The sequence below is a fragment of the Marmota monax genome, unplaced genomic scaffold (assembly GCF_021218885.2).
Source record: "Marmota monax isolate L192 unplaced genomic scaffold, Marmota_monax_Labrador192_F-V1.1 WCK01_AAM20220418_F8-fsc00061, whole genome shotgun sequence".
In the NCBI taxonomy this organism is placed as follows: domain Eukaryota; kingdom Metazoa; phylum Chordata; class Mammalia; order Rodentia; family Sciuridae; genus Marmota; species Marmota monax.
In genome coordinates, this window is record NW_026695230.1 from 19,231,658 (window position 1) to 19,337,125 (window position 105,468).

The following is a 105,468-nucleotide window of genomic DNA, read 5'->3' on the forward strand; positions in this document are numbered from 1 at the left end:
TCAAACGTAGCCACATTGTTTACATCTTTAAACTGACTCATACCATCCGATAGTTCATAACAAGCAGCTAAAGTTTACTTCTCACATGCATTAACATCACAGTGAATAACCCATAGGGGATTGGAATAGGAAGAAAGTTGATAGTCCAACATCGGACTACGTTATGACTGAGTCACATTGAGCAGAATGTGAGCAATGATAAATATAATGATACTGTTATGTGGTGGATATATTAATTATGTTTTACTTTTGAAAAACATTTTCTTTCTTTTATGAAAATGTTGTGTATTCCTACAGGGTGCCCATGGGAATCTACTGGCCATCTTACATGTGCAACATGAATGGGTAAGGAAACTTATTTCCATGAGGCCATTTATGAGCAATATGGATGGGAAGTGGTGAATAACTGTTTTTTCCTTTTCTGCCCCCAAATAGATGCTTTTGAGGAATTCTTTATAAGGCTCCTCATGTGGTTTTGAGATGTCATCCCTACAGTGGCCAATTGACTAATGAATCTTTCTTCATTTCTTGCTTCTCTTATACTTCATTCTTTTTTTCTAGGATTATAAATGAACAACCTAAGTATAAGTTTGTGTTTTGTTTTAGCCAGAGTAATTGGGCAAGAAAGGGAACTAAAGGGGAAAAAAATAGGAAAGGAAGAAGTAAAAATACTACTGTTTGCAAATGATTTAGATCTTCTATAGTTTAGAGACTACTAGATGACTACTAGAGCTAATAAATTCAGCAGTGTTCTAGGGCATAAAATCAGCATATAAAACCTGATTATTTTGCTATACACCAAAATGAATCTTCTGAGAAAGAAATCAGGAAAACAATCTCATTTATAATAGTCTCCAAATAAGAAAATAGTCTGTGATGAAGCTAATTAAAGAGGTGAAAGACCTCTGCAATAAAAACCATAAAATATTAAAGATAGAAACTGAAGAACACACAAGAAGATCAAAAGACCTCCCATGTTCATGGATATCAGAATTAATAGTGTTACCTTGACCATACAACTAAAAGTTCTATACAGATTCAATGAATTTTTTGTCAAAATATCAGTATCATTCTTCATAGCAGTAGCAAAAAAAAAAGTCCTGAAATTAATTTGGAAGAATAAAAGACCCAGAATAGCCAAAGCAATGCTAAGCCCCAATGGCAAGGCTGGAGACATCACAATACCTGACTTCAAATCATACACAGAACTAGTAACAAAAACTTCAAAGTATCAGTTTATACTTGTAGACCAATGTTAAGAATTAAAGGCACAGAGACAAACCTACATAGGTATAGTAGATTAATATGTCATTTAAAGTTTTTTTAGCATATGACAAAACCCAAGAAAATATTTTACAATGTTGTAAAAATTATTAAGTACAAAATGTAAACTTTTATTGAAAAATTGATCTCCTAAAGACATGGATGAAGCATTATGCATATATTGCTATAATATGCTGACTTTAATTCTTTAGAATGGCTACAGAGCAGTAGAAGAGCTGGGTTATATGGTGCTTCCATGTCTAGTCTTTGAGAAACCTCCATAGTGATTGTACTAATTGAAAATCCAACCAACTAAATACCAAAAATAACATTAGAAAAAAATATATTATTTTAAACAAATGGTGACAGGCCAATTATTTACCCCTTGTAAAAGAATGAAACTTGACCCTTTTCTCTCACCTGCCACTAAATCAACTCAAAATGGATCAAAGACCTAGGAATTAGACCAGAAACTGTGCAAATTCAAAAAGAAAACATGCAAAGTTCCAGCTTTTAGGAACAGCAACTACTTTCTCAATAAGACTCTGAAAGCTCAGGAAATAATGTCAAGAGATAATAAAATTAAAAACTTCTACACAGCAAAGAAACCAATTAAGAATATGAAGAGAGAGCCTACAGACTAGGATATAATCTTTTCCAACAACTCTTTTGACAGAGGATTAATACCAAGAAAATATAAAGAACTCAAAAGTTAACACCAAGAAACACCAACTAATTAATAGGCAAATTACTTCAATAGATACTTCTCATTTGAAAAATTACAAATTGCTAACAAATGTCTGAAAAAAATATTTAGCATCATTAGCAATTAAGAAAATGCATGCAAAACTACACTGAGATTTCATCTCACTCCAGTCAGAATGGCAATCATCAAGAATAAAAACTACAACAAATGCTAGAAGAATGTGGAGGGAAAGGAACACTTTTAGACTATTAGTGGGAGTGTAAATTAGTACAACCACTATGGAAATCAGGATCGCATTTCCTCAAAAGACTAGTAATAGTAATACCATATGACCCAGCTATACCACTCCTTAATATGTATCCTAATTATTTAAAGCCATCATACTATAGTTATACATGTATACCCATGGTTATAGAAGAAAAATTTATAATAGTCAAAATATGGAAAAAAGCTTGATGTCTGCCAATGGATAAGTGGATAAAGAAATTGTGGTATATATGTACAATGCTGCTTTATTCAACCATAAAGAAAAATTAAATTATGTCATTTTCTAAAAAAAGATGTAATTTGAGAATATTGTTTTAAGCCAAATAAGCCAAATGTAGAAAGCCCCCATACCCATATATATATATATATATAAAACAGTCACAAAATTTATATCTCTATCCAATTTGTTGTTGAAATTTGAAACTTCCTGAAAGTATTAAGACTAACATTCATATATAGTTTGTAAGGACAGGAAGAACTGGCTACATTCAAATACATTCCAGGTTTCACCTTTACATGCCTGGTACATGCATTTTCACAAAACAATGTCAGTCTGAAATAACAGAATATGTGAGAAAGGTCATTGTATTCAAAATGAGAGTTTCATTGATTGTTTTTAATCACATTTTTATTAGTGCACTCTAGTTATACAAAACATTGCTATTTATTTTTATATAATAATATAAACATGGAATATAATTTGTTTCCCTCCAGTCCCTAATACTTCCCCTTTACCTCCCTTTCTCCTTCCTCCTGTTCCCTTTCTTTTACTCTACTATTCTTTCTTCAATTTATTCATAGGCTTCTTTTTAAAAATAATTATTGCTTAATAGATATACATAAAGGTGAGTTACATGGTGGTGCATTCATGTATGTACATACCACAATTTGGTCAATTTCTTTCTTTTTAATTTATTTATTCTAATTAGGTATACATAAAAGCAGTATGCATTTCAATTTATTGTACACAAATGTAGCACAACTTTTCATGTCTCTGATCATACATGATGTAACATCACACCGTATGTGCAGATATACATGTACCTGGGTTAATGATGTTCATCTCATTCCAAAACATCTGTCCTGACCCATACCCTCACTCATCCCTCCTTTGACCAAAGTTCCTTCATTCTTCCTATGCCCATTCCCCATTATGGATCAGCATCCACTTATCAGAGAAAACATTCAGCCTTTGGTTTTTTGGGGATTGGCTTACTTCACTTAGCATGGTATTCTGCAACTCCATCCATTTACCTGCAAAATTTTATTCTCTTTTAATGCTGAGTAATATTCCATTGCATATGTGTGTATATATGTATGTATATGTATGTATGTATGTATGTGTGTGTATATATATATATATATATATATATATATATATATATATATATATCACAGTTTCTTTATCCATTCATTTACTGAAGGGCATAGAGTTTGCTCCCACAATTTAGCTATTGTGAATTGAGCTGCTATAAACCTTGATGTGGCTGCATCACTATAGTATGATGAGTTTAAGTCCTTTGGGTATAGACCAAGGAATGTGGTAGCTGAATCAAATGGTGGTTCCATTCTATACTGGAATACTGGAAGTTTTCTAAGGAATATCCATACTGCTTTGAAAGAAACCTATGAAAAAATTGAAGGAAAAATAGTAGAGTAAAGGAAAGGGAACAGGAGGAGGGAGAAGAGGAGGGAAAGGAAAAGTATTAGGGACTAGAGGGGAACAAATTATATTCCATGTTGATATGATTATATCAAAATAAATACCAATGTTTTGTATAACTACAGTGCCATAATAAAAAATGTGATTAAAAATAATCAAATGAAGCTTCCATACTGGAAGTTTTCTAAGGAATCTCCATACTGCTTTCCAGATTGGTTGCACCAATTTTCAGTCTCACCAGTAACGTATGAGTGTGCTTTTCCTCCCACATCCTTGCCAACACTTATTGCTGTTTGTATTCTTGATAATTGCCATTCTTACTGGTGTGAGATGACATCTTAGAGTAGTTTTGATTTGTATTTCTCTAATTACTAGAGATGTTGAACATTTTTTTCATATATTTCTTGATCAAATGTATATATTCTTCTGCTATTTTCTGTTCAGCTCCTTAGCCCATTTATTGATTGGTTTGTTTGGTTTTTTTGGGGGGTAAGTTCTTTGTTTTTTGAGTTCTTTGTACATCCTGAAGATTAGTGCTCTATCTGACAAAAATCTGGCAAAAATTTTCTTCTAAAATATAGGTTCTCTCTTCACCTCATTATTTATTTTGCGGAAAAGAAGATTTTTAGTTTGAATCCATCAAATTTATTGATTCTTCATTTTATTTCTTGTGCTTTAGGAGTCTTGTTAAGGAAGTCAGAGCCTAATTCGACGTGATGAAGATTTGGGCCTACTGTTTTCTCTATTAGGCACAGGGTGTCTGACCTAATTCCCAGGTTCTCGATCCACTTTTAGTTTTCTCCATGGTGACAGATAGGGGTTTAGTTTCATTTTGCTATATATGTATTTCCAATTTTCCCAGCACCATTTGTTAAAGAGGATATCTTTTCTTCAATTTATGTTTTTGGTGCCTTTGTCTAGTATGAGATAACTGTATCTATGTGGGTTTGTCTCTGTGTCTTTTATTCTGTACCATTGATCTACTAGTCTATTTTGGTGCCAATACCATGCCTTTGTTGTTACTATAGCTTCATAGTATAGATTAAGATCTGGAAGGTGATGCCTCCTAATTCACTCTTGTTGCTAAGAATTGCTTTGGCTATTCTGGGTCTCTTATTTTTCCAAATGAATTTTATGATTGCTTTTTCTATTTTTATAAAGGGTGACCTTGGGAATTTAATTGGAATTTCATTGAATCTGTATCCGCACATGGGGAAGTAGGGCCATTTTGACAATATTAATTTTGCCTATCCAAGAGCATGGGAGATCTTTCATTCTTCTATGGTCTTCTTCAATTTCTTTCTTTAGTGTTCTGTGGTTTTCATTGTAGAGGTCTTTCACCTCTTTTGTTAAGTTGATTCCCAATTTTTTTAAGGTTATTGGGAATTGGATATTTTTTCTGATTTCTCTTTCAGAGGATTAATCACTGATGTAACAAAATGCATTTGATTTTTGGGTATTGATTTTATATCCTTTCACTTTGCTGAATTCATTTATTAATTCCAGAAGTTTTCTGGTGGTGGTTTTTTGGATCCTCTAAGCATAGAATCATGTCATAATGATACTTTGAGTTCTTTTTTACCTATTTGTATCCCTTTAATTTCTTTCTTCTGTCTAATTGCTCTGGCTAGTCCCAGAGTTTTAAGGACTATGTTGAATAGAATTGGTGCAAGAGGGTATCCCTGTCTTGTTCTGGTTTTTAGAGGGAATGCTTCCAATTTTTCTCCATTTAGAATGATGTTGGCCTTGAGTTTAGATAGCTTTTACAATGTTAAGATGCACTCTGACTATACCTAGTTTTTATAGTGTTTTGAACATGGTAGGGTGCTGTGTTTTTTCAAATGTTTTCTCTGCATCAATTGATATAATCATATGATTCTTATCTTTAATTCTATTGATGTGATGAATTACATTTATTGATTTCAGTATTTTGAATCATCCTTACATCCCTGGAATGAACCACACTTGATCACAGTTCATTATTTTTTAAAATATGTTTTTGTATGCAATTTCTCAGAATTTTATTGAGAATTTGCATCAATGTTTATCAGGGATATTAGTCTGAAATTTTCTTTCATTGATGTGTTTCTGTTTTGTTATCAGGATGATACTAGCTTCATAGAATAAGTTTGGAGTGGTTCCTTCCTTTTCTATTTCATGAAAAGCTTCTTTTCAGCAAAAGTATTGGTATTAATACTTTCTTTTCAGCAAAGGTATTGATATTAATTCTTCTTTGTAGGTCTTGTAGAACTCATATGTGAACACATATAGGTCCGGGGATTTTCTTGGTTGGTAAGCTTTTTATGGTGTCTTCTATTTCCTTGCTTGAAATTGGTCTGTTTAAATTGTGTATGCCCTCTTGACTCAGTTTGAGTTGATGATAATGCCTCTAGAAAGTTGCTGGTGCCTTCAAGGTTTTCTATTTTACTGGAGTATAAATTTTCAAAATAATTTCTAATTATCTTCATATTCCAATAGTTGTAATATTTTCTTTTTCATCGTGAATTTTAGTAATATGAGTTTTCTCTCTTTCTTTTCATTAGATTGTTTTAGTTTTGTCAATTTTGTTTTCAAAATATACACAACTTTTCACTTTGTCAATTTTTTAATTGTTTTTTTTTTCAATTTCATTGATTACTGCCTAGATTTTAATTATTTCCTGTCTAGTACTACTTTGGGTGTTTGTTCTATTTTCTAGAACTTTGTGATATAATATCAGGTCATTTATTGTTGACTTTTTATTCTTTTAAGGAATAAGCTTAATGCAATGAACTTTCTTCTTAGCACTGCCTTCATAGTGTCTCCGAGATTTTGTAAGTTGTATCAGAGTACTCATTTACTTCAAATAATTTTTTTATCTATTTCTTGATGTTTTCTGTTATCCATGCATCATTCGATAGCATATTGTTTAGTCTCCAGGTGTTGGAGTAGCTTCTTTTTTTATTTTACCATTAATTTCTAATTTCATTCCATTATGGTCAGATAGAATGCAGGATAGAATCTCTATTGTTTTGTGTTTGCTAAGACTTGCTTTGTGGCATAAAATATGATCTATTTTGAAGAAGGATCAACGTGCTGCTGAGAAAAAGTGTATTCACTCATTGATGGATGGAATATTCAAAAATGTCTGATAAGTCCAAAGTATTAATTGTTTTACTGAGTTCTTTAGCTTCTTTGTTTAGTTTTTGTTTGGAAGACCTATCCAGTGGTCAGAGAGGTGTATTAAAATCACCCAGTATTATTGTGTTGTGGCCTATTTGATTCTTATAGTTGAGAAGGATTTGTTTGATATACATAGATGTCCCATCCTTTGGGGCATAGATATTTATCATTTTTATGTCTTGTTGATATATGAATCCCTTAAGGAGTATAAAATGCCCTTGATGGTCCCTTTTCACTATCTTTGGTTTGAAGTCTGCTTTATCTGATATGAGGATGGAAACTCCTGCTTGTTTACACAGTCCATGTGAGTGGTACATTTTTTCCCACCCTTTCACCTTCAGTCTGTGGATTTCTTTTCCTGTGAGATAAGTCTCTTGAAGGCAGCATATTGTTGGGTCTTTTTTAAATCCAATCTGTCAGTCTATGTCTTTTAATTGATGAGTTTAGGCCATTCACATTCAGGGTTATTATCGAAATATGATGTGTATTCATGGACATTGTGGTTTATTTTTGTTATTTAATTTGACTTAGTTTCTCCTTTGATTGGCCTTTCCATTAATGTACTTTCTCTCTTTGCTGATTTTCATTAATGTTTTTTATTTCCTCCTCCTGGAATATTTTGCTGAGACTGCTCTGTGGTATAGGCTTTCTCACTGTAAGTTTTTAAACTTTTTTTGTTTATCATGAGAGATTTTTATTTCATCATCAATTCTGAAGCTTAATTTTCCTGGTCATAAGATTATTGGTTGGCATTCTTTTTCTTTCAGAGTTTGGTATATTTTGTTCTAGGATCTCCTGGCTTTGAGGATTTGGGTTGAAAAATCTGCTGAGATACAAATTGATCTCCCCCTATATGTGATCTGATTTCTCTCTTGCAGCCTTTAAGATTCTGTCCTTATTCTGTATGATAGGCATTTTTATTATAATATGCTTTGGTGTACATATGTTGTAATTTTTTACATTTGGTGCTCTGTAAGCCTCTTGTATTTGATTTTCCTATTCATTTTTCATGTTTGGGAAATTTCTGATACTACCTCATTGAAGAGATTGTACAATCCTTAGGTTTGAATCTCTGTCGCTTCCTCTATCCCAATAAATCTTAGATTTGGTCTTTTGATGCTATCCATAACTCTTGTATATTCTGATCATGGTTTCTTACCATCTTCACTGTGTGATCAACTTTATTTTCCAGATTGTTTATTTTGTCTTCATTAGCCGATGTTCTATCTTCCACGTGATCTAGTCTGTTGGTGCTGCTTTCTATTGACTTTTTAAATTTGGTTTATTGTTTCCTTCATTTCAAAGATTTCTGATATTTTTTCAGACTCTCTCTTTTTTGAAGTAATCTTTTGCTCCCTGAACTTGCTCCCTTATCTCTTTATTAGTTTGATCAATGATTGCCTATATTTGTTCCTTTATCTCTTTGTTGATGTGATCAATGGTTGTCTCTATTTGCTCTCTTATCTCTTTGTTGTAATTAGCAAATTTTCTCCTGTATATGCTCATTTAGGTCTTTCTTTAATTCACAGATCATTTTAATTATGTATGTTCTGAACTCCTTCTCTGACATTTCATCAACTGCGCTGTCCATGGATTCTATTATTGTAGTATCCTTGTTGGTTTGGGGCATTTTCTTCCCTATTTTTTCATGTAGTCTATGTGTCTTCATTTCTTGTAATGTGGCTCTGAGGTATTACAGTTTCTACCCTATAATCTTATAGTGGCCTACCAGATTATCTGTACCTAACCTTGGTGTTGGGCTTCCAGTTTCTGTCCAGTGTCATAAGATGCATGCTTCTGAATCTAAACTTTGTGGTGGCAATAGCAGAGGTAACTCAAGATATCAATAGGGGTGTCCCAAGATGGATGGAACCTCTTTCAGAGATGTTGCTGAAAGGGTAGAACTTAACAATGGCTTTGGGCTGCCTGTTTGGAGATGCAGCTGCCTTCAGGCCCTCTCTGTTGTTCCAAGGTGGGTGCTACTATGTAGAGAGGGATATGGTGATAGTTTCAGTGTCCCCAAATGGAGGTGGCCTAGGCCTATGCTCCCGGGTGGGAGGGGGTGGTCCTGGGCCTGACCTGGGGTGGGCTCCCTTGTGGGCTGGTTGGGACTAGACTACTCTCTTAGATTAGTATTCAGAGGAAAACTTTAAAATCAAAGCATAGTTTACCGCTGGTAGATAAATGCCTGAAGTAGTCCAAGTAAGAAATTTTGGCATTGTTCTTTGAGAAGGAAGAAAGAGGAAGAAAAATCCACTCAATAAACAGAACTAAGAATAATGCCCCTATGGGGTCATAGGAATAAAACTGTAGCAATATTTTGTTATAAATGTGTGGTAATGGGCTTTTATCAATTCTTTCAAGATAAAGTCAATGGAGAAATAAAACAAATTTAAATGTAAATGGAAGAGCAAAGGACTGAGAATATCTGTTCATTAATTTATTTAAAAAATTGGGGATTTTGATTGACTTTGCATTTAATACATTATTAAATTCATGTTTTGACAAAATATTGAATCTTCCAATCCACAAACAAGTCATATATTCTCATTTATTTAAATCTTTCATATCTTCTTGCAAAATTTTATGGTAAATTAGAGTTCAAAAATAGACCTCTAGGGCTGGGGATGTGGCTCAAGCAGTAGCATGCTCGCCTGGCATGCGTGCAGCCTGGGTTCAATCCTCAGCACCACATTCAAACAAAGATATTGTGTCTGCCGAATACTAAAAAATAAATATTTAAAAAAATCTCTCTTTCTCTCTCTTAAAAAAACAGACCTCTACTTTTATAATCAATTAATGACAAAATTGTCCACTGATTTAGTTAGGAAACAGATAATGCTTTAAAGAACTGCTGTCAGATATTTGGGTATCTTTGTAGGTGCTGTGAGTTTCTCTTCTTTTCTCATACCAAAAGCAAAGATCATCAGAAAATGATCCAAAGACCTAAGTGTAATATCTAAAATTATTATATTTCAAGAAAAAGATATAAAAAAATCTTTCAAATATTAAAGCGATAGTTTATTAAACAGGACACAAAACAAAAATTATAAAAGAAAAATATTATAGAATGAAGTTTATCACAATGAAAATGTATAGTGTTAGAAAAATTTAGTTAAGAAAAGCAATGTCAACCCACAGAGCAAGAGGAATTTTTTCCAAAATGTGTATCTGACCAAAGACTGTACCTAGAATATATAAAGAACTTTGAAAACTCAAAATTAGAAAAAAAGAAAGAAAACATAAAAATTTGGAAAGATATTTCACAAGAAGATATACAAATAATCAATAGGGGCAAAAAGAATATTCAACTACAATGTAAAATAAAATTACATTATTATGTACCCAAATAACTAATAGTACCAATGTTGAGCAATTGAAATTCACATACATTGGTAGTCAATGAAAAATGGCACAGTCATTTTAGAAAACAGGATGGCAGTATTTTATAAATGTAAAACTACATTTACAATATAATCTGGCTAATATACTTCTGGGTATTTATTTACCCGAAAGAAATTAAAACACATAAGTCTACATAATGATGTGTACTCAAATGTGCTTAACAATATCATATGTAATAACTCCCAAATGGAACAACTTGGATGGCCACCAACAGATGAATGGGTAAAGAAATTGTCCTATATGGTACTAAACTTAAGAGTTTGTAATACAGTAATAACTCACTGGCACTGAATTTGTTTTCCAGATTTTCTTCTTTGAAAGGCCCTCGGTCCTCAATTAGAGAATAACTAGATTTTCAAGAACAAGGCCCAGCTCATAAACAATTTTATAGAAGGGAGAAAATAGGGCTGGGTGAGTCCACCAATGAACTTTATAAGGCCCATTTTTGTCTTCTTGCCCAAATCAGACAAGTATATAATACAGAAGAGAAAATATAAACCAAACTGATCCATGAGATGAAAAAATTCTTAATAATACATTAGCAAATTAAATCCAACTCTACTTCAAGTGGAAATGACATGAATGTCTTCTCAAGAATGTCTCTCTCAAAGCAGAGAGAATATGCCTGGTGAGTCATCAAGGAATTATTACAGGGAGGCTGCCTTTGAACAGACCTTGGAGAGATGAGATAGACAGTTAGCAGTTCTTTTCTCAGTGTATTACATGGGGTACATTCCTCAAATCTCTAATGCCATCTTTGAAATTCATCATTTAATTGCATTTCAGTTCCCTTACCTAAGCCCTAGAAGATGGGGTTAGTGTGAAATATGGTCAATTTACTTATCATATATTTCCTGTGACTTCAGCACAGAGCATCACACTTAGTGGATGCTCAGTAAAGATTTGTTGAAGTCTTTAGAAAAGAGAGCTATTTACACTAACCACCCCCTCTCTGTGTGGAACTGTCCTTTGAAGAGAAAACAGAAAGAAAAGAAGCAAGAAAATGCTGGAAGAAGGAGGATTGGAATATTCTCGTTATCTCTGCATTTGGGCCTAGAGGCCCAGGGACAAAATGATACTAAGATGGGTGTAGTCCAGGTAGTGATAAGAGAAAAACAGAGGAAATAACTTTAGGGGAAGTGAAAGTTCATTTCCACAAATCTGACCTTCATCTCTGCCTCTAGAGAGAGGCTGGCTATAGCATTCCCTTCTCCTTTCTTGTCCACATGACTAGTCTTAGAAGCTGGGGAAAAGACAGGGGAGGGAGATATGAAAAGATATTTCCTGAGGAGAGGCAATCGGGTCACAGAACTCTAAGACTTAGGTGGTTCTCATTTCTAAACTCCACCCCAAACTCATCATCATTCAATGCCCTAATAAACTGCACAGCAAAAATCCAATACTCTTTGAAGCAGTGATAAGCTATACCCAATAATGCCTATGCAAAGAGCCTAACTAAACATAAAGTTGACCTAAAAAGAAAATATCAAGCAGCTATAATGCAAATGCAAGTAAGTTGATGTTGAATTATCTATGGTGTAGAAGGTAGGAAAATGTTGGAGAAGTATGGGGTAACAATAGTTTTAGATATTTGAAACTGAATGATGTAGCTTACTGCATGGCAAAAACACTATCTTTCATCTATCAGGAAATTGTTTCAGGCAATGGCTGACATCAGCAGTTGCTAAATATCACAAGTAACTCATACATACTTTCTTGGGTACATTTTATACCTGGAAATTTATTTTATTTTATTTTTCTGCCTCAAGTTTATTTTTACAAACAGCACAGGAGGACACCAGCTCCATGAACAAGGCAGCCCAGTGGTCACAAGAGTCCTTCTGTCCTCACATTGACAGACAGTGGCCTTTACTGTGGAGCCTTCTGAGGACATGAGCACCTTTGGGAAAGTTAAGTTGAAGCTGAAGCTGGAGTAGTAGCCTGGCCTGGGTTTTGTTTGAGCCTTGGCCTTTCGCTCGCAGAGTCTGAGACCCTTGGCAATGCTGGCTTGAGCAAACTTCCCAGGCTTGGGGTGGGCAACACAGGCAGGTCAAAGGATCTTGGGGGTGAAACCTTTTGGGATCTAGGACACTGTTGGGATATGGTCTCCTGAGGTCATGGAAAGTGCACCCTGAAGAATCTGTGTGGGGACAAGTGCATGGAGTACTGCATACATGGCATAGTTTAAGGGTGTCGGAGTAGCAAACCATTCCCCTTGTGCTAGGAGTGTAAGCAGCAAACTGCTTACCCTGTAGGCACAGCCCTGGGCGTTCCTGTGCTTGCTTCATGGCCCACTCCTTGATTGGTCACTGCAAGGACAGTTAGCAAGAAATTGTATTGGTGCCTGCCTATAAACTGCTTAGCTACTGCCTGAGTATAACTGCACAATAAAATCAGACCTGCTTCCTGTTTGGTCTCTGGAGGCCTTGATTAGTGACTCTGTATTCTCACTCTTCTCTACCCTGTTCCATGGACCTCCTTGCTGGAGGAGAAAGAGCCCACGCAAATCGTCACTCAGTTTCTGTTTATGATCTAAATCCAAGGAGGCTAGAAGCTGCACAAGGCAAGACAGTAATAACTCCTCACCTTAGGCTAATTCTTGTGGGGCACAATGATCCTGTTTAAGGAGAAAAATAAATCTCCAAGTGCACCACATGCTATATATCATAGGTGTATGTTTCCTGGCAAGTTATGCGAACATATCTTTTTTGGTCTCTAGGGAAAATGTTTTTCTTAGTACAAGTAAATAAGTCATTCGCTTCAATATGCTAACTCACAGTAGTTAAAATATGGAACCAATGTAGGTGTCCTTCAACAGATGAGTGGGTAATGAAAATGCGGTATATATATATATATATATATATACACACACACACACACACACACACACACACACACAATGGAATATTACTTGGTCTTATGAAGAATGAAATGATGGCATTTGCAGGTAAATGGATGGAGTTGGAGAATATCATGCTAAGAGAAATAAGCAAATCCCTAAAAACCAAAGGTCAAATGTTTTCTGTGATATGTGGATGCTAATTCACAATAAGGGAGGAGGAAGGCTAGGGAAGAATAGAGTTACTTTGGATTAGGCAGAGGGGAGTGAATGGAGGGGACAGAGGATGAGGGTAATAAGGACAGTAGAATGAATTGGACATTATTACCCTATGTGTATATATGACTACGTGATCAGTGTGATTCTACATTATGTAAAACCATAAAAATGAGGAGTTATACTCCATTTATGTATGATATGTCAAAGTGAAATCTACTGTTAAGTATAACTAATTAAAACAAGTAAATCAAAACAGATTTAATCTCACACTGCTTTATAAAAGATGTGCTGTGCAAGAGCAAAGCAATCTGCAGTTTTTCAGGCTCCCCAGCTCCCCCAATAAACAAATGTCATTTTAAGACTCAGAGTCTTCATGCATAATTGGGGACCATATGCTCAGCTGTAGCTCATTCACAGCAGAACTTAACCTCCATTAGCTTTACCAGAGCCTTACAGCACGTGCACTTATGGCCTTGGCATTGTGTGTCTGCATCTTTTTCAGACCGTTCTTGTGCTTCTTGGAAAAACACATTTTTCATAGGAACCTGTGGCCTACTGCTATTAAGAGCTTCATATCTTTATAACAGGGATCTCTTGATGCCATCTCTCTGTTGCAGGGTTTCTGAAGAGCATCTGGGACTGGGAGAGATGACTTTGACCACCGATCTTCTTCACTACCTTGCACACATTTCCATGTGTAAACTAAGGTGTATGCTCAACAGACAGACTAACTCAAAGATATCTTTTGTCCTTACAATTCTCTTATCCTTTTGAATGCTTCACAAATCTTGTGAATAGAAATGATTATGAGTTTCATGTTTGACAGCCCTCTCAGATTTATTCCTGAAACATAGACTCAAGGTGCTGATCCTAAAATCTGTGCTCTTTCTAGTTTAGTGCATTAACTCTGGGCTGGGAAGGAAGAAGGAACTGGAATTAAGCACTATAATCTGGAAATCCAATTTCATATTAATTTTTATGTTTGACTGCTAACAAGTTTTGAAAGTTTTTTTTCACCTCTCTTTCCCCTGTTCCTCACATCTGGGCAAGATTATGAGTAATACCTTGTGCTTCCTCCCTTGAAAATAACAGGAAATTCAAACCACACAGTCCTCTGCTCTCTGACATGAACTCCTACCAGCCCCACTCCTAACCTCAGTGAAAACCCAGCCTTGTCTCCTTTCCTGGATCTCTTCAGATATTTCAGACCTGTTTAAGAAACAAGGTCTCCATGGAATTTTAAAGTTTACCTTAAAGTAAATATGGATATCTGTCTAAAGAATGGGATGGCTCTAATGTCCCTGATTTTTTTTAGTAACACATATGAATTGTAAATATCGATGATGCTCAGTATGGTATTTCCATACATGCACACAGAGTGCACTGATCAAATCCAACCTCCCACTTTCAAACCTCCCTACTATTCTTGCTCCTTTCTCAATCCCTAGTAGTCACTATTATACCTTCAGGTGAACTTTGGTTAGTTTCCATATATGAGAGAGAAAATGGAGTACTTAGTTTGGTGTGCCTGGCTTATTTTTCTTAAAATGATGCCCTCCAGTGTCATCGATTTTTCTGCAAATGAAAGCATTTCATTCTTTTTCATTCCTGAATAATATACTGTTGTGTATATTATACCATATGTTCTCTGTGCATTAATCATTTTAGCTATTATGAATAAAGCCACAATAAAAATGGGCATATAGGTATCTCTTTGGTATGCTGAATTAATCTCCTTTATACCCAGAAATAGGATATTTGTATCATATGGTAGTTCTACCAGTTGTTGGGTATTTATTTACTTATTTACTGGTATGTGGGATTGGACCCAGAGACATTGTATCACTGAGCTACATCCTCAGCCCATTTTATTTTTTTATTTTGAGACTGGGTCTCACCAAGTAGCTTAAGACCTCACTGAGCTGCTGAGACTTTTCTCACACTTGCAATCCTCCTGCCTCAGCCTCCTGAGTTGCTGGGATTACAGGCATCTGCCACTGCACCTGTATATTTTTAGTTTTTGAGGAACCTCCATACTGTTCTGCATAATGGCTATGATAATTTACATTCCCACCAACAGTGTATGAGAGTTCCATTTTCTCTACATCCTCTCTTACATCTTATTATTGTTTGATCATTTGTTTTTGATATTAACTATGCTAATTGGAGTGAGGTTAAAACTCACTGTATTTTTCCTGTATCCATCAAATTCATTATTCATCTATAGAAAAGCTACTCATATTTGTGTGTTCATTTTGTATCTCACTACTGAGTTTATCAGTTCTAGTGGTTTTGGGGTGCAGTCTTTCAGTTTTTCTATATGTAGAATCACATCATCTGCAAACAAGAACAATTTGATTTCCTCTCTTCCGATTTGAATGATTTGTTTCTTTCTTTTGCCTAATTGTTCTGCTAAAACTTCTAGTAACTACTGAATAAGAACAATAAGAGTAGACACTCTTGTTTCTCACCTTAAAGGAAATGCTTTTCCTTTAAGTTTTCTCCCATTCATTATGATATTGGCTGTGGGTTTATCATACATATCCTTTCTTATGTTATGTATATATAAAATTTGTTGAAGGATTTTTGTCATATGCATTATCAAATGCATTTTCTGAAACTATTGAGATGGTTGTATGATTTTTATTTTTCATTTTATTGATGTGCACTTGTATTTATTGGTTTGCATATGTTGAAACATTTATATGGCTGGGATGAACCAACTTGATCTTGGTAAATGATCTTTTTGATATTCGGTTGAATTCTATTTGATAATTTTTTGTTAAGTTTTTTTTTTTTTTGACCCTGTGTTCATCAGGTATATCGGTCTATAGGTTTCTTATTTTGTTATTTTTTTTCTGGTTTAGGTTTCAGGGTAATTCCAGACTCACAGAATGAATTTAGAAAAGTTTCCTCCTTTTCAATGCCACAGAATGCTTTGAGAGACAATGGTGTTAGTTTTTTAAAAGTTTGGCAAAATTCAACAGTGCAACCAACTGTTCCTGGGCATTTAATGTTGAGAAGGTATTTTATCACTCATTCAATTTAATCATTTATTATTGGTGTATTCAGGGTTTATATGTCCTCATAGTACAATTTTGGTAGATCATATATGTTCAAAAATTTTGTCTATATTTTCCAATTTGTTAGAATATAGTTTTCCATCATAAGCCCTAATGGTCCTTTGTAATTCTTTGGTATTGCTCATAATATCTCCTTTTTCCCCTCTCATTTCATTTACTTGGGTCATCTTTTATCTTTGGCTAGCCTAGCTAAACATTTGTCAATTTCATCATTTCAGACAATCAACTCTTCGTTTCCTTCACTTTTTGTATTGGCTTTTAGTCTCTACTTCATGTATTTTTTTCTCTGATTTTTGTTGTTTCTTTCCTTCTCCTAATGTTGAATTTGGCTTGATCATGCTAAGTCCTTGAGATGTGTTTTTAAGTAGTTTACTGGAAATCTTTCTATTATTTTATATACGCATTCATTGCTATAAACGTCCATTTTAATACTGTTTTTTCTTTATCCCACAAATTTTAGAATTTGTCTTTGCATTTTACTTTGTTTAAAGAAGGTTTTAAATTTCCCTTCTGACTTTCTGAATGACCAGTGTTCATTTAAAAATGTGTCCACCTTGGGGCTGTGGTTGTGGCTCAGAGGCAGAGCATTTACCTAGCATGCGTGAGGCACCAGGTTTGATCCTCAGCACCACATAAAAATAAAGTAAAGATATTGTGTCCACCTAGAACTAAAATACAAGTATTTTTTTAAATGTGCTTAACTCTGTCCATTGTATAACGTCTAGAATTTCTTTGGTTATTGTTTCTAGTTGTAGCCCATTGTGACAAGAAAGGATACAAGGTATGATTTCAATTTATTTTGAATTTGCTAACACTTGTTTTGTGGACAAATATAAGTTACATTCTAGAGAAAGTTTGAGGTATTGATGACAAGAATGTGCATTCTGTAGCTATTAGGTACAATATTCTGTAATTTTCTGCTAGGTCCATTTGCTTGCTTGACAGAATAGTATAACTCTAGTGTTTCTTTGTGAGTTTCTCATCTGAATGATAAATCCTTTTATTCTAGTGAGATATTGAAATCCCACACTATTATTTTATTTATTTATTTTGCTAAATTGTGTGCTACAACAGTAAGTGAATACACATTTGTAATTGCTATACCTTCTTGTTGATTTGACTGCTTGATCACTATATAGTGACCTCCCTTGTTTGCTTTAAGAATTTTCATCTAAAAGTCTAGTTTGTCAGATATAAGTATATTTTCTAGGATTCCCCTTGCTTGAAATATAATTTTTCACCTTCTTCCTTTCAGACTGTGTTTATAATTATGAAGCTTCTCGTAGGCAGTGTGTTAATGGGTTTTGTTTGTATTTATTTTTTAGTCCATTCAGCCAGTTCATATTTTTAACTGGACAATTTACTCCTTTTGCATTCAAGATTATTATTGATATCTCAGCACTTACTTCTGTCATTTTGTTGATTTTCTTCTTGTTGTTTTGAATATTGTTTTCTGTTATTTGTTCATCTTTTCATTTTGGTGGTTTACTTATCAGTGTTTGATTCTTTTCTATTTGTCTTTCTTTAATCTATTCTTCTAGTGATATTTGTCTTTTCACATGCTTTTATGATAGTACTTACCTTTCTTTCACTATGAATACAGGACTTCCTTAAACATTTTTTGTAAGACTGTCTTAATCATGAGTGTTTTGCTTATCTTATAACATCTTTATTTCCGCTTCGTTTCTGAAGGATATCCTTGCTAGGCATAGAATCTTGATTGGCAGATATTTTATTTCATGTATTAGAATATATCATTCCATTCCCTCCAGGACCATAGCATTTCTGCTTTTAGTCTAATGTGGATGGCTTTGGATATAACTTGGCTTTTTTTTCTTATAAATTTTAAAATTATTTCTTTGTAGCCAGGCACAGTGAAACAAGCTTGTAATCCCAGAACTTTGGATGCTGAAGCAGGAGGATTGCAAGTTCAAAGCCAGCCTGAGCAAATTAGCAAGACCCTAAGCAATTTAGCAAAACCCTCTCTCTAAATAAAACATAATACCTAGCTGGGGATAAATTTACTGGTTAAACACCCCCGGGATCAATCTCTGGCGTGCGCACACACACACACACACAACACACACACATACACAAATATTTATTTGTCTTGTATTTTTTGACAGTTTGACTATAATGTGCCTAGGTGAATATATTTTCTGCTAATGTCAATTTGGAGTTCTATAAGCCTGCTGTATGTGGATATTGATGTCTTTCCTCATATTAGTGATATTTTCTGATATTATTGTATTGAATAGGATCTGTCCTTAACCTTTATCTCCTCACCTTTGATTTTGCTTCTTGTTTGTTACAAGGTATCTTAAAGATCTTAAATGTTTTCTTTATTCTTTCTTATTTTTTGTTTTCTTTCTTCCTTTCTTTTTTCAAGTGGAACATATCAAAAGATTTGTCTTTGAGTTCAAGTATTCTTTATTCTGCTTGATCTAGTCTGTTGCTAAGGATTTTATATGTATTTCTGCGTGTGTGTGTGTGTGTGTGTGTGTTTACAGAGCTCTTCATTTCCAAGATTTATGTTCACTTTTTTTTCTTTCTTTTTTTCTGATGGTGGTACTGGGGTTTGAACTCAGAGGTACTAAAACACTGAACCACATCCCACATCCCCAGCCCTATTTTTGTATTTTATTTAGAGACAGGGTCTCACTTAGGGCTTCACTTTTGCTGAGGCTGGCTTTGAACTTGCAATCTTCCTACCTCAGCCTCCCCTGCCACTGGGATTACAGGCAAGCACCACTGTGCCCAGCTCCTTCTTTTCTTTTTTTAAAAAGAATTTTATTGTGAAACCTATCAGACTCTTCAATGTTTTATTATATTTATTTTATCACAAATCCACCCACCCACCCATACAGCATTCCTATTTTTTAATTTATATTAGAGGTTATAATTATACATACCATTTGGGTTCATATTGACAAAATCATACATGCAAGGAATATGATTTCAATCCCACTTCCTCTCCCCTTTTCCTCCACTCTTCTCTCTCTCTATTCTCCTTCCTCTACTTATACCAATCTTCTTTCTTCTACATATGCATAAATGTAAAATTCCCTTTTGTACCTTTATATCAGGATATAATGTGATTTTGTTAAATTCATTCCATATTTTCCCCTTTCCCTTCTTTCCGTCCTCCCTCACTCTCATTATCCTTCTCCTACTTAACTGATCTTCCTTGTATCTTTATGATATCTGATCCCCTTCCCAACTGCCTCTCATTATTTTCCTCTTGCTTCCACGTATTTGAGAGAACATGCAACCTCAAATTTCTGAATCTGGCTTATTTCATGACTTATTTCATTCAGCAAGATTTTCTCCATTTCCAATCATTTACTGGCAAATGCCATTATTTTGTTCTTATTTATGGCTGAGTAAAACTCCATTGTGTATATACACCACATTTTTAAAATCCATTCATCTGTTGATGGGCATCTAGGTTGATTGTATAATTTAGCAGTTGTGAATTGTGCTGCTATAAACATTAAGGTGGCCATATTTCTTTAATATACTGATTTTATCTTTGAGATAAATACTGAGAAGTGGGATAGCTGGGTCATGTAGTGGTTCCATTCTTTGTCTTTTGAGGAATCCCACATTGCTTTCCAGAGTGGTTGTATTAATTTGAATCACATCAATAATATAAATGTGTTCCCTTTCCCCCGACATCTTCACCAGCATTTGAGGATGAAAGCATTTGAGGATGAAGAAGAAGAGGAGGAGGAGAAGAGGAGAAAATTGAATTTTACAAGGAGAGAATAAAACAAAAAACAAATATGTGTGTGTGTGCTTGTTTGAATAAATATACATGGCACCTGACCCTAGGGCCAAGCCAAACCTCAAGACATATGTTTATGTGAATATATTTATGTGTGTATGTATATAGTATATACCAAACAATAAATGCAAAGCATTCTAGTCTTGGCTCTGCTGAGGTGTTCAACCCTGCAGACAAATGTGGATGTTTGTTACCCATGAGGATTAGCTTTTCCTTAATTGTCTTACAGAATCCACGGAGTCAGCACAGGATGAGGGTTATTCACCCCTTCCTCTTAACTTTTGTGTTACTTTCCAGATATCCAACAAGATTGGATTGGGGTTGCAGCCAGTTAGAAGAGTTCTCAACTGCCCAGTTCCACAGTAGGAGCTAGCATGGACTGTGATGTAGACAGGGCAGAAATCTTCAATAGAATGATTAGTTCAGTGTACTTCAAAGATTGGCCTGATGCCCAGCACTGTGGCCTGTTTAGGTTACTGGTTTCCTGTGGGAAGATCAATGGGTTGGTATGGGAACAATCTGCATAAGAGGGCCAGTAGTTCCCACACGATCCACACCCAGGACTCTGGCCGTCCAACCCCAGGTTCCTGGTATAATCATGTCTGTTCCTGCTCAGACTCCTGAGCCTCATCATCTGGAATAGCTGAGAGTCTTAAAGGGGAAGCAAGTTTTCCTCTGTTCCATGTCACCAACTGGTTTCCCACTGGAAAGAGATTTTAGTGGGTTTTGTTTCAGTGGTGCTCCCTTCCCCCTTCCCCTGTGGCCAAGCCAAGCCTCAAGATATGTATCCATTGTGCAGGCACATTTTTTTCCTCAGAAGCAATAAACTTAAATTCAACCATCTGAAGATGGCTTCTCATTACAGTCCCCATAGTATTGAATAGAAGTTGAGAGAACCTGTCCAGTGCCAGCCTGCTCTGCAGGTTCCAGATAATCTGAGTTTGGAATGTCCTTCTGCACTGTTTCAATTTCTGTTCTGGTTCCATCCACTGTGTCTCTCCCTTCCTCTCTGTTACTCCTGCCCTACAGTTGCTGCTGCATCCCCCATGCTGATGTGTGCTTCCTGCAGGGCACATTTTCTGTTCCACTCTCTAGAGTGCCTGGGCTTCTCCAAGTCTCTGTCCACTCAGCATCTTCTCAGTCACCCACCTTGATGAGGAACTGCTCTCTTTTGTTCTCATTCCAAATCACAGAGAAGCGGGTGAGTGTGCTGGCTGCCTTGAATCCCTTGTTCCTGAGTTTCACAATAAAAATCAATTATCAAATTAAGTAGAATATTTTCTGTTTTCCCTTGTTCAGTGTTAGGATGAAATTGGTTTTGATTTGAATGTTTGGTCAAATTAAGAGCATAAAATTTAAAAAAATACAGAGTTCTAAGAATTTTACTCCAACAAAAGTAAGAAATAAAAAGAAAGAAAATATAGAATGGAGAAAAAAAACATAGCAGAGCACAATAGAGGAGGGAAAGGGGAAATACTGGGTAATGATATTGGCCCATTTATATGGCTATGTTGTGTGCATGTACAATGTGAAACAATGAATCCCCCATTATGTGCAACTATAATGCTGCATTAAAAACAGAAAAAGTATAGAATCTGAGTCACCTGGAACATTATAAAGCTACACTGACATTTAACCCATTGGCTAGTATTTCTTGAACCCTATGAAGTCACTGGCTTTATAAAAATTACCATTAGGGGTCTTTTACTTTTTGACACTGAATATCAAATTATTTTCCCATTTAACCACTTTCCTGAGCCTGTGCTTCCTAATTATAAATACCTGTGATTATCTCCAACTGTGCCTGTTGAGTCTGCCCTCTTCCTGTACCAGCCTTACCACTGCTCCATTGCAATGATCATGAAACTAACAAAAAGCAAAATCCTGGTAAAAATTTCAGTTTTCAGGGACATAAGCAGTGAAAAGTCATTTGCCTCTAAGCATAAATATCAAGAATAACTTAAACAAAGTTGCTCCAAGACAATACACCAAATTGAGCTGATGTGCATTCACTGCACCAAAATACCTTCAGATGTGCTGACTGAAGGATTTTCATTCATTGTTATATTGGTAAATTTTCAAAACATGAGGATTGGTTGGTAAAAGAAAACTCTTGTGTTGAAAATATGTATAGGTCAAATGTGGATTATAGTTGTCTTTTTTTTAAAGTTATTCACACATGCATTTTTTTTCTAGTCGGTTATATTTTTTTTCTTACACTTACATGAGATAGGTACATCAAAAAAATTGAGAAAGGGTAAAAGGTAAAAATTGAAAGAAGGTGGGGGTAAAGTTAGATATTATGTACATTGAATAAAAGAAGAAAGAGGAGGCATGAAATGAAATGAGCAGAATAGGACCTGAACAACTGTGAGCTACAACAAGCTGAAAAGAGGCAAATGGGCTGGGGTTGTGACTCAGTGGTAGAGCACTTGCTTAGCATGTGTGAGGCACTGGCTTCGATCCTCAGCACCACATATAAATAAATAAATAAATAAATAAATAAATAAATAAATAAAACACAGGTATAAAAAGGGGGTCAAACAAAGAAGTGAGAGAGGAATTCAGAAATGACAATGATGACAAAACAGTAAACCAAGGAAAGGACTCTTGCTTGTCATACTTTTACATTCAGTCCCTTATCCAGAAGAGAAGGGGCTTTATTTTCTCATCACCTGGCCACACAGAATTTTTCTCTGCTCTGAGGACCCAGAACATGGGCTCTTAATATAATTCATTTGAACTATAGATTGGATCATGCTTGGGTCAGCCTCTGACCAATTTACCTGATTATGTCTTATGTTCTTATTTGTAAATGACAAATGTGCCCAAAGTTCCAGACACCATAAGGGTTACATTTCTTTTATTTTCACATTTTTAAATTAGTGCATTATAGTTGTATATAATGACAGCATTTGTTACATATTCATAAATGAAAACAATCTAACAGTATAACATGGCAATATCACTCCCCAGAACTTCTTCCCTCCCTTCCTCACACTCCTTGGTTCCTTTCCTCTAGTGGTCTCATGGTTTTCATGAGATTCCCACTCTCCACCCCTTTCTTTTTCTTCACAACATTCCACATGTAAGAGAAAGCATATGGACCTTTACTTTCTGAGTTTGGCCTAACATAATGGTCTCAAGTTCCATCCATTTTCCTCCAAATGACATAATTTCATTTTCTTGATGGCTGAATAGACCTCCACTGTGTATATATACTACATTTTTAATTAATTTATCCATTGATAGGCATCTAGGCTCATTCTATAGTTGGGCTTCTGTGAATTATGCTGCCATAAACATGGCAGTCATGTATCACTAGGGTGTGCTGACTTTAATTTTTCTAAGATAAATTCATTCGGAGGGCTTGTACAGCTGGATCATACAGTGGTTCCATGCCTAGACTTTTGACAAACCTCCATCCAGATTTCTATTAGTTGCACTAATTTATGATCCCACCAACAGTGTAAATGCATTCCTTTTTCTCCACATCCTCTTCATCATTTACTATTTGTATACTTGAAAATTGCCCTTCTCACCGGTGTGAGATGAAATAACGTAGTTTTGATGTGCCTCTCCCTGATTACTAGAAATGTTGAATTTTTTTTTTTCATATATTTTTTGGCCATTTGTATTTCTTCTTTTAAGAAATATCTGTTTAGTTATTTTGCCCATTTTTCATATAGTTATTTTGTTAGCATCGAGTTTTTTTGAATTCTTTATATGTTCTAGATATTAATCCCCTGTTAGTGGAGTAGCTCACAAAGATTTTCTCCCTCTTCACAGGCTCTCTCTTCACTCTTTTAGCCATTTACTTTGCTGTGCCAAAGCTTTTTAATTTGATGACATCCCACTTACTGATTCTTGGTTTTATTTCCTGAGTTTTAGGGGTCTTGTTGAGGAAGTCACTGCCTGCACCTATATGATGGAGGGTTGATTAGGTTTTCTTATAGCAGTTACAAGGTTTCTAGTCTGATTTCTAAACCTTTGACCTATTTTGATTTAACTTTTGTGCAGAGTAAATGACAGGGATACAAATTCATTCCTCTACATATGAACATCCAGTTTTCCTAGCAGCATTTATTTATTTGACATTAGAGTCCTTCTTTCCAAGATTCCTGCTCAGATATTTATCAATCTCTGTCTCTTCTGAATGTCTTACTTAAATACTGTGTTGTCTTCCTGTTTCATTTAACTGCTTCTTTGTATTCTCTTGGATCTCATTGAGCTTTTTAGTAATTATTATATTTAATTCTTTATCAGACATTTTATTTGTTTCAATTTCTTTGGAATATATTGCTAAAGGGTTATTATGTTCTTTCAGAAACATTATATTATCTTGATTTCTCATATATCTTGTATTCATTCATGAGATTTATGCCTGTAGTGGATCCCATGTCTCTATCACTCTTTCGGGGATGGCCTTCTTAGTAAGTGACTTTCTCTTGAAGATGTATGGGTCTTAGAATGTCAGTTTGTTATGCAGTGTTCCTTTGATTCTATGTGGAGAGCATAATATTGTCTCTGTGTAGTTTCTTTGGCTCTGATTAATGTGTTTGGGAAAAGTAGGTACCATGCCAGAATTGGAAAGACCAGTGTCTTTGCAAGCTATTCCAGAAGTTCAGAAAAGTGTGATGTAGATAGCAGTGGATGTGGGGTCCTCATGGTGTGCCTATTTCTACAAAGAGAGTGGTGGCCAAGATCAGGTGATAGAGATTTCTTTAGGCACTCTTGGTGTTAGCTTTACTACTTGCAAAACTCCTTCTGAGACTGTCAGCACCAGACCTCTGAGAGGTCTAAAGAACTGTCCTCCAAGAAAGTGGTGCAGGCCCAGATGCTACATGGGAGAGACAGTAGCAGTAATTGCATCACCTCCTGTCTCTGATGCTCACACCTGGACCTGACTAAAGTGTGTGGTCAGAGAAGGTGCAGGGCAGCTGGCAGCAGGAATCTTGTGGCTGGTGTGGCAGCAGGTAATGTGGTGTTCTACTCTGCTGCTACTGTGATAGTTTGCACTGGGAGCAAACCCCTGGCTACAGTTAGGCAAATTTGCCCATGGCCTCCCCAATACTAGGTATGCATAGCTGTGGGTGGGGCAATAGTTGTAGCCACAGCATTGTTCAAGGGCCTCTCAGCTCAACCTTGTGGTTGTGCAGCAAAGGAACTGTGCTGTTACTTCCTTGTCTTGTCAATATCAGGCAGCTCAGCAAGGCACAGGAGACAGAGAGACAGCAGGAACCAAATGGGTACATGTCTTCATTCCTGACCTGGGCACAAGTATACAAGTTCCTGACCATGCCATTGGTCCCAGAGGACAAGCTCCCTGATCCAGTTCTTGAGGAAAGCAGTGTGCTCCTCCATGTCACAACACCTGATGCCTACAGTGCAGGGAATCTAGTGGGATTGAGTCAGAGTAAGTCTACTGGGTTCACTGAGGAGCTACAGCCCCCAAGCTAATGCAGGGGAATGTCTGCATAGTAGCAGAGGTGGGAATATGCAGGAATTCAGATCCCTAAAACATTCAAATTCAGACAGTAGTCCACTTCTCAATGTCTTTTCTGGCTAAGCTCCCTGGGGGATCACTGAGAGATGATGTGAGATTAATTTCCAAAGTAATGCTACTGTGCAGACTTCAAGTTACTTATGTGAGTGACTGTGAAACCGTAGTTAGGATTGCCAGTATCCACACTAATAAAGTTTGTTGGGACTGTCATTTACCCTTGCCCCTATGAAGAGAGATTCTTCTTCTCATGACTATAGAAATAGGGTGGCAGACACCAAATATGTTTTTTTTTCTTATTATGCTACTGTTCTAGGTCTCAGAAACTTCCAAGACCCCATTCTCTTTCTTGCTGATTTACAGTGTTCTCCCATGGTCACTCGCCCCTAAATGCAGCTATACATCTGATACTCTGGTTCTTCCATGTGAAGGAGAAGTGAGCACTGGACACCTCTATTCAGGCCTCTTGTCCTCTACCCTGATATTGTTCACTAGGGTCTAGAATAAGATGGTTTAAAGGCAGGTTCAAGTCACAAGAACGTGGAAAACGAAATGAATAAAGCAGAGTAATAGCTGATCATCTCAGAGCTAAAGAGGCTCAAAAGAAATCCTCCCAAGGGAAATGTCTACTGATTTTGGTTTGGGCATGGGTAGGAATATAGGTGGAGAGAGATTTTTAGGGTACTTAGAATGGGAAGTGAGAATCTCTCAGAGTGTTTAGGATTGAAAATGGAATATGAGTAAAAGTATTTTAGAAGTCCTGGGCCTCAGAAAGATATTGGATACAGAAAATAAAAAGGATCTTACAAGAAATAAAAGTACAATCTTGAAATACTTCCTTTTATGTAACCACAAATAACCCATTTGGAGAATAATAAGAACTCTTTCTTGCCTTTGGTTTTGTGGCTGTGGACATTTGACCTGAATGTGAGAACTTTAAAAAAATTCCCTACCAAATTTATGAGATATAGTAAAAAATGTTTCTCCAGGATAAATATGACCTCTGTCTATAAAGACAAGCAAGTAAGAAAAAAAATTCAAAAATAAATAAATAGGGTCCCACTTTGTTGTCCCCAAACATGGTCATTTCTTAGTGCTTGCTAGTGTTTGTGCTACTTTGTGCAGCTTCATAACTGCTGTCATGTAGCACTGCCTTTGAGAGTTTCCTAAAATTGTGGTAGCTATGACAGCTCTCTGAGCTGCTGGACAACCCTGAAGACAAAGGAGGGCAAATCCAGGGATAATGAGTATGTGCTTCCCTCAGCAGCATCACTCACCGAGGGACACTGTTTGACAGTATATTGCCCCTTGGACAGGTGTCCCATTTCAGCAACCTGAGTTCTTGGTAGTGGTCATTGGAAGTCTAGGTTCCAAGCCATAACGGTCAAGATGAATCAATCTTTCAGGTGATAGAAAACTGGATGTGTAACCGATGTGATACTGCAATCTGTATACGGGGTAAAAATGGGAGTTCATAACCCACTTGAATCAAATGTATGAAATATGATATGTCAAGAGCTATGTAATGTTTTGAACAACCAATAATAAAAAAAAAATAAAAATTAAAAAAAATCTCAGCAAGTTATGTGTATTTAATATATAAAAAAAAGAAATACAGGCTACCAGACAACAAGGGAGCAGTAATTTCTCTTCAGTAGCAGTTGGAAAAGACACTGGGCTTCAGTGGGTAGGTAAACTGGAGCCAGAGTGAAGGGATCAATTTGTTTGATGGTGTAAGATTGTATGAATCCCCATGGCTCCTGCCAAGCTTGGGTGCTGCTGGGGCAAGCACCACTTACAGTGATGCCTCTCTTGCAGATGTTGTTTCTCACTCTTCAGCCACTCAGAGGTCAGCTGCAACACATTGGAAAGAGAAGGAAGTGGCTGCTTGCAAGACCAGCACGTAAAGAGGCCACTCACATTTTTTTTCCAGTTATAATTTTACTCTATACCACCAGGATTCAGATGAGGAAAAGGAAATTTTTTCCAATCACCCAGAAATGAAAGCCATTCCAAAAAGTGTTTTAAAAGGAAAACAGGGACTACTTTGTTACGGAGCACTCTCCAAGAGATAGAGGCTACTTTCTAGAATCACTGGGCTTCTACCCATCTCTCTCTTTTCCTCTTATCAACCTGAGTCAGAGACTAAGAAGTTTGGCTTGAGGCATCCAAATATGTAATAAATTGGATAGAATCCCTAGGGGAACTGCTGCCTCATACACAGCAATTTCTCTTCCAGGCCTGTCCCTATCACTGTCTTCCATTGTGGCCACACTGTAGAGCTCAGCCATGTTGATAGTATCCCTGGACTCTCTGCAAAGGGAGCTGCCCTAAGTCCTCCCCACTATAAATGCCCTATAGTTACATCTTCAGGTTTCCACTGGTGGATATTTATCTTGTATTTTATAGTAATTATTACCATAGATTATAAGAATGATAATAATATTTAGAAAAGTACAAGAGGTTCTCCCCTTGACTTGGTAGTAGAAGCTTGCTTGAGTTCCATCTGGTATTTTCCATAACTGGGTTCAATGTCCCCACACAGGACTGAGATTGAGTTGATAATAAAGAGTCTTCCTCGTTGAATGGAAAGGAGATATTAAAGGAATTTTTGAGCCCCTATTTTAGATGTGCAAGTAAAATTATCTGATTTGATCAATAAGACTGACAAGAAACCTGAATAAACCCTGTAGTTTCAGTTGCTGTTATTAATTAACTAACTTAAAATGTTATGAAGTTTTCAAGATCACATAGCAAAACAATGTATTCCCACTAGCCTTACTCTAGATAATACCTCTGACAGTTAGGTCAAAATGGTACCAGTTGCCTAAGTTGATTTTCAGGAACTTGGAGGTAGCTCAAATATGTTGAAACACTCACCCTTCACTGGGGCCTGCACAGAGTGTGAGAGGAAGCCCTATTTGCTAGGAAGACACCACTTGGTAATTTGCTGAGAAATCCATGCTTTCTAAAATGAGCAGGGTGTGCATATTATTAGACATTTGAAATAGAAAATGTTCTAAATATCCAGAGCAAGGGGGATACTGTTTCTCTATGCTTCCTCTGGCAAGCAGAGCCTACTTACTGCAGCTGACCCTGCCCTGAGAGGTGGGGAGAAAAACCCAAAGAAGGCAGAAATGGATGACTCCCTGTCTTTCCTTGGATTATGTGATTTTTCTTCCTCTTCTCCATTTTTTCTTCTTCTTCCTCTTCTCTATTTTCCAATTTCAAGTATCACTCATTGAATTTCAAATGGTTAATAGAGTCCCTTATAAAATGACCTCTTAAACCAGGCTGGGGCTGTAGCTCAGTGGCAGAGCACTTGTCTTGCACGTGGGAAGCCCTGGGTCTGATTCTTAGCACCACATAAAAAAATACACAAATAAAGTAAAGACATGCTGTCCATCTACAACTACAATAAATAAATAAATAAACAGGTAAATAAATAAATAAACAAATATTTTAAAAATTAAAGGAAAAAAAAACTCTTGAGTGTGCTTTAAGGAAAAGACTAGTGGCAAAGTCCTGGCAAGAAAGAACCAGCACTCTTAGCTGTCCTTCACTCATTAAGTAATGGATTGGAAATGTACTGGGGAATCCACAAAGCTTTCAGCCAGAGCCAGGTGAGGGCTGGAAATAGGGTAAGGAAAGTGAGTCACTTGGAGTACAAAGTTGAAGCAAATGCTCTCAGACTCTCTTAGGTTACCCTAGTCCTCCCCAAGATAGTGCTGGGTCATAGGACTCTCTGAAGGTACCCTGGAGGAGTTTGGTATATTCCCTTTCCCTCAATGCATCATAAAAACATCAGAATTTTTCAAGTAGAAGTGATATTAGGCAACTGAAAAGAAGGAAAAAAGAAAAACAGAAATAAGAAAAAACAGGACACAGAAGCACCTAGAGAAAACATTCTTTGTCGGAGTCCAGCTCCAACAGGGGGTCTCAGGAGATGAACGGATGGTGAGGAGTCGGCGAAAGGGGGTGGAGAAACAACACAGACACCAAAGTGAAGGTGCTGAATCCCAATCTTTACTTGTGAAGTTCATCATATATACTTTTCATTTTGGCAGGCTCACAGTACTTTGTGGTTACAAAAAAGGAATCCTTATTCAAAGAAACAAAGTATTACGTAGCCACAATTAGAATAGAAGAATGTATCTTGGCTTATGCATAAGCAAGCATTTTTCCTTTCAGTTTGCTTTTTGCTTTGAGCTGTTTCTGCTTAGTTAACTTTTAATAATAGTCAGAAATGTCCCAGACTATTGGCCTATACCTTGACTATTCTTTCTTGACTTACTGACTGGAACCAGTGCCATGGTTACGGCAAGTGGTTAACTTGAAAAGAGAGGCTATTAATTTTAATCAAACAAGAGTAAGAGCACAAACCATTGTGCACAGGAACAAGAACAAGTTGCCCAGTACTAAGCACTAATCTGTCTTCTTAACATTAATTTTTCTTCTCTAGATTTTAATTTAATTTCTCAAAAACTTCCTTGACTGTTTTTCCTACAGGGGTTTTTTAATTAAACGTTAACAATTTATGGTCCACAGCTGAATCATTGCATTTACAGCAAACAGATCTATTCTTTAGAAGTAGTTGCATTAATTGGGAAAGTCATGTTTTTTCCTTCATACTTCATGGCCTTATGAGAAATCTCAACTATACTTATTAAATGAATACAAAAACAAACCAGCCCATTCCCAGAAACATACTGCGCTCCTCCAGAGGATGGACGCCTTGCGCCATCTACCTCAGTAGGGCCTTGCCATTGCCTGAGTCAGGGGAGGGGCGCAGGAATGCTTGCTTAAAATAATCATTTCCTGGAATTGAGATGAGACTTGTAAATGAAACCGAAAGTCTGTTTTCAGCATTGTGGGTGGGCCAGTATTACAGGACACAGCCAAAATATGGAATGGAGGGCTTACTAACTTCATCGATTGATACAACACTTTTGGAGATTCTACAATACACAGGCAGTGTGCGCTCACTGTGAAGAAATCTCAGGAAGGTCAGACATGGGCTTATCACTGTGGACTCCTAGCACAGCAACAGAGAACACAGGCCCCAGTACAAGCCTCGGCACAAGAGAACAAGGTAATCCCCCAAGAGCTATGTGGAGGCAATGGGAAAATTACTCTCTGACCTCCCAAGGGCCACTGGAATGCAACAAACAAACATCAAATAGGAGAAAAGTTATATATATTTATTTTCATGCAAAATGGCAAAACCACAGCATGGGGACAATCACAGGAATATGATTAACTACCTATTTAACATTATGCACAAACTTACATATCCCTTTTCTATGAGGTAGGGTTGAGATAGGTAGATAATTTTGAGGACTTAGAAATTATTCTTAGTGGAGAAGGTGGTCTCCAAGACAGTCTCTGAATTTTGAATGAGCCCAAGGGACAGAATGTGGTAAGAAAAGTTCATGCAAATGTAGTTTTATTTCTCAGTCCTCTATTTGAGATTGATACTGGGAATTCAGGGTGAGGATAAAATGCCATTGTTCCCTTTTGCAGTCTGGTATTAATGCAGATTAAAAAGAAGCCATTCCCTGAAAATATCATTCCCTGAAAATGGATTATTGGTAGGGTTTAGGGAATGTCATTCCCTGAAATGGATTATTTACATCAAATTGCTCAGCATGCCAAAATAATCCATTTTCAGGGAATGACATTTCCTAATCTCTAAAAATTCTAAGATGCTGGCAATCACAGGGAAAGTCTTAAAGGTTCAAATTAAACTCTTAGAATATTGTGGCCGAGGGGATTCCCCACAATCCCTCCTTTTCTGACACATCTGATCTTTCAAGTCAGTTATGTGCTGGGGAGAAAAAAAAAATTATATTTGAACATGTTCTTCAGGCCAAGCATTAGGTGAGAGTCACCTATGTCATCTCCTTTAGTCCTCATGGCTATTATTGAGTTAGATAATAGTACTGCTGCTAAAAAATTAACCTACCATTTAGCTGCTTCTCATCATTCTACTACATTATTATCTTCTAATTATTCTTCTGCCTCTCCTATATACATATAATGTAGGGATAATGTAGCTTTAAATTTACTCTTTTTCCTCCAAAGGTTTTAATAAGTTTAGTCATCAAAATGAACTCACAACATACATACTGTGAGGGAAAACATGCCTACAAATTTTTTAATGTACTTAAGCATGAAATTCATACCAAAGGATGAGACTCAAAGAGGGCATGATGGGTGAACTTTATGCAGAGCTAAGCTAGGGTATAGGTGCTGGGTTTCTGGGAGGAGGGTGGGACAAGCACTAGAAGGACAGGGACCAGGAGCACAGTGTTGTCTTTTCATGCAGGTGAAGTTTCCTTGGTAGCAGCCAACTGGGGTAACCTCTCTCTTGGCAAGGTATCGCAATGTCTTGAAAAGACCTTTCCTAGTTAGGAAACGAATATCAAATAGAAAAGCCTCTACCTGCATGCATGTGTACTTTACTAGGGCTGGTATAGATTTTTTTTGAACACAAGAGCCTTCCTTTGTCTAACAAGTTAGCAGTCTCTCTGAATAGCCAACTTAAACTATACCACAGAAATGTATTTAAAGTGAGATGTTAAAGTATTTTAATCTCTCTCTGTAGTAAATGTTGGATTCTGAGATCAAACTTTTGACTAATACTAAAACTCTTGTTCATAAAAAAAAATGCCTATGCTCCCACTGAAAGAGAGAAGATCAGTCTTACTGGTAAGACACTAGGTCACCAGCCTTATACCCCCTGTGTTCTTCATGTCAATTAATTGGAATAGCCATCATCATTCCTGAGGAAAACAGTTCAGATACACTATGTTCCTTATTCAGATATCACACATTGCTTGAACATTCATATATTTCATACTCTTTGTCTGAAACTAAAGAAATGAATGTAAATAAGAATATCTCCCACAACAGGAAGGAGAACTGGGAGGAGTCCTGCTCTGAGGTTAAGTTCAGTTCCTTCTCTTAATAAAGAAACCCAAACTGACTGCAACTGTGAAACCTCTGCCTCTCACAATTGGGGAAGGAAGCTGCTCTTGGTGGTGCACTTTTCTCTGGAGCAACCTGAAGACAGGCTCTTGGCAGTAAGGGGACAAGAAGTTGTGAAATGGGGTAGACAGAGAGATGTAACAACAGACCAAGGTGGTTCTAAAAACTGCAGTTGAGGTTCCTTGATTAAGTTTCCAGATCTGAGGGAAATAATGGCTTCGGCTTCTGCTCCCTGGGCTCTTGGTCCTGCCCTGAGTCATCCTTCCTTTTTTTATATAGTAGTTAATGTTCAGAGGTGAGCATTTTTATCAACTTGCTTCCTGACAGCAGAATTTGGTGATGGAGGTGAGGGGACATAGCAGCCTGTTTTTATTTTGTACTCACTGTATATCTTTCTGTTCAAGCTGGTAGGCTCTCTGTTGTACGAATGATATGTGTCTTGGAGATCAGAAACAGGTCCTTTTTCCCTGGTGTTGAAGACTAAACCCTTCCCCCCCCCCCAAAAAAAAAATGCCAAGGCAAGTGTAGAAAGCAAGTTTTATTTAAGAATGTGATAGAGACAAATTTCTAAGAGAAGTGGCCCTAGAGTGAGGTTTCTGTAGGAGGGGGTGCATCTTGTTCTCTTATGGGTCTCAAAACATCTTCTTTCTTCTCCATGTATGTGCCTCGGAGCAGGGAATTTGGAGCTTCTGGTTAACAATCCTGAGTGCCCAGGAGCATGATAGCAGAGGTTAACAACCCATTGTCCTCTGTTTTTTAATCAGTCTCATCCTCTCTGGACCCCCATCATTCATTACCTGTACTGACTGCCTGACCTTTGTCCCCTAACTCAGTTTGCTGATCATGTGACATATTCTGTCTACTCAGGCCAAGTGAAGCTTCAGGAAGATTGCTTTTTGGATAAGAAAGCATGTATGGGGGTCAGCAACATGGTCCCATTTTATTGAATTATACTTTTAAGCTGGTTTTGTCACCATTCTCATCTATCTGTCCCCTTACACTAGTATTCTCAAGAACTTCTGATATATTTAATTGGAGCCTCATTCTATGAGACAAAAGCCACATCCGTAGGTGATTTTCAGATAAACTCTCCTATATACTGGCCTCATGCTTGTTTTTGTATAGGATGGTGTCCTAAAGTTTCCTCCAGAACTTCTGGCTTGATTGATAGCACAGTGCAAAACTCTTATTCTCTTAAAAGAGTTCTTTGGGTACCAGATTACTCTGATGTTTTGATATTTTTTGAGGTTTTAGCAAAAATTGTCATATCACACTTTTTACAAAAATCTCAGTCCTTGTCCTGATGCCAATCCAACAGTGAGGTCATGGTTTTGAGACAAAGATAAATATTTTTTTGCCTTATTTCATTTTTCAATATTTCCAGATTTCTTGCCTTAGAATTTATGTTAACAGGGACCAGAAAAACTTAATCCTTATAAATATTCATAGATTGGATCATAGAAATAAGAATAATATTCATTGTTGCCATTCTTGACATTTTTCTAGTCAGACAAATTTCTCTGTTAATATAAGGGACAGAGGAAATCTCCATTGTTCTAAGAATCTCTACCTAGAGATTTTTCTTTAAGACTTACATTTTTTTAAAACAAAACACGATGATTGTATTACACAGCATTAAAAAGCAGGCCTCATAATGCTTACAGTTTACTAAGAAAAAAAGTGAAGAAAAACTTGAGAAGAATTTTGCCATGATGATAATGAAATACATGTCCATTAAATATTTTCTTACATTTCTTATACAGCTCAGAAAGAAAGTTGGTTTTTAGCAGGGCTCAACCACATCCCTAGAAAGAAATATTCCTCCAGAGCTAATGATTCATTTTTAGGGAAAATCTGAAAGAACCTCCAGAATTAAGAGAGCAATTATCACAACTGCTTTCTCCCCCACAGTTCCAAATGTCATTTAGTTCAAGCTGGATATGGCTTCCTGGATTATTGGTTCTTGTTCTTCTCCCAGGAAAAAGAAATTGTGTAGACTACTTCCCTTAATTTATTCAGAATACAGCTAGAATTCTTCCAAAGGACTTTCAAAAGGACTTTTATAGGGAGAAAAACAGTAGAAGCCTGGAGGCAGAAGAGTTTGCAGAGCACATTCTTTGATTTTTTTAACATGCTCAGTCTTTGCCAAAACCATGAAAGTTCCAATCAATAGTGTGTAGTACATGTTTAATTCTCAGGAAATGAAAACTCCTGGTTTGGAATTTTGCCATTGCTGGGGATCAAACCCAGAGCCTCATGAATGCTAGGTAAGTACTCCACCACTGAGCTATACTCCAAGCCCATAAGTCCTGGTCTGCAGTCCACTAGCATTTAGTACATTCTCAATGTTACAGAAGAAGTACCTCTATCAAGTTTCAAACTAATTTCATTATCACAAAAGACAAATCCAAGTTCATTAAGCAATCATTCCCCATTCCCACCTCCCATAGATCTTGGGAAACACCAATCTGCCTTCAAATCTTTGGATTTATGTAGTTTGAATATTCCTTATAAAGGGAATGACAAAATATTTCATTTTTTTCTCTGTGGTTCCTCTCATTTAGCATAATGTTTTCAAGGTTTATCCACAAAGTGGCTACATCAGAACATCTTTTTATGGTTGATTATGTTTCATTATATCAATGTAATACATCTTATTTATACATTAATTAGTGGGTATTTGGGCTATATCCATCTATTTCGCTACTATGAATAGTACCACTATGGACACTTGTGTATAAGTATTTTTAACAGTTATTTTCAATTTGAGGGGTACACACCTCTCATTAGAATTCCTAGGCCATATCATAATTCACTATTAATCTTTTTAGAAACTGTTAGACTGCTTTATATGACAGCTGCACCATTTCATATTCCCTCCAAAAATGTATGACAGTTTTACTTTCTGCAGGCCCTTACCAGCATTTGTTACTCCTTTGTTGTTATACCTATCCTAGTGGATGTAAAATATTCAGTGTGGTATTAATTTGCATTTTCCCAGTGGCTAATGACATTATATAATCGTTATTGTGCTTCTTGGCCAAACTCATTCTATGAAGCTAGTATCATCCTGATAACAAAACAGAAACATATCAATGAAAGAAAATTTCAGGCAGAAACACATCAATGAAAGAAAATTTCAGACTAATATCCTTGATGAACATTGATGCAAATTCTCAATAAAATTCTGAGAAATTGCATACAAAAACATATTTTAAAAAATAATGCACCATGATCAAGTAGGGTTCATTCCAGGGATGTAAGGATGATTCAACATACTGAAATCAATAAATGTAATTCATCACATCAATAGAATTAAAGATAAGAATCATATGATTATATCAATTGATGCAGAGAAAGCATTTGAAAAAACACAGCACCCTATCATGTTCAAAACAGTAGAAAAACTAGGTATAGTCAGAGCACACCTTGTAATATCTATCTATTCTAAACCCAAGTCCAACATCATTCTAAATGGAGAAAAATGGGAAGGATTCCCTCTAAAAACCAGAACAAGACAGGGATACCCTCTTTTACCACTTCTATTGGACATAGTCCTTAAAACTCTGGGACTAGCCAGAGCAATTAGAAAGAAGAAAGAAATTAAAGGGATACAAACAGGTAACAAACAACTCAAAGTATCATTATGATATGATTCTATACTTAGAGGATCCAAAAAACTCCACCATAAAACTTCTAAAATTAATAAATGAATTCAGTAAAGTGAAAGAATATAAAATCAATATCCATAAATCAAATGCATTATGTCACATCAGTGATTAATTCTCTGAAAGAGAAATTAGAAAAAATATCCGATTCCCAATAACCTCAAAAAAAAATGGGAATCAACTTAACAAAAGAGGTGAAAGACCTCTAAAATGAAAACTACAGAACACTAAAGAAGGAAATTGAAGAAGACCATAGAAGATGGAAAGATCTCCCATGCTCTTGGATAGGCAAAATTAATATTGTCAAAATGGCCACACTTCCCCATGTGCGGATACAGATTCAATGAAATTCCAATTAAATTCCCAAGGTCACCCTTTATAAAAATAGAAAAAGCAATCATAAAATTCATTTGGAGAAATAAGAGACCCAGAATAGCCAAAGCAATTCTTAGCAACAAGAGTGAATTAGGAGGCATCACCATACCAGATCTTAATCTATACTATGAAGCTATAGTAACAACAAAGGCATGGTATTGGCACCAAAATAGACTAGTAGATCAATGGTACAGAATAAAAGACACAGAGACAAACCCACATAGATACAGTTGTCTCATACTAGACAAAGGCACCAAAAACATAAATTGAAGAAAAGATATCCTCTTTAACAAATGGTGCTGGGAAAATTGGAAATACATATATAGCAAAATGAAACTAAACCCCTATCTGTCACCATGGAGAAAACTAAAAGTGGATCGAGAACCTGGGAATTAGGTCAGACACCCTGTGCCTAATAGAGAAAACAGTAGGCCCAAATCTTCATCACGTCGAATTAGGCTCTGACTTCCTTAACAAGACTCCTAAAGCACAAGAAATAAAATGAAGAATCAATAAATTTGATGGATTCAAACTAAAAAGCTTCTTTTCAGCAAAATAAACAATGAGGTGAAGAGAGAACCTACATTTTAGAAGAAAATTTTTGCCAGATTTTTGTCAGATAGAGCACTAATCTTCAGGATGTACAAAGAACTCAAAAAACAAAGAACTTAACACCCCCACAAAACAAAGAACTTACCCCCCCAAAAAACCAAACAAACCAATCAATACATGGGCTAAGGAGCTGAACAGAAAATAGCAGAAGAATATATACATTTGATCAAGAAATATATGAAAAAAATGTTCAACATCTCTAGTAATTAGAGAAATGCAAATCAAAACTACTCTAAGATGTCATCTCACACCAGTCAGAATGGCATTTATCAAGAATACAAACAGCAATAAGTGTTGGCAAGGATGTGGGGGGAAAAGCACACTCATACATTACTGGTGAGACTGAAAATTGGTGCAACCAATCTGGAAAGCAGTATGGAGATTCCTTAGAAAACTTCCAGTATGGAAGTTTCATTTGATTATTTTTAATCACATTTTTTATTATGGCACTGTAGTTATACAAAACATTGGTATTTATTTTGATATAATCATATCAACATGGAATATAATTTGTTCCCGTCTAGTCCCTAATACTTTTCCTTTCCTTCCTCTTCTCCCTCCCTCCTATTCCCTTTCCTTTACTCTACTATTCTTCCTTCAATTTTTTCATAGGTTTCTTTCAAAGCAGTATGGATATTCCTTAGAAAACTTCCAGTATTCCAGTATAGAATGGAACCACCATTTGATTCAGCTACCACATTCCTTGGTCTATACCCAAAGGACTTAAACTCAGCATACTATAGTGATGCAGCCACATCAAGGTTTATAGCAGCTCAATTCACAATAGCTAAATTGTGGGAGCAAACTCTATGCCCTTCAGTAAATGAATGGATAAAGAAACTGTGAGATATATACATGTATACACACATATGCAAGGAATATTACTCAGCATTAAAAGAGAATAAAATTTTGCAGGTAAATGGATGGAGTTGCAGAATACCATGCTAAGTGAAGTAAGCCAATCCCCAAAAAACCAAAGGCTGAATGTTTTCTCTGATAAGTGGATGCTGATCCATAATGGGGAAGGGCATAGGAAGGATGAAGGAACTTTGGTCAAAGGAGGGATGAGTGGGGATATGGGGGCAGGACAGATGTTTTGGAATGAGATAAATATCATTAACCCAGGTATATGTATGTCTGCACATACGGTGTGATGTTACATCATGTATGATCAGACACATGAAAAGTTGTGCTACATTTGTGTACAATAAATTGAAATGCATACTGCTTTTATGTATACCTAATTTGAATAAATAAATTAAAAAGAAAGAAATTGACCAAACTGTGGTATGTACATACATGAATGCACCACCATGTAATTCACCTTTATGTATATCTATTAAGCGATAATTATTTTTAAAAAGAAGCCTATGAAAAAATTGAAGAAAGAATAGTAAAGGAAAGGGAACAGGAGGAGGGAGAAGAGGAAGGAAAGGAAAAGTATTAGGGACTAGACGGGAACAAATTATATTCCATGTTGATATGATTATAGCAAAATAAATAGCAATGTTTTGTATAACTACAGTGCACTAATAAAAATGTGATTAAAAACAATCAAATGACTCTCATTTTGAATACAGTGATCTTTCTCACATATTCTGTTATTTCAGACTAATATTGTTTTGTGAAGATGCATGTACCAGGCATGTAAAGGTGAAACCTGGAATGTATTTGAATGTAGCCAGTTCTTCTTGTCCTTACAAACTATATATGAATGTTAGTCTTAATACTTTCAGGAAGTTTCAAATTTCAACAACAAATTGGATAGAGATATAAATTTTGTGACTGTTTTATATATATATATATATATATATATATATATATATATATATATATATATGGGTATGGGGGCTTTCTACATTTGGCTTATTTGGATTAAAACAATATTCTCAAATTCCATCTTTTTTTAGAAAATGACATAATTTAATTTTTCTTTATGGTTGAATAAAGCAGCATTGTACATATATACCACAATTTCTTTATCCACTTATCCATTGGCAGACACCAAGTTTTTTTCCCATATTTTGGCTATTATAAATTTTTCTTCTATAACCATGGGTATACATGTATAACTATAGTATGATGACTTTAAATAATTAGGATACATATTAAGGAGTGGTATAGCTGGGTCATATGGTATTACTATTACTAGTCTTTTGAGGAAATGCGATCCTGATTTCCATAGTGGTTGTACTAATTTACACTCCCACTAATAGTCTAAAAGTGTTCCTTTCCCTCCACATTCTTTCTAGCATTTGTTGTAGTTTTTATTCTTGATGATTGCCATTCTGACTGGAGTGAGATGAAATCTCAGTGTAGTTTTGCATGCATTTTCTTAATTGCTAATGATGCTAAATATTTTTTTCAGACATTTGTTAGCAATTTGTAATTTTTCAAATGAGAAGTATCTATTGAAGTAATTTGCCTATTAATTAGTTGGTGTTTCTTGGTGTTAAGTTTGGTGTTAAGTTCTTTGTATTTTCTTGGTATTAATCCTCTGTCAAAAGAGTTGTTGGAAAAGATTATATCCTAGTCTGTAGGCTCTCTCTTCATATTCTTAATTGGTTTCTTTGCTGTGTAGAAGTTTTTAATTTTATTATCTCTTGACATTATTTCCTGAGCTTTCAGAGTCTATTGAGAAAGTAGATGCTGTTCATAGAAGCCTGAACTTTGCATGTTTTCTTTTTGAATTTGCACAGTTTCTGGTCTAATTCCTAGGTCTTTGATCCATTTTGAGTTCATTTAGGGGCAGGTGAGAGAAAAGGGCCAAGTTTCATTCTTCTACAAGGGGTAAATAATTGGCCTGTCACCATTTGTTTAAAATGATGTATTTTTTTCTAATGTTATTTTTGGTATTTAGTTGGTTGGATTTTCAATTAGTACAATCACTATGGAGGTTTCTCAAAGACTAGACATGGAAGCACCATATAACCCAGCTCTTCTACTCCTCTGTAGCCATTCTAAAGAATTAAAGTCAGCATATTATAGCAATATACGCGTAATGCTTTATCCATGTCTTTAGGAGATCAATTTTTCAATAAAAGTTTACATTTTGTACTTAATAATTTTTACAACATTGTAAAATATTTTCTCGTGTTTTTTCATATGCTAACAAAACTTTAAATGACTTATGAATCTACTATACCTATGTAGGTTTGTCTCTGTGCCTTTAATTCTTAACATTGGTCTACAAGTATAAACTGATACTTTGCAGTTTTTGTTACTAGTTCTGTGTATGATTTGAAGTCAGATATTGTGATGTCTCCAGCATTGCCATTGGGGCTTCAATTGCTTTGGCTATTCTGGGTCTTTTATTCTTCCAAATTAATTTTTTTGCTACTGCTATGAAGAATGATACTGATATTTTGACAAAAATTTCATTGAATCTGTATATAAATTTTAGTTGTATGGTCAAGGTAACACTATTAATTCTGATATCCATGAACATGGGAGGTCTTTTGATCTTCTTGTGTGTTCTTCAGTTTCTATCTTTAATATTTTATGGTTTTTATTGCAGAGGTCTTTCACCTCTTTAATTAGCTTCATCACAGACTATTTTCTTATTTGGAGCCTATTATGAATGAGATTGTTTTCCTGATTTCTTTCTCAGAAGATTCATTTTTGGTGTATAGCAAAATAATCAGGTTTTATATGCTGATTTTATGCCCTAGAACACTGGTGAATTTATTAGCTCTAGTAGTCATCTAGTAGTCTCTAAACTATAGAAGATCCAAATCATTTGCAAACAGTAGTATTTTTACTTCTACCTTTCCTATTTTTCCCCTTCAGTTCCCTTTCTTGCCCAATTACTCTGGCTAAAACAAAACACAAACTTATACTTAGGTTGTTCATTTATAATCCTAGAAAAAAAGAATGAAGTATGAGAGAAGCAGGAAATGAAGAAAGATTCATTAGTCAACTGGCCACTGTAGGGATGACATCTCAAAACCACATGAGGAGCCTTATAAAGCATTCCTCAGAAGCATCTATTTGGGGGCAGAAAAGGAAAAAAAACAGTTATTCACCACTTCTCATCTATATTGCTCATAAATGGCCTCATGGAAATAAGTTTCCTTACCCTTTCATGTTGCACATGTAAGATGGCCAGTAGATTCCCATGGGCACCCTGTAGGAATATACAACACTTTCATAAAAGAAAAAAAAATGTTTAAAAAGTAAAACACAATTAATATATCCACCACATAACAGTATCATTATATTTATCATTGATCACATTCTGCTCAATGGCATAGTCATAACGTAGTCCAATGTTGGACTATTGACTTTCTTCCTATTCCAATCCCCTATGGGTTATTCACTGTGATGTTAATGCATGTGAGAAGTAAACTTTAGCTGCTTGTTATGAACTATCGGATGGTATGAGTCAGTTTAAAGATGTAAACAATGTGGCTACGTTTGATGTGAAACCATGGTAGCATTTTATGGGTGATTGAAGTAATTTTATTTATAGCTACTACTAATGCTTTGGCTGCTGTAATGAAGCCAATGGACTGGTGTGGAAGTTCCAGATTAGAAACACTGGTGTATAGCAACATATGTTAACCAGAAGAGTTAGAAAAAAAGTTCGTATATTGCTAATTCTACTGAAAATAATCTTTTCAACAACAATATGTACCTTTTAAAGCCCTGTATTTCCATGTGGCTCAGTAAGTTTTCTTTTTACTGTTAATGTCTACTGAACTCAGTCTTGTTTCAGCATTGGGTATTATTTTCATTTAAGGATCAATGAACTAGTTAAAAATATGGCCCATCCATGTCCTTAGGAGATTAAGTTTTCAAAAAAATTTACATTTTGTACTTAATGTATTTTCACAAAATTGTAAAATATTTTCTCTTGTTCTGTCATATACTAACAAAAGTTTAAGTGACAAATGAAATTTTCATACATCAATTGATATTTAGTTTCAATTTTGTGTACTTATTTTGGTGGCAGAGAAACCACATATGCAAGACATTAATCTTAGAGCAGTCTTTCAAGCAGAATATGTAAAGGACTTCAATAAAACCAACCCAAAATAAGATGGATGAAAAATAAACAGACATTTTATATAAGTGAATATCCAAATAGTCAATAGAGTATTTAAAATGCACAACTTCATTATTAAGAAGGGAATTTCTTATCCAGACTATATTAAATATTAAATACTAAAATACTGATGTACACGTCAGAATGGCAAAAGTTTGAAAGAATAAAACCAAAAGCTTACAATATAAATATACTAGAACTCTCATACATTGCTGACATAAATGGACACTTTGAAAAAAATTGTAATTTTTAAAAACTGATAATCAATTTTTTACAAGTGTTGGCATAGGCATCTACAGTGTTGACTTCAACCTCCACTCCTGGCTTAATACTGATGGCGTTTTTTTTTTAAACCAATCTCAGAAGGACTGTGCAAGTCAAAGAGTCACTTGAGGATTCTCATGTGGAAGTGATCCCATGACTTGGAACCTACACCACAAGGCTTTTCTTGCAGCCCTTCTTAATCTTGGTAGGCGTGCAAACAGATGCTTTCACTTTGAGATTCTTTTCTTTGTGCCTCTGATGAAGTGAGCACACACTTTTTCTCCAGCAATTTCACATTGCAGGTGGTGAGGGTAATTCTAGTTCTCCAAATTGCCACCTCAGGTTGTGGGGTGTCCTTCCAGTATTTTTAAATGCCATCGCTGAGCTGCAGCCACCCGATTGATTTATTCCTGGGCAAGAGAGAACAGCCGTGAGTGTGCAGCATAAGCAAACTGAATCATGTTCTGTAGCACCACACCCACATCACTCTCTAAAAACCAAACTAAAACAAAACAATAACAAAAAACTGTTCACATATTTAAAAACCATTTGGTATTCTTTACTGATCTTGAAAATAAGTGTATGTTATGACTTAGCCATTTTGACTCCTAGTGTATACCTAATGGTATGTAAGTGCAAAAAAATGCAAAAATTGTTTGTTACAACGTTATTTAATATTTCCCCAAGCTTAAATTAAAGTGTTCATCAATGGTAAAATGAATAATATAAAATCTAATGTGATCATATAGTGGGATATTGTGCAACAATGAAAATGAACCAATAGAGTTCTCAGGTAGTAAAGTGGATAAATCTCACAAACAGAATATTTAGTGAAGGATATCTGGCACAAAACACAAATACTTTGTCATTCCAAGCAAAATCTAATCTATGGTGTTAAATTGCCTATGGGGAAGAAAAAGAGGGTATAGTGCTTATGGAGAGGCATGTGATGGGGGAAAAACGTGGGGTTGTGGATAATATTTTACAACTTCACCTGGATGATGGTTACAGGAGTGTGTTTGCTTCCTGACAAATTAAACTGAGCTGTTCACATGCAATCTGTGTATAGTTTTTAATATATCTGTTATATTTCCTTTTTTAAAATAAAAAGAAAAAAAGGATTAACCACATGTTTTGTAGCCTTCTGACTCACTGAGAGTCATTCTTTCTTTGAAGCTAGTATACATAGATGTTTCCCCAAAAGATATCTAAATCTTAATCCCCAGAACCTGTGAATATGTTCTATGGTAAAAATGTCTTTGCAGATGTCTTTAAGTAATTAAGATTCTCCTGGGTTATCCAGGGGCCCGATGTAAATTCCAGGTCCTCATAAGAAGGAGACAGCAGGGTCAGAGTTAGTGAAGCAGCAGATGGCAGAGGTCATGAGTCTAGGAATGCAGGCAGTTTCTAGAAGTTGGAAAAGACAAGAAAATGGATTTTCCCCTAATGAAACCAGAGGGAATGAAGACCTGCCATACCTTGTTTTCAGTTTCATGAGACCTAATTTTGAACTGGAAGATAAATTTGTTGTTTCAAACCATGTTGGTGAGTTTGTTGCTACATGAAGAGGAATCTATCAGTGAGCCACACATTGTAATTGTGGAAGTGTATGTCGCATGATTACTCTATGAATGTGTATGGAATGAATGGTGACAGTCCCCAAATGACGGAATCCTAATTTTGATGAAGTGATGTTATACATCAGTGTCCCTCTGTGAGAATTCAGTGACGGTATCAGCTGCCACCACAAGGCAGTTGCCTTCCAGTCTCTCTCTTTCTCTGATCTTCAGACTTCAGAGGCCTGGAGTTGAAGAAGACAGAGCACAGTCTTTGTATTCATCAGACAAAGCAAACTGAGGACAAGGATGTAGATAAAGATGGCATGATCAGTGTTTCTCCTTAGTCCATCTGAGGAATTCATTTATCTGAAAGGTGAAAAAAAAAATGTTTTTAAATATTTAGTTTTTTAGTTTTTTAGTGAGCACAATATCTTTATTTTTTTATTTTTATGTATTGCTGAGAATCGAACCCAGTGCCTCACGCACGCTAGACGAGCACGATAGCACTTGAGCCACATCCCCAGCCCCTGGAAAGAATTTTTTACAGAAATTGAGAATATTAGGATTGAAGTAATATTAGTCATTTGACATCTAAAGTGGATTTTGCTGTGTATCAACTTTAGGTTGCAGTTACAGAAATATAGCACATCCTGGTCAGGTGGAGGGAGATCCTGGGTTTCACTTTACAAAAATTTCCTAAATTTTTAAGTGGCATGGATGTTGAAATGAAATCCAACTGGCTGCCACTGGCCTAGCATGGCAGGGTGACTTGAACCAAACGTAGGTGGTACAGACTGCTGAACCAATGTGAGGGATGGAGAATGTAGGAGTAAAGCCAGAATTCTGGAGCCAGCAAAATCCTTGGAACAGTGAGATAAGCTGATAGACATTGTGTCTGTTAAGAGCTACATCAGCTAGCCAATTCAGCAGTGATGTCTCGTAGAATGTGCACAAAAAGCTCTGTTCCAAGCTCCAGATGATGACAATGCTATAAAATAAGCCAGCAGAAGACTAGGTCCTTTCTCAATGCCAGAAAAATGTTTACATAAGACACAGCCTTCCAGAAAACATTGAGAAAAGAAGCAGGAAAAAAAAGTGAACTTTGCTTGATTAAGCACTGTTATCCAATAGAAACTAAAAACTTCTTATTTAAATAGTCAGGTTGGGTTAATTTTGAAGCTTGAAACTTATTTTTTTCCCTTCTGCTACCAAGGGAAAAGGACCTGTGAGATGTATCAGATTACAGTCTGTAATAAGGAGAGTAAAATATTTATGTACATCATCTGAAGTATAGTGTAAGCCTCCTGCAAATTTGTTGAGATATCTCCTTGAATAAGTTTTGAGAAAGGAGAGAGTGGATCAGGGAACTGCCTATCATCTTTTCCTTTCTCTTCCTGTCTCCTTTCTTTTCTTTCCCTATTCCCTGATTTTTCATTGAGTGCGGGAAGTTGGAGGGAATTTGAACTTGCATCCATAGCCCTCTTCTCTTTCTTTTAGAAGAAGTTATCTAGACAGGAAAATTTCCCATGAAGTATGAAGTTACTGCAGGTTCATTAAAATCAAAGCCTTGTAGTACATACAGGACATATATGAAAGCAAAATCTGGCCCTGGCCTGTACACAGGGAACAAAGGAAATAGGCATTTATACTAATTGTTGCTCTGGATATTATCAGTGAAGAAGAGGTTGCTGAGATATTTTTGTTAATTTTCCTAGACACATGTGTGTAGACATCCCAGACCTTCAATAAATTCTCCCCTTCATTTGTTTCCCAGTATTTGCAACTTAAATTGTAAGGTCACTACTCACATTTTATTCTGTCCGACGTTTATATTATTTCAATCAGGTTTTGTACCTTTTTGGAAAAACATCTATGTCTAGTTCATTCTATAAAGTTCTATGTCCTTGCAATAGTCTAGATATGTCACCAACATTGAGTAAGATTCAGTGTCAAATTCATGCTGTTCCAAAATATATATTCAAAGATGCTAACAATTATAGCACTGTTTATAGTAGTGAAAAATTTTGAACTTCCCTGGCCTAGGATAGGACCCTGAATGATTACATTCAAAGGAATCCTATGTAGGTATTCAAATTAATTATTTAAATACACCAATATTTGCTGACATAAAAATATCCATAATAGCTATATGATAGGAGATTAAAGGAGTGTGTATACTATACATTTTCCTGTATGCAAAACGATATATATTTTATTTTGTGTCCATATGCCTGAATGCAGGAGTGTTTGTGAAAATATTTTTTTTTATTCTTAGTTGTTCAAAACATTACACAGCTCTTGACATATCATTTTTCATACATTTGATTCAAGAGGGTTATGAACTCCCATTTTACCCCGTATACAGATTGCAGAATCACATCGGTTACACATCCACTTTTTTACATACTGCCATATTAGTGTATGTTGTATTCTGCTGCCTTTCCTATCCTCTACTATGCCCCCTCCCCTCAACTCCCGTCCCATCTTCTCTCTCTACCTCATCTACTGTAATTCATTTCTCTCTCTTGTTTTTTTCCCCTTTCCCCTCACTTCCTCTTATATGTAATTTTGTATAACAATGAGGGTCTCCTTCCGTTTACATGCAATTTCCCTTCTCTCTCATTTCCCTCCCCCATCTCATCCCTGTTTAATGGTGATCTTCTTCTCATGCTCTTCCTCCCTGCTCTGTCCTTAGTTGCTCTCATTATATCAAAGAAGACATTTGGCATTTGTGTTTTAGGGATTGGCTAGCTTCACTTAGCATAATCTGCTCTAGTGCCATCCATTTCCCTGCAAATTCCATGATTTTGTCATTTTTTAGTGCTGAGTAATACTCCATTGTGTATAAATGCCACATTTTTTTTTTATCCATTCATCTATTGAAGGGCATCTGGGTTGGTTCCAAAGTCTAGCTATTGTGAATTGTGCTGCTATGAACATCGATGTGGCAGTATCCCTGTAGTACGCTCTTTTAAGGTCTTTAGGGAATAGTCCGAGAAGGGCAATAGCTGGGTCAAATGGTGGTTCCATTCCCAGCTTTCCCAGGAATCTCCATACTGCTTTCCAAATTGGCCGCACCAATTTGCAGTCCCACTAGCAATGTACAAGAGTACCCTTTTCCCCACATCCTCGCCAGCACTTGTTGTTGTTTGACTTCATAATGGCTGCCAATCTTACTGGAGTGAGATGGTATCTTAGGGTGGTTTTGATTTGCATTTCTCTGACTGCTAGAGATGGTGAGCATTTTTTTCATGTACTTGTGAGCTATTGATTTTTCTATGAAGATTTTATAACATGTTACTTTGCCAAAGAAGCTCTAGTACTCATCTAGCGAATTTTTGGGGTCTTCTAAGCACGGGATCATATGATCTTCAAACAGTGATAATTTCACTTCTTACTTTTATATTTTTATTGCTTCTTTTCCCTTCTATTGCCCAATCTGTCTGGGTAGAATTTCTACTACTACATCAAATGGGAATAGTGAGAATGGGCATCCTTCTCTTTTTCCAGGAATGCTTTCAGGTTTACACATTCACTATCATGATTACTTTAGTTTGTCATAGATGGCCTTTACCATGCTGATGTAAGTTCCTTCTATTCCTATTTTCTTTTGATCATGCATGGGTGCTGAATCTTGTCAAAAGCTTTCCATGTATAGAGATAACTAAGTAATTTTTATCCTTATGTAGGTCAAAATGATATCAGTTGCCTGAATTGGTTTTCTGGAACTTGGAGGTAGCTCAAATATTTTGAAACAAACACCTTTCACTCAGCCTTGCACAGTGTGTGAGCGGAGCCCCATCTGCTAGTATGGCACCACTTGAAAATTCACTAAGAAATTCATGTTTCCTAAAGTGAGCAGGTTGGGCATATGATTGGATAGCTGAAATAGAAAATATTCCAAACATATAGAACATGGGGGACATTCTTCCTCTATACTTCCTCTGGCAAGCACAGCCTTCTGACTGCAGCTGGCACTGCCCTCAGAGGTGGGGAGAGAAGCCCACAGAAGGCAGGAACTTCCCTGTCTGTCCCTGAGTTCTGTGATTTTTCTTCCTCTTCTCCCTTGTTCTCTTTGTTGTCAAGTATTGCTCACAGATTTCAAGTGATTAACAGGAGGCCCTTATAAAATAACCTCTTAACAACCTTTGAGCCTGCTTTCAGGAAAAGGCTAGTGGTAAATTCCAGGCAAGAAAGAACCAGCAAAGTTAGCTGCCCTTCCCTCTCTAACCAATGGATGGGAATATACTGGCCCAATCCACAAAGCTTTTAATCAGAGCCAGGCAAGGGCTGGAAATAGGGTAAGAGAAGTGAGGCACCTGAGATAAATATTTGAGCAAATGCTCTCAGGTTCCCTTGTCCCTCTGCTGACTCTCTTACCTCTTCTTAGTCCTACCTCAGTAGACCTGGTTCATAGGATTCTCCTGATGTTCCCTGGGGAGGTCTAGGTGAATTCCCTTTTCTTCAAAGCATCATAAAAAGGTCAGAATTTTTCAAGTAGATTTACATTAGGAAACTGACATGGAAAGAAAGAGATAAAGAAAGGAAGGGAGGGAGAGGAAGAGGGAGGGGGAGAGGGGGGGCAAGAGAGAGAGAGAGAGAGAGAGGAAAGAAAGAAAGAAAGAAAGAAAGAAAGAAAGAAAGAAAGAAAGAAAGAGACAGGTACACCTAGTGAAAACTGCTTACAAGGAAACAAGTCGTAAGACATGTTAAACATAAGCCTTTCTGAGAAGTGAGTTGAAAATTGTAAAAGAAACTGAAAGTCCATTTTCAGTTATGGGAATGAGCCAGCATTTGAGGACACAGACAGATTGTGTAATGGTGGGGTTTCCAAATTCATCAATTGATACAGCCCTTACTGAGATTCTACCATGTACAGCAAGTGTGCTCTCACTGTGAAGAAATCTAAAGGTATCAGACACAGATTATCTCCTGTGAACTCCTAGCACAGCAACAGAGAACACAGGCACCAACAAAAGCCTCAGCACAAGGGGTGAAGACAGTTCCCCCTTGAGCTGTGTAGAAGCAATGTGGAATTTCCCCTCAGCCCTTTTGAGGACACTGGGATGAAACAAAGATTAAATAGGAGAAAAGGCATATGGGTTGATTATGATGTAAATTAGGAAAACCACAGCATAGGAAACAATCACAAAGTATGGTTACCCACCTGTTTAATGTAAAGCACAAACTTACATATCCCTTTTTCTATTGGGGGGGTGGGTGGGACAGGTAGATATTTTGGAGGGCTTATAAATTAGTATTACTTGAGAAGGTGGTCTCCAAGATGGTCTCTTAGAATTTCGAATGAGCCCAAAGGACAGAATCTTGTAAGGCAAGTCCATTCAAATGTAGTTGTATTCTCAGGTCCTCTTTTTCACATAGATAATGGGATTTCAGGGTGGAAGTGAGGCAATCATTCCTTTTGCAGCCTGGTCCTAATGCATATAAGAAGAATTCCAGAGAGGGTTTCTCCTTTTACTTGAAATTACTCTTAATGGAAAATCTTTGAAGAATCACATTTCCTAAGTCCCAACAAATCTAAGATGTTGGCAGTCACAGGAAAAGTGTCATAGATTTAAATTAAACTCTTAGAATATTATAGCAGGAGAGAGCCTCCCCAGTACTTCCTCTTCTGACAATTGATCTTCAACGTCAACTCTGTGCTGGGGAGAAAAGAATTCATATTTGAACATGTACTTCAGAACAAGGACTAGGTGAAAGTCACCAATGTCATCTCTTTTTGTCCTCAAGACTGTTATTGAGTTAGATAATAGTACTGCCAGTAGCAAATTCATCCAAAAGCAACCATTTAGGAATTGCTTAGTAGTTGCTTCTCACTACTTCAGTTGCTCTTTTACTACAGACAAGTAATGTAGGGAAGCTTTAAATTTACTCTTTTTTAATCCATTCATCTATTGAAGGACATCTAAGTTGGTTCCACAGTCTAGCTATTGTGAATTGTGCTGCTATGAACATCGATGTAGCAGTATCCCTATAGTACGCTCTTTTAAGGTTTTCAGGGAATAGTCCGAGAAGGGATGAATGGATTTAAAAAATGTGGCATTTATATACAATGGAGTATTACTCAGCACTAAAAAATGACAAAATCATGGAATTTGCAAGGAAATGGATGGCTTTAGAGCAGATTATGCTAAGTGAAGCTAGCCAATCCCTAAAACACAAATGCCAAATGTCTTCTTTGATATAAGGAGAGCAACTAAAAACAGAGCAGGGAGGAAGAGCATGAGAAAAAGATTAACATTAAACAGGGACAAGAGGTGGGAGGGAAATGAGAGAGAAGGGAAATTGCATGGAAATGGAAGGAAACCCTCATTGTTATACAAAATTACATATAAGAGGATGTGAGGGGAAAGGGGAAAAAAAACAAGAGAGAGAAATGAATTACAGTAGATGGGGTAGAGAGAGAAGATGGGAGGGGAGGGGAGGGGGGATAGTAGAGGATAGGAAAGGTAGCAGAATACAACAGTCGCTAGTATGGCAATATGTAAAAACGTGGATGTGTAACCGATGTGATTCTGCAATCTGTATACGGGGTAAACATGGGAGTTCATATCCCACTTGAATCAAATGTATGAAATATGATATGTCAAGAGCTTTGTAATGTTTTGAACAACCAATAAAAAATTTTCACTCTTTTTCCTCCACAGATTTAAATAAGTCAGAAAAATAAACTCACAACATACGTACTGTGAGAGAAAAAAATGCCTACAAATTATTAATGTGCTTAAGCATGAAATTCATACCAAAGTATGAGACTCAAAGAGGGAAAGATGACGTGAACTTCATGGAGAGCTGAACAAGGGTATAGGTGCTGGACTTCTGGGAGGGGGAGTGTCACAGGCACTGGAAAGGCAGGGAAGGAGGAGCACAGTGTTGTCTTTCATGCAGGTGAATTTTCCAGGTAGCAGTCACCATTGGTAGCCTCTGTCTGGGCCTGGTGTCAGACTCCCAATCTCCTTTTCTTGCAAAAAAGGTCTTTTGTAGATAGAAAGAGGGTATCAGATAGAAAAGCCTCTGCCTGAGTCCACAGTGTAGTTTACTAGGGCAGGTACATGTAGAATACTTTTTACAAAAGGAAAGGTTTTCAGATGCCTTCCTTTGTGTAAGAGATCAGCAGTCTCTGGATAACCAATTCAAACTATGCCAAAGAAATACATTTACAGTAAGATATTTTGATTTCCCTCACTAGTAACACTTGGATCTTGGGCTAAAACTTTGACTAATACTAAAACTCTCCCTCTTTCAAAAGTGCTCCTATGAAAAGGGAGATCAGTCTTACTGGTAAGACACTGTGTCAGCCCCTTTATATCCCCTGTGTTCCTCACGCCAGTTTGTCACAGGAAAGCAGGGAGATGAAACTCCAAACCTGGGTTCGTGTGTTCCAATGACAGAAGATTTAAAGTCAGACACCAAAAGTCCCTCAGGAGAATTTTATTAGACGTGAAAGTAAAGTAAAAGAAAAGTGAGGCTTAAGTAAAAAATTCTCTTAAGGGAGAGAATGAGCCGTCTCCAAGCAGAGAATGACAAAGAGAAAATGTTGTCCCCAATTTTATCACTGTTTGATGTTTACCAGGAGATCTAGGGACCACCTTCTGTTCTCTTTGCCAATCAGGTGTTCAACTCCTGGGCAATACAGTATTTGACCTTAGTTGGTCCTCTCTGAAACTGTCATGGTGGCCATCCTATTTAGGGGGGCTTCATCTACAAGTCAATCCCATGTTAATGCGGGTGCCAGGAAAAATAGCTGATCAGAAGTTACCTTAGTGCACCTGCATTACTAAAGGAAACTGTCTTCCCAGACAATTGGAGTCACTTAGAGCCATAATTCCTAGCTTTATGTCAGCATCAATAGACCCTGTCAAGAGTTAGTCCCATTAATCCTTTTCACTTGACATATTTCCCAATTAGCTCCTTTTGCTTCTGTTTATTTTATACAAATTAACTACCACCTTTTGCTTTCTTGTTTATTCTGGAAGTAGTTTAAGAAGACCCTAAAGGAATTTAAAGAATGCTTGTGACCTTGCCTGCATTTCACTGCTCATTGTTAGCTACTATCTAACAAATTCATTGGAATAGCCATTATCATCCCCACAAACACAAGCAGAAACTAGCTCAAATATGAAAGTTTCTTTTTCAATCATCACACATTGCTTGAACATCGATATATTTCATTCTCTTTGCGTAAGACTAAGGATATCACATGCATTAGAGACAACCTCCCACAACAGGAAGGAAACTGGGAGGTGCCTTGACCTGATATGAAGTTCAGTCCCCTCTCCCAGGAAAGAAGCCAGAACTGAATGCATCTGTGACTCCTCAGCGTCCCACACTTGGAGAAGAAAACAGCTCTCAACAGTGCACTTTTTTCCTGGAGCAACATGAAGACAGACTGTTGGCCTTAAGGAGACAAGTAGGTGAAAAACAAGTTGAACAATGGGGTAGACAGAGAGATACAACAGAACCAGACTTGATGATTCTGAAATCCAGATGGGAAACTGCAGTTGGAGTTCCTCAAGTAGGTTTCCAGATCTGAGGGCAATAATGGTTTCTGCTTCTGCTCCCTGGGCTCCTGGTTGTGCCCTGTGAGTCACCCTTTCTTTTTCATGAAAAATAGTAAATATTCAGAGTTGACAGTTTTGTCATTTGCTTCCTATCAGTAGAATTTGGAGGTGGGATGATAGGCTATAACAGACGCTTTTCATTTTGTACTCATTGTGTCTCAGTTCAAGCTGGCAGGCTCTCTGTTGTACTAATGATATGTGTCTTGGAGATCAGAAACAGGTCCTTGTTCCCTGGTGTTGAAGATTAAACATTCAAGAAATGCAGAGGCAAGTGTAGAAAGCCAGTTTGGGTTAAGAAAGTGATAGAGATAGACTTTTCCTAAGAGAAGGGGCTCCTCAGCTGGGTGTACATCTTGTTCTCCTATACACCTCAGAACCCCCTTTTATTCATTGTCTTCTCTTTCCTCTTCATATATGTTCCTGGAAGCAGGGAATTGTGGGTTAGTTGTTAACAACCAGAGTGTCTGGAGCATGATTACAGAGGTTACAACCCATTGTTCTCTGTTTGACAAACAGCCCTCATCCTGGTTATTCATTACCTACACTGATGGCCTGACCTTTGCCCCCTGCCTCACTTTGCTAAGGAATGTGACATATACTGTCCACTCAGACTATGAGGGGCTACAGGCATATTGCTTTTGGCAAAGAAAGCATGTATATGAAGAGGGTCATCACTGTGGGCCAATTGTATACAATTATTCTCTTAACCAGGTGTTTCCATCATTCTCATCTATCTGTCCTCTTACACTAATATTCTCAAGAACTTGTGATATATTTCATTGGGGCCTTAGTCCATTGGACACAAGCCACATCCATAGATGACTTTCAGATAAACTACTGTCCTATACATTTGTCTGATGCTAGTTTTTGTAAAGAATGGTGTCCTAAAGCTTTCTCCAGAACTTCTGTCTTGATTCATACCCGTGTACCAAACTCATTCTCTTGAAAGTGTTCTTTGTGTACCAGATTACTCTGGTGTTTTGATATTTTTTAACATTTTAGTGAAAGATCATCATATCATACCTGTTACCAAAATTTCAGATCTTGTCCCTGATGACAATTAAACAATGAAGTCATGGTTTTGAGACAAAGGATAAAGAACATTTTTGCCTTCTTCCTATTTTTAAAATTGCCAGACTTCTTGTCTTACAGTTTAATTAGCAGAGACCAGAAAAGTTAATACTTATAAACATTCACAGATTAGATCATATAAGTAAGAATAATATTCATTGTTGCTGTTCTTGATATATTTCCAGTCAGGCAAATATCTCTGTAAATATAAGAAAAGAGGAAATCTCCAGTTTTTAAGAATCTATTTCAAGAGATTTTTCTTTACAACTTACATTTAAATACAACACTGCAATTTTATTATACATCATGAAAAAGCAGGCCTTATGAATTCTTATGGTATACTAAGAAAACAATGATGAAAAACCGTGAGCAGAATTTTTGCATAATGATAATGGAGGAAGTGTCCATTAAATATTTTCTACATTTCCTATGTAATTCAGAAAGTAAGTTGATTTTTATTTTTTTTTATTTTTTTAAGTCAACACTTCTATCTTTATTTTTTTATTTTTATTTTTTTTTAATTTTTTTATTGGATGTTCAAAACATTACAAAGCTCTTGACATATCATATTTCATACATTAGATTCAAGTGGGTTATGAACTCCCATTTTTACCCCAAATACAGATTGCAGAATCACATCGGTTACACATCCACATTTTTACATAATGCCATATTAGTAACTGTTGTATTCTGCTACCTTTCCTATCCTCTACTATCCCCCCTCCCCTTCCCTCCCATCTTCTCTCTCTACCCCATCTACTGTAATTCATTTCTCTCCTTGTTTTTTTCCCATTCCCCTCACAACCTCTTATATGTAATTTTGTGTAACAATGAGGGTCTCTTTCCATTTCCATGCAATTTCCCTTTTCTCTCCCTTTCCCTCCCACCTCATGTCTCTGTTTAATGTTAATCTTTTCCTCCTGCTCTTCCTCCCTGCTCTGTTTTTAGTTGCTCTCATTATATCAAAAAAGACATTTGGCATTTGTTTTTTAGGGATTGGCTAGCTTCACTTAGCATAATCTGCTCTAATGCCATCCATTTCCCTGCAAATTCCATGATTTTTTCATTTTTTAGTGCAGAGTAATACTCCATTGTGTATAAATGCCACTTTTTTTTTATCCATTCATCTATTGAAGGGCATCTAGGTTGGTTCCACAGTCTAGCTATTTTTCCCTAGAAAGAAATATTCCTTCACAGCTGATGATTAACTTTAGAGAACTCCACAAGGAAAAGAACAATCATCACAGCTACCATCTTATTTTCCCTCTCTGCCCCACATTGCTAAATGCCTTTTAGTCAAAGCTCAAAGCTGGGTATGGTTTCCTGAATCATTGGTTCTTTTTCTTCTCCGAGAAAAAAAAAATGTGTTACAAAATTCCCTTAGTTTATTCCGGAATACAGCTAGAATTCTTTCAAAGGAACTTCAACTAGAAAACAGGGAAAGAAACTGCAGAAGCCTGGAGACAGAAAAGTTTGCAGAACACACTCTCTCATTCTTAAACATGCTCACTCTTTGCCAGAAACTGTTTTCTGTCTTCAAAACTGAAAGTTGAAGTATCTGTGGTCCCTGAGATCATAGTCAGTGGTCCAAGGGAAGCAGATAAGACCATGAAGGTTCCATTCCATGCGTGTAGTAAATGTCTAACAACTCTCAGGAGAAGAAACTCCTGGTTTGGAATTCTGTCACTGGTGGGGATCCAACCCAGGGCCTTGTGCATGCTAGGTAAGTACTCTACCACTGAGCTGTACTCTCCACCCATAATTCCTAGTTATAGCATTTACTCATTTTCATTACGTAAAGTAGCCAACTGAAAATTACCCATTCCAACTACAGAAGAAAGTTGAGAACTTACAGGATAATTCTGATAAATCACCATTTTTAAAACCCTTTTAAATGCCTAGGCTTTCATTTTCCAGGAGAAACTTTCAGTTGTGAAGAGATGCATGGTAACACATCATTATGTAGCATGCCCTCTGTACATATATGATGGCTAAACGTGGACCCTTGAGTATAAATAATAGTACAATATAATACAATAATTTCAGTTTGACTACCTTTTGATTTTAATACCCTTTATTTAATTGGAAATGTACATGATTTCTGTTTTATTAAGGTGAATTTTACATAATATCAAATTAGCCATTTTAAATATTACAGTTCACTAGCATTTGGTACATCCACAATGTTATAGAACAAGCACCTCTTTCAAGTTTCAAACTAGTTTCGTTATCCCAAAAGACAACTCCAAGCCCATTAAGCAATTGCTTCTCCATTGTCTTTCACACTTCCCATAGATCTTGGCAGCCACCAATCTGCCCTCAGTCATTATGGATTTATATATTTTTAATATTTCTTATAAAGGGAATGATACAATATTTCACTTTTTCTGTATGGTTCCTTTCACTTATAATAACATTTTCAAGGTTCTTCCACACAATGTGGCTACATCAGAACATTCTTTTATGGTTGATTTTGTTTCATTGCATGAATGTACCACATCTTTTTTATTCATTACTTAATGAGCACTTGGATAATATTCATCCTTTTGGCTACTATGAATTGTACCACTGTGGACACTTGTGTATAAGTATTTATTTATTTTCAATTTGGGAGGTTTACACCTCTCATTAGATTTCCTAGGCCATATCATAATTTACTATTAATCTTTTTAAAGAAACTACAGAACTGCTTTTTATGACAGCTGCACCATTCCACCTTTCCACCAATAATTCACTTTCTGCATGCCCTCTCCAGCATTTGTTAGTCCTTTGTTGTTAAACCTATCCTAGTGGATGTGAAATATCTAGTGTGGTATTAATTTGCATTTTCCCAATGACTAATCATATTATACATCTTTCAATGTGCTTTTTGGCCATTTGTAAATTTTCTTAGGAGAAATATCTATGCAATCATATGCCCATCTTTAAATTGGGTTCCCTGTCTTTATGGTAATGAGTTGTAAGAGTTTATTTTATATTCATTGCATTAAACCAATATTGGATATATATCAGGCAAATATATTCTTCCATCCTTTGGATTGACTTTTCATTTTTTTTTTTTTGATCATGTACTTTGAAGCACAAGGTTTTTTAATTTTGAAGAGTCCTCTTCCTATCTCTCACCACCCCACCCCCTCTCTTTCTGTCTTGGCTTTTGGTGTCATGTAAGAATCTACTGTTGAATCCAAGATCATAAAGATTTACCCTTGTTTTCTTGAAAGGGTTTTATGTTTTTACCTCTTATATTTATGTCTTTGATACATTTGGAGTTAATTTTTGTATCTTGTGATGTAGGGCTCTGACTTCTTTTTTTTTTTTTTTTGCATGTGGATATTTTCTTTACATAAAGCTAAATTTTGTTTGTGTCAGTTTTCTCCATTGTCTTTCTAATGTTTACTATTTTCTTCCTTCTGTGGTCTTTGAGTTCAGTTTACTCTTTGGTTTCTATTTCCTTTTTTTAAGTATTTTGTCACAATTTATTGATGTGATATGATAATTAGAATTGAAATTATAACTGAATTCCATCACTATATGAGGACCTAAAATTCATCGACTTATTCATGTTAATACTGAGAGTAATTTGCTCCCAAAATATCCTGGTGAGAAGAAAATTGCCTTATGTCTTTGAGGGGTCATAATAGTTTCACAGTGTCTACAGTAAACCCATTGCAGGACATAACAGATAATTGAAAACAAAAGCTGAATACATTAAGTCTGTTGGTATCAAGGTTAAAGTAGTAGAATAAAGTATTCAGGTTAAGTGATGCTATTAGCACAGGGCCTTCACATGTGGTACATCTACCACATTAATACTTAATATGGCACTTACTTATGCTTTCCCTATAAAGCTTCCAATCTCACTTGCAATTTAAATATATTTTTTAGAAAATAGAATCTTTTTTTCCAGAATGACCATTCTTTTTTATCCCCCTGTAACAAACAAACAAACAAACAAACCTTTTAACTGTTGTTTAAATCAGCAATTGTGTCATGACCAAAGAAGACCCAAACTAACCAGAGGCATAAATCATTATCATTGCCAGACCTATGCATTTACCGTCCTCTCCCATAAGATGAAAACATATTTATAGTATCAATATCACTAACACAGGCTCATGAGAGCAACTGTGTCTAACTCATGAATGATATTAAGGCTGTATTTTTTTCCAAAAATCTTCTTTTTAATTTTTTTCCTTTTTTTAATTGGTTGTTCAAAACATTACAAAGCTCATGATATATCATCTTTCATACATTTGACTCAATTGGGTTATGAACTCCCATTTTTACCCCATATACGAATTGCAGAATCACATCGGTTACACATTCACATTTTTACATAATGGCATATTAGTGACTGTTGTATTCTGCTACCTTTCCTATCCCCTACTATCCCCCCTCCCCTCCCCTCCCATCTTCCCTCTCTACCTCATCTGCTGTTGTTCAATTCTCTCCCTTGTTTCCCCCCCCCTTTCCCCTCACAACCTCTTATATGTAATTTTGTGTAACATTGAGGGTCTCCTACCATTTCCATATGCTTTCCCTTCTCTCTCCCTTTCTCTTCTATTTCCTTAAAGTATGAAAATATGTTAGGGATTGAGGTCTTCCCTCTTTTGTGATTTAGAAATTCATAGCTGCAAATTTCCCATGGAGCATTGATTTCACTGCATCTTCTAAAATTTGACTGTTGCATTTTAATTTATAATTATGCCAAAGAATTGTCTCGTCCAGTTTAATTTGTACTTTTAAAAATATATCTTTTCTCTTAGTGCATTATAATTACACATAATATTAGGGTTCATTATGATTTAATTATAGAAGCATAGGATATAATTTGCCCCACTTCAATCACTAGTACTTCTCATTTTCCTCCCCCCTCCATCGCTATTTTCCTTTTTCTCTACTGATCTTTCTTCTATTTATTTACTGTGTTGTTAAAATTAGTGTTATAGTTATATGTAGTTGTAGTTATACATAAAGCTAAAATTTACTTATGTGAATTCATATATATATATATATATATATATATATATATATATATATATATATTCATATGTGTATATAATATAATTTCATCAACTTCATTCCACAATTCCTCTCTTTTTCCTACTCTCCTGTCTCCCCTAAAATCTCCTTCCTCTCCTTCACTGACCTTCCTTCTATTTTTCTAGAATTTCCCCTCATTTTTTCCCCTTATTTGGTGTTGTTTCTGTCAGCAAGAGAAAACATTACAATTATACCCTTAACTATCTGACTCTGAGACATTTGCCTCAGCATAATGTTCTCCAGTTCCATCCATTTACCAGCAAATGCTATAATTTCATTCTTTTTATGATTGAATAAATGTACAGATGTATATGTTCCACATTTCTTTATCCATTCATCTGTTGATGGGTACTTGGGCTGGTTCTATATCTGGCTATGGTGAATTATGCTGCCATAAACATTGTTGTAGGCTGTATCACTATTGTAAGTTCACTTTTCTATTCCTGATTTTTTGAGGGCTCTTCATACTCCTTTTCAGAGTTGTTGAGCTAATTTGCAATCCCATCAACAATATGAGTGTATCATTTTCTCCACATTTTTGCCAGCATTTGTTATTATTTTTATTCTTGATAATTGCCATTCTGACTGAAGTGAGATTAAGTCTCAATTTTGATTTGCATTTCTCTGATTGATAGGAATGTTGAACATTATCTCATAATTGTTGGCAGGTTTGAGCAGTGTCTGTATAGTTTTTTTTATTCATTTGTTAATTTTCTTATTTGTGTTTTGTTGTTATTGTTAAGGTTTTTGAGTTATTTATATATTCTGGATATTAATCCCTATTGGAGGAACAACTGGCAAAGATCTCTCATTCTGTAGGCTCTTTCTTCATATTCTTAATTATTTCCTTTGCAGTGTTATAACACTATATTTGTTATTGATTTCTGGCTTTATTTCTTATGCTTTAGAAGTCTCGTTGGGGAAATTGGTGCCGATACCAATATGTTAAAATGTTAAGTCTATTCTTTTAACAGTTGCAAAGTTTCTGGTTTAGTTCCTTGGTCTTTAATCCTCTTTGAGTTGATTTTTGTGCCGGGTGAAAGAGAGGGACCTAGTTTCATTCTTCTCTATAAGGATATCCTGTTTTCCTAGTACCATTTGTTAAAAAGTCTATCTTTTCTCCAATGTATATATTTGGCACTCTTTTTGAGTATCAGTTGACTGTATCTATGTGGATTTGTCTGTGTGGTTCATGTCTGTTTTGGGGCCAATATGATGCTGGTTGTGGTACTCTAGCTGTGTAGTATAATATGAAGTCTGGCATTGTGTTCCCTCCATCATCACTCTCCTGCACAGAAGCACTTTAGCTATTCTGGGTCTCCTGTTTCTTCCAGATTAATTTTAGGACTCTTTTTTTTCTAGTTTGTGAAGAAAATCATTGTTATTTTGTTGGGGAATTGCATTAACTTTATATAATACTTTTGGTAGTATGATCATTTTGACATTTTGTTATTAAAGAGTGTATTATTAAATTCTCACACAATTTCATATTCTATCTTTTCTTTAGTTATTAATTTATAGTTTCATTACACTGTGGTCAGAGAAGATACATTTTATGATTTCAATCTTCTAATTTTTATTGACACTTTTTATGGCTTACTAAATGATCTATTCTGGAAAATGTTGAATGGGTAAAATGTGTATACCAAAGAAGAATGTGTATTCTGATGTAGTTGAATGGAATGTTCTGTATGCATCTGTTAGGTGTAGTCAGTTTATAGTTCTCTACAAGCTCTGTATTTGTAATCTCATATTTGATTGTATCCATTATCAAAAATGGAGTGTTGAAGGGAAAGCAGAAGGACTGGGGAATGAAATTGACTAAATTATGTTATGTTCATGTATGTATAACACTGAAGCTTACTGTTACGTATAATTATAAAGCACCTTAAAAGAAAAAAATTAAAAATGGAACATTAAAAACTTGTCCTATTTTATAGAACTATTTCTCTATTTAATTCTTTCAATTTTTACTCCATATAAAATTTAGAGATTTCTACTTGGATATGTATGATTGTTTTATCTTATTGATGAATTGATATTTGATCAATATTTTATATCCTTATTTTATGTCCATATTTGAAACAATTTTTTACTTACTATATATTTCATCTGATTTTAAGAAGCCACCCTAGTTCTTGTTTGGTTACTAGTGGCTAGGAATATCTTTTATTTTGTATTTTGGCTTATTTATTTGTTGTTGTATCTAAATGAGTCTCCTGTAGACAATGTAAAATTGTATCCTGATATTTTGTTTTTGTTTTTTATAAATCTCTGCCTTTTGATGGAAGAGATTAATCTTTTTATATTCATCTGTGATAAAAGGCTTCTTTCAGTCATTTTGATATTTTTTCTATATATCTGCTATTTGGTATCTCATTTCCTGGATATAAATTTTATATTAGTCCACATTTTCTTACCTTAATAAAATACCTGCAACAGTGAATTTCTAAAGAAGAGATGTTATATATAAGTCAGTTTTTGAGACAGAACATCCAAACAGCAAGGCAGATGTCAAGACTGCCTGAAGGAGCAAGGAGTTCCATATTGAACCATAAAACAGAGAGAGAAGGAGCCAACTATACTCACCTTGTAAAAGCACTCTTCAAAGGATTCACCAAGGTTCCTTGGAAAGTACCATGATCCATTTTGAGGGCATGCCCCTAATGACCTAAAGGCGTCACACTATACCCCACCCCTTAAAGGTCCAACAATACCTCCCATTACCACCTCCCTAAATACTAACCTTCCATTCCCATGGACACTTATCATATCCAAACCACAGAAGCTCCTTTATCTCCCCCAAACACTTCTCCCCTTCTGAAGCCACCAATATGTATACAATGATGTGACTAATGATGCCCCAGAAGTCTCATAATATCTCTTCATTGTTCTTCATTCTTTATTATCCACTTCTCAGACTGGGTAAATTCAATTGACTTCTATTAAAGTTCTCTGGTTCTTTCTACTGTCTGCTTAAGTTTGCTATTGAAACTCTTTGTAACTTCTTCATTTAATTTGTTGCATGTTAAGCTCTAGAATTTCTGTTTTGGGCCTTTTATAATATTTCATAATAATTTATAAAGTATCTCTTTATAAATATTTAGTATTTTAGGAGACATCATTACTAATTTCCTTTAACTCTTTGTTGATGATTTTCATTTACCTCCTGAAGCATATTTAAGCCAACTGATTTAAAATCTTTGCTAAATGAATTAAGTGACTTTTTCCCACAAGGAATATGTTAATTTTTCTGTAAATGGACCAAACTTTATACTTATGATTTTTAATTTTTTGTAAAAAATGGACATTTCGAAACTATAACATGGGAACTCTAGAAATCAGATTCTTCCTTTTGCTCAGGATTTGTTTTGATGGTGAGTGTGATTTTAATAATTTCTTAAGGGTTTTGTTTAGTTTTAATCTTCTTTGGAAAAACTGCATTAGCCATGTGAGGGCTCTGAGGTCTCTGATCCTTTTTACCTGGTGCTCACCTAATGTATTACCAGAGTAGTTTTTTTCTTTTTAATTCTTGGAAAAGAAAACAGAAAATGTTATCACAAAAGGACCAAGCTGGACGCAAACTTTACAGATCAGCTTAGCTGATGGACCCACTTTCCTGGTGGAAAATGAGCCACCAGCTAAAGGGAGGGTTTATGCTTATATAGGTTACACTGAGAGGCGACTTAATTAATGAGCATGTCAGTTTGGGCTATCTTTACTGGGCCAGATGGAGGATATGGTGTTAGTGGGTATGGAGTCTGTGGTCAGTGCCAAGGATTTATTTTCACTGGGCCAGATGGAGGGTGTGGGGTCAGTCTGTGGTGGGATCAATGCTTTGGCCTCTTTTCAGAAATTGTCATTTCAGATTTGATGGATATTTATTCCCTGGGACCTGTCTTGTCACTCTGAAAGACAGTGACTCCTTCATTCCTTCTCCCTGGGCCACATCATTTTGGAGTTTGTCTTTTTCCATATCCAATAGAAACCTCCTCCAATGTTTGCTTTGGTTCAGTGTCAGTGTCCAGCCAGGCCCTTTACCACTCTGCCTTGCCTTCCACTTTCTGCTTATACTCACCAACTAGAGGTGGAAACTTGGGTCTTCTCAGGTATTTTCTGGGTATATATACTGTTGTGGGAATTCATGGCTTTCTCAATTTCTGTATATAGGAGGCTGTCAGTTTTCTAATTCCCCACAAAGCTCTCTTCCTAGTCTTTCCTCCTGAGTTTTCAACACACATATGGTTTCCTCATAATCTCTTCCAAAGGCAGCAGCAAGAAGTTCATTGGCCTCTCAGTATTTTCAGGAATAGCCTCTGAATATATATTTTATGGCCTAGGAAATCTCTGACAGTCCATATCACATAATTCTGGGGTCAGATTACTCTTCCATGATAGGATGTGGCAGCACATGAGGTTTCAATTCAGCATCCACAACACATAGAAAGGTGTCTTTATAAGAACACCTCTACCTGACCATGATGTACTTTATTATTGTAATGGAATCCTAAAGTTGAAACATGTCGTGATACATTTTCTATGTCAAAAAAATAGAATATAGACCTAAGTAGATATTTTCCAAACTTAGACATACACTTGGCCAACAGGTATATGAAAAAAACATGCTCCATATCTCTAAATGATCAAGGAATTATGAATGAAACACAATGAGGCAACACTTCACTCCCTTAAGAATGGTTATTATACAAAGGGCAAAAATAAAAAATGCTGGTGAAGAAATGGGGAAGGGGAATTCATATGCTGTTGGTGGAAATGTAAATTAGTATAACCATTATTGTAAATAGTAAGTACATTCCACAAAGATTGTAAAAGGAAATTCCCATATGATTCAGAAATGCCATTACAGAGTTTATGTCCAAATGAAATAAAATCCGTATGTCAAAAGTCATCTGCATTTGCATATCAATTATAGCAATATTCACAACAGCTATGCACTGGAAGAAAATCTAAACACCCATCAGGGATGATTGAACAAAGGGAAGATGACATGTATACACAATGGAATAATCCATAACAATGAATGAAACCCTGTCATTTGTGACATCATGGATGGAACTGAAAGACATGTTAAGTGAAATAAGCCATGCAAAAAAACAAAATTATGTATGATCTCACTCACATGGAGAGTCTAAATATACTGACCACATAGAAGTAGAGAATATATCTAGGAAAAAGAAATGGCCAAAGAGTGACAGCTGGAAATGTAGAACAAGTTCCCAGAATAAACAAGTCTGCATGGATAATTCAATAAGTCCTGAGAGATGCTCCTACTCCAGAGAAATAATAACACTTCAGACAGTAGACAGAGACCAAGAAGCAAGCTAAAATTTAATAGAAATTAGAAAAGACAAGAAGAGCAAAAGCACCACAAGATGAGCAGCAGAATGACAGCTCCTCAAAGCTATGTCCCCTGACCACACAATCTAAAGCAGCCTTGAGTTTATAACCAATACCTTGCTTTTTTAAAAAAATATTTTATTTTTTAGTTGTGGTTGGACAGAATACCTTTTATTTTTCTATTTTTATACGGTGCTGAGGATGGAACCCAGGACCCTGAAATTGCTAAGCGAGCATCTACCACTGAGCCACAACCCCAGCCCCAATAACATGCTTTCTTACACTTAATTTATTCTGAAAGTATTTTATTCATTCATGTTTTTGCCCATAGTCTAATTAACCTGTTAATATGTAAACACCTTAAGGGCAGAAACCTAACCTGCCTTACTTATCAATGAACTCACAGGTCCTAGAATATTTTCCAGCATGGGTAGCCCTCAATAAATACGTGTGAAATAGATTCCTGAATTTTAGCATCTCTTTGTTAAATCTCTAGTCAGAAGTAAGACTAAATAATCAGTGGGTGTGATGGATTCATCCTTTGATTTCACCAGCACGCATTTGTTGAAACAGATATGAACATTTCAAGTTTTTTTAAATTATTATTAAGAATTCTCACACTAAAGAAAACATGAAGAAGGTAAAAATTATAGTCAGGATACAATCTGCATTTAATGGAATGCAGATTGGAATTTAATGGAATGTAGAATGGAAAGACTTGAGCATGTGTTCTTGTCCAAATTGAAGCAACCAAGAAAGTATAATGCTCAAGATATCTTAGACTCAAGATATAGAAAACAAGATCCAAGGGGAGGTAAGTAGGAGCAGGAGGTGACAGACATTTCTTCCATGGGGACCAGAGGGAAGAACACAAAGATGATTATTAATTATAGTCTTAAATTTTAAGGTGGAAAAATTTGAAAGTGAGAAAGGCCTGACCAGATGTCTTAAACATCATCTGGATTTACAAAGTGAGGTTACAAAGGTGGGAGGAGCTTCAATGAATGCTTTGTTTTTCTTTCTTACTGTCCTAGGCTCCTCTATGGGTCTTAGATTGGAAGTTCCACCAATGCTCTTGGACCTTGTTTTGCTAATTTCTCCAACCCCATTGTCTAGCAAAATGCCTGGCAATTAGGAAGGGAGCCATCTGTGTATACAAATCAGATGTAAAATTGTGAATATGTATTATCTGATTGTGAGGTGTGAAGGAGGAGAAAACCAGAAATGATTCTCTTTAGGGCCTGAGTCACTGAGAAGATTGGAATTTTATGTGTTATTTTTGCCCACTGTTTATCTCTTCAGATCATACAAGTATATTCTTTTATTTTTGGCTTCCTCTGCAAAACTTCATATTGTGAGGTTAACCCATAATGTTGTGTATGGCTATCATATTTATTTTCAGTTTTGTATATTATTTTTATACAAAAACAAATATATCCCAAATGCTTTACTCATTTGCATGTGATAGACATTTGAGTTGTTTTCAGCATGTGAAATATTTCCAGAATGTTAAATAATATTTTAGTGCAGTTGTTCTCAATATTAATATTGCATAATAAGCATCTGAAGACATTTATAAAAATGTGGATTCCTAGCTTCTCTTGTAGTTCTAACAGGAGATATTTCAGTACTGTGAAAGAACAGCATTGGCATGAAATTCTTGTGGATATGTCTTGTGGTCTGTGTTTATATATTGGCATATACCTGGAGATGGAACTCTTGGCTTCTCTCTGCTCTTTTATTTTGTGTATATGTGATGTACTGTTTTATTTGGATATGTTCTTCTTTTCTACCTTCTTGGGGCTGAGATTTATTTTATATTTTTCATCCCATTATTTAGGTTACAATCCCCCTATTTTGTGTCATGACTGCCCTCCATTGTTATCTGATACATTCAAAAATAACTATCTATTAACTATTCACATATTCACTCTTATGACCAGCAAGGACCACACACATTATCTTCATTCATGCAACACCATCTCCTATACTGATTCAGAAACAAATTTAATTATAGATTGTTCTAATTTTATATTATATAAAATTATTCATGCTAATTGTTTTGTTTATTTCTTTATGAATTTGGCTAGTATGTGCTCTTAGGCTCCAATTCAAATTCCCTAAGCATAGTAAAAATAATGCTGTACTACCACGTATTCGGTGTTGTTGTGGAGAAGCTGATGTAGATCTACATTTTGTTTATCTTTAAATAACATAATTTATATATCTTTATTTTGAAATTATAAAAGTTGGGGCTGGGGTGTAGCTGAGTTGGTAGAGTGCTTACCTTCCATGCACAAGACCCTGGGTTCAATCCCCAGCACCAAAAAAAAAAAAAAAAAAAAAGGATACAAGTTTTGCCAGCATATATCCAATTATTGATGCTGTTCAATATTTGATGTATATTTTCAATAAGAAAAATCACTTTATGTAGCAGCTCTGGGAAAAATTCCTTATGTCTTTGGTAATTTTCTCCCATATTCTTAGTGACATTACTTCAAAATCAGTCAGTCACAGTTGGCTGTATTTCTGGACCTATGGTCTATGTCTCATTATACTTCACCTTGTTTATTTGTCTTATGATGCTAAATTCTGGAACAATGCTCAGGTAAACATTCTAACATTCTAGCTGAAGCTTCATGTGTATATATGCAAATATTCACCAAGCAAATACTTTAACAATTAAACTCAAATGAGTTGTTTTTAAGTGCATGTAATCTAGAATGGCAATTTTTCTTTTTTAATTGGTAGAGAGGACAATTTTTTTTTCTTCTTTTTAAAAATTTGTTCTAATTAGTTATACATGACATTACAATGTATTTTGACATAAGTATAGTAAATCTTCTCATTCTTCTGGTTGTACATGACATAGAATCACATTGCTCATGTAATCATAGGATAATAATGTCTGATTTATTCTACTACAAAGTTTCTTCATTCAAATATCTTCTTAGGATAGCCACCTTCAAAATATAATTGACCAGTTGGCAAATTTTATCAATTTGATTTGAGATGTTTACAAAAATTATAGTTTGTGAATGGTACCTAAATATCTCCTGTTGGAACTATAAGAGAAGCTAAGAATCCACATTTTTATAAATGTCTCTAGATGCTTATTATGCAATATTAATATTGAGAACAACTGCACTAAAATATTAATTCAGTCTTTTGACACTGTTGACTTAAAACCAAAGGCAACTCTCTAATACATGAATACACTGATTGAATCAGTCACAGAAATGAGGGCAATACAATCCTAAACACCTCCCTTAGTTTCCTGCAATTTTTGCCTTTCCTTGAATGAACTTCTCCCTTCCTGCTCTAAATCTATCTCCATAACACAACAAAAAGCTCTATGTCAAGCTAAGAGGAAAAACCTTTGTTTAAATCATTGTCTGAAGTCTTCTAGGTTGATGATATGGACAAAATGATCTACATCAAGCACATAATTCCCCCTTTGTTGACAATAGTAGCTTTCACAACATTTTGGCTTCTCTTCCACATTCATAATTGCTTGTGTTTCTACTTCATCTGCATTTAGACAAGACCAGCCCCAGAGGCAGACAGGGCTATAAAGGATTACTCACTACCTTTGGACACTATCTGGATGAGTGCCTTATATACAGTTCTTAAATCTACACAATAATTTATATGTATTTAAATTAGATTACGGGTCAGTGAAAAGAGGAAATACGGATTTGAACAAGTATGTAATCCTGCGGCCTCTTATTATAGGCTTCTTAGAACTGACAAATTTGACTGTTTATGTCATTACAAAGGAATTCCTTCCAGACACTGTAGCCAAGGGAAAAAGATTCTTTGTACATTTCTTATCAGTAAAAGGTAACTTTTAGAAAAGATAACAAAGTGAGTTCTGGTGGTACCTAGTACATCCTTGCATAAGCCTCATTAGAGGTCATCTTAGTTGGCTCCACAATGTCCAAGAACTCAGTCTTTTGCAAGAGCTAAACATAGAATGAATGGTCACATTGTTCTCTCTCTAGTCAATACAAAACCTTATTTTTCCAATTTTTCTTGGCAATAAAAAAAAATAGTGTCTTGTGGGGTACAAGCTTATACTCTCAAATCACTTATGGATCATATTTTCCCTTGGAAACATATCAAAGCACTGTCAGCTCCCCTCAGGGGGTCATGTTAAAGAATGTCTTCAAATCCATTTCACTATTATACAGGGTGCAGCAGAGCCTACTCAGTGAAGAATGCAGTGAGGCGAGTCTCATGAGACCCACACTAACTCCCCAGTTCCTACAACCAGAACATTGTGGAAATGTGAACCAGGTTGTACAGTAGAGAAAACTCTCAGCGAGTTCACCATCCTCTGTGTCCTGCTCAGTCCCTTTCAGTAACCGTTCAAGAAATCCAGCTCAGTAGAAACCTTGGTAGGAAAAATCAGTTGCCACTGATATCCTGTTATTTTCAATCCTCCCTCACATATTTAGTAATCAAGGCTTGGTCACAACTTCCATGTCTCCTAGAGGAAAGCCCGATTTTTTAGAGAAAGAAACCTTAAGACTTACCAAAACTTTAGCAGAAAAAGAGACACAAAATCTCTGATTAGTCTCAGTCTATACTAAAATGATGAATCTTCTCTATGTTAGAACAGTTTCCATGGCTAATGTTGTTGTTAACTGCTGGCAAAAAAGTAAGGAGCTAGGTGGATGCTACCTCTGAAAGTTAAACCACAGGATCGGAATCCTGGGCTATATCTCTGATATGCACTTTCAAGTATAGTAGCCAGGAAAAAGGCATGTTTTAAAATCAGGCTGTCTTGAGCATTTATTTCTTTCCCATTGTTATCTTCCATGTCTTCCTCATAATTTTGGAATATATGGGTGTACAAACTCCTGTATTCACACTCTCTATAGGAATATGTCTTGCTGTTTCATGTTCAATCTTCACCATCCTCTGTGGATTGGACAGAAACCCTCTCTCTCGGGAGTTTCTCTTTTTCCTGTGTCCATACCAAGTTTTTAAGATTCTCAGGTCTTTGGACCTTGTTCATCGCATTAAAATCTCCTGTGTTTTTTTCTAATAATTTTTTACTAATGCATTTGTCTGTTTCCTGAGTGCTTTGGCTCTTAGGGTAAAATTAGCTAGAAATCCTGTCAGCAAATTTGCCTCAATCACTTGGAAAGAGATGGGTTCACCAAGTGGATCACATGTTCTGAATAATCCAGCTAAAATTCTTGAGCCTCTTAAGTCCCATGTTCCTTCTGCCCACTGAACATGAGATTAGGTGTGATAACAGGTATCTTGCAGGTTATATGTATCCTCTAATAAGAGCCAAACAGAACTGTTTCCAGGAGATACACTCCCTTGGGCTGCACTTTTCTCTTTTTTCTCTCTGAATTATAATCTCTCAAACCAAATGCTATGGTCTGAATATAAGGTTTCCCCCAAAACACTCACGTGTGAGATAATGTAAGAAGGCTTAGAGATGGAACAATTGAGTTAGGACAGCCTTAACATTTTCAACGCATTAATTTCCTGATAGGATTAACTAAGTAGTAACTATAGGCTGACATGGTGGGCCCCTGGGGGTGTACCTTTGGAATACATATTATTTCTCTGCTGAGCAGACCTCTCTCTGTACTCCCTGATGTGATGTATTGAACTGCTTCTCTCCACCACACCCTTTTGACATGATGTTAAGCATCACCTTGAGCCCTGAGGAATGGAGAAGGCTGTCTATGAAATGAGATCTCTGAAACTGTGAGCCCTTAAATAAACTTTTCCTCCTGTGTATTTGTTCTTGTAAAGTCTTTGGTCACAGCAGTGAAAAGCTGACTGAAATGCTGAAAAATTCTCTGGAAACCTTTGTGAACATATGCCTTATAAGTCCTCTGTTATAGATCTTCCAGGTCCATGATAAAGGTGCTCTCTGTACAGATTTGCACAAACAATAACACTGTCATTTCTAAGAGAATGAGATTCTCCTTTGTCTTGATTGTGGCAACCCTTTTTTGTCCTCTATCCTTTCAATGAGAATGTACCTCATCCAATCCCACATCCCATTGGAAAAGGAGATTGTGGTTCTTGGAGGAGCTTTCAAAAATTCAGAGAATAATATAGTTAAAATCTATTGAGTTCCTCTGACAAGTCAAACACTTGAATGAACGCTTTATATAGTTCAGTTGTCAATCAGATAGAAATGCCTCATGGTTCATGTCTTGTATGATGCCCTCTTCTGCCTTCTAGCCAATAGAATGTTGCAAAAACAGAGCGGGATTTTTCAAAAATGATAAATTTTGAATAAGCAAAGTAAGGATCATCTCTGTTGAGATGCACTTCATTGGAAAAAGCCCTTAAAAGACAGATTGGGTCTTTACAAGAGAGATTAGGCAAATATTTTTCTTGTTTGGTGTCTAGAATAAGTAAGATGCCATGTTATGAGAGGAACTATGGAGAGGACTATGTGGCAAGAAACTACAGGCCGCCTCCAGGAGCTGGAACAATGAAGACAAAAGCCAGAAAGAAAATGGGAACTTCAGTCCTACGATCCAAGGAACTGAATTCTGCCTACATTACACTTGCATGCAGCTTATTATTCCAGTTAATCCTACATGAGAAAATAACTCAGTTCAAACCTGCATCGCAGGATTGTGAGACCCTGAGAAGAGGACTCAGTCAAGCAGGGCTTTTTACTAATTGGCTGAGGGTTCTTTTGATCAATATGTATAGAAATTGGAAAAATACAAAGTTCAGCTCCCTTAGTGATATCAGCTATAAGACATGGATGCCAAGAGCTCTCAACCCTTACTGTTGCAACTATCCTAGTTGCTCTCAGCAGTTGTACTTAGCAACTTGCCACAGCACTCCACAGCCAGAGCTAACCATTCCTAGCAGCAAATGAAGCCAGAAGCTAACAGCTCTCAGCAGCACCACTGTTGGTCTCCCAGCAGCTCTTGACCATTCTCTGAAGTGTTTCAGTCTCTCTGGCTGCACAGTATTCTGCATTAGCAACCCTTGGTATTATCAGATTTTAGTACAACCAGTTAGCTTGCTGTATTAGTATGAGAAATTATAAATAGTCAAAATAAAACCATCCAAAAAAAAGCTTTGGGGGGTTTATACTGCACCACAGTGGGGTGAGGTATTGGGCAGTGCAGTGCTAGAGCTCCCCAATTAGCCCAGTAGGACTAAAAGGAATACTGCATATATATACAAAAGGGGCAGAGCCAACTATATGCACAGTCTCTTGCCTGTTGACCACAGCTCTCTGCACTGTAGGGCCAGGCTATGCAGGCATCCTAGGCTCACCTGTTCGACTGTCTGTCACAGGTGGAAGAGATGCTGTTTATATACCAGAGTGGCAACATCTGAAGCAGTGATAAGGTAGGCAGAGACATCCAGAGTGGTAGTAGGTCAGAATAGTCTGGGGTGGTAACATGGTCTTAAGTGTTACAACTAAAGTGAAGTGTCCTGTAGCCATCTTGAGACACCTGGACCAGCTATAGTTGTCATTATTACACCTGGACTGGACTGCTAAAGAAGCAGTCACTTTATTGGCAACTCCCATTGTTAATATTGTAGTGGTGTGAATGAAGTCAAGCTGCTTCTGCCTCCAATTTAATTTCAGAAGCAGTGGTTTTGATCAGATCCCTTTTAGATGAGGAGTCTGAGGGGATGAATGACATCATCAGCCCCTTAATCCTGCCTGGCTGAGTGCAGTGATCATGGCATGAATCATGGCAGATAACTGTCAGTCTAGTGGCCAGGCACTGGAGCTGGCAGTGGTACCATTGGAACACAGTGAGGCCACAGCAACCACAAACACTTGCAGATGTCTTTACTCATCCCTCAGGGATAGATGAGGCCATTGCCTGGTTTTGCAGGTAAAATGGTCCCAGGTCTGATCCTTATTCTACTTCCATCTTGTCCAGCAAGCTCAGGATGGTAGCAGCTGCAATGACAGTGTACCAGGGAGAGACTTGACAGCTGTCGGTTGAACAGCTGATCCAGAGATGACCTGCATCACAAATTATCTGGCAGATTTGGCTATTTAAAAGGAAAGAATAGGAAAATATATTCAGAACATTCTAAGTGCAATGATTAGAGATAAAGATACTTGTATTAATGATGGTCTGGTAACAAAGGACTTCACTTGTTATGTATTACCCACAGATAATAAAATCCTTGATTATCTGGAAGAAAGCAAGATTCAATACAAGATAACTTTCTTCTCCAGCAAATTCAATCCAGCACTTACTATTTGGCCAAAGTTTTTACAAGGAGAGACCTTCTCTTGGGGAAGATCTGGCCTCCTATTCTGTCTCAGTGCCTAGACTCATTAAACACATTTTGATTGATGTGTGTTGTTTGAAGGTAATAATTTTGTGCTAATTTTTACACAGTGATACAAAAATAACATATGTTTTAGGTAAGGAAAAGTTCAATGCTGTTCTAGCAAATACTGAAAATTGTGGGAGCATATTTGGAATCAGGCCTGAAGCTGGAAGATAGAAGAATATTGAGGAACATGACAGAGACATTTTAAAGAACCTTAAATGGGCGATTAGTAGAAACCTGGACTCAGGATGCTGAAGTGAGTGCTCAGAAGAAAGTATGGAACATGTCATCAGAACAAAAGGAAAAATATCCTTATTGTATGGTGGCAGAAAGCCTGGCAAAATTATGTCCTGGAGTTATATACATACCAGAACCTTTAAGTGATAAAATTGCTTATATATATAAGGAATTTCCAAAGTGTTGAAGTGACTCCTGATTTCTTCTTGCTGACAATAATAAAATATAAGTGGAGTGTTAAACTGAGGAAATGATTCTCAAACAAAGAGAAACCAGACCTCTGTGATGTTGGAATTTCTCATGAACTCCAAAAGGCAAACACATTAGAATCAAGAGTTTCAGTCATGATTGCAGTATATGATTGTATGATCTTTTTGTAAAAATAAGCAGGTACACAAATTACTCTTTCAAAAAATAAGATTTGCCTCTCAAATACCAATCAAACTAGAAGTCCCTGAGGAAGCTTTAGGACACTCTCTCTTTCCATCTTTTTTGATGGCTGGTGTGGGTTGTAATTATTTAAGGAACAATTTGAAATCTTCTTTGGATAGACTTTCTTTTTCATATGTTTTCTCTGAAGCCTCAGTTCCTCTAGCCTCTGTTCAGCTGAGCTATTGGTACAAAATTTATTTTAATTCTTGGAGAAAAGGAAAAAAAGTCTCATCTGATCTTTGCATTGACTCAGTGTTGGGATATTCTCTTAATGCCTAGTCAGACCCTTTACCATTCTGACTCTTCACTTCCTGCATTTCCTGAGCCTAAATATCAGTCAGAAGTGTCATCTTGAGTCTTCTCAAGCATTTACTTGGTATATACTCTGCTGTGGGAATGCATGTGGCTTTGTCATTTCCTGTATTAGGAAGCATTCAAAGTTCTACTTCCCATTATATTCTCTCTCCCTAGTTTTTTCTATCAGGTTTTTAACCCATCTACAGTTTTCCTCATTTTGTTTTTTCACAGGAAATAAGGTTAACACATTTTCCTTGTAATATTTTTATGGAATATCCTTAAAAAGTCATTTTTATGACCTAAGAGAACCCAAAGCTAAGGGGAAGAAAAAGAAAAAGAGTTTCTTTGACAGTTCCTCAAATGGCACCAGATGGGTTGAACAGATGAAATTCATGAAAAATAAGATTTTCTCTGGTCTTTTAGATTTAGGGACCAAGATTCTACTCTGGGAATAAAGACTGCTCTCTTCAACACCTCTGCTGAACAGGGGAGGACTCTGAACCAACAGTAAGTAAAAATGCCACAGCATTCCCCTACCATGTTTATGTTGCCTTTTTATTGTTTCAGCATTCACCTTGCAATCATAAGCCTTTGGCTAATTTCCAGGGTTCCAGCAAAGATGATTCTGATAGTTTCACTTGTTTGTCCAATGTTTCATTGAAAATGTAGAGCACTGGAGCCACTCACTTATCACATAAAATGTGACTCCTGTATGATTTATTTCATAATATACATAATCTGGTATCGAACTATATGTTTAAATCATATGGAGAAGATTTGAAAGTATGAAGTCTGATTGTAAGTTACTACAGAGTGACATAAATCGAGGGCTGCTCTTTGGAGCATAGACAAAGAAATACTAAAATAGGATGATTTTGATGGGCAAACAAAAGGAGGAGAGTTTTGGTAAACAGATGATGAGTGCAATTTGGGACATCTTGTTTTAATCTACCTTCAAAGGGAGTTCTGGCTGGTGAAGACCGCATCCATGTCTTAGGCTGATCACTAGACTGACTCTCAAAATGCATACTGTCATTCCTTCATTCAAGACATTCAATTTTCTTCACCCCTTTCCCTTACTGGCCAACAACAACAACCCCCAAAATTGAATGTCCTATGTCCTTAACTCCCGTTTTATTCTGTGTAGGCCAAAGGTGTATCAATCATTAGAGACACAATGAAAACATTGTATATATTCTCCTACATGCAGCTATTAGGCTGGGTTGTTTCCTTATTGTTACAGTGTTCTTTATAATTAATGAATTGCTAGTTTTTTTTTATCAGTTACATAAGGACTTTTGCCAAATCTTTCTGAAGTGATTACTGATTTTCAATTTCTCCATGCAATACTATAAATTTCTGTTTTATTTTACAATAGATTATTTTTGAATAATTTTTATATTCAAAAACAAAACAGAGCAGAAGGTAGAGAGATTTCTTATCTACCACTTTTTCCTCTACTGTATAGCCATGTTACCAACATCTGCCACCAGAATGGTACTTTTTTAAACACTGATGAATCTACACTGACACATCAATATCACCTCAAATCCATAGTTTACATTATTGTTAACTTTTGGTGTTGTACATTCTTTTGAGTTTTGACACATGTTTAATGATATGCATCCACACTTATATAATCATACAGAATGCTTTTCCTACCCCAAAAATTCTCTGTACTTCACCAGTTCATCCTTCCATCCCAATTAAACTCTGGAAATATACTTTTACTATTTTCATACTTTGACTTGTCCCAGAAAATTGTGTTATTAGAACCATATAGTAAATAGTATTTTCCGGTTGACTTTCTTCACTGAGTACTACACATGTAAGGGTCCTATACATCTTTTCAATTTTTCATAATAGATTTTATATTAGTGCTGAATTACATCCCATCATCTACATATGCCACAATGTATTTACCCATCTAACTACTGAATAAAATCTTTTGTTATCTTTAAGTTTTTGCAATTGTAAATAAATCTTCCACAAACATCTGTGTACAGGTTTTTTTATGGATATGGTTTCAACTCCTCTGTATGAATATCAAGGATTTTTACTGCTGAGCTCTACATATTTTTCTTTTGATGGCCCATTAGTCCTTCCTGGATGTTTAAAAATCTGTGGGTGACATTTTCCTTCCTCTGAGTGAAGGATGTGGGGAAAATGACACCTAAGACAGTATGTGGTCTGGGGTAAAGAAGAGAAAAGAAAAAAACAAAAAATTTAATCCTTCCCATTGGTCATTTCCCTGCAGCAAGACAGACCCTGGAAAGCAGATAGCCATTAACCTAAGAATATCAACCTTGCCCCCATGACAATACCGTGACCCTGGGAGGGCAAGGCAAGCACTGGACCCTGACCTCTAACCTCCATGCCTGCCCTGTAAAAACACTGCCTAACAGAAACTGTGACCAGTAAAAACAAGTTCCAGATGTTCACAACCTACCCCTGGCCAGTTGAAGTTTTCGCAGACTAAATGTAGTCTATGTAAACCCATACACCTCCCATAATGGGTGCCATTTTCCATCCAGGAAGTGTGCCCAGAAGCTCAGATTCCTGTCTGCACTGCTGTGTAAAGGTTTTCCTGAATTCATGAGGTCTGTAACTGTTTCAGTCATTTTGTGCTTGCACTGAAGAATGCAATATTTTATATCTTTTACTGTGCATTTTCTAGTGGTGAATCCTCTTATTTTTTGTTTTCAGTGTTCACTTTGTACCATAATTCTTCAAGATTATATTATTTTGTATAGAAATTGTCTGTTATTTTCTTTCAGGGCATTAAAGACTCCATTCTCTTCTTTTGGCTTCCACTAGAGCTGCACAGAAGTCAGCTCTCTTTACCAGGTTTTTGAAAAACTCATTATTTCTATCTTTTTGTCATCTTATTTCTTATTTTATGTCATTTTTTAAAGTTTCTAGTAATTCTGAAAATAAATTCCTTTTATGTTTCTTGCATTTTTAAAGGTCTTAAATTTTTTCTTTAACATGTAATGGGAAATTTCATTCATTTTTTAAAATACCTCTTAGTTGTTGATGGATGTTTATTTTATTTATTTATACATGGTGCTGAGAATCAAACCCAGTGACTCACACATGCTAGGCAAGTGCTCTACCACTGAGCCACAAACCCACAAACTCATTCATTATTTATTCAAATTATTTACCTCCTTTTTCAGATAGATACTTTCCACTACTGAAGAAGCTTTTTGATGGTCTAAAGATTTGGGCTTAAATTTTTATTTATTGGAAATTTTAATGATGTTGTAGAATATAGGAAGCACAAGATGAAATGAGTATGATATTCTGTTAGTCCACTTTGCATCGTGGTAACAGAATACGTGGGATGGGATAATTTATGAGGAATGGAAACTTATTAGCTCAGAGTTTTGGAGGCAGGAAATTTCAAGATCAAGTTTCCAGCTTCTGAGAAGAAATTTCTTGCTGGGTAATCACACAGCTGAAAGCAGAAGAAAAAGAAGTAAATAGGGACTTATTCACTGTTTATAATGTCATTAATGACACCTGCGAGGGCACCACCCTCTTGACCTTAAATTTCCCAAAGGTTCCACTTCACAATACCATTACAAAATATCTGAATTCCAACATGGGTTCTGGAGGTGACAAATATTCAAACGATAGCATTCTACACTCAGCCTCTCAAACTCATGCCCCTATCACATATAAAATACATTCATCCCCTCTTAATAATTTAAAAATTCTTTATTAATTTTCTTATTTATATATGACAGTGGAATCCATTACAATTCACATTACACATATAGAGCACAATTTTTCTTATACCTGGTTGTATACAAAGTATATTCACACCACTTAGTGTCTTCATACATGTACTTAGGTTAATGATGTCCATCACATTCCATCATCATTGCTAATCCCCTGCCCCTGTCCCTTGCCCTCCAACCCCTCTGCCCTATCTAGAGTTCATCTATTCCTCCATGCTCCCTCTCCCTACCCCACTATGAATCAGCCTCCTTATATCAGAGAAAACATTCACCATTTGTTTTTTGGGGATTGGTTAATTTTTCACTGATATACAGAAATGCCTTTGATTTATGGATGTTGATTTTACATCCTGCAAATTCACCTAGCATTATCTTCTATAACTCCATCCATTTACCTACAAATGCCATGATTTTATTCTCTTTTATTACTGAGTAATATTCCATTGTGTGTATATGCCACATTTTTTAATTGATTCATCTACTGAAGGGCATCTAGATTGGTTCCACAGTTTAACTATCGTAAATTGTGCTGCTATAAACATTGATGTGGGTGTGTCCCTATAGTTTGCTGTTTTTAAGTCTTTTGGGTATAGATTGAGGAAAGGGATAGCTGGGTCAAGTGGTGGTTCCTTTCCCATATTTCCAAAGAATCTCCATACTGCTTTCCATATTGGCTGCACCAATTTGAGTCCCACCAGCAATGCATGAGTGTATCTTTTTCCCCACATTCTCGCCAACACTTATTGTTGTTTGTCTTCATAATAGATGCCATTCTGACTGGAGTGAGATGTTATCTTAGAGTAGTTTTAGTTTGCATTTCTCTAACAGCTAGACATGATGAACATTTTTTTCATATATTTTTTGATTGATTGTATATCGTCTTCTGAGAAGTGTCTGTTCAGGTCCTTGGCCCATTTGTTGATTGGGTTATTTGTTTTTTTGGTGCTTAGCTTTTTGAGTTCTTTATATACCCTAGAGACTAGTGCTCTATCTGATGTGTGAGGGGTAAAAATTTGCTCCCAGGATGTAGGCTCTCTGTTCACCTCACAGATTGTTTCTTTTGCTGAGAAGAAACTTTTTAATTAGTTTGATTCCATCCCATTTATTGATTCTTGGTTTTAATTCTTGCACTATTGGAGTCTTATTAAGGAAGTTGGGCTCACCATGCACAAAAGTTAACTCAAAATGGATCAAGGAGCTTGATATCAAATCAGAGACTCTGCATCTGATAGAAGAAAAAGTTGGCTCCAATCTACATATTGTGGGGTAGGGCTCCAAATTCCTTAATAGGACACCCATAGCACAAGAGATAATAACAAGAATCAACAAATGGGACTTACTTAAACTAAAAAGTTTTTTTTTCTCAGCAAGAGAAACAATAAGAGAGGTAAATAGGGAGCCTACATCATGGGAACAAATTTTTACTCCTCACACTTCAGATAGAGCCCTAATATCCAGTGTATACAAAGAACTCAAAAAATTAAACAATAAGAAAACAAATAACCCAATCAACAAATGGGCCAAGGACCTGAACAGACACTTCTCAGAGGAGGACATACAATCAATCAACAAGTACATGAAAAAAAGCTCACCATCTCTAGCAGTCAGAGAAATGCAAATCAAAACCACCCTAAGATACCATCTCACTCCAGTAAGATTGGCAGCCATTATGAAGTCAAACAACAAGTGCTGGTGAGGATGTGGGGAAAAGGGTACACTTGTTCATTGCTGGTGGGGCTGCAAATTGGTGCGGCCAATTTGGAAAGCAGTATGGAGATTCCTGGGAAAGCTGGGAATGGAACCACCATTTGACCCAGCTATTGCCCTTCTTGGACTATTTCCTAAAGACCTTAAAAGAGCGTACTACAGGGACACTGCTACAACAATGTTCATAGCAGCACAATTCACAATAGCTAGACTGTGGAACCAACCTAGATGCCCTTCAATAGATGAATGGATAAAAAAAAATGTGGCATTTATACACAATGGAGTATTACTCTGCACTAAAAAATGACAAAATCATGGCATTTTCAGGGAAATGGATGGCATTTGAGCAGATTATGCTAAGTGAAGCTAGCCAATCCTTAAAAAACAAATGCCAAATGTCATCTTTGATATAAGGAGAGCAACTAAGAACAGAATAGGGAGGAAGAGCATGAGAAGAAGATCACCACTAAACAGGGATGAGAGGTGGGAGGGAAAGAGAGAGAGAAGGGAAATTGCATGGTAAAGGAAGGAGACCCTCATTGTTATACAAAATTACATATAAGAGGAAGTGAGGGGAAAAAAACAAGAGAGAGAAATGAATTACAGTAGATGGGGTAGGGAGAGGAGATGGGAGGGGAGGGGAGGGAAGGGGAGGGGAGGGGGGATAGTAGAGGATAGGAAAGGCAGCAGAATACAACATACACTAGTATGGCAGTAGGTAAAAATGTGGATGTGTAACCGATGTGAATCTGCAATATGCATATGGGATAAAAATGGGAGTTCATAATCCCCTTGAATCAAATGTGTGAAATATGATATGTCAAGAGCTTTGTCAAGTTTTGAACAACTAATAATAAAAAAATTAAAAATAAATAAAATAAATAAAACAATGTTGAAAATTTTAAAAAAAGGAAGTTGGGGCCTAATCCCTCATGATGAAGATTAGGGCCTACTTTTTCTTCTGTTAGATGCAGTCTCTGGTTTAATTCCTAGACCCTTGATCCACTGAGTTGAGTATTGTGCATGGTGAGAGATGGGGATTTAATTTCATTTTGTTGCATATGGATTTCCAGTTTTCCCAGCACCATTTGTTAAAGGTGCTATCGTCTCTCCAGTGCATGTTTTTGGCACCTTTGTCTAGTATCAGATAATTGTAATTTTGTGGTTAGTGTCTGTGTCCTCTATTCTACACCATTGATCTACCAGTCTGTTTTGGTGCTAATACCATGCTGTTTTTGTTACTATTTCTCTGTGGTATACTTTAAGATCTGGTATGTGATGCCACCTGCTTCACTCTTCCTGCTCTGGATTGCTTTAGTTATTCTAGGTCTCTTATTTTTTCCAGATGAATTTCATGATTGATTTTTCTATTTCTATGAGGAATGTCATTGGTATTTTAACAGGAATTGCACTATATCTGTATAGTGCTTTTGATAGTAAGGTCATTTTGATAACATTAATTCTGCCTATCCAAGAGCAAGTTAGATCTTTCCATCTTCTAATGTCTTCTTTGATTTCTTTCTTTAGAGTTCTGTGGTTTTCATTGTATAGATCTTTCACCTCTTTTGTTGATTCCCAAGTATCTTTTTTTTTTTAGGTTATTGTGAATGGGGTAGTTTTCCTCATTTCCTTCTCAGAGGGTTTTTCACTGATATACAGACATGCCTTTGATTTATGGATGTTGATTTTATATCCTGCAACTTTGCTGAATTCATTTACTAGTTCTAGTAGTTTTCTGGTGGAGCTTTTTGGGTCTTCTAGGTATAGAATCAAATCATCAGCAAATAGTGCTAATTTAAGTTCTTCTTTTCCTATACATACCCCTTTAATTTCTTTTATCTAACTGCTCTGGCCAGTGTTTCAAGAACTATGTTGAATAGAAGTGGTGAAAGAGGACATCCCTGTCTTGTACCAGTTTTTAGAGGGAATGCTTTTAATTTTCCTCCATTTAGAATGATGTTGGTCTGAGGCTTAGAGTAGATAGCCTTTATGATGTTGGGATATGTTCATGTTATCCTTAGTTTTTCTAGTGTTTTGAACATGAAAGGATACTGTATTTTGTCAAATGCTTTTCCTGCATCTATTGAGATGATCATATGATTCTTATCTTTAAGTCTACTGATGTGAGGAATTACATTTATTGATTTCCGTATGTTGAACCAACCTTGCATCCCTGAGATGAATCCCACTTGATCATGGTGCACAATCTTTTTGATATGTTTTTGTATTCTATTTGCCAGAATTTTGCTGAGAATTTTTGTTCATTAGAGATATTGGTCTAAAGTTTTCTTTCTTTGAAGTGTCTTTGTCTGGTTTTGGAATCAGGGTGATATTGGCCTCTTAGAGTTTGGAAGTGCTCCCTCTTTTTATATTTCCTGAAATAAATTGTTATTTATTAGTATTAATTTTTCTTTAAAGATCTTGTAGAACTCAGCTGTGTATCTTTCTGCTGCTGGGTTTTTCTTGGTTATTAATCTTTTGATGGCTTTGTCTATTTCCTCACTTGTTATTGGTCTGTTTAAGTTGTGTATATCTTCCTGACTCAATCTGGGCAGATCATATTACTTAAGAAATTTGTTGGTTCCTTCAATGTCTTCTATTTTATTGGAGTATAAGGTTTTAAAATAATTTCTAATTTTCCTCTGTATTTCTGTTTGTGTCTGTTATGATATTGCCATTTTCATCACATATGCTGGTAATTTGAGTTCTCTCTCCCCTACTCTTCATTAGTGTGGCTAAGGATCTGTCAATTTTATTTATTTTTTCAAAGAACCAACATTTTGTTTTGTCAATTTTTTCAATTGTTTCTTTTGTTTTGATTTTATTGATTTCAGCTCTAATTTTAATTATTTGTGCCTTGTACTGCTTTTGCTGCTGTTTTGTTCTTCTTTTTCTAGGGCTTTGAGATGTAGTGTGAGGTCATTTATTTGTTGACTTTTTCTTCTTTTAAGGAATGAACTCCATGCAATGAATTTTCCTCTTAGTACTGCTTGTATAGTGTCCCAGAGATTTTGATATGTTGTGTCTGTGTTCTCATTTACCTCTAAGAATTTTTTAATCTCCTCCTTGATGTCTTCTGTAACCCATTGTTCATTTAGTAGCATATTGTTCAGTCTCCATGTAATGCAGAAATTTTTATTTTTTATTTTGTTGTTGATTTCCAGTTTAATTCCATTATAATCTAAAAGATGCATGGTAGTATCTCTACTTTTTGTTTTTGCTAAGAGTTGCTTTGTGGCATAGTATATGGTCTATTTTAGAGAAGGATCCATGTGCTGCTGAGAAGAAAGTGATGCAGGTTGAAACATTCTATATATGACAGTTAAGTCTAAGTTATTGATTGTATTATTGAGTTCTATAGTTTCTTATTCAACTTTTGTTTTGAAGATCTCCAGTGGTGAGAAAGGTGTGTTAAAGTTCCCCAAGATTATTGTGTTGTGGTCAATTTGACTCTTGAACTTGAGTAGAATTTGTTGGATGAACATAGCTGTACCATTGTTTGGGGCATATATATTTATGATTGTTCTGTCTTGTTGGTGTATGGTTCCCTTGAGCAGTATGTAATGTCCATATTTATCCCTTTTGATTATTATTGGCTTTCAGACTACTTTATTTGATACGAGGATAGAAACCCCTGCTTGTTTATGCAGTTTATGTGAGTGGTATGATTTTTCCCAACCTTTCACCTTCAGTCTGTGGTTGTCTTTTCCTATGAGTCTCTTGGAGGCAGCATATTGTTTTTTTTTTTTTTAATCCAATCTGCTAATCTATATATTTTGATTGGTGAGTTTAGGCCATTAACATTCAGGGTTATTATTGAGACATGATTTGTATTCCCAGCCATTTTTTGTTTACTTTTGGTATTTAATGTGACTTGGTTTCTCCTCTGATTAGATTTTTATTTAGTGTAAACCCTCCCTCTGCTGATTTTTTATCATTGTTTCCCATTTCCTCTTTGAGGAATATTTTGCTGAGAATGTTCTGTAGTGTAGGCTTTCTAGTTGTAAATTCTTTTAACTTTTGTTTATCATAGAAAGTTTTTATTTCACCATCAAAACAAAAGCTTAATTTTGCTGGAAATAAGATTCTTGGTTGGCATCCATTTTTTTTCAGATATTAGTATATGTTGTTTCAGGATATTCGGGCTTTGAAGGTCTGGGTTGAAAAATCTGCTGAGACCCAAATTGGTCTCCCCTTATATGTGATCTGATTCCTCTCTCCTATGGCTTTTAAGAATCTATCCTTATTCTGTATGCTAGGCATTTTCATTATAATGTGCTTTGGTGTAGATCTGTTATAATTTTGTACATTTGGTGTCCTGTAGGCCTCTTGTATTTGGTTTTACAATCCATTCTTCATGCTTGAGAAATTTTCTGATATTATCTCATTAAAAAGATTGTGCATTTTTTGGTTTGAAACTCTGTGCCTTCCTCTATCCCAGTAACTCTTATATTTGGTCTTTTGATGCTGTCCCATAATTCTTGGATGTTCTAATCATGGTTTCTTACTATCTTCACTATGTGATCACTTTATTTTCCAGATTGTATATTTTGTCTCCATTATCTGATGCTCCTTCTTCCAAGTGATCTAGTCTGGTGGTGATTCTTTCTATTGAGTTTTTTATTGGATTTATTGTTTCCTTCATTTCAAAGATTTCTGGCTTTTTTTCCCATCTTCCATCTAAGCATATGCACTGCAGTGTCATTGGCTGCAAAACACTAACAAAATCCTGGATTGAGGAGATCATCGTGAGCTATATTCATAGAATTGGATGACATCTATATATAAATAATTATTCATAAAATGAATAGAAATATTAATTAGGTGATGATGAAATATAGAAGTTAGAGGTGTAAATTAGATTAGAAGTTCATTTTAAACTACAAGAAAGTAAATAAGCATTATATAACTTAAGACAAACTGACAGTGATAGGAATGAAGCAATTAAAAGGAAAAATATAGAAGAAAGATAACCAAATGGTGGTGTTGCACTATTTGAAAAAATAAGCATTGAGCTTAGAAACACATGGATATTGGAAAACTCCGTGCCTCAGCCTCATACTTTCCATGCAATTGAGATTGTGTAGTAAGTGCCCAAAGCATGCTATTAACTTGCAATTCACCATAGCATATTTTTTAAAAAGTCTATCTTGACAGTACACTCAATTATGTCTAGAATACGCACAGAAAAGTTTTGATAAAAATGTATTTTATATAAGTAAAGCAGGAGTTGAGAAGAACTTTGAGACTAGCTTTCCTAATACATTCATGCTTTTCATCACGTGGCTCACACTTCCTAATCTCAGAACCCAGTCAACACTAACTGAATGTCTTTTTTTCACACAGCCATGGACACAAGCAAGCAGACCCCTGATGAGCCTCTCCTCAGAAGCAAAAGGAGGCAAGATCTTCCAGAGATGCTCAGAGAAGTAGGACTGGAAGTTGAGTACTGGTTGATCAAGCTGAAGGAAGTCCTGGGTGTGACCTGCGCCCAGTCATTAAGTTATTTAAAAGAAAAAGACCTCCAGAAGCTGAAATATGAGGTAAAATATCCATGGGAGAAAAGGGCCCTGGAGAAGCTGCTTGACCTGTCCCACTCAAATAGTCTTGCAGAGTTACAGGAGTCACCAGTGGAGAGGAAAAAGGAGAAGCAGACAGAACAAGCAGTGAAAGAGCTGAGGAACTTGCTGTCAGAAGGGAGACAGAGACAGGAAGAGGCAGTGAAGAGAAAGGAAGCAGAGCTGAGGCAAGCCATGGAGATCCCTGAAGAGAACAGGCTGAAGCCTCCAAAGCCCCTCAGGGAAGTCATGGAAATCATAAAGAAAGAATTCAGTCCCATGGAGCAGACGCCATCCCACAGGCCAAACCTCCCAGATAGAGATCTGGTAAGATGGGCATCTGGAGGGCTGGCCCTGCAGGGAATATACAAAACCTGCCACCACATGGACCTGATACAGAGGAGAGAGGAGCTACTCAGTGTCCCCAAGGAGTTCTCACTCTTTGGCCCTCAGCAGGGCACATTGATGAAATCTGAAGAATTCACATCTTCTCAAGCAGAAGTCACGTTCACCCAGTCTATGGAGAATTTAGGCTTCAGTTTAACTACTTCAGCCAAGGGTGGAGGTTGGGGATTTAGTTTAGAAACTGAACTGGATAAAGGCAAACATTCAGAATCCAAGCAAACCCACCTAACAAATTCTGAGTGCTCTTATTTCTGCTCAACCAAGTTCAGATACACTCCCATGGCATCCTGCCACTTCCCCATTGATCAACTCCAGTTGTCCAATGCTGCTCTTCAGGAATTGAAATGCCTTGAAGACCTTCTGGATCAGACTACAGACCCTCAGGAATCCCAGATGCTGAAACAGTGGAGTGAAAGATTCTTCCACAGGTTTGGCTCTCATGCTAACCAAGGCCCTCTGCACCTGGGAGGAATCTACTGGTGGAAGGCTGTCTCAAAGGGGTTCCAAAATTATCACCTAGTTAATATAAAGCAGCAGGCAATAGAGGCCCTGGATTTTTACATAAGTGGTGGCTACCATGGTTTTGGAATGAATGTTGCTGCAGGTATGAATGTGTCAGACTCACATTCAAAAGCAGCTATTCAGAACAAGACTTTTCAAAACCTCCAAACCAAATTCCAATTATCTGTGTCCAAGACAGGTGGACCACCAGAAGCAGATGACCTTGCTCAATGGAAAGCTGGCCTTGTTGCCAGCAATCAAACCTGGTGTGTCATTGACCGGGGATTCCAGCTGGTGCCTATTTGGGACATTATCCTCTCCAGCCACAGAAGTGATTTTAAAGATCCATGTAAGGTAGCTAAGTGTCTGAAAGACAACTACACTACTCTGACTGGCCTTGCTTCCCAGATCCAAGAAGGAGAGGAGATACTGAGTGTTAGGCAAGAGGTTAGAGTTTTCTTAGATGCTGTGAAGTCCTGGGAAGTCTCTGATCCTGAAGAACAGCTTCAAAAGCTGATAAATTTTAAGCAAACACTGAGTCAAAAAACAAAAGGAAATGACACTTGGATTAACCTATGCCTCATAGATAAGGATATGCAGACTTTTCTAGTCAATACCATCAATTTTTGCAAAATGTCTACCAATTGTAAAACAAATTATATTAAAATTCAGTTGTGCAGCCTTCTAGATCCTCACATCTACAAGGTGGAAAATTTTCCTCAGACTCACTCCATTATGCACTGGATCAAACAGTCAGATTCAGAGCAAGAGCAAGTCCACATCTCCGATTTTTCTGAATTCATTAAAAAATTAACAAAAACACAGGAAGAATTCTTGGAAGTGAAGGTCCAAGAAAAAGTAGAAGAAGCTCAAAGAAAGGCCACATATGAGGTCTGCTTGGCTCTCAACAGCTTCTTGAGCCACTTGCAAGCAACAGAGCAGCCAGATACACAGCTCTTGCTACTTTCCATTGCAGCTGGTGCAGGATATCAGGTAGGAAGCAATATTTTTAAGCCTCTCCTGGGGCCTGGTGAGTTAAACTTCCTACTGGATGAAATACAAACTGCCTTTAATGAATACCAGCAGCTCAAAACTATTTCCAGCTATAGGGCCCATGCATTCCTGGTGCTCACAGGTCTGACAGCCACAGCTGAATTAAGAGCTCTATCTATAGAAGAGAAGACAAAACGCATGGAATTTATAATAAAACACATGGGACAATTATTTTCTAAAGAAGTTGTACATGTCCTCACTAAATTTGAAGAAGATCATGATTGGGAAAACATAGAAAGAAACTTGAGATTACTCATTGATGGAGATTATGAAGCCACCATCTCTTCTTTGAAAAGGGATGACGTTGAAAGAGAGCTACTAAATCTTTTCCATGAAAAGAAATGGCCCTGTGAACCAGATATTAACGAAAATAACACAAATGAAGTAATAGAAAATGAAGCCTTCCTAGACTTACTCCAGCGTCTAGGCCTACAACATTACTACCCTAAAAAAATGAGTAAAGCTAAATTTCATCTGATCTACAAGACTTCTCTTTACAACACCCAGCCCAATTCTGAAAAGGAACTTCCCTTCTATTTCCTTCAGAAGCTAATGTTGCTGGATTATGGACTGAGATACCTTGTCTTTAAAGACTATGGAAATATAGAATCTAAGGTTTCTCCAAGTGCCTCCAATCAGGAATATGAGGGTTTTGATCCATATGAAGACTTTGTTGAAGATAGTGATACTCTCACTGATCCTTTGACTACTGAGTCAAGGCCCCACATTCACCCCATGGATATCCAGATGACCATTTTTCACTGTGCAGATGATTTTGCCAGACAATATATTTTGACCAAACTTTCTACTTGTCAATTTGCCCTGCCTCTCCTGGTGCCAAATCCTTGCACTTCTCAAATTGAATTCTCTCTCTGGTCTCTCAGAAAAGTTAGGAGAAGTTGGCAGCAAGAAAAGAAATCACCACATGGAAAGAACAGTCATAAGTGTCAGCAGATGTGTTGTGTCTCCACCCCCATTGTGTCCTTCATTAGAGTGGGCAATGGCCTGTCTGCTTCCAAATCTCAGATCATGAACTGTCTTCTCAGTGAACGTAAACATAATGTCTTTTTTCACCGACACTGCAGAGAAAGCAGCAAGGACTGCCTCTTGATGGGAGGTGTGGTAGAAATCTGCTGGTTTTGGCCTGGAGGGGAAGTGGAGGACAGGTTTGACAACTGTGTGACCTTCATGAATCTTCATGGAGATGCAAAGGAACATAAAAGGCAGCTCACTTTCCTGCAGGAGGTCTCTTCTCTCATTGTGGTCCTCATGTCAGCTTCTGATGACAACAAACAAAACCAAAAAATTGTCCGTGACCTATGTCAGTCATCAAGATCATTGATCTGTTTGCTAGATGACAAAGAAAAATCCAAACCCAGTAGTTCTGGTAGAAGAGTGAAAATTGGCCTGAGGAATAGAAATGAGGCAGAATTGACAGAGGAGCTCACAACTACCATCAGACGTTTGCTAGAGCTCACTGACACAGCTCTCAGCCTAGAGGACTGTTCTCAAATTGCTCGCCAGCAAGGATTTCTTATTGATGAAGACCAGAGAGATTGTAAGGAGGGCAAAGAAAAGGCACAGATTATAATGGCTCTTTTAAGAGGAACAGAGTTATCTAAGGTGAAGGAAACCTTCCTACCGCTTCAGGGACAACTGTGGCAACTTTGGTGTAGGAAGGACAAAGAACTGTATCATCTGAGAGAGAAGGGAAATCGAAGCATTGAACAACACAAGAGTGAGCTTGAGTCAGATAAACAAATAATTCGGCAAAAACAGGTGCAAAGAGCTTTTCCTCTCAATGATGTAATGTTCTCTGTGCTTCAAATTCTCTACTGCTATTCAGAAACTCACACCACACTCTACTTCTTGCAATGGATGAGTGTGTTTTTAGATAGGTTGACTGCAGAGCATTTGGAGAACCTACATGAAAAACTAATTCATTTGTGGTCAATTGTGAAAACAGAGAAGCAAAGCTCCCAAAGCAGCAACTCTTTGGAGCTCTGCCAAAAGAAGATTAGTGATTATACCTTAGGAATTGAGCAGTTTCTCAGAGAGGTTGGCCAGATCTATGAAGCTCTGGAAGAAACTTCCTCCACAAATGATATAGTTTTTCTCTTCCTTCCCCAAATTGCTGCAGACCTGATGATAGCTGGTGTCCCCATAGAGCTGATGGATGGAGATGCTTCCTATGTGCCCTTAAAATGGATGGCAGCTGTTTTTGACAAGCTCTCTGAGAAACTTGGAGACAAACATCTCTTTGTCCTCTCTGTGCTTGGCCTGCAGAGCTCTGGGAAGTCCACCCTACTGAATGCTCTTTTTGGGCTGCAGTTCAGTGTAAGTGCAGGCAGGTGTACTAAGGGGGCCTACATGCAGCTCCTAAAGGTAGACAAGACATCCACAGAGGAACTTGGCTTTGACTTTGTGCTAGTTGTAGACACAGAAGGACTTCGGGCCCCAGAACTCAGCAACAAATCCCAGAACTGGGACAACGAGTTAGCCACCTTTGTCATTGGGCTTGCAAACTTGACTCTGATCAATATATTTGGGGAGAATCCATCAGAAATGCAGGATATCCTACAGATAGTAGTCCAAGCCTTTCTGAGGATGAAACAAGTGAAAATTTCCCCCAGGTGCATATTTGTCCATCAGAATGTAGGAGAAGTTACAGCTAAAGACCAAACTACAGAAGGACGAAGGCGGTTAGAGCAGAGGCTAGATGAAATGGCAGCACTGGCTGCTAAACAAGAAGAGTGCTCAGATGTCACTCATTTCAGTGATGTCATCAAGTTTGATGTCAATACTCACGTGTACTACTTTGCTCACCTCTGGGATGGCAATCCCCCCATGGCCCCTCCCAATCCTCGCTATAGCCACAATGTCCAGGAACTGAAAAGTACAATTCTTTTAACTGCCAAACAGGAATCCAGGGGAAGCATCATGAAGATATCAGATGTGAAATTCAGAGTTCAAGATTTGTGGAGAGCCCTGGTAAGTGAGAACTTCATTTTCAGTTTCAGAAACACCCGAGAGGTCATGGCCATGAGCAAACTGGAAACCATGTATAACCACTGGACCTGGGAGCTCAGGAGCCATATGTTGGACTTGCAGAACCAGCTTCACAATCAGATTCAAAATAGAAAAATTCTGACACTCACATCAAGCATAATTGAGTGTCCAGTTACAGAGAAATATGAAACAATCAAGCAAGCACTTGAAAAATATTTTACTGAAGACCCAGAGAGAGAGATACTTGTCCAATGGAAAGCCTATTTTGAAAATAAGCTACTAATCCTTAAAGAGTCACTTATTTCAGACACCAAGAGAAAAGCCCATGAACTTATTCATCTCAAACAAAATCAAGAACAACTAGAACAGAAAAAGACTGTATATGAAAATGAATTATTGAAGAAGAGCCAAAACTTGGCTTTAAGAGTAAAAGGTAAAAAGTTGAGTGATGAAGAGTTATATGAGAAATTCAGTCAACTTTGGGGAAAATGGGTTTGTGAAGTATCCTCAAATCTCCCTCAAGCCACAGAGCCTAAAATTGATGTGCATGCTGAAAACATCCTTTTGGATTATTTCAGAAAAGAGAAAAACGTAGTAGAAAAACTAAAGAGAAATATTGGAAAGAATTTTCAGCTAGATTTTGGAAAACATGTCAAGATGTGTAAGGAATATTTCTTTCTCACAAAGAGTTTAGAGGCCTGTGATAAAGTGTCCATTGATATGACTACTGATCGTATTTTTTCAAGATTTAATGAATATATTGAAAATATTACGAATCAACAACGTGATTATGATCAAAGTGACTTCCATCAAATCCTGAAAATAATAGAAGAGGAAGGGAAATCTGAACACACTAAGAATAGATACATATTTACGAGCGAATACAACATTGAATTATCTTCATATTTATTTCAAAAGGCAACAAAGCATTTTAAGGAAAGGCATAGGGCATTTAGGAGAGCAAATGATCCTGTAAAATATCTAGAACAAAAGAAAGATGATTTTTTCATGAGTTTCAAGATCTCCTGCCAAGGTGCAACCTCCATCACATGTTTTGTTGATTTTCTGTGGCAAAAGCTCACTCCTGCTGTCTCTGCTACCATCCAGGGGAAAATGGTCCCTAGAATAGCTGGGGAGATAAGAGCCTCCTGCCCTGCATTCAATGGAAACAGATCTAACCTGGAGAAACACATTCTCATCTCTCTAGCAGAAGAAGAAAATTTTGAAAATTATTGGCAATACATTTATAATCCAAAATCATTTTGTAGGAGTTACATTGAGAACTATACCAAAAAGTACTGTTCAGACAACAGAGATAAAAAAATAAAGACTTTATTCAAAACAAGTCTTGATGACATCAAGAATACTATCCTCTCTGCCATTCATGAATCCACAGCAGTAGCTAAAGACAGAAGCAGCACTGCATCTGGGTGGCTGGATTTGTTCTGTGATCACCTGGGGAACAACTTGATTTTCCCACGAAGAGACTTGATAAACATTGAGCACCAAGAGATAAAAGATATGGATTTTCTCAAAGAAGCCATGAGTGCAGGTTTGGATCCTGCAATGAAGAAGGTGGAACAGAACTTGTCAAGTATGCCTATAGAAGAAATGGTTCCTGAAATCGAGAAAATCCTCTCTGAACATCTCTGTGGATGTTGGAAACAGTGTCCCTTCTGTAAAGCAATTTGTACAAACACAATTCCTGAACATGAAGGAGACCACAGTGTTCCATTTCATCGTCCTCAGGCTGTCCGTGGAGTCAATTGGTATAGAACAGACCACTTTGTCATTGATTGTTGTACTAGTTTAGTAGCAAGTAATAATTTGCTTGTTTTGAGAGATGATTGGATGATCCCATATAAGAACTATCGGGAGGCAGGAGGGGATTATGCCACATGGAGCATCACCCCAGATTCATCCACCCAGCCATACTGGAAATGGTTTGTCTGTCACTTCAGAACAAAATTGGAAGAAAAATATCAACTAAAATTTATAGATAAAGGTCAAATGCCCTATGAATGGGGCAAAATCACAAAGCAGGAAGTGCTTAATGACTTGAAAAAATAATCTTCAATGACCACATAAATACCTTAGCATCTGTACAAAGTCACAGTACCAAGCAACCTCAAAACATATCCTCCTTACAACTAGAGCTTTACATATTCCACTTTGTAAAGGAAATGTTTAAAAAGTGATTAAATATCAATTCAAGAATTTAAGAATTCCTGGAAAAATACTTGATATCTCTCTGCCTCAATTCCATTTGGATTAGAAAGAAATTACTAAAATAGGAGCATATGACAAAATCCAAATATCTAGTTCCTATTTTGAAATATTGCTCTACATATTTTAAAATATGTAATACCTCAGAAAAAAATCATCTTCACACGGAAAATTTTAAGTCATTTCATGATACTACAAATTTCTCTACAGTAACTGCATGGCTGTTGAACTAATATACAAGTCTTGACAAGCAACGACAAATAAACTTTCTCTATTTCACTGAATTTTTTCAGTCATTCAATCCACGAAGAAAATTTACTCACCCTTAAACACAAAAGATTCATGGAAATTTCATGATTCCCATGTATAGTATTTTATAGGGATATTTTATTCTAGCAGAGAACAAACCAGAGACTTGACAAAGATAAAGTCTTCATCAAGTCAGGAAACATTATCAGGCAAACATAGGAAATAGAAGTTAAATAATTGCTTCATTTAATCAACATTCTCTTCTTTCTGGTTTCTTGGAACTTCTTTGTCATGCTACAAAAAGTTGAGTTATTCACAAAGTTTAGATCTTCAAAGCTGGTGTTATCTGCCTGAGATTACCTCCTGAAACAAGTGTAATGATAACCATGTAAATGGGACCCTACCCATCAAGTCTGTGGACAAGGTCAAATTAGATAAAGCCATTAATGATTATAAACACCATCCCCTAAAGAAAAAAAAATGAAAAAATATCTACTTTTTATAAAAATTTCATAATTATTAATTAATCTTAATTGGGTTTTCACATTTTAATAAAAATTTATATTTCATATATAAATATATATTTCATGTATAAAATGCAGAGGGGTGCTTATCTACAATGAGACATATTTTTGCTTCCTTATACTTTTTCCGTGCTAGGGGAATCACCCTTCTACAAACCTATACCTTATGCTCAGTTCTCAAAGCTGATGATTTAAAATAATGCTGATGCAAGAAGAAAATGTCCTCATTTTAGACATAAAGATACCCTTTGGTTTCCATTTACTGATACAGGCTCTACCTATCTATGGACAGTGAAAAGACACAACCAAAGCCACAGTAGTTAAACAACATAGATCTTCAGAAATGGGAGATAGGAATGCTGACTCCATCACCTTTGTCCACCACAGGACTACAAATATATTATCAGTTTCAGATCTACTGACTAGAATCTCCATAAGTTTTCTGTTTGTTTTTGTTGTAGTGCTGTGGATTAAACCCTGGCATTACACATGTCAGGAAGCACATTTTTACTCAACTACAGCATTTTTTTTTTAATTTCAGAGATGGAGTTTCATTAAGATGCAACCTGTGAGCCTCCTGCCTCAGGCTCTCAGGTTGCTGGGATTAAAGGTATCAGAAATCTTGAAAAAATTGTGAAGGATATAGGTGTTCTTGAACAGAATGATTTTTTTTTTCTGAAAAAATAGTCTTGGTGAGAGTTGGGAGGATCTCTTAATGAGATCAACCTGATATAGTATTAGGAACAGAAGCTCTGCACAGCATGGTGCCTGTCACACTCATCACTGCAAGCTTTGAAAAGGCTTAATGTTCAATTGACATTAGCTGAATGCTTTTATTTATTTATTTTTTTATTGTTGGTTGTTCAAAACATTACATAGTTCTTGATATATCGTATTTCACACTTTGATTCAAGTGGGTTATGAACTCCCATTTTTACCCTGTATACAGATTGCAGAATCACATCAGTTACACATCCATTGATTTACATATTGCCATACTAGTGTCTGTTGTATTCTGCTGCCTTTCCTATCCTCTACTATCCCCCCTCCCCTCCCCTCTTCTCTCTCTACCCCCTCTACTGCAATTCATTTCTCCCCCTTGTATTAGCTGAATGCTTTTTATATTGAATGAATCAATATAGCCTTCAACTAATAAGTCTCATATATTACTTTTGATTTTAAAGCCAAAAATATTTTGCAAAAGTAAAAAGGCCTCTAATAAATTCCTCAGGTATGTTAACAGTGTGATTCTTACATGAGATCCCAAGGAAAAACTAGAGAGATGACAAAAATATTGGGAAGAGGTAAATTAGAATAAAAGAAGATGACTATGTAGAGATGGTGTTTTATGTGATACAATTAGGGAAAATAATCAAGTTGGTGCCAGAAATGGGAGAGATAATAGTGTTAGTATTTTGGGTCTCATTAGGGAAGAGACCTCAGGAACAGTGGAGCAGGGGAGAGGAGTCAGTGGGGATGAGAACATCAAGATGTAGAGCACTGAGTCTGATTGAAGGTCACAAAATTAGAGTTGAAAATAGGTGCAAGGTTAGTAGGGGTAGGGTTCTCATGGGTAGCAGAATGAGCCTCAGTCACTGAGGTGAGGAGCAGAGAAAAAGGAATTGGGGGTCACCACATGAGCAGATTTCACATGTTCCAGTCATTAAGGCAAAGGTGCCAAGTAGTGTGGTAAAGGAATCACAAGGCCAAAAGAGATGGGGCAAGGATGGTAATGGACCTAGGAGAGTATGGAAATTCATGACAGGATGTAAGTTATTCACTTATACGTGGACTCCAAAAATGAGAACTCATAGAAATAGAGAGTAGAATGCAGGTTACCAGAGACTGAGGACAGGGTGGGGGATAGGGGAAAGTTTGGTCAAAAGGGAAAGTTTCAGTTAAAGAAGAGGAAAAATTCTGGTGATCTATAAAACCAGGTGACTAGTAATTATGCTAATTATTATCATTAGTACTATTGCTATCTTACTGAAATGTAGTTGTGTTTATAGTCTGCTCACTTGTAAGAAGCAAGTCCAAGCTTTCTATTTTAATCCAAGTATGAGTTGCATAAGTGTTTGTAGTGCTCTTTTCTCAGTCTGTGTTTTATTTTCTCTAAATGTAATCTTAAAATAAAGTAGAATTAAAATACTCATGCTTAATGAATTACACAATACAAAATTGCAAACAGTGAATTTTAAGTGTCATAACCCCCCAAAAATAGATAAGTATATAAAGTTATGGATATGTTAATTTGCCTAATTTGCTTATTCCTCAATCTATACATGTATAAAAGCATCAAATTGTACCCCATATTATGTACATTTATTATCTGTCAATAAAAATTAAAAATAAACTGAATAAAAAATGATTTACATAAAATGCAATGGAAAACTGCTTCAAGATTTTTTCAGGAGATCTCTTTTTCTTAGAGACAGATAATATGAACCCAATAACATCTACAGAGTGTGGTATGTCTAAAAATTGACCCCTTTAAATTTGGGGGTGCTTTCATTGGAACACTGAAGATAGACTTGTGAAATGCATAATTGTCATTTTATTCTTACCTTTATTCTTACATTGAGAGAATGGTTATTCTCTCAATTCCAACTTTCAGTAAATTCTAAACAAGCTATTCAAACCTTTATTATTGTTGTATATGAGTTTTGAGGGCAATAAAGAGTATTAAATTACATTATATTGTTTTGTATTATACTATATCATATGTTTGTGAAGAAAACCAATAGTGCTATCATTGTAGTATTGGTATCTGTGTGAACTTGGACTTGTAATTTAGCCCCTGTGTCTTCAGGCATCCTAACACTGCAATGATAGGATTCTCATTAATAAATGAATGGCTACTTACAAGGCATGGAGGACAATGCTACACATGGAGTAAGTACACTGTAAGTGTCAGTTGTTATGTCATGCTGTCTATCCCAGGTTCCTTTTTCATTTGCTTTTGAATAAAATTTTACTAGAAGCACACCAATAGATGAAGTAGTCTCACTGGAAGTTCATTAACAATAGTATTCAACATGGCCTCCTTGGGAAGTCACACTTGATAATATAGTCTTTAAAATGTCTAATTAGTGCTGAAGAGGTCAGAGACTTGATCTCTCAAAAAATAAAATAAAATGTCTAATTAATACTTAATAACTCAAAATGCAGTTCAGAATATCAAAGTTCTTCAGTACTTTATTAATAGCTATATGTATTTGAAACACAAATTAACCAAATGCAACCAAGTCAATTTTGTAATGTTTTTTGTCAGTGTGAAATAGATCTCAGGTTCCCCATGCCTTAGATAGATCTTAGGTTTCTCATTCCTGAGAAATAAATTTGCATGCACACAATTTGTTTTAGAAGTTATTCCTGTAAAAAAATGAATAATGGAGAGAGGAAACAAGAAGAGGTGGTCTTCAAGATGAAGAAGGGAATTAGTGGATTTAAGTCAAGTGTTAACTATTAGGGAATGCCAGCTTGCTACTGTAGTTAAGAGCAGGAACTTAGCATCAAGACTGCTTAGATGTGTATGTAAATAAAGACCCCATCACTTTGCTAGCTATCTGCCCTGGGATAAGTCAGCATGTGTCTGCTTCATGTGCTTCTTCTATAAAATTCTGCTATCTCATAAAGGTGTGAAGATGACTTGGATATAATATGTATGCCTGGCTCTTGGTATATGTTCCCGTGTTAGCTGGTTGTAGTACCAGGGAACAAAATCTTGTTAATAGAAGTCATTGTGCCACTATTATTACTGCAATGAAATGCAGTGAGGTCTCCACTCAAGGCTCAGTTGCAACTTCCTGAAGATGCAGATCCAACATTCATATTTTGAGCCAAGTAATGTTTATAAATATGTTTGTCTGACTGTTTTCTCTATATTTTATCTAAATAGAATATTAAAAAATATAATAAAAACCATAAAGAAAAAATGTATGAGGAACAGAAGGAAGAAAGGCTGAGTAAGAGCATTATAAGGTTCTTTTGACAATAGCCAATCACCTCCAATGTCATTATTTTTAAGGCAATGCAAGGGATTTACATAAATTGGGGAAAAAATGTGAACCTGATCATGTTCTCCTAGAAACAACAGTCCTAATTGTTAAATATCTTTGGTTCTTCTCCTTTGAACAAAGAAAAGTATCAGGTATATCTGTTACTTTACCCTGTAATTTCCATTATCTCCACTGTGGGGGAACATAAGCGCACCACTCAGATCCTTCTTCAAGGAAGAGTTTGCTGCCCACATGAGGGGAGTAAAGGAAGCAGCCACTCATCAGTTGTCATATCTGCCTCAATTGAAGAGAGCCTTTCCCCTGGGGTCAGGCTCTCCTGAGCAACTTGCATCCATGATTGAGTGAGACACAGAGGCCCTGCCATGTTGGCCTGACACAGGATGCTCTGATGGGCTCCACTCACTCCAGAGTTTCTGCCTTGTCCTGGAAGCATCCTGAGGCCTGCACCACAGTTCAATTTCTCCCACTGCCAAGTCCTATTACTCCCCCTTCTTTCATAAGTGTTTACCACTAAGAAATATCTTCCACGCTGTTTCAACATCTGCTTCTGGAAAAACAAAACTGTGGCATTATTCAAGGCCTTGGTACAGATTGCTGAGTGCAGATGGATTTGAACAATGGGTTTGTGAATAAGAAAGAAACTGAAAAAAAGAAAATAAGTGCTACATAATATTCTGTTCCCAAAACCAGTATGAAGAGAGCAGCAGAGAGGATGAAGGCCTTTCAGAATAGACTAGCAGACAGGAAAGCGAAGAGCAAAGAGAAGCATGAGACAGTTGCTAGATGAGCCACTCATTAGTCAGTAATAATTAATAAATAGAAAACTGATAATTTTTTTTTTAAAAAAGAGGAAAACTAACGAGGAGAAGAAGAATAGATATTTTTCCATTTGGCCTTCGAATTGGTAGTTGGAGAGGGGTGTAAGGGTTCTGTGTTTGGGATTGAGGTCGCTGATGGTTCATGACTGTGGCATGCTTAGTGAGTAGGAAGGATCTGTGCAAAAACACAGAATGTGTGGCTGCTAGGAAAACCTCTGTGCAAAAACACAGAATGCCTACCTGCTGTAGCAATACCCTGCACGAGGAGGCTCTGTGTTAGAGTCTTATCAGCCTCAAACATGATTTCAGGCGCACAGCTCCTGTTTCACCAAGCTCTGCTGAGCCTGAACCTGCCCACATAACAGTTAACTTTAAACAATGGATTTTCTTGAGAGCTACACAAAGCTCCTCACAATGCACATTGCAACTATATTATGTAACTGAGGAATAAGCTGCATAATGTTGCTAACTCTGTAACCTTTCTAATGACACAATGAAGAATAATGTACTACTGATACCAGTGACCTAATGTAACATATTAATATAAATAAAGCTGGTATCTTGGCCATCTTGCCATTCTGCCATCTTTCCTGCCTCTGCATCTTGTCTCTGTGTCTCTTTTAATTTTCCTTACATTGGGGGTCAAGGAAAGAACCCTAGGTCTTGCAAAATCATTCCTTGGAGTGAAATAGAGAAAACATACTGAACCAAAAGAAGGAAGGTACCATGGTCCTTTGTACTCCAGGTTGTAATTCTTCCTGGAAAATTTAAAGTTTCATCATCCTATGGAATTGAGAGACACCCATGGGTGCAAGTACAGATTCTTCCCTTCTATCCACCAAGTTAAATCTACAAAGTTTATCCCAATACGTTCCTGCCTTGATACTCATTTCAATCATCTGACTTGTGGTTGAAGATACATGAAATTTGAAGGCACTTCACCACCATCAAGTGGTGATAATGTGCCTAATGAGGTTAAAGACTCCCAATGTATCTCAACTAAGCAATATTAACATTTAGAGTCAGAAAACTCTTTGTTGAGAGGGAATGTGCAGTGTCTTACAGTATGCTTAGCTGCAACTCTATGATTCACCACTGGATGCCTTTACCTATCTCAGCAGAAAGGGCACCAAAAATGTTTCCAGACATTGCCAAATGTATCTGAAACCTTGACATTGCTCCAAAAGAGATCCACTATGCAATGAACCCCTAAATAATTTTGTTTAGAGAAAAAAATCAAAAGTTGATAAAAATTTCATAACTGTATTTTAAATAAATAATGAATTTTGGACAAAACTTCAAAATTTGGAAAAATAATATAATTACAAATATCATCTTCCATGAATATTTTCACAACCACTCCTGCCACCAGGCATGTGGACACAAAGTAAAACATGCATCGTTTTGCACACAGGAGAATGTATAGTATACACACTCCTTTAATCTCCTATCACATAGATATTATGGATATTTTTATGTCAGCAAATATTGGTGTATTTAAATAATTAATTTGAATACCTACATAAGATTCCTTTGAATGTAATCATTCAGGGTCCTATCCTAGGCTAGGGAAGTTCAAAATTTTTCACTACTATAAATAGTGTTATAATTGTTAGCATCTTTGAATATACATTTTGGAACAGCATGAATATGACACTGAATCTTACTCAATGTTGGTGACATATCGAGACTATTTCAAGGACATAGAACTTTATAGAATGAACTAGACATAGATATTCTTCCAAAGAAGTACAAAACCTGATTGAAAGAATATACATCAGACACAATAAAATGTGAGTAGTGACCTTACAATTTAAGTTGCAAATACTGGGAAACAATTGAAAGGAGAATTGATTGAAGGTCAGGGATGTCAACAGACATGTGTCTAGGAAAATTAACAAAAGTACTTCACCAACTTCTTCTTCAATGATAATATGCATAGCAACAATTAATATAAATGCCTATTGCCTTTGTTCCCTGTGTACAGGCCAGGGCCAGATTTTGTTTCCATGTATGTCCTGTATGTACTACAAGGCTTTGATTTTAATGAACCTGCAGTAACTTCACACTTCATGGGAAATTTTCTTGTCTGGATAACTTCTTCTAAAAGAAAGAGAAGAGGGCTATGGATGCAAGTTCAAATTCCCTCACTCAATGAAAAATCAGGGAATAGGGAAAGAAAAGAGAGGAGACAGGAAGAGAAAGGAAAAGATGATAGGCAGTTCTTTGATCCACTCTTTTCTTTCTCAAAACTTATTCAAGGAGAAATCTCAACAAATTTGCAGAAGGCTTACACTACACTTCAAATGATGTACATAAATATTTTACTCTCTTTATTACAGACTCTAATCTGATACATCTCACAGGTCCTTTTCCATTGGTAGCATGAGGGAAAAGAATAAGTTTCAAACTTCAAAATTAACCCAACCTGACTATTTAAATAAGAAGTTTTTAGTTTCTATTGGATAACAGTGCTTAATCAAGCAAAGTTCACTTTTTTTCCTGCTTCTTTTCTCAATGTTTTCTGGAAGGCTGTGTCTTATGTAAACATTTTTCTGGCATTGAGAAAGGACCTAGTCTTCTGCTGGCTTATTTTATAGCATTGTCACCATCTGGAGCTTGGAACAGAGCTCTTTGTGTATATTCTGCGAGACATCACTGCTGAATTGGCTAGCTGATGTAGCTCTTAACAGACACAATGTCTCTCAGCTGATCTCACTGTTCCAAGGATTCTGCCGGCTCCAGAATTCTGGCTTTACTCCTACATTCTCCATCCCTCACATTGGTTCAGCAGTCTGTACCACCTATGTTTGGTTCAAGTCACCCTGTCATGCTAGGCCAGTGGCAGCCAGTTGGATTTCATTTCAACATCCATGCCACTTAAAAACTTAGGAAATTATTGTAAAGAGAAACCCAGGATTTTCTCCACCTGACCAGGATGTGCTATATTTCTGTAACTGCAACCTAAAGTTGATACACAGCAAAACCCATTTTAGATGTCAAATGACTAATATTACTTCAATTCTATTATTCTCTATTTCTGTAAAAAATTATTTTCAGGGGCTGGGGATGTGGCTCAAGTGGTAGCGCGCTCGCCTAGCATGCGTGAGGCACTGGATTTGATTCTCAGCACCACATAAAAATAAAAAATAAAGATATTGTGTCCACCTAAAAAACTAAAAACCAAATATTTTTTTAAAAGTTCTTTTCACCTTTCAGACAAATGAATTCCTCAGATGGACTATGGAGAAACACTAATCATGCCATCTTTATCCACATCCTTGTCCTCAGTTTGCTTTGTCTGATGAATACAAAGACTGTGCTTTGTCTACTTCAACTCCAGGCCTCCGAAGTCTGAAGATCAGAGAAAGACAGGGACTGGAAGGCAACTGCCTTGTGGTGGCAGCTGATACCGTCACTGAATTCTCACAGAGGGACACTGATGTATAACATCACTTCGTCAAAATTAGGATTCCGTCATTTGGGGACTGTCACCATTCATTCCATACACATAAATAGAGTAATCATGTGACATACACTTCCACAATTACAATGTGTGGCTCACTGATAGCTTCCTCTTCATGTAGCAACAAACTCACCAACATGGTTTGAAACAACAGATTTATCTTCCAGTTCTGGAGGCTAAAGTCCAAAATTAGGTCTTATCTAACTGAAAACAAGGTATGGCAGGACTTCATTCCCTCTGGTTTCATTAGGGGAAAATCCATTTTCTTGTCTTTTCCACTTCTAGAAACTGCCTGCATTCCTAGACTCATGACCTCTGCCATCTTTAGCACCAGCTATGGCGCCAAGTTGTTCCCACGCTGCTTCACTAACTCTGACCCTGCTGTCTCCTTCTCATGAGGACCTGGAATTTACATTGGGCCCATGGATAACCCAGGAGAATCTTAATTACTTAAAGACATCTGCAAAGACATTTTGCCATAGAACATATTCACAGGTTCTGGGTACTAAGATGTACATATCTTTAGGGGAAACCTCTATTTATACTAGACTAAAGAAAGAATGACTCTCAGTGAGTCAGAAAGCTACAAAACATGTGGTTAATCCTTTTTTTTTCTTTTTACTTTAAAAAAGGAAATATAACAGATATACTAAAAACAATACACATATTGCATGTAAACAGCTCAGTTTAATTTGTCAGGAAGCAAACACACTCCTGTAACCATCATCCAGGTGAAGTTGTAGAATATTATCCACAACCCCACGTTTCTCCCCGCATCACATGCCTCTTCATAAGCACTATACCCTCTTTCTTCCAAATAGGCAAATTAACACCATAGATTACATTTTGCTTGGAATGATAAAGTGTTTGTGTTTTGTGCCAGATATCCTTCACTAAATAATCTGTTTGTGAGATTTATCCACATTACTACCTGGGAACTTGGCTCATTTTCATTGTTGCACAAATTTCCTACTATATGATCACAATGGATATTATATTATTCATTTTACCATTGATGAACACTTTATTTTAAGCTTGGGGAGACATTAAATAATGCTGTAACAAACAATTTTTGCATATTTTTTGCACTTACATACCATTAGGTATACACTAGGAGTCAAAATGGCTAAGTAGTAGCATACACTTATTTTCAAGATCAGTAAAGAATACCAAACAGTTTTTAAAATGTGTGAGCAGCTTTTGTTTTTTGTTTTAGTTTGGTTTTTAGAGAGTGATGTGGGTGTGGTGCTACAGAACACCATTCAGTTTGCTTATGCTGCACACTCACTGCTGTTCTCTCTTGCCCAGGAATAAATCAATCAGGAGGCTGCAGCACAGCGATGGCATTTAAAAATACTGGAAGGACACCCTACAACCTGAGGTGGCAATTTGGAGAACTAGAATTACCCTCACCACCTGCAATGTGAAATTGCTGGAGAAAAAGTGTGTGCTCACTTCATCAGAGGCACAAAGAAAAGAATCTCAAAGTGAAAGCATCTGTTTGCACGCCTATCAAGATTAAGAAGGGCTGCAAGAAAAGCCTTGTGGTGTAGGTTCCAAGTCATGGGATCACTTCCACATGAGAATCCTCAAGTGACTCTTTGACTTGCACAGTCCTTCTGAGATTGGTTTAAATAAACAAAAAACAAAAAAAACTCCATCAGTATTAAGCCAGGAGTGGAGGTTGAAGTCAACACTGTAGATGTCTATGCCAACAGTTGTAAAAAATTGATTATCAGTTTTTAAAAATTACAATTTTTTCAAAGTGTCCATTTATGTCAGAAATGTATGAGAGTTCTAGTATATTTATATTGTAAGCATTTGGTTTTATTCTTTCAAATTTTTGTCATTCTGACATGTACATCAGTATTTTAGTATTTAATATTTAATATAGTCTGGATAAGAAATTCCCTTCTTAATAATGAAGTTGTGCATTTTAAATACTCTATTGACTATTTGGATATTCACTTATATAAAGTTTCTGTTTATCTTTCATCCATTCTTATTTTGGGTTAGTTTTATTGAAGTTCTTTACATATTCTGCTTTAAGACTGTTTTAAGATTTTTTTTTTTTTCAGAGTAGAAATTAGAAGTTTATTAAAGGACAGCAGAAAAGACTTCTCCCGGAGGAAGAAGGGGACCCAAGAGGTGGAATCCATGGAAGGGATGTTGTCTCCCCTTTTTATAGTTCTTTCAGTGATGGAATGTAGGTGGGAAGGACCGAGGGGTGGGACACAGGTGGGCCAAAGAAGTAATCTGGTCAGGAAGGACTTGAGTCAGCACCTTTTTGCTGGGGGCTGTTCATTAACATTTCTTTGAGGTGGACTTTGGCCTAGGGCCTTTTCGGGACTTCATTAACATTCCTTGAGTTGTCCTGCGTTTCCTGGAATCATTGCCAGCATGGCCTCCATTTTAGATTTCACTTGGCATTAGACCCGATTTATCTAACTACACTGACTACCTAACTTTAAATCTGGCTTCATTCCCCCCTCTAATTTGGGAACTCCTTACTGCTGTAAGGAAGGGGGGCGAAGAAGATCTTTCTGGCTTCTTCAGGCTGAAAAGGGACAAGCAGTTTGGAGTCCCCCTTTAAAAATCGGGTCTATCGAGTGGTCCATGATAGAAGTCTGATTGAGAAGTAATAGGCTGGAGGGCCATTTGAGTGATGGATGGTCTATAAGAGAAACAAGAATTCATTAGTACTGGAACCATATTGATGCAGCAATAAATGCCATAGCACAGGAATATGCCAATGAGTATGATGGCAAAGACAAAGACTAACAATGTTTTCCACCAGGAAGTACCAAGAACTAGGAGATAAGATATTGTTTCCATGACAAAGTTGCTGAGGACATGGCTTCTATCTGAGCATGTAAATCTTTAAGGATATTTGTCATATTGCCAGAAATGTCAGGGCTGTAAACACAACATTTAACTTTTAGGGTTACAGATGTCCTTTCCCTTAAGATATAGTTTAATAATTTAATGTCATCTGATCTTGCAAAATCCTTTTACTAGTATGACCTCTGTGTCTAATAGAGAAATCTTTAATTCAGTTACTTAGGGCTGGATAACCATACTTGCAAACACTAAGCCTACCTGTGTAGGTTAGAAATAAAGGCCTTAAACTAAAAACTACTCTGGCAGTTCCTTTTGATAGTTATCAGGCATTCCTGTCTGAGAATCTCTTTTGTAGCCTCCAGTTTACTTATTTTTGGAAGTTACATTTAACTATTATTATCATTTAAAATGCCCAGGAATAGCTGTGTTTTGGCTTTGACTGTCTTTGCTAAGTGTTTAAGATGAAGCAAGTCAAACTGACTTTTGTTTCTATCTATTGTTAACAGTCAGCTGAGTTTCCCTGGGAGTCCTCGGGAACTTCACAGCAGCTTCTCAGTTCAGCTAGTGCCATTTGCGCTGCTAGTGCCATTTGCGCTAGGATGGGTCCAGGCCTTGCTTGACCATGTGGCTTCCCTTGGAAGCATCAGGGATGTCTCCCTTTTCTGATGACCCTCCTCTTCACAGCAAATGCACTGATTGGCTTTCTGTCCTCCACTGGTCTCATTAATCTCCCTGATCGGGAGGTTATGTGGCCTAGAGTTGCAAAGCTCTTTGGAGAAGTCTCCTATTCCCTGATTCAGACTGACTTAGAGGGCAAGAGCCAAATATTGGTTTTCTTGGCCCTTTTAATTTAACTTTAATTTTAAAACTTAATCTTAAACATCCAGCAAATAAGTTTCAACAGCCTTATACTAAGAGTACTGGGCTTTAATGTCTATCTCTCTCTCCTGTAGGTGATAACTCCTTATCTTAAATTAACCCAGGTTGTGTGTTCTTAAAGCAGTACCTCTGCAAAACATTAACAGGCAATCTTAAATCATTTAAAAGAAAACTACAAAATAAAATTATCAAGAGTAAAAACATATTTAGTTCATGTAATAGCTACCTTGAATTTTGGTAGAGTTATACATTATAATCCCTTGTTTGAGATCCTGGTAATCGTGACAAAAACCAGCTTTTGGACACAACTTTAAATGTACTGAAATCTGGCCTACTTCTTCCATAGTCACTTTCACATGTAGTGAGATGGGACAGAGCCTTATCTCAAGTAAGGCAAGGCTCTTCATAAATCTTAAGTACTGTAGTTCTGAAACTGATCTTTGCTTTTTAAACATCATTTTACAAAGCCTACATAAATTGTTGTGAACTTGAGCAAACACAACATGAATATCACATCTAAAACATGAATTAAAGAAAGGCTGAAAGCTTTTAACCTTTTGTAGAAAAGTAGCAAAGTACTTTTGTGTTTTGCAATAAAACCTTCACACAGATTAGGCTCTCATTAACTTAAAAATACATTTAAATTGTATCTCAGTGTAAAAAGTAACATAGAACTTTACATATCTTATTGATAACAAGTCCAGTTATAGAACACAAATGATATA

The 105,468-nt window shown here is 36.5% G+C and overlaps 1 protein-coding gene and 1 pseudogene across 5 annotated transcripts; one reads left to right on the top strand and one right to left on the bottom strand.

The window, feature by feature from the left end:
- The first annotated feature begins 30,751 nt into the window (after positions 1-30,751).
- Positions 30,752-98,123, top strand: LOC124088585 (interferon-induced very large GTPase 1). Of its 5 annotated transcripts, XM_058576940.1 has the most exons (5): positions 30,752-30,989; positions 52,716-52,843; positions 74,166-74,249; positions 76,277-76,342; positions 84,542-98,123. In XM_058576940.1, the coding sequence occupies exon 5, from the start codon at positions 84,544-84,546 to the stop codon at positions 91,789-91,791; it is 7,248 nt and encodes a 2,415-aa protein (XP_058432923.1). In that variant the 5' UTR covers positions 30,752-30,989; positions 52,716-52,843; positions 74,166-74,249; positions 76,277-76,342; positions 84,542-84,543; the 3' UTR covers positions 91,792-98,123. The 5 variants fall into 5 exon arrangements, with proteins under 5 accessions (XP_058432923.1, XP_058432922.1, XP_046294240.1 ...); XM_058576939.1 differs by lacking the exon at positions 76,277-76,342 and having other exon boundaries at positions 52,716-52,948; XM_046438284.2 differs by lacking the exon at positions 76,277-76,342.
- LOC131423931 (small ribosomal subunit protein uS10-like) lies at positions 42,839-43,354 on the bottom strand (annotated as a pseudogene).
- Positions 98,124-105,468: the final 7,345 nt, after the last annotated feature.

Excerpts from the sequence above, each read along its gene's own strand:
- LOC124088585 (XM_058576939.1), top strand. The coding sequence starts at position 84,544 with ATGGACACAAGCAAGCAGACCCCTGATGAGCCTCTCCTCAGAAGCAAA.